We start from the raw sequence: 144,179 nt of genomic DNA, 5'->3' as shown, positions 1-144,179 counted from the left end.
TACAATATCTGAACTATAAAAGTCAACAGCAGACTTGATTACGCAGAAGACATCAACACACTTGAAGACAGATAATCTAAAATTGAGTCAGAGGCTGGGCATAGTGGCTTACACCTGTAATCTCAGTGCTTTGGGAGGCCAAGGCAGGAGGGTCACTTGAAGCCAGTTGTTCAAGACCAGCCTGGTCAACATAGTGAGACCCCGTGTCTACAAAAAGTTCTAAGGAAATAATAAAATTATGTCAGAGGAGCAAAGAGAAAAAAATGAAGAAAAGTAACGACAGTCTAAGGGACTTATGGGAGATCATCAAGTGAACCACTATACGTGTAATGTAAGTCTTGGAATGAGAAGAGAGAAGGAGAAGGGGGAGAGAGCTTATTTGTAGAAATAATGGCTGAAAACGTCCCAAACTTTCCTTTTTTTGAGGAAAGAAATGGGCATACAAATTCAAGAAGCTCAAGGAACTCCAGAAAGGACAATTCCAAAGACACCCCCTCTAAGATATATTATAATCAAATTGTCAAAAGTAAATTACAAAGAGAATCTTTAAATTGACAAGAGAAAAGCAGCTGGTCACGTTCAAGGGAGTTCTATAAGAATTTCAGTAGATTTCTCAGCAGAAACCTTGCAGGCCAACAGGCAGTGGGATGATACATTCAAAGTGCAAAAAAAATAAAAAAAATAAAAAATAAAAAAAACTGTTAACCAAGAGTACTATATCCAGCTAAACCGTCCTTAACACTTTCTCAGATAAACAGTAGTTGAGGGAGTTCAGTAACCAATTACACCTGCCCTATAAAAAACACTAAAGAGAGTCCTTCAGGTTGAAATGAAAGCACACTACACAGCAACATGAAGCCATATAAAAGTATAACATTCTGTGTTAAAGGCAAATAAATGGACAAATATAGTAAGTAGCCTATATTATTGTAATCCTGGTATATAAGTTGATTTTTAATTCTTGCATAGAATGTAACAGACAAAAGTATTAAAAAAAAAAATTGTAAGTCTATGTTAGGGGTTAATACAACATAAAAAGATGTAATTTGTGGCCGGGTGCGGTGGCTCACGCCTGTAATCCCAGCACTTTAGGAGGCTAAGGTAGGTGGATCACCTGATGTCAGGAATTTGAGACCAGCCTGGCCAACATGGTGAAACCTCATCTTTACTAAAAGTATAAAAATTAGCCAGGCATGGTCGTACGTGCCTGTAATCCCAGCTACTTTTGAGGCTGAGGCAGGAGAATTTCTCGAACCTGGGAGGCGGAGGTTGCAGTGAGCTGATATCGTGCCATTGCACTCCAGCCTGGGCAACAGGGTGAGACTCCATCTCAAAAAAAAAAGATAGAATTAGTGACATCAGTAACATAAAGTGGGAATGTGGAGCCATGATGGTGCAGAGTTATTATATTTAGTTGACATTATTGATGTAAAATAGTTATAACTTTAAGATGTTTTATGTAATTGGTTGCAAAGAAAATACTTATAGACTATACACAAAAGCAAATGAAAAGGGAATCTAAGCGTGTAACACACACAAAAATCAGTGAAACCCAAAGGCAGTAAGAGGAAAGGAGGGACAAAAAAGCTACAAAACATACAGAAAAAATTAATAAAATGGTAATAGTATGTCCTTCCTGGCTGGGTGCGGTGCCTCATGCCTGTAATCCCAGTACTTTGGGAGGCTGAGGCAGGTGGATCATCTGAGGTCAGAAGTTCAAGACCAGCCTGGTCAACATGGTGAAACCCCATCCCTACTAAAAATACAAAAATTAGCCAGGCATGGTGGCGGGTGCCTGTAATCCCAGCTACTCCGGAGGCTGAGGCGGGAGAATTGCTTGAACCCAGGAGGTGAGATCGTGCCATTGCGCTCCAGCATGGGCAACAAGAGCGAAACTTTGTCTCAAAAAAAAAAAAAAAAAAAAGTATGTCCTTCCTTTATCAGTAATTACTTTAAATGCAAATGGATGAAATCAAAAAACTAACTAGAGTGGCTGATTGAATTTAAACAGCCAGCACCCAACTGTATGCTGTCTACAAGGGACTCATTTTAGATCTAAAGACATGTATCAGCTGAAAATGAAAGGATGGAAAAAGACAATCCTTGTCAATGGTCTCCAGAAAAGAATAGTAGTAATAATAATATAAGACAAAATATACTTTATGTCAAAAACTGTTACAAGAGACAAAGAAGGATACTACATAAATGATAAAAGTAAATTCACCAAGAAGATATAAATGAGAAATATTTATGTCCTAAAACATCAGACTTCTAAAATAATATGAAGCAAACATTGACAGAATTGAAGAAATAGTAACATAATAATACTAGGAAACCTCAATACCCCACTTTCAGAAATAGATAGAATAACCAGACAGAATATAAGGAAATGGAGGGCTTGAACAACATAATAAATTAACTCGATCTGTCAGACATACACAGAACACTCTACCCAAAAACAGCAGATGATGCATTCTTCTCAAGTGTACATGGAACATTCTCCAGATAAACTATGTGTTTGGCCACAAAACAAGTCTTAATAAATTTTCAAAGATTGACATCATTACAAAATTTCTGATCACAATGAAGTGAAACCTCAAACCAAGGAAGGATAACTATAAAATCCACAAGTATGTGAAAATTTAAAAACTCACTCTACAGCAACCATTGGGTCAAAGAAGAAATCCCAAGGGAAATTGGCAAATACCTTGAAACAAAAAAATACATCATACCAAAATTTATAGGATGCAGTGTTAAGAGGGAAGTTTGTAGCTGTAGATGCTTACATTAAAAAGGAAGAGAGATCAAAATCAAAATCAACAGCCTGGCTGTGATTTGGGTCTTTGAAAGTATCAACAAAATTGACAAACCGCTAGCTAGATGAAGGGAGAAAGAAGACTGGAATAACTCAAATTAGAAAGGAAAGAAGGGATCTTGCAAGCAATGCCACAGAAATAAAAAGGATTATAAGACAATGTTATCAACAATTACATGCCAACAGATAGCATCACATAGAAGAAATGAATAAGTTCCTATAAAAACACAGCTTTCCAAGACTGAATCCTGATGAAATAGAAAATCTGAAAAGGCCGATGATTAGTAAGGAAATTGAATCACTAATTACAAAAAAAAAAAACCTCCCAAGAATGAAAAGCCAGAGAGCTTCACTTTAGAATTCTACCAAACATTTGAAGAAGAATTAACACCCATCCTCTTCATATTCGAAAAAATTGAAAGGGAGTTAACACTTCCAAACTTATTCTGTGGGGCCTGCATTACCCTGATACCAAAGCTAGACAAAGGCACAATAAAAAACTATTGACTAATACCTTGATAAATGTTGATGCAAAAATCCTCAACAAAATAGTAGCAAACTGAATTCAACAGTACAGTCATGTGTTGCTTAACAATGGGACCACATTCTGAGAAATGTATTGTTAGGTGACTTTTTATGCAAACATTGTAGAGTGTATTTACATAACCCTAGGTGATAGAGCCTACTACCAGCCTAGGCTATGTTAGGTAGCCGGTTGTTCCTAGGCTATGATCCTGTACAGCACCTGCTATGCTGAATATCTTAGGCAGTTGTAACACAATGTGAAGTATTTGTGTATCTAAACATAGAAAATGTTCAGTAAAGATACAATGTAACAGATAAAAAAGGGTGCACCTGGGCCAGGCTCAGTGGCTCATGCGTGTAATCCCAGCACTTTGGGAGGCCAAGGCAGGCGATTACCTGAGGTCAGGAGTTCAAGACCAGCCTGGCCAATATGGTGAAACCCTGTTTTTACTAAAAATACAGAAATTAGCCGGGCGTGGTGGTGGGCATCTGTAATCCCAGCTACTCGGGATGCTGAGGCAAGAGAATTGCTTTAACCCGGGAGGCAGAGGTTGCAGTGAGCCAAGATCATGCCACTGCACTCCAGCCTGGGCCACAGAGTGAGACTGTCTCAAAAAAAAAAAAAAGGGGGGTGGGGGGAGGGGGTGGGGGGTACACCTGAATAGAGCACTTACCATGAATGGAGCTTACAGGACTGGAAGTTGCTCTGGGAGAGTCAGTGAGTGAGTAGTGAGTGAGTGTGAAAGTCTAAGACATGCAGGCTACAGTAAATTTTATAAACAGTATGCACTGAGACTACACTAAATTTAGAAAAAAAAATTTTTCTTCATTAACAAATTAAGCTTAGCTTACTGTAATCTTTTTACTTTGTAAACTTTTTAGTTTTTTTAGCTTTTTGACTCTAATATTAATAACACTTCATTTAAAACATAAACACATTGTACAGGTGTGCAAAATATATATATTTTCTTTATATCCTATTAAGTTTTTTTCTATTTAAAAAATTTTTATTTTATTTTTTACTTTCTCAACTATTTTGTTAAAAACTAAGACACAAACACACGTTAGCTTAGGCTTAGACAGGGTCAGGATAATCAATATCGGTGTCTCCCACCTCTACATTTTGTTCCACTGGAAGGTCTTCGGGGCAGTAACACACATATAACTATCAGCTCCTATGACAACAATGCCTTTTCCTGGAATACCTGCTGAAGGACCTGCCTGAGGCTGTTTTACATTTAACTTTTTTTTTTAAATAACTGTAAGGAGTACATCTAAAATAACGATAAAAAGTATAGTGTAGCAAATATGTAACCAGTAACATAGTCGTTTATTATCTTTATCAAGTAGTATGTACTGTACATAATTGTATGTGTTATGCTTGTATTACTACTGGCAGCACAGTAGTTTTTTACACCAGCATTGTCACAAACATATGAATAATTTACTGCCCTATGACATTATAACAGCTACAACATCACTAGGTCATAGGAATTTTTTTTTTTTTTTGAGATGGAGTCTCACTCTGTTGCCCTGGCTGGAGTGCAGTGGCGCGATCTCGGCTCACTGCAAGCTCCGCCGATAGGAATTTTTAGCTGCATTATAATCTCATGGGACCAGCATTGTTATATGTGGTCAGTTGACTGAAATGTTATGAAGTGCATGACTGTGTAAGATTAAAAATTGGTAAAGTATGAAACTGAGTTGTTTCAGAGGGAACTCTTTCACATGGAACTAGACATATGTCTGGAAGATACAGTACACAGAATTACCTATAAAGTATTCCTGCCAGAAAACAAGTTACATAGCAACACAAGGAATCATGCAAATAAATTAGGAATGTGAGATAATTAACTGACCTAGACTCTTCAACAAGTTGATAGCGTAAATAATAGGGAGGTGGGAGGCTTAAAGAGACTTAAGAGACACAAAGACCAAGAGCACCAAGCAGGCCTGATTATATCTTGTTTTTGTTCTGGTGGTGGGTTTTTTTTTATTTTTGGTAACAGCTTTATTGAGATATAATTCACATCCTAAACAAGTAGCATTTTAACTGTGCAATTCAGTGGGTTTTTTTTCTGTATTCACAGAGTTGTGCAACCATCGCCTTAATCAGTTTTAGAACATTTTATCTTTCCTCTCCAAAAAAAATCCAACCCATTAGCAGTTGCCCAAACCTTTATTCAGCAATTCCAGTCCTAGGCAACCGCTAATCTGCTTTCTGTCTTTATAGATTTTCTTATCTGGACTTTTCATATAAACAGATTCATACAATATGTAGTGTTCCGTGGCTGACTCATTTATTATGTTTTTGAAATTCACTCATGTTGTCACATGTGTCAATACTTAATTCCTTTTTATTACCAAATAATATTCTATAACATAGATATAACATTTTATTTACCCATATCATTTGATAGACATTTGGGTTGTTTCCATTTGTTGGCTGTTATGAATAGTGTTGCTATGAACATTTATCTACAAATTTTTGTATGCACATATTTTTTCATTTTTCTTGACTACATTCCTAAGAGTGAAACTGCTAAACTGCCAGATTGTTTGTCAAAGTGATTCAACAGTTGTTCAGTCCTGCCAGCAGTCTGCAGGAGTTTTGATTTCTTTATATCATGGTCAAAACATACGGATTTAAAATTTTTGTCATCTCAGGGAGTATAAAGTGGTCAATCATTATGGTTTTCATTCATGTTTCCCTGATGACTAACGTTGAGCATCATTTCATGTGCTTATTGACCGTTTGGATATCTTTTATAGGTAAATGTCTATTTAAATCCATTGAGCATTTTTAATTGAGTTATCCTTTTTATTGCTGAGTTTTTTGCAGGAGGTTTTGTTTTTAAATATTCAAGATGGATGTACCTTATCCAATATGTGATTTGAAAATATTTTCTCCATTCAGTAGTTGTCTGTTGACTTTCTTGATAGTATCCTTTGAAGCATAAAGGTTTTACATTTTTATAAAGTCCAATTTATGCTTTTTTCTTTGCTTGTATGTTTTGCATCATGTTTAAGAAAACTTTGCTAAATCCAGAGCCACAAAGATTTATCTGTATGTTTTCGTTCAAGAGTTTAATACCTTTACCTCTTACATGTTTAGGCGTTTGATGCATTTTGAGTTAGTTTTCCTATATAGTGCGAGAGGAGTGTAACCTCATTTTTTACATATAGGTACCCATTTGTTTCAGCATCATTAGTTGAAAAATCTGTTCCTTCCCTACTGAATTGTTTTGGTGCCATGTTGAAAATAAATACAGTGTAAATAAGAGGGTCCACATCTGGATTCTCATTTCCGTTCCATTGTTGTATTTGTCTGTCCTTTTTTTTTTTTTTTTTTTTTTTTCCAGTTCTAAAAGTTCTATTAGGTTAATGAGAGAACCAAACTTCTTTTTAAACTTTAGGCAGTTGAAACAGTTGTTCCAAAGGCAGTTTGCTTCTTTATGAAAAATTCATGATGTTTGCTTTTTTTTTTTTTTCAAAACAACAGCTTCTAGCGCTTTATTAAAAGGTTAAATCCTTAGGTGGTGGTAATAGAGGGGAATGCTAGTCATTCTGGACACTGCCATCTGTTTCAATTTTTGCCATCAGTGAGAAACTGCCTCCAACACTGCAGTTAATTAGGCCTTTAGAGCTTGGGTGTTTGTTGTTTTGTTTATCTTCTTTTTTTTTTTTTTTTTTTTTTTTATTATACTTTAGGGTTTTAGGGTACATGTGCACAATGTGCAGGTTTGTTACATATGTATCCATGTGCCATGTTGATTTCCTGCACCCATTAACTCGTCATTTAGCATTAGGTGTATCTCCTAATGCTGTCCCTCCCCCCTCCCCCACCCCACAACAGTCCCCGGAGTGTGATGTTCCCCTTCCTGTGTCCATGAGTTCTCATTGTTCAATTCCCACCTATGAGTGAGAACATGCGGTGTTTGGTTTTTTGTCCTTGCGATAGTTTACTGAGAATGATGTTTTCCAGTTTCATCCATGTCCCTACAAAGGACACGAACTCATCATTTTTTATGGCTGCATAGTATTCCATGGTGTATATGTGCCACATTTTCTTAATCCAGTCTATCGTTGTTGGACATTTGGGTTGGTTCCAACTCTTTGCTATTGTGAATAGTGCCGCAATAAACATACGTGTGCATGTGTCTTTATAGCAGCATGATTTATAGTCCTTTGGGTATATACCCAGTAATGGGATGGCTGGGTCAAATGGTATTTCTAGTTCTAGATCCCTGAGGAATCGCCACACTGACTTCCACAATGGTTGAACTAGTTTACAGTCCCACCAACAGTGGAAAAGTGTTCCTATTTCTCCACATCCTCTCCAGCACCTGTTGTTTCCTGATTTTTTAATGATGGCCATTCTAACTGGTGTGAGATGGTATCTCACTGTGGTTTTGATTTGCATTTCTCTGATGGCCAGTGATGATGAGCATTTCTTCATGTGTTTTCTGGCTGCATAAATGTCTTCTTTTGAGAAGTGTCTGTTCATGTCCTCTGCCCACTTTTTGATGGGGTTGTTTGTTTTTTTCTTGTAAATTTGTTTGAGTTCATTATAGATTCTGGATATTAGCCCTTTGTCAGATGAGTAGGTTGCAAAAATTTTCTCCCATTCTGTAGGTTGCCTGTTCATTCTGATGATAGTTTCTTTTGCTGTGCAGAAGCTCTTTAGTTTAATGAGATCCCATTTGTCGATTTTGGCTTTTGTTGCCATTGCTTTTGGTGTTTTAGACATGAAGTCCTTGCCCACGCCTATGTCCTGAATGGTATTGCCTAGGTTTTCTTGTAGGATTTTAATGGTTTTAGGTCTAACATATAAGTCTTTAATCCATCTTGAATTAATTTTTGTATAAGGTGTAAGGAAGGGATCCAGTTTCAGCTTTCTACATATGGCTAGCCAGTTTTCCCAGCACCATTTATTAAATAGGGAATCCCTTCCCCATTTCTTGTTTTTGTCAGGTTTGTCAAAGATCAGATAGTTGTAGATATGCGGCATCATTTCTGAGGGCTCTGTTCTGTTCCATTGATCTATGTCTCTGTTGTGGTACCAGTACCATGCTGTTTTGGTTACTGTAGCCTTGTAGTATAGTTTAAAGTCAGGTAGCGTGATGCCTCCAGCTTTGTTCTTTTGGCTTAGGATTGACTTGGCGATGCGGGCTCTTTTTTGGTTCCATATGAACTTTAGAGTAGTTTTTTCCAATTCTGTGAAGAAAGTCATTGGTAGCTTGATGGGGATGGCATTGAATCTATAAATTACCTTGGGCAGTATGGCCATTTTCACGATATTGATTCTTCCAACCCATGAGCATGGAATGTTCTTCCATTTGTTTGTATCCTCTTTTATTTCATTGAGCAGTGGTTTGTAGTTCTCCTTGAAGAGGTCCTTCACATCCCTTGTAAGTTGGATTCCTAGGTATTTTATTCTCTTTGAAGCAATTGTGAATGGGAGTTCACTCATGATTTGGCTCTCTGTTTGTCTGTGATTGGTGTACAAGAATGCTTGTGATTTTTGTACATTAATTTTGTATCCTGAGACTTCGCTGAAGTTGCTAATCAGCTTAAGGAGATTTTGGGCTGAGACAATGGGGTTTTCTAGATATACAATCATGTCATCTGCAAATAGGGACAATTTGACTTCCTCTTTTCCTAATTGAATACCTTTATTTCCTTCTCCTGCCTGATTGCTCTGGCCAGAACTTCCAGCACTATGTTGAACAGGAGCGGTGAGAGAGGGCATCCCTGTCTTGTGCCAGTTTTCAGAGGGAATGCTTCCAGTTTTTGCCCATTCAGTATGATATTGGCTGTGGGTTTGTCGTAGATAGCTTTATTATTTTGAGATACGTCCCATCAATACCTAATTTATTGAGAGTTTTTAGCATGAAGGGTTGTTGAATTTTGTCAAAGGCCTTTTCTGCATCTATTGAGATAATCATGTGGTTTTTGTCTTTGGTTCTGTTTATATGCTGGATTACATTTATTGATTTGCGTATGTTGAACCAGCCTTGCATCCCAGGGATGAAGCCCACTTGATCATGGTGGATAAGCTTTTTGATGTGCTGCTGGATTCGGTTTGCCAGTATTTTATTGAGGATTTTTGCATCAATGTTCATCAAGGATATTGGTCTGAAATTCTCTTTTTTGGTTATGTCTCTGCCAGGTTTTGGTATCAGGACGATGCTGGCTCATAAAATGTGTTAGGGAGGATTCCCTCTTTTTCTATCGATTGGAATAGTTTCAGAAGGAATGGTACCAGTTCCTCCTTGTACCTCTGGTAGAATTCGCTGTGAATCCATCAGGTCCTGGACTCTTTTTGGTTGGTAAGCTATTGATTATTGCCACAATTTCAGAACCTGTTATTGGTCTATTCAGAGATTCAACTTCTTCCTGGTTTAGTCTTGGAAGGGTGTATTTGTCGAGGAATTTATCCATTTCTTCTAGATTTTCTAGTTTATTTGCATAGAGGTGTTTGTAGTATTCTCTGATGGTAGATTGTATTTCTGTGGGATCGGTGGTGATATCCCCTTTTTCTTTTTTATTGCATCTATTTGATTCTTCTCTCTTTTCTTCTTTATTAGTCTTGCTAGCGGTCCATCAATTTTGTTGATCTTTTCAAAAAACCAGCTCCTGGATTCATTAATTTTTTGAAGGGTTTTTTGTGTCTCTATTTCCTTCAGTTCTGCTCTGATTTTAGTTATTTCTAGCCTTCTGCTAGCTTTTGAACGTGTTTGCTCTTGCTTTTCTAGTCTTTTAATTGTGATGTTAGGGGTCAATTTTGGATCTTTCCTGCTTTCTCTTGTGGGCATTTAGTGCTATAAATTTCCCTCTACACACTGCTTTGAATGTGTCCCAGAGATTCTGGTATGTTGTGTCTTTGTTCTCGTGGTTTCAAAGAACATCTTTATTTCTGCCTTCATTTCATTATGTACCCAATAGTCATTCAGGAGCAGGTTGTTCATTTCCATGTAGTGAGCGGTTTTGAGTGAGTTCTTAATCCTGAGTTCTAGTTTGATTGCACTGTGGTCTGAGAGACAGTTTGTTATAATTTCTGTTCTTTTACATTGCTGAGGAGAGCTTTACTTCCAACTATGTGGTCATTTTGGAATAGGTGTGGTGTGGTGCTGAAAAAAATGTATATTCTGTTGATTGGGGTGGAGAGTTCTGTAGATGTCTATTAGGTCCACTTTTGTAGAGCTGAGTTCAATTCCTGGATATCCTTGTTAACTTTCTGTCTGTTGATCTGTCTAATGTTGACAGTGGGGTGTTAAAATCTCCCATTATTATTGTGTGGGAGTTTAAGTCCCTTGTAGGTCACTCAGGACTTGCTTTATGAATCTGGGTGCTCCTGTGTTGGGTGCATATATATTTAGGATAGTTAGCTCTACTTGTGAATTGATCCCTTTACCATTATGTAATGGCCTTCTTTGTCTCTTTTGATCTTTGTTGGTTTAAAGTCTATTTTATCAGAGACTAGGATTGCAACCCCTGCCTTTTTTTGTTTTCCATTTGCTTGATAGATCTTCCTCCATCCCTTTATTTTGAGTCTTGTGTGTCTCTGCACGTGAGATGGGTTTCCTGAACACAGCACACTGATGGGTCCTGACTCCTTATCCAGTTTGCCAGTCTGTGTCTTTTAATTGGAGCATTTAGCCCATTTACATTTAAAGTTAATATTGTTATGTGTGAATCTGATCCTGTCATTATGATGTAGTTGGTTATTTTGCTCGTTAGTTGATAGTTTCTTCCTGGCCTCGATGGTCTTTACAATTGGCATGTTTTTGCAGGGCTGGTACCGGTTGTTCCTTTCCATGTTTAGTGCTTCCTTCAGGAGCTCTTTTAGGGCAGGCCTGGTGGTGACAAAATCACTCAGCGTTTGCTTGTCTGTAAAGTGTTTTATTTCTCCTTCACTTATGAAGCTTAGTTTGGCGGATAGAGATTCTGGGTTGAAAATTCTTTTCTTTAAGAATGTTGAATATCGGCCCCCACTCTCTTCTGGCTTGTAGAGTTTCTGCGAGAGATCAGCTGTTAGTCTGATGGGCTTCCCTTTGTGGGTAACCCGACCTTTCTCTCTGGCTGCCCTTAACATTTTTTCTTCATTTCAACTTTGGTGAATCTGACAATAATGTGTCTTGGAGTTGCCCTTCTCGAGGAGTATCTTTGTGGCGTTCTCTGTATTTCCTGAATCTGAATGCTGGCCTGCCTTGCTAGATTGGGGAAGTTCTCCTGGATAATATCTTGCAGAGTGTTTTCCAACTTGGTTCCATTCTCCCCATCATTTCAGGTACACCAATCAGACGTAGGTTTGGTCTTTTCACATAGTCCCAAATTTCTTGGAGGCTTTGTTCATTTCTTTTTATCCTTTTTTCTCTAAACTTCCCTTCTCTCTTCATTTCATTCATTTCATCTTCCATCAGCGATACCCTTTCTTCCAGTTGATCGCATCTGCTACTGAGGCTTCTGCAATCTTCGCGTAGTTCTCGAAACTTGGCTTTCAGTCCATCGCTCCTTGAAGCCCTTCTCTCCATTGGTTATTCTAGTTATCCATTCTTCTAATTTTTTTCAAAGTTTTTAACTTCTTTGCTGTTGTTTTGAATTTCCTCCGTAGCTCAGAGTAGTTTGATCATCTGAAGCCTTCTTCTCTCAACTCATCAAAGTCATCCTCCATCCAGCTTTGTTCCGTTGCTGGTGAGGACTGCGTTCCTTTGGAGGAGGAGAGGTGCTCTGTTTTTTAGAGTTTCCAGTTTTTTGTCTGTTTTTTCCCCATCTCTGTGGTTTTATCTACTTTTGTCTTTGATGATGGTGATGTACAGATGGGTCTTTGGTGTGGATGCCTTTCTGTTTGTTAGTTTTCCTTCTACCAGACAGGACCCTCAGCTGCAGGTCTGTTGGAGTTTACTAGAGGTGCACTCCAGACCCTGTTTGGCTGGGTGTCAGCAGCGGTGGCTGCAGAACAGCGGATTTTCGTGAGACCACAAATTCAGCTGTCTGATAGTTCCTCTGAAGTTTTGTCTCAGAGAAGTACCCGGGAATGAGGTGTCAGTCTGTCCCTACTGGGGGGTGCCTCCCAGTTAGGCTGCTCAGGGGTGAGGGACCCACTTTAGGAGGCAGTCTGACCGTTCTCAGATCTCCAGCTGCGTGCTGGGAGAACCACTACTCTCTTCAAAGCTGTCAGTCAGACAGGGACATTTAAGTCTGTGGAAGTTCTGCAGAGTTTTTGTTTGTCTGTGCCCTGCCCCCAGAGGTGGAGTCAGGCAGGCAGGCCTCCTTGAGCTGTGGTGGGCTCCACCCAGTTCGAGCTTCCTGGCTGCTTTGTTTACCTAAGCAAGCCTGGGCAATGGCGGGCGCCCCTCCCCCAGCCTCGCTGCCGCCTCGCAGCTTGATCTCAGACTGCTGTGCTAGCAATTAGCGAGACTCCGTGGGCATAGGACCCTCCGAGCCAGGTGCGGGACACAATCTCCTAGTGTGCCGTTTTCCAGGCCCGTTGGAAAAGCGCAGTATTAGGATGGGACTGACCCGATATTCCAGGTGCCGTCTGCTTCCCCTTTCTTTGACTAGGAAAGGGACTCCCTGACCCCTTGCGCTTCCCGAGTGAGCAATGCCTGCCCTGCTTCGGCTCGCGCACAGTGCGCTTCACCGACTGTCCTGCACCCACTGTTAGGCACTCCCTAGTGAGATGAAACCAGTACCTCAAGCAGAAATGCAGAAATCACCCGTCTTCTGTGTCGCTGGGGCTGGGAGCTGGAGACCGGAGCTGTTCCTACTCGGCCATCTTGGCTCCACCCCTAGTTAATTTTTGTATACTGTGATTTTCTTTGTTGAAAATCAGTTGGTTGTAGGTATGTGCCTTTATTTCTGGTTCCTTTATTCTGTTCAATTTGTCTGTGTGTCTCTTTATATACCAGTACTATGGTGTTTGGTTACTATAGCCTTGTAGTATAGTTTGAAGTCAGATAACATGTTGCTTCCAGCTATGTTCTTTTTGCTTAAGTTTGTTTTGGCTATTTGGGCTCTTTCTTGGTTCCATATGAATTTTCAAATTTTTTTTTCTAATTCTGCGAAGAATAATGTTGGTAATTTGATAGGAATTGTGTTGAATCCGTAGTTTAATTTAGGCAATATAACGATTTAAATGATCTTAATTCTTCCAATCCTTGAGCATGGAATGTTTTTCCATCTGTTTATGTCATCTATGATTTCCTTTAGCAGTGTTTTATAGTTCTCCTTGTAGAGATATTTCACCTTCCTGGTTAGAGGTATTCCTAAGTATCTTGGGTGTGTGTGGCTGTTGTAAATAGGACTGTGCCCTTGATTTGGTTTTCAGCTTGAATGTTATTGGTGTGTAGAAATGCTTCTGATTTTTTTTTGTTAAATATGTTGTTTTGATGTAAGCTACTGATTTTTATACGTTGAATTTGTATCTTCAAACTTCACTGAAGTCATGTTTCAGGTCTGGGAGTCTTTTGGCAAGATCTTTAGGGTTTTCTAGGTATAGAATCCTATTGTCAGTGAACAGAGATAACTTGTCTTCCTCTTTGGATGCCTTTTATTTCTTTCTCTTGGCCAATTGCTCTTGCTAGGGCTTTAGTACTTTGTTGAAGGAGTTGTGAAAGTGGACATACCTGTTTTGTTCCAGATTTTGGGGGAAACCCTTTCAACTTTTACCCATTAAATATGATATTGACTGTAGTTTTGTCATACATGACTCATTATTTCAATGCCTAGTTTGTTGAGGTTTTGTTTTTTTTTTATCCTGAAGAGATGTTGGATTTTACCTAATGTTTTTTCTGCATCTAGGGGTTTTTGTTTTTAATTCTCTTTTTACATTTACTGATTTGCGTATATTGAATCATCCTTGCATCTGAGGAATAAAGTCCACTTGATCGTGGTGGATTACCTTCTCGATGTGCTACTAGGTTCCGTTTGCCAGTATTTTGTTGAGGATTTTTGCTTCTGTGTTGATCAGGGATATTGGCCTATAGTTTTCTACTTTTGTTGTGTCTTTGCCAGATTTTGGCATCAGGATGATACTGGGTTTTGGAGTGAGTTAGGGAGGAGTCCCTCCTCCTCGATACTTTGGAATAGTTTCAGTAGAATTGGTATCAACTCTTCTTTGTTCTTCCGGTAGAATTTGGCTGTGAAACCATCTGGTCCAGGACTTTTTTGTTGTTGTTGTTGGTAAGGTAAGGATTCAATTTTGCTTCAATTTTGGAGCTCAATACTGGTCTGTTCAGGGTTTCAATTTCTTCCTGATTCAATCTTGGGAGATGGTATATTTCTGGGTAATTATCCATTTCCTCTAGATTTTCCAGTTTATGTGCATAGAGATGTTCATAGTGGTCTCTGAGGATTTTTTTTTAAATTTATTTCTGTGGGATTAGTTGTAATGTCACCTTTATCATTTCTGATTGTGTTTATTGGGATCATCTCTCTTTTTTTCTTTGTTGATCTAGCTAGTGGTTATTGATCTTGTTTATCCTTTCAAAAAGACACTTTTTCATTTCGTCAATCCTTATATAGTTCTTTTAGTCTCACCTTCATTTAGTTCTGCTCTGTTTTTGTTATTTCTTCAGCTAGCTTTGGATTTAATTTGTTCTTGTTTTTCTAGTTCCTGTAGGTGTGACATTAGGTTGTTAATTTGAGATTTTTCTTTTCTATGTAGACATTTAGCACTATAAACTTTCTTCCTTTTTTTTTTTTTTTTTTTTTTTTTTGAGATGGAGTCTCACTCTATCACCCAGGTTAGAGTGCAGAGGCATGATCTTGGCTCACTGCAACCTCCGCCTCCTGGGTTCAAGCGATTCTTCTGCCTCAGCCTCCTGAGTAGCTGGGACTACAGGTGCACACCGCCATGCCCAGCTAATTTTTGTATTTTTAGTAGAGATGGGGTTTCACCATATTGGCCAGGCTGGTCTCGAACTCCTGACCTCCAGTGATCTGCCCACCTCGGCCTCCCAAAGTGCTGGGATTACAGGCATGAGCCACCGCGCCCAGCTTAAACTTTCATCTTAACACTGTTTTTACTGCATCCTAGAGGTTTTGGTATGTTATATCTTGATTTTCATTGTTTCAAAGAATCTTTTTTATTTCTGCCTTAATTTTGTTGTTTACCCAAAAGTCATTCGGGAGTCAATTCTTTAGTTTTCATGTGTTTGTATGTTTTTGAGAGTTCTTCTTTGTATTGATTTCTATTTTTATTCCACTATAGCCCAAGAGGATTCTTGGTATGATTTCAGTTTGTTTTTTTTTTTATTTGTTGAGACTTTCTGAGCATGTGGTCAGTCATAGAGTATGTTTCACATGCAGATGAGAAGAATATGTATTCTGTGGTTGTGGGAATGACCCATGCCACTTAAAAAAACAAAACAAAAAAAAAGAAAAACAGGAAAAAGTTGCTGCAAAAGAAATCTCGATGGAATTTATTGCAAATGGGTTATCTTACCTTGCTATATGGGCACTGGTGACCAGCCTTGTGAGGTGCCATGTTTCAAAGCATTGTGTTTACAGTGCTCTAGGGAATGCAGAGCTTCCTCAGGGGTCTTCACAGGCTGGGAGGTGGTGTCAGTGGGCCTAACTCCAAGTGCCTGTGACTGGTTTCCATTGCATATGATGAAGGATTTTGGATTTTCAGATTAGGGATGCTCAACCTGTATAATGTGGTGATTACAGTTAATAACAAGTATATTACATACTTGAAAATTGCTAACAGAGTACATTTTAAATGTTATCACCACAACAAAGCAAATATGTGAGGTAATGGAGATGTTATTTAGCTTGATTTAGCCATTCCACAATGTTTACATACTACATGATATTGAAATATATTTTACATGGTAAAGATATATAATTTTCATTTAATTAAAAAACCAACAAATATCCCAGAAAAAATACATCTTTGCTATCAAAAGATACATAACTATTTTGTATCCTTTTTTCTACAAACGGTTTTCTTGATGTTGGCCACCTTTTGTTTTTTTTTATGTGGTTAGATACTAGTGCATATACAGTTGCATATTTGCAAGTAGGCTACATTTATCTGTTTAAAATGCAAGAAAATCCTAGGAAATATTACAAGGACATACTTGAATTGTTCTGTTTAAATTCTGTGTGTCAATTTGGGTAAAAAATAATAAAGATAACAAAGAATCATCAAAAACTTTGGACTATACTCCAGGCATTAAACTTGTTCTGCACATCTAGAACTTACTTCGAACATATCCATATTGTTTAGTTGCATTATTAGGTTGTTAATTTGATATCTTTCTATCTGATGCAGGTACTATTTTTCACGGACAAGTTTTTCTTGATTTGAACAACATAATTTCTTCCCTTTTTGCTGTTTTAAATTTATTCAATCATTCTATTATGTTTTTTATTATTTAGGAAATTAAAGGAAGGATAATTTCAATGAAATTATAGACACAATATTTCTAACAAAGCACCAACCTAATCCTACATACATATAATCTGTTTTCTCAGTTACAAGCTGTCACATGGAAAAATTGCCTTTAGGAAATACAATGGGAAGGTTTATTTTTAATAACTGAAGAATATACAACTATAGCAAAGGCTGTGCTGTACTTTAGATATGTGGTGTTTACAGAAAAACATCAGAGAAGTCAGTGTAGCTGAAGCCGAGTTAGTGAGGGCAGAGATGTAGAAGAATGAGGAAACAAGCTGGGGTGCTCATTGGGAAGAGCTTTGTTGGGCATCATCAAGACTTGGGGATTTTTATGTAGTAAAACTCGTAGATCTTTTTCTTTCTATTCTGGTTTGTTGACTTTAATGTTAGGAGCTTTTAAATATATTTCTACGTAACCTTTGTTTTTAATTATTGCTTAATATTTCATTACGTTTATCATCATTATTAAGGCAATTGAGTTTTATGAAATTGGATAAGAAAATTGATTCATTGGCATTCTTTCCCAGCACAAAAGAGCTTTGAAGTTGTTCTTGGTCAGCCACTTCAGGGATATGTGGCACAGGGACCAATGAACTAACAGTTCCTTCTGTAACTTCTGAAATCTACTTAAGAGTCAATTAATGTGCACTTGTAGCCATATATTTGCTACTGGTCTCTGAATGCTGCCAGATTTACAGCTCTATTAAAAGTTACATAATCACTTTAATGATGGTTTGCATCCCCTTGTTTGACACTGTTAACAGAATCTCTGTTTCTAAGATGAAAGTCTGGTCTTTCTCGTGTGTAACACTAGGCAATAATAGGTGATGCGTTACACTAGTATGTAACACGAGTGAGCCCTGCTTGGTCAACTTGTAAGTTTGTGTTATATAGCGTATTTTGAGGAAACCCATTCTCATATTTTGTGGAAAAAAACAAAACATTGCATATGATGGGGGATAAAATCTAACCCACCAATTAGTGTGGTAGAAAAAGCTAAGAAAACAAATAATTAAATATCCAGATGATGAACATGCTATTTTTATTTATTTATTAAAAAAAGATTAAAATTCTCTGGCTATTTAACTTAAGGAATTATTTTTAACAAAATTGTATTTATTGTTTAGAAGGTAACACATTCAAGGCCAGGTGTGGTGGCCTATGCCTGTAATCCCAGCACTTTGGGAGGCTTAGGAGGGAGGACTGCTTGATCCCAGGAGTTTGAGACCAGCCTGGGCAACATAGTAAGGCCCATCTCTACAAAAAAATTAAAAAATTAGCCAGGCACAGTGGCTCACACCTGCAATCCCAGCACTTTGGGAGGCCAAGGCGGGCAGTCACGAGGTCAGGAGATCGAGACCAGCCTGGCTAACATGGTGAAACCCTATCTCTACTAAAAATACAAAAAGTTAGCCAGGCATGATGGCACACGCCTGTAGTCCCAGCTACTTGGGAGGCTGAGGCAGGAGAATCACTTGCACCCAGGAGGCGAAGGTTGCAGTGAGCTGAGAGCGTGCCTCTGCACTCCAGCCTGGGCGACAGAGCGAGACTCCATCTCAAAAAAAAAAAAAAATTAGCTTGGCATAATGGTGTGCACTTGTAGTCCCAGCTACTTGGGAGGCTTTGGTGGGAGAATCGCTTGAGCCCTGGAGTTCAGTGTTGTACTGAGCTATTAACATGCCACTGCACACCAGCCTGGGCAGGAGTGAGGCCCTGTTTTAAGAAAATAAATAAATAGTAACACATTCACATCTCGTAATTTCAAAAGTACAAAGGTGAAAAGTCTGCCTTCAGTTACTGTTTCCCTCCCTGGAGGGAACAACTGCAGACACACACACACACACACACACACACACACACACACAAATACACATTTTTACTTTTTCCTTTTTATCACAGGAGTGCTACTAAGTTTCATATATATTTTATATAGATAATATATATTATAGTCAGCATTATATCTTGAAGATCTTCTTATATAAATGCATAATTTCTTCAATTAAAATTCATTCATTTAAGCAGACCATGATTGATGGATATTTTGGCTGTTTCTAGTCTTTGGCTAATATAAACAGTGCTTCTGTGAATAACCGTATACAAAACCTAAGTGTGTACATGTGGGAGCTTATTTGGTAGTAGTGATTTCGAATTCTCTGTCAGTTAATTGATATATCTCTATTTCATTAGGATCAGTTTCTAGAGATTCATCTCTGTCTTTTGGGGAAAATATTTCCTCGTTTCTTCTTTTTCCTTGACATTCTCTGTTGATGTTTTTGTGCCATAGACAAAATAATTACCTCTCTTAGTCTTCATGGTCTGGACTCATTCTGGAGAAGACCCTCACCAATCAGCCCTGACAGAAATTCTGGGATCTTTCAAACCTTCATGCCAGTCGTATCCACTTTCTTTGTTCTTAATAGTCACTAGGCATCTAGAATATTTCACGTCCCTTCAGCTTCTGAGACCATGGAGACTGAAGCCATTTCCTCAGGCAGTCCCCATTTAAGGTGAGTGGTTGGACACACGGTACCCCCCCATCCATTCCCAGGTAGAAGCTAAAGAGCTGGGGTTTTTGCCTGCTTACTCCGTGATGAGCCAGAGGTAGAGGGTGGGGTGGCTATGGTGATCAACACCCGAAATTGCCATGAGTGGCCAGAGTTTGTTGGGTTCTGTCAGTGCTCCAAGACAGGGTAGACATAAACCAGTTTTCTGGGTAGTTCCTAGAAAACTTTGAACATTAGACACATAGGATACCTCTTTCTCTTCCTGGGGAGAAGCTAGGAGCTGGGGGATTTCATTCCTGTCTTATGGAGCTGTGCCAGAGGATTATGGTAGTAGGGTATCTGAATTGACTTACTGGCTTTGATGTGACTGGTTTCACACTTACTGGGGTGCAGGAGCCTCTTAAAGTTTCTGGATTTCACAGAAAGGGAATTCGGCCATGGGGATTGTTGTGGAATCAGTTTACTTGTTGGAAGAAGGAAGGTCCAGGAGTCCTCTTCTGCCATCTTGATGATGTCATCCCTTCTGCCGCCCTTTTATAAGGATACTTGTGATTGTAGTTAGATCCAGTGAAGTGATCCAGGATCATCACCTCCATCTCAGTATCTCTAATTTAATCACATCTGCAAAGCCTTTGTCTTATAAGCTAACATTCACAGGTTCCCATGACAGGGATGTGGACATCTTTTGGGGGAACCATCATTCAGCCTACCACACTAGTCTTTCATTTTTCTCTCCTTATCAATTTGAGAATTCTCTTGGTACCAGTTTGCATGTGTATCTGCTGCATTTAGGGTATTCCATGTACAGGTACAAGCATTTGACCAGTTCATTATGTCTTACAGTGCAGTTATCCTCAAGTATTGACACATTGAAATGATTAAAATAGGCTAGGTGCGGTGGCTCACGCCTGTAATCCCAGCACTTTGGGAGGCCGAGGCAGGTGGATCACGAGGTCAGGAGTTTGAGACCAGCCTGGCCAAGATGGTGAAACCCCATCTGTACTAAAAATACAAACATTAGCTGGACGTGGTGACGGGCGCCTATAATCCCAGTTACTCGGGAGACGGAGGCGGGAGAATTGCTTGAACCCGGGAGGCGGAGGTTGCAGTGAGCCAAGATCACACCACTGCACTCTAGCCTGGGTGACAGAATAAGACTGGAAAAAAAAAAGGAAAGAAATGATTAAAATATTACCTTATTATAAATTCCCTTTTCCTCCCCTGTATTATAAATAGTGCATTATATTGATTAAAAAGATACATGTAAATAGATTATATTGTTATATTGTTTATGGTTATTTTTAGGATAATTAAAGGGAAATTATAAAATACTTATTATGAAAAGATTCTACTGAGTCACTGGGTTGAGAACTGTTCACTAGCTCAGCTATGTTTTTATATATATGTATAATTTATATAAATAGATAGGAAACCTGGGGCTCTGAGAAATTAAGTGACTTATTTAATGTCACAGGGGTAGGGCCAGGGCAGTGATGAGAGGAATAACTAAATCTTTTAGAAGAAGAAGAGGTGGACTCAAGAGAGAAGCTCCCCACTGGAAGCTAGAACTCCAGAACTGAGAGATTCCAGAATGGGAATTACCGGCAGCACTAATGTGTCTTAGGAATTGAAAAAGCAAGCAAGAAAGAAAAAAATAAAAGTCTTGAAATTCTCTCAGGAATGAGAAGTAGAAGGAACAACATGGTTCAAAACTGGGAAAATGGCAGAGTAGGAAGTTTACTTGGGGAGTTGTTAGTTATGAATATGGATTACCCTGCTCCAAGAGCACCTTTGTCCCTGGACTAGCACTCCCCTCCCCAAGCCTTTGGCAAGTTCCTACTCATCTTTCAAGAAATAGCTCATCTTGAGTGCATTTCACACCATTCCTCCTTCCAAAAAGGAATGAGGGTGGACTTGAAAAAAAAAACTGAAGAGGAAAATTCATTTGGGTGTTTTTGAAAGACTACCTAAGTCTATTCATACTATTGCTTTTTTTTTTCTTTTTAAGTATTTCTTTACCGTTATCCAGTTTGAGGGATGGGCAACTGAAGGTTTTTGGTTGGTATTGAATGTTGCTGTGTTATGTTCCAGCTTTTGAGTCATCAGAACTGGAATGAAAGCCTTACTAACTAGACATCATACATTTTTGTCCCATGTAATAAATAGCATGTTACTATCTGAGAGCTGAGGTGAGTTTTCTTTATAATTTTATTCTGATTACCCTTGCCTTAGAATTCTGAAAAGATTAAAATAGCTCTTATCTCAGGAACTTGGATTCTGAGCATTTAAACTGGAAAAATGTTCTAGTCAGTTATCGACAGGCTGATGACTAACATATGTGGACATAATCATTACCAAAGAGTGTGCTGACTTGTTGACAGCATGTACTTTTAAAAAATGTATAACCGCTGTAGGAAATGTTGGCAGATAAATAATTCTCTTGAGATATTTCAGTATTGACTTTTAAATTAATAAAAATTACGTTTATTTTCTGAAGTTACCCACAATAGATTTTTGTCAGATATCATATTAGTATAGTATTGGTGCAGGGAGTCCGTGGTGTCCCTTTTTCCTTATTACTGAAAGTAACTTGTAGCTGAGATTGGTTGTGTCTTCAGGTAATCTTTCTCAAATTGAAGATTTAAATACTTTCCACCAAGCTTATTAACTATAAATTTATGTAAAATATTGTGACTCAGCAAAAGCACTGAAAAATTTGTTTCAAGAAATAACTTAGACCCTTGCAGCAGAGACTGTGGGTTGGCTCCCCCATCATTTTCACCTCTTTCTACCTCACCTGCCTCTCTTCTAGAGACTATAACACCTAAAAACTTTCTCCTCCGGCCTTTCATTGCTGGCAGGGTAGCTACATGCTTGACACATGTGAGGCCAGTAAGATGGAAACTAGAAGTCTGCTGAGAGTTTCTGGGAAACGTTTTGCTTTTCTTCTGAAGAAGAACAGATATAATTGGCACTCGTTCCCATACTGTCCTCCTTTTTTGCTTTGTTATGTAGAGCCTTTTACCATGACACATAAAAATAAATACTAAGGACATTTTCATGAGAAAACTTGAAGAAAAAAAAAGCCAAGGATTTGGGGGCAGAAACAAAGAATCTGGGTTTCTGATGACGTTGTCTTGCACCTGAATTGGTTCCATGAAGTGCCTACCTTTTGTGAAAGAAAAAAATGAAATTTTTTTCTATTTGATTAAGCTATAAGTTGGATTTTCTCTACATTCCCAGCTGAATTAACACAGATTATACTTCATACTTGGAGTGGGTTTTATTTTACTTTATAAAAATTTTGTTTTGTTTCCTTAAAGAAAAATTGTTTTTCATAATATTGTACATTCTCAAGCAGAGCAAAATTCAAACATTAGCAAAATGGCTGACTAGGATGTTGCAGGTGCTTGTTTCCCCACAGAAACATCAAATAAATAGCTACAGACTGACTAAAATAACTTTGTAGGAACTATGGAAACCAGTCAGAGATCTGTAGCAACCCAGCAAATGCCCAATCAAGAAAAAGCCACAGGCAAAATGATAGGACATTCTGTGATAATTTTACTCACCCTTACCCTACTCTATCTCTGGCACAGTGCAGCACAAAGAGAAGTAAATGGCCCAGTTCTCCATTCCCTTCCTCAGGAGAGAAGGATTCGAGCAGGACTAGTTTGAGGCACTCTTGCCTATCAGTAGGTTGCCCAAGAGACTGGTTTCAGACTCGCCTCGTTCAGAGCACATACAGGGAACACAGCATGGTTTGAATCTCAGGCTGAAGGCCAAGGAAGGCAGTGGTGGGCACCATAGCACATGAAAACTACAGGGAGACTACAGACCTGTGGATGTGTGGGAGGAAGAGGTTATACACAGAGGAATACCATACAACATCTAAGGCCTTCAGAAGAAGCTTGAGTGAGATTCTGGGAAATTAAGACATTTACAGGCAGCCAGAGGAAACAAGAAAAAAAAAAAAAGGCAGAAAGCACACACAGGCCCAGACAGGATGCATGCCCAGAAAAGACCTGAGTTGACCTTAAGCACACTCCCTACACCGTTCCCAAGGCTGAGGTGCTTGATAAGTAGTGAAGGTCTTTCATGTCAGTCTTCAAAGACTGGGAGGGGTGGTTTTTTTCCAATGTCAGATTTTCAGCAAAGAAATCATAGAACACGCAAAGAAGGGATGAAACCTGGCCCATCCAAAGAAACAAAGTAAATCTTCAGAAACCATCCTGTAAAGACACACAAATTAATTGGATTTGCTCAGAAAAGACTTTAAAACAACTGTCTTAAATATGCTCAATGAGCTAATGAGAAATAATGAAATCAGGGAAATGATACATGAACAAAATTTCTCAGCTATCTTAAATATGCTCAATGAGCTAATGAGAAATAATGAAATCAGGAAAATGATATATGAACAAAATTTGTGTCAACAAAGAAACAAATTATTTAAAAGAATCAAATTCTGGAACTGGAAAATACAGTAGCTGAATTGAAAAATTTACTAGAAGGGTTCAACAGCAGACTTGAACAGGCAAAAGAAAGAATCAGTGAACTTGAAGGCAAGTTATTTGAAATGATCAAGTCCGAGGAGCAAAATCAAAGAAAAAAGTGAACAGAGTCTGAAGGACTTATGCAGTACCATCAGGCAGACCAATTGATGCATTACTGGAGTCCAGAAGGAGAAAAAAGAGAAAGGGTGGAGAGATAATTTAGAAAAATAATAGCTGAAAACTTATCAAATTTGAGGAAAGACACGGCTCTACAAATCAAAGAAACTCAAGGAGTCCACGTTTGATAAACCCAGAGTCCAACATCAAGACATATTATCATGAAACTGTCAAAAGACAAAGACAGAGTATCTGCAAAGCAACAAAAGTAAATGTGGTATGTACATACGGCAGAATATTATTATTCAGTCTAAGAAATGAAATTCTGATACATGCTACAGAATGGATGAACCTGGAAGACATTATGCTAAATGAAATAAGCCAGGCACAAAAGGATATATCTTGTATGATTCCTCTTATATGAGGTGGCTGGAGTAGAGAAATAAGTAGACTGGTGATTGTCAGGTGTTGGGGAAGAGGGAAATGGGAAAAGTAAAGTTATTGTTTAATGTGTACAGTTTCAGAAGAAGATGGAAAAAGCTCTGGAGATGGATGGTTGCACGGTAATGTGAATTTACTTAATACCACAGAACTGAAAACTTAAAAATGGTTAAAATGATAAGTGTTATGCATATTTAACACCAATTTAAAGAACGAATATAAATAAACTTTTAGAACTCAAAAAATTAAAATGAACCTCATTATTTAGAAATAGCCATCATTAACGTTAGGTGAACATTATTTTAGACACGTTCCTATGGTTGTGTTCACATGAAAAGATGGATGAATGGATAGATAGTAGGAAATACTTTTGCAGAAATGGCATGCATTATACATGTTATTTAATGAAATAGTATTCAACAGGAAAAGTAAAATGGATTAGAGTCATAAATTTTTAAAAATATAAGTTCCTGGTCAGGCATGGTGTCTCATGCCTGTAATGCCAGCACTTTGGGAGGCTGACGTGGGCAGATCTCTTGAGGTCAGGAGTTCAAGCCCAGCCTGGCCAACATGATGAAACCCCAACTCTACTAAAAAAAAAAAAAAATAGAAAAATTAACTGGGCATGATGGTATGTGCCTGTAATCCCAGTTACTCAGGAGGCGAGGCAGGAGAATCCCTTGAACCCAGAGGGAGGAGGCTTCAGTGAGCCAAGATCGCGCCATTGCACTCCAGCCTGGGCAACAAAGCAAGACTTCAGCTCCAAAAAAAAATGAAAGTTCCTTCTGTTAAAAAAACAAGATAAAAAGCATTGTCCCATTTTTTGTACATTGTTTATGTTGGTAAAATATTCATAACAAAATTTACCATTTTAACCATTTTTTAATTGTAGACCCTTTTTAAATACTGTGTTCTACACAGAATTGATTGACTTCCAGCCTGAAAGATGAAATACATACTGCTAATGTATTGCACTTTTCATCTTCCCCACCTCCACTTTCTGATTTTTAAAAGTGATATTGCTATTTTTATAGTCATAGTTTATATTTTTACGTTTTGTTTTGTGACTACAATTTCCACATTTGCTACATAACTAGTCTGTCACTAAATATGTGGTCTTAGATCAGCATTAGTATTCATGAATCTTAATTTTCTACATCTGTATAATGGCAATTTTTTTTTAATAATCAAAGGAATTGCAAATGAGATGGCACACATATTTATGCTGTATCAAGGTCACTGTCATCTTACCATATCAGACTGAAAATGTCACCACCATCTGGACAGTCAGATATGTTTTATTGGGAAAATGGTTTTTCTCTTTGTGTATATGCTCTGCACTAGTAGGGTGGTTTAGTAACAAATATGTGAGACCTTTTATTTGAAAAAAAATGTTTTTAAATAATGGGAAAAGCAATATGTTAGTAGTAAGTATCTGGGTAAGACTATCTTAACCTTTGTTAACAAAAACTAAGAATTGATAGGGCCTTGAGATTGAGGTAGAGATGAAAGAGGAGCTGTTAACTACAATATTCTACATTATCAGAAAGAGTTGAAGTGTTAATTTCACTGTTAGAAAAATGTAAGATAAAGAATCCTTTTGGAAAATATCAAGGAAACTATTAAAAATAGCATAAATATTCTCAAAACACTGAAAAAGAAAAATGAAATATGTAGATGTAGCAAAAATAGAATGACAGGAATGTGAACAAAAATAGGATAAAGAAGTTTTAAAAATTGTAAGTTCTTTATGGTCATGTGCTAATAAATTTGAAAATCTGAATGAAATGGACTATTCTCTAGGAAAAGATCAAAATTGGCCTAAGAAATTTGCACTAGCAAACCATTGCAGTCATTTATTTATTATTTATTTATTTATTTATTTAATTTTTTGTAGAGACAGGGTTTTGCCATGTTGCCCGGACTGGTCTTGAACTCCTGAGCTTGAGCAGTCTGCCTGCCTCAGCCTTCCAGAATGCTGGGATTACAAGCATGAACCAGTGTGCCTAGCCTATAGTCTTTTATAAAATTATCAAAGAATTCTTTTTTAAAATGGACTGCACTCCAGTCTGGGCAACAGAGTGAGACCCCATCTCAAAAAAAAAAAAAAATAGATTACTGATCACAGATCACCATGACCAATATAATAACAATAGTAACAGAAAAGTTTGAAAAATGCAAATTACCAAAATGTGAGCTCATGCTTTTGGAAAAAATGGTTCCAATAGACTCACTAGATGCAGGGTTGCCACAAATCTTCAATTTGTAAAAAACGCAGTATCTGTGAACCACAGTAAAGGTGAAGTGCAACAAAATTAGGTATGCCTGTATGGAAATGCAGAGCTCACACCCTTCTGATGAACAGACAGAAGTGTCAGATCCTTTTCTATGCTAGCAAAGGATTTTAAGGGTTTGGAATTCTCTAAAAGTGTAAAGCTCTTAGGAGGGCATTACTGGGCAAAGCAGTGCTTTATCTCATTCTCTTGTTTGCCTGGTCAAACTTCCCACCCATTGTAGACCCACTTGCTGTGTTATTGCAGGTTAAGCCCCCGAGACCCTTTTTTCTCACCTGTTCACTTCCCATCCCCTTTCCTTTTCAGGTCATCCTCCATGCCCTTCTGATGTCCACATGTCTCTTCATTTTCTTCTCAGGCCTCCTCTTTCTCTCTTGCCATCTAAGTTATTGAAATTCTTGAAATCCTAAGCTGGCCTGGCACTGAGAGGTAAGCACCTGAGAGTGTCAATCTTCCCTAGATAAATGGAACTGTGTGCAGATCTGGGACTGCTGGAAGGGTGTGAGGTCGGGGTTTAAGGATGGCACAAGTAGGGTGGGGCAAAAAAAGACCTTGTCTTTATATAGGAGCATCGAGATTAAACTTGGTACTGAATTCAGCAGTGTTCATTTCTTATTTTCCACTGTATTTCATTTCAACCCATCCTCTATATTTTACGAGCCCAATGCCTTTAGATATGTGTAGAGGAAGGTGTGATACAGCTTTCAAATTCTTGAAATTTGCCCAAGAAATACTTTGTATCATGAGGTCTGCAATTATTTGTACAAATCCCTGAAAATATTTCATGGCAAATCTGTAGCACCCAGTTGAGATGAGACCAAACTGGAAAAATCTCTGTGGCTGTGGTTATTGTCAGTTCTGTAAGATGAAGATGGGACCAGTAACAAGAATGTGCACTGTTTACTGAGCACTCACCTGCACGGGGCCATGTGCTTTTCAGACATTGCCTCTTTCAGTCTTGAGCACAATGTCAGTTGTGCCGTCCCCCAACATATAGATGAGATGAAGATCCAGACATAACCAGCAAGGGCAGGGCTGGGATGCGATCCATGTGTGCCTGGTTCCCAGGGTTCGCATGTTTGCAGTGTTCTCTCCAGAACGGTTTGCCTTAATGAAGAGAGGATTCAGGATGTCCAGTTTCAGCCTCACTGGCTGGGCTGGAATCTTCCATTGACCCACTCTACATTCCTCCCTGGCCTGGGAGGCTAACTCGAGTGGGATTCTTGCTGGGCTTGGCCAGTGGGGGTTGCCATCAGGAGACGACAGGGCATCTGTTTCACCAGGGCATCCCCCAGGGCACAGTGCTCTGTGACTCAAGGGTCTGCCCCTCATGGTTTCCCTAAACCTCACTCCTCTCTTTGTAAACAGCCCCTTTATAAATTACCCACCTTGAGGGTGTCATCTGCTTTCTGTCAGGAGCAGGACTGACTCACTAGCATCACTCCTAAGTAATGTGAACTTGTTTTTATTTTTTGAGGCAGAGTCTCACTGTTTCCTAGGCTGGAGTGCAGTGGCATGGTCTTGGCTCATTCTGGGCTCAAGCAATCCTTTCACCTTAGCCATCCCAGTAGCTGGGACTATAGGCATGCGCCACCATGCTCGGCCGATTTTTAAAATATTTGTAGAGATGGAGTCTCGCTATGTTGCCAGGCTGGTCTTGAACTCCAAGGCTCCAGTGATCCTTCTGCCTCGGCTTCCTAAAGTGTTGGGATTACAGGTATGAGCCACTGCACCTGCCCAATGACGTGAACTTTTAGTAAGTCACTTCAGTTCTCTGGGCCCAACTTGCTTTACCTGTCAAGCAGGGACCATGGTGCCTGGTCTCCCAGATTGTGAATGTCAAAGAAAACAGGTAGAGAGGCACTTTGGAAGATAAACACTCCTCAGAATGGGAGCTAGCAGTGTAATTCCACAAGGCACAGAATGGGCATTCAGTGCATAGCCTGACTGGAAGTGGAGCATCCTTTGTGAAAAAAGGAAACCTCTGAGACAGTGAATATGTTTCCATTCCGAAAAGCTTGAGGCAATCAAAATAGAAGAAAGCACCGTTGAAGAGAAAGATCAGATCTTTGTTTTGTTTTTGCTTGTTTCTTTATGGTAGTGACAGCATATTTCATGTAGGAACCTGTGACAAAGTTCCACATAATAAACATCAGAAAGTCAAGGATGATGGTTTTGGCCAAGGAGCAAATGACACATGCCACAGCTCTCCTGGCAGGTTCCCTTTTCGAGATTGTGTCCTCCCAGATAGGACTCTCAAGCAGCTGCAACAGGCATCTTCCAGCTGGGAAAGGCCACTTGACCTCTTTTTCTCTTTCGAAAGCCAGGCAGCTGTGAGTCCAGGCTTGTCACTCCTGGGTGCAGGCTGAGGAATTGAAGGTGGGTCTGCCAAGCCACACACCCTCGTTTGAAACACCTCTGCTCTGTGGCCAGGTTTTTCAGCCCCTCCCCACTCCCCATCAGCAGTGGCTTCTGGAATTTCCCTGTCTGTAGAATGAGAATAGTTAACATCAAAATTTCTTCCCAAGGAGCTAATTGGAATATTGTAATACAAATCTTTGCGGAGAATCAATACTGAGAGATGCTAAAGGAGAATTTAGCTCATATAATTACTAATCAGTATCTCTTTTCCAGGTACTCTGTAAGGGAGCTGAAACTTCCAGCCTTTCTTCCTATTCACAAACCCACCTTTACCCGCCTCCAATGCTGGACTTTGGTTTTTCATGTTGCTTTTGCAGAACTTTAAAACATTTGAATCTTTCCCTGATGAGTTTTTGTCCTGAGGGGCCAGTGCAGTTTGCTTGGCACTTTGTTTCCCTCTCATATAACTTTTCCCTGCCAATAAGGCATTTAGGCTGAGAGAAAAAGTTATTGAGCATGTGCATCCAAATTTGAGATGATTGTTATTTCATTACCTGATGACTTTAACTTCTTTGATACTGTGTTTGTCTTATGAATATAACGGCTTTCTCACTTTAATGAGAAGTTATGCAATAAAATTGAAAAGTAAGTACTATATCTGTAAAAATTAATTCCTTTTTAAATATAAAGAATTAATGGAACCAGGCTTTTTATTTTTTATTTTATTTTTTATTTGTGCAAATCTATGAGATACATGAGAAATTTTGTTACATGTGTATAATGTGTGGTGATCAAGTCAGGGTATTTGGGGTGTCCACCCGAGTACAATACATGTTTAAGTATAGTCACCCCAGTCAGCTGTTGAACATTGAATTTTTTCCTTCTAACTTACTGTATGTTTGTACACTTTAACCCAGTTCTCCTTGTCCTCTTCCTCCCACCACTCATGATTCCCAGTCTCTGGTATCTGTCTTTCCCTCTCTACCTCTATGTGATCAAATTTTTTAGCTTCCACATATAAGTGGAAACATTTGTGACATTTGTCTTTTTTGCTTGGCTGTTTTCACGTAAAATAATGACCTCTGGTTTTATCCATGTTGCTGCAAATGACATGACTTCATTCTTTTTGTGGCTGAATAGTATTTCATTGTGTATATGTACCACATTTCCTTTATCCATTCGTCCACTGATGGGCACTTAGGTTGATTCCATATCTTTGCTATTGTGAATAGTGCTGCAATAAACATGAGGGTGATATATATCAATATATCGTATTGATTTATTTTCCTTTGGGTAGATACCCAGTAGGGGGATTGTTGGATCCAGCAGTAATTCTAATTTTAGTTTTTTGAGAAATCTTACTTTTCCATAGTGGCTGTTTAAATTCTCACCAATGGTGGGTAAGAATTATTTTTATCTACATCCTTGCCAACATCTGTTATTTTTTGTCTTTTTAATAATAGCTCTTCTGACTGGGGTAAGATGATATCTAATTGTGATTTTGATTTTCATTCTGACGTTGGGCATTTTTTCATGTATCTGTTGGTTACCTGTATGTCTTCTTTTGAACAATGTCTATTCATGTCCTTTGCCCACTTTATTTATTTATTTATTTATTTATTTATTTATTTATTTTGAGATGGAGTCTCTCTCTGTCACCCAGGCTGGAGTGCAGTGGCGCAATCTCGGCTCACTGCATGCTCCGCCTCCTGGTTTCACGCGGTTCTCCTGCCCCAGCCTCCCAGGTAGCTGGGACTACAGGCGCCCACCACCACGCCCAGCTAATTTTTGTATTTTTAATAGAGACTGCTTTCACTGCATTAGCCAGAATGGTCTCGATCTCCTGACCTCATGATCCACCCGCCTCGGCCTCCTAGAGTGCTGGGATTACAGGTGTGAGCCATCATGCCGAGCCCCCTTTGCCCACTTTTTAATGGGATTTAAAAAAAACTTTTTTAGCTGTTGAGCTGTTTGAGTTCCTTGTGTATTCAGAATATTAGTCCGCTGTTGGATGAATAGTTTGCAGATATTTTCTACTATTCAATAGGTTGTCTTTTCACTCTGTTGATCATTTCCTTTTCTGTGTCAAATATTTTTAGTTTATTATAATCCTATTTCTCTATTTTTGTTTTGTTGCCTGTGCTTTTGAGGTCTCAGTCATAAATTCTTTTCCTAGACCAATGTCCAGGAGAGTTTTCCCTAGGCTTTCTTATGCTATTTTTTATAGTTTCATGTCTTATGTGTAAATCTCTAACCTATTTTTAGTTTACTTTTGTATATGATGAGAGTTAGGAGTCCATTTTCATTCCTCTGCATCTGGTTAATCAATTTTCTCAGTACCATTTATTGAAGAGGGTGAACTTTCCCCAATGTAAGTTCTTTTTGGCCTTGTCGAAGATCACTTGGCCGTAAATATGTGCCTTTATTTCTGGTTTCTTTATTTTGTTCCATTGGTCTACATGTCTGTTTTTATAACAGTACCATGCTGTTTTGGTTACTATATCCTTGTAATATGTTTTGAAGTGAGTCATTGTGATGCCTTCAGCTTTTGTCTTTTTGCTCAGGATGACTTTGAGCTCTTTTTTGGTTCCAAATGAATTTTAGGATTGCTTTTTTAATTCTGTGAAAAGTGATGTTGGTATTTTGATGGGGATTGCATTGAATCTGTAGATTGCTTTGGGCAATGTGGTTATTTTAATGATATTAATTTATCTTATCCATGAGCATGGGACCTTTTTCCATTTTATGTGTGTCTTCTTCAATTTCTTTCATCAGTGATTTATAGTTTTCCTTATAGAGATTTTCCACTTCCTTGGTTAAATTTATTCCTAGGTATTTTATTTTATTTTTGTAGCTATTGTAAATGGGATTTCCTTCTTGATTTCTTTCTCAGCTAGATCGTTATTGGTATAGAAATGCTACTGACGTTTGTATGTTGGTTTTGTATCCTGCAACTTTACTCAATTTATTTATTAGATATAAGAGATTTTGGTGGAGTATTCAGGTAGATATAAGGCCATAACATCAGCAAGGAGGGCCAATTTAATTTCCTCTTTTCCAATCTGGATGCTTTTTATGTCTTCTTTTTTTTTTATTATACTTTAGGTTTTAGGGTACATGTGCACAATGTGCAGGTTTGTTACATATGTATCCATGCGCCATGTTGTTTTGCTGCACCCATTAACTCGTCATTTAGCATTAGGTATATCTCCTAATGCTGTCCCTCCCCCCTCCCCCCGCCCCACAACAGTCCCCGGAGTGTGATGTTCCCCTTCCTGTGTCCATGAGTTCTCATTGTTCAATTCCCACCTATGAGTGAGAACATGCGGTGTTTGGTTTTTTGTCCTTGTGATAGTTTACTGAGAATGATGTTTTCCAGTTTCATCCATGTCCCTACAAAGGACACGAACTCATCATTTTTTATGGCTGCATAGTATTCCATGGTGTATATGTGCCACATTTTCTTAATCCAGTCTATTGTTGTTGGACATTTGGGTTGGTTCCAAGTCTTTGCTATTGTGAATAGTGCCGCAATAAACATATGTGTGCATGTGTCTTTATAGCAGCATGATTTATAGTCCTTTGGGTATATACCCAGTAATGGGATGGCTGGGTCAAATGGTATTTCTAGTTCTAGATCCCTGAGGAATCGCCACACTGACTTCCACAATGGTTGAACTAGTTTACAGTCCCACCAACAGTGTAAAGTGTTCCTATTTCTCCACATCCTCTCCAGCACCTGTTGTTTCCTGATTTTTAATGATGGCCATTCTAACTGGTGTGAGATGGTATCTCACTGTGGTTTTGATTTGCATTTCTCTGATGGCCACTGATGATGAGCATTTTTCATGTGTTTTTTGGCTGCATAAATGTCTTCTTTTGAGAAGTGTCTGTTCATGTCCTTGCCCACTTTTTGATGGGGTTGTTTGTTTTTTTCTTGTAAATTTGTTTGAGTTCATTGTAGATTTGGATATTAGCCCTTTGTCAGATGAGTAGGTTGCAAAAATTTTCTCCCATTCTGTAGGTTGCCTGTTCACTCTGATGGTACTTTCTTTTGCTGTGCAGAAGCTCTTTAGTTTAATTACATCCCATTTGTCCATTTTGGCTTTTGTTGCCATTGCTTTTGGTGTTTTAGACATGAAGTCCTTGCCCATGCTATGTCCTGAATGGTAATGCCTAGGTTTTCTTTAGGTTTTTATGGTTTTAGGTCTAACATGTAAGTCTTTAATCCATCTTGAATTAATTTTTGTATAAGGTGTAAGGAAGGGATCCAGTTTCAGCTTTCACATATGGCTAGCCAGTTTTCCCAGCACCATTTATTAAATAGGGAATCCTTTCCCCATTCTTGTTTTTGTCGGTTTGTCAAAGATCAGATAGTTGTAGATATGCGGCATTATTTCTGAGGGCTCTGTTCTGTTCCATTGATCTATGTCTCTGTTGTGGTACCATACCATGCTGTTTTGGTTACTGTAGCCTTGTAGTATAGTTTAAGTCAGGTAGCGTGATGCCTCCAGCTTTGTTCTTTTGGCTTAGGATTGACTTGGCGATGCGGGCTCTTTTTTGGTTCCATATGAACTTTAAAGTAGTTTTTTCCAATTCTGTGAAGAAAGTCATTGGTAGCTTGATGGGGATGGCATTGAATCTATAAATTACCTTGGGCAGTATGGCCATTTTCATGATATTGATTCTTCCAACCCATGAGCATGGAATGTTCTTCCATTTGTTTGTATCCTCTTTTATTTCATTGAGCAGTGGTTTGTAGTTCTCCTTGAAGAGGTCCTTCACATCCCTTGTAAGTTGGATTCCTAGGTATTTTATTCTCTTTGAAGCAATTGTGAATAGGAGTTCACTCATGATTTGGCTCTCTGTTTGTCTGTGATTGGTATACAAGAATGGTTGTGATTTTTGTACATTGATTTTGTATCCTGAGACTTTGCTGAAGTTGCTAATCAGCTTAAGGAGATTTTGGGCTGAGACAATGGGGTTTTCTAGATATACAATCATGTCATCTGCAAACAGGGACAATTTGACTTCCTCTTTTCCTAATTGAATACCCTTTATTTCCTTCTCCTGCCTGATTGCTCTGGCCAGAACTTCCAGCACTATGTTGAATAGAGTGGTGAGAGAGGGCATCCCTGTCTTGTGCCAGTTTTCAGAGGGAATGCTTCCAGTTTTTGCCCATTCAGTATGATATTGGCTGTGGGCTTGTCATAGATAGCTCTTATTATTTTGAGATACGTCCCATCAATACCTAATTTATTGAGAGTTTTTAGCATGAAGGGTTGTTGAATTTTGTCAAAGGCCTTTTCTGCATCTATTGAGATAATCATGTGGTTTTTGTCTTTGGTTCTGTTTATATGCTGGATTACATTTATTGATTTGTGTATGTTGAACCAGCCTTGCATCCCAGGGATGCAGCCCACTTGATCATGGTGGATAAGCTTTTTGATGTGCTGCTGGATTCGGTTTGCCAGTATTTTATTGAGGATTTTTGCATCAATGTTCATCAAGGATATTGGTCTGAAATTCTCTTTTTTGGTTATGTCTCTGCCAGGCTTTGGTATCAGGATGATGCTGGCCTCATAAAATGTGTTAGGGAGGATTCCCTCTTTTTCTATCGATTGGAATAGTTTCAGAAGGAATGGTACCAGTTCCTCCTTGTGCCTCTGGTAGAATTGGCTGTGAATCCATCAGGTCCTGGACTCTTTTTGTTGGTAAGCTATTGATTATTGCCACAATTTCAGAGCCTGTTATTGGTCTATTCAGAGATTCAACTTCTTCCTGTTTAGTCTTGGGAGGGTGTATTTGTCAGGAATTTATCCATTTCTTCTAGATTTTCTAGTTTATTTGCATAGAGGTGTTTGTAGTATTCTCTGATGGTAGATTGTATTTCTGTGGGATCGGTGGTGATATCCCCTTTTTCATTTTTTATTGCATCTATTTGATTCTTCTCTCTTTTCTCTTTATTAGTCTTGCTAGCGGTCTATCAATTTTGTTGATTTTTTCAAAAAACCAGCTCCTGGATTCATTAATTTTTTGAAGGGTTTTTTGTGTCTCTATTTCCTTCAGTTCTGCTCTGATTTTAGTTATTTCTGCCTTCTGCTAGCTTTTGAATGTGTTTGCTCTTGCTTTTCTAGTTCTTTTAATTGTGATGTTAGGGTGTCAATTTTGGATCTTTCCTGCTTTCTCTTGTGGGCATTTAGTGCTATAAATTTCCCTCTACACACTGCTTTGAACTGTCCCAGAGATTCTGGTATGTTGTGTCTTTGTTCTCATTGGTTTCAAAGAACATCTTTATTTCTGCCTTCATTTCATTATGTACCCATAGTCATTCAGGGCAGGTTGTTCAGTTTCCATGTAGTTGAGGGTTTTGAGTGAGTTTCTTAATCCTGAGTTCTAGTTTGATTGCACTGTGGTTGAGAGACAGTTTGTTATAATTCTGTTCTTTTACATTTGCTGAGGAGAGCTTTACTTCCAACTATGTGGTCAATTTTGGAATAGGTGTGGTGTGGTGCTGAAAAAAATGTATATTCTGTTGATTTGGGGTGAGAGTTCTGTAGATGTCTATTAGGTCCACTTTGTAGAGCTGAGTTCAATTCCTGGATATCCTGTTAACTTTCTGCTCTTGATCTGTCTAATGTTGACAGTGGGGTGTTAAAATCTCCCATTATTATTGTGTGGGAGTTTAAGTCCCTTTGTAGGTCACTCAGGACTTGCTTTATGAATCTGGGTGCTCCTGTGTTGGGTGCATATATATTTAGGATAGTTAGCTCTTCTTGTTGAATTGATCCCTTTACCATTATGTAATGGCCTTCTTTGTCTCTTTTGATCTTTGTTGGTTTAAAGTCTATTTTTCAGAGATAGGATTGCAACCCCTGCCTTTTTTTTTTCCATTGCTTGATAGATCTTCCTCCATCCCTTTATTTTGAGTCTTGTGTGTCTCTGCACGTGAGATGGGTTTCCTGAATACAGCACACTGATGGGTCTGACTCCTTATCCAGTTTGCCAGTCTGTGTCTTTTACTTGGAGCATTTAGCCCATTTACATTTAACGTTAATATTGTTATGGTGAATCTGATCCTGTGATTATGATGTTAGTTGGTTATTTTGCTGTTAGTTGTGCAGTTTCTTCCTAGCCTCAATGGTCTTTACAATTTGGCGTGTTTTTGCAGGGCTGGTACCGGTTGTTCCTTTCCATGTTTAGTGCTTCCTTCAGGAGCTCTTTTAGGGCAGGCCTGGTGGTGACAAATCACTCAGCGTTTGCTTGTCTGTAAAGTATTTTATTTCTCCTTCACTTATGAAGCTTAGTTTGGCTGGATATGAAATTCTGGGTTGAAAATTCTTTTCTTTAAGAATGTTGAATATCGGCCCCCACTCTCTTCTGGCTTGTAGAGTTTCTGCGGAGAGATCAGCTGTTAGTCTGATGGGCTTCCCTTTGTGGGTAACCCGACCTTTCTCTCTGGCTGCCCTTAACATTTTTTCCTTCATTTCAACTTTGGTGAATCTGACAATTATGTGTCTTGGAGTTGCTCTTCTCGAGGAGTATCTTTGTGGCGTTCTCTGTATTTCCTGAATCTGAATGTTGGCCTGCCTTGCTAGATTGGGGAAGTTCTCCTGGATAATATCTTGCAGAGTGTTTTCCAACTTGGTTCCATTCTCCCCATCATTTTCAGGTACACCAATCAGACATAGGTTTGGTGTTTTCACATAGTCTCAAATTTCTTGGAGGCTTTGTTCATTTCTTTTTATTCTTTTTTCTCTAAACTTCCCTTCTCTCTTCATTTCATTCATTTCATCTTCCTTCAGCGATACCCTTTCTTCCAGTTGATCGCATCTGCTACTGAGGCTTCTGCAATCTTCGCGTAATTCTCGAAACTTGGCTTTCAGCTCCATCAGCTCCTTTAAGCCCTTCTCTCCATTGGTTATTCTAGTTATCCATTCTTCTAATTTTTTTTCAAAGTTTTAAACTTCTTTGCTATTGTTTTGAATTTCCTCTCGTAGCTCAGAGTAGTTTGATCGTCTGAAGCCTTCTTCTCTCAACTCATCAAAGTCATCCTCCATCCAGGTTTGTTCTGTTGCTGGTGAGGAACTGTGTTCCTTTGGAGGAGGAGAGGTGCTCTTCTTTTTAGAGTTTCCAGTTTTTCTGCTCTGTTTTTTCCCCATCTTTGTGGTTTTATCTACTTTTGGTCTTTGATGATGGTGATGTACAGATGGGTTTTTGATGTGGATGTCCTTTCTGTTTGTTAGTTTTCCTTCTACCAGACAGGACCCTCAGCTGCAGGTCTGTTGGAGTTTACTAGAGGTCCACTCCAGACCCTGTTTGGCTGGGTGTCAGCAGTGGTGGCTGCAGAACAGTGGATTTTCGTGAGACCACAAATTCAGCTGTCTGATAGTTCCTCTGGAAGTTTTGTCTCAGAGGAGTACCCAGCCGAATGAGGTGTCAGTCTGTCCCTACTGGGGGGGTGCCTCCCAGTTAGGCTGCTCAGGGGTGAGGGACCCACTTTAGGAGGCAGTCTGTCCGTTCTCAGATCTCCAGCTGCGTGCTGGGAGAAGCACTACTCTCTTCAAAGCTGTCAGTCAGACAGGGACATTTAAGTCTGTGGTGGTTCCTGCTGAGTTTTTGTTTGTCTATGCCCTGCCCCTAGAGGTGGAGCCTACAGAGGCTGGCAGGCCTCCTTGAGCTGTGGTGGACTCCACCCAGTTCGAGCTTCCTGGCTGCTTTGTTTACCTAAGCAAGCCTGGGCAATGGCGGGCGCCCCTCCCCCAGCCTCGCTGCCGCCTTGCAGCTTGATCTCAGACTGCTGTGCTAGCAATCAGCGAGACTCCGTGGGCATAGGACCCTCTGAGCCAGGTGTGGGATACAATTTCCTGGTGTGCCGTTTTCCAGGCCCGTTGGAAAAGCACAGTATTAGGATGGGACTGACCCGATATTCCAGGTGCCGTCTGTTACCCCTTTCTTTGACTAGGAAAGGGAACTCCCTGACCCCTTGCGCTTCCCGAGTGAGGCAATGCCTCGCCCTGCTTTGGCTCGCGCACAGTGCGCTTCACCGACTGTCCTGCACCCACTGTTTGGCACTCCCTAGTGAGATGAAACCTGTACCTCAATCAGAAATGCAGAAATCACCCGTTTTCTGTGTCGCTCGGGCTGGGAGCTGGAGATGGGAGCTGTTCCTATTCGGCCATCTTGGCTCCACCCCGAAAATTATTTTCTTTAAGAATGTTGAATATCGGCCCCCACTCTCTTCTGGCTTGTAGAGTTTCTGCCGAGAGATCAGCTGTTAGTCTGATGGGCTTCCCTTTGTGGGTAACCCGACCTTTCTCTCTGGCTTCCCTTAACATTTTTTCCTTCATTTCAACTTTGGTGAATCTGACAATTATGTGTCTTGGAGTTGCTCTTCTCGAGGAGTATCTTTGTGGCGTTCTCTGTATTTCCTGAATCTGAATGTTGGTCTGCCTTACTAGATTGGGGAAGTTCTCCTGGATAGTATCTTGCAGAGTGTTTTCCAACTTGGTTCCATTCTCCCCGTCACTTTCAGGTACACCAATCAGACGTAGGTTTGGTCTTTTCACATAGTCCCAAATTTCTTGGAGGCTTTGTTCGTTTCTTTTTATTCTTTTTTCTCTAAACTTCCCTTCTCGCTTCATTTCATTCATTTCATCTTCCATCATTGATACCCTTTCTTCCAGTTGATCGCATCAGCTACTGAGGCTTCTGCAATCTCTGCGTAGTTCTCGATACTTGGCTTTCAGCTCCATCAGCTCCTTTAAGCCCTTCTCTCCATTGGTTATTCTAGTTATCCATTCATTTAATTTTTGTTCAAAGTTTTTAACTTCTTTGCTATTGTTTTGAATTTCCTCCCGTAGCTCAGAGTAGTTTGATCGTCTGAAGCCTTCTTCTCTCGACTCGTCAAAGTCATTCTCCATCCAGCTTTGTTCCGTTGCTGGTGAGGGACTGCATTCCTTTGGAGGAGGAGAGGTGCTCTGCTTTTTAGAGTTTCCAGTTTTTCTGCTCTGTTTTTTCCCTATCTTTGTGGTTTTATCTACTTTTGGTCTTTGATGATGGTGATGTACAGATGGGTTTTTGATGTGGATGTCCTTTCTGTTTGTTAGTTTTCCTTCTACCAGACAGGACCCTCAGCTGCAGGTCTGTTGGACTTTGCTAGAGGTCCACGCCAGACCCTGTTTGGCTGGGTGTCAGCAGCGGTGGCAGCAGAACAGCGGATTTTCATGAGACCACAAATTCAGCTGTCTGATAGTTCCTCTGGAAGTTTTGTCTCAGAGGAGTACCCGGCTGAGTGAGGTGTCAGTCTGTCCCTACTGGAGGGTGCCTCCCAGTTAGGCTGCTTGGGGTTCAGGGGCCCACTTTAGGAGGCAGTCTGTCCGTTCTCAGATCTCCAGCTGCATGCTGGGAGAACCACTACTCTCTTCAAAGCTGTCAGTCAGACAGGGACATTTAAGTCTGTGGAGGTTCCTGCTGAATTTTTGTCTGTCTGTGCCCTGCCCCCAGAGGTGGAGCCTACAGAGGCAGGCAGGCCTCCTTGAGCTGTGGTGGACTCCATCCAGTTCGAGCTTCCTGGCTGCTTTGTTTACCTAAGCAAGCCTGGGCAATGGCGGGTGCCCCTCCCGCAGCCTCGCTGCCACCTTGCAGCTTGATCTCAGACTGCTGTGCTATCAATCAGGGAGACTCCGTGGGCATAGGACCCTCCAAGCCAGGTGCGGGACACAATCTCCTGGTGTGCCGTTTTCCAGGCCCTTTGGAAAAGCAGTATTAGGGTGGGACTGACCCAATTTTCCAGGTGCCGTCTGTTACCCCCTTTCTTTGACTAGGAAGGGGAACTCCCTGACCCCTTGCACTTCCCGAGTGAGGCAATGCCTCGCCCTGCTTCGGCTCGCACAGGGTGCACTGCACCAACTGTCCTGCACCCACTGTTTGGCACTCCCTAGTGAGATGAACCCGTTACCTCAAATGGAAATGCAGAAATCACCTGTCTTCTGTGTTGCTCAGGCTGGGAGCTGTAGACCAGAGCTGTTCCTATTCGGCCATCTTGGTTCCGCTTCTTATTTCTTTCTCTTGCCTGAGTGCTCTGGCTAGGATTTCCGGTACTACGTTGAATAGCAGTGGTAAACTGGGGCATCCTTGTCTTATTTCAGTTCTTAGAGGAAAGGCTTTTAGCTTTTCTCCATTCAGTATGATGTTAGCTGTGGGCTTGTCATAGCCTTTCTTATTTTGAGGTAAGTTTCTTCTATGCCTAGTTTCTTGAGAGTTTTTATCCTGGAGTGATGTTGAATTTTTTCAAATGCTTTTTCTGCATCTGTTGAGATGATCATATGGTTTTTTTCCTTCATTTTGTTGATGTCATCTGTCACATTTATTGATTTGCATATGTTGAACTATCCTTGCATCCCTGGCATAAATCCCATTTGATAATGGTGTTATTATGTTTTTGATGTGCTGTTGGATTTGGTTTGCTTGTATTTTGTGGAGGATTTTTGCATATATGTTCATTCACCAGGGATATTGGCCTGTAGTTTTCTTTTCTTGTTATGTCTTTGTCTGGTTTTGGTATTAGGGTAATGCTGGCCTCATAGAATAAGTTAAGGAGAATTCCCTTCTCTTCAATTTTTTGGAATAGTTTCAGGAGGGTTGGTGTTATTTCTTTGTATGTTTGGTAGAATTCAGTTTGAATCCATTTAGCCCTGGGCTTTTTTTGTTGGGTGATTTGTTACTGATTCAATCTTCTTATTGGTCTTTTCATGTTTTCTGTTTCTTCCTGATTCAGTCTTGGTAGGTTCTATGTTTCTGGGAATTTATCCATTTCCCCTATGTTTTCTAATTTGTGAGCAAATAGTTGTCTATAATAGTCTCTGATGATATTTTTATAATTCTGTGGTATCACTTGTAATGTCTTCTTTTTCATTTCTGATTTTATTTGGGTCTTCTTTCCTTGATGAATTTAGCTAATAGTTTATCATTTTTTTATCTTTTGGGAGAATCAATTTTTCATTTTGTTGAGTCTTTGTATTTTTTTAAGTCCCTACTTTATTTAGTCCTGCTCTGATCTTCATTATTTCTTTTTGTCTATTTTTGGGCTTGGTTTGTTCTTGCTTTTCTATTTACTTGAGGTATATTGTTTGATTGTTAATTTGTACTCTTTCTACTTTTTTTGATGTAGGCATTTATTGCTGTAAACTTCCCCCTTTGCACTACTTTTGTTGTATCCCATCAGTTTTGGTTTATTGTTTCTCCGTTTTTATTTCTTTCAGTTTTTTTAATTTTCATATTAATTTCTTTTTTATCCAGCAGTTATTCAGAAGCATACTGTTTAATTTCCATGTTTTTGTATAGTTTCCAAAGTTCCTCATGGTATTGATTCTTAGTTTTATCCATTGTAGTCTGAGAAAAGACTTGATGTGATTTTGGTTTGTTAAGTTTTGTTGAGACTTGTTTTGTGGCCTAACATATGGTCTATCCTGGAGAATTCTGTTCCATGTGCTGATGAGAGAATGTATATTCTGTAGTCAGAATGTTCTGTAAAGATCTGTTAGGACCAGTTGCTCTAAAGTTTAGTTTAAATCCAATGCTTTTTGATTTTCTGTCGAGGTGATCTATCTAATGCTGAGTGGGAGAGATGAAGTCTCTGACTGTTATTGTATTGCATCTATCTCTCCTTAGATCTAATAATATTTGCCTTATTAGTATGAGTTCTCCAATGTTCTAGACATATATTTGGAATAATTATATCCTCTTGCTGGATTGATCCCTTTATCATTATATAATAAACTTTTTTCTTTTCTTTTTTTTTTTTACTGTTTTTGACTTAAAGTCTATTTTATCTCATAAGTACAGCTACACCTGCTCAATTTTGGTTTTCATTTGTATGGAATATGTACATCACTTTACTTTCAGATGTGTCTTTACTGGTAAGGTGAGTTTCTTATAAGAAGCATATAGTTAGATCATGTTTCTTAATCCATTCAGCTATTCTATATCTTTTAAGTGGAGATTTAAATCTGTTTGTGTTCACGGTTATTGATACGTGAGATTTTGTTGTCTTTTCTAGTTGTTGCATATATTCTCTGTTCCTTTCTTTTTCTCTTAGTGATTGTTGTTGTGGTTGGTGGGTTTGTATAGTGGTACCATTTCTCTTCCTATTTTATGTGATTGCTTTACCAGTGAGTTTTATACTTTCATTTGTTTCCATGATGGTAAATGTTGTTATTTTACTTCCAGGCTTAAAATTCCCTTGAGCATTTCTTGTAGGAGTGGGCTAGTGGTAATGAATTCCCTCAGCATTTGCTTGTCTAGGAAAGACTACTTCTCTTTCATTTATGAAGGATAATTTTGCTGGATATAGTATTCTTGGGTGACTTTTTTTTCTCTCAGCACTTTGAGTATATCATACCATTCTCTTCTGTCCTATAAAGTTTCTGCTGAGAAACTCACTCTTAGGCTGATGGGGTTTTCTTTTTCTTTCTTTCTTTCTTTCTTTCTTTCTTTCTTTCTTTCTTTCTTTTCTTTTCTTTTTCTTTTTTTTTTTTGAGATGGGGTCTTGCTCTGTCACCTAGGCCAGAGTGCAGTGCAGTGGCATGATATGGGCTTGCTGCAGCCTCTGCCTCCCAGGCTTAGGCAATCCTCCCACCTCAGCCTCCTTAGTAGCTGGGACCACAGGCACAAGCCCCATGCCTGGCTAATGTTTTGTGTTTTTAGTAGAGATGGAGTTTTACCATGTTGCCTAGGCTGGTCTTGTACTCCTGAGTATGAGTGATCTACCTATCTCAGCCTCCCAAAGTGCTGGGATTACAGGCATGAGCCACTGCACCTGGTCAGGGGTTTTCTTTTTAGGTAACTCTATGCTTTTCTCTTGCTCTTTTTAGGATTCACCCTTTATCTTTGACTTTAGACAGCTGGACTATAATGTGTCATGGAGAAAACGCTTGCAGAATGTATCTTCTTGGGGATCACTGAGTCTCCTCTATTTGATGTCTAAATCTCTAGTCTTAGGAAGTTTTCATCTATTATTTTATTAATTAAGTTGTCTAACCTTTTCTCTGTCTCTTTTCTCTCATGGATACTAATAACTCGAATATTTGATCACTTTTGTGTTTTCACAAGTGTCATGAAGGCTTTACTCATTCTGTTTTATTCTTTTTCTTTTTGTCTGACTGGATTATTTCAAAAATCCTGTCTTCAAGTTCTGAGATTCTTTATTCTCCCTTACGCAATCTATTTTTGAAGCTTTCAAATGTATTTTATATTTCCTTCAATGAATTCTTCAGTTCTGGAATTTCTATTTGGTTCTTTAAAAAAAAATCTATCTCTTTGGTAAATTTTTCATTCATATCCCGTATTGTTTTTCTGATTTCTTTGTATTGTTTTTCAGAGTTCTCTTGTATATCCCTGAGCTCCTTTAAAATCAATATTTCAAATTTTTTATCTGGGATTTCAGAAATTTATTTTTGATTAAGATCTATTGCTTGAGAATTCTGATGTTCCTTTAGAGGTGTCATGTTTCCTTAATTTTTCATATTTCATTTGTCCTTAAGTGGATCTCTGCACATCTGGTGTAACTGTTGCTTCTTCCTGTTTTTGAAATTTCTTTCATAGAAGAAGACTTTTTCCTAAAGATATCTATGGTTTTGGTTGAGTAGGGTACTTTGGCTTTGATTCTGGGTGCATGTAGTAATGTAGTCTCTGTATGATTTTTTAGGCTGTAAATAGTGTTGGTGGCATCCATGATTTCCCCACTGGGTTAGGGTGAAGTTATTAGCGGAGGCTGTGGTGAAGTTGTACTAGGGATTGGGATGCCAAATTGGCCAGTCTTCACATCCTAGTGATGACAGCAGTGGGCTGTGTGCCTACTTGTGCCCAGGGCTGTATAGCTGGCATCTCTGTTGGCAGTTATTTGGCAGGCTGATTTCTGGGCCTCCAGGTGGCTTGTTCAGTTGCTGGTAGTGGCAGCAATGGACTGGGTGTGTAGGTGGGTTTTGGGGCCTTTGGGCAGCTGGCATAGCATGAGCAATGGCAGTAGCAGTAGCAGTAGCAGGACGATTCTCTGGGTCCCAAGTGGTGTGCATTGATGTTGGTGGTTGCTGTGATGGACTGGTAAGACAACGTCTTGGCCTTCAGGTGACACTTGCAAGGAGGTACCAGGTGATGTGATGGTGGCTGGGAGTTTAGGCCCAACCATAGGCCCCAGAAAGACTGCTCAGGTACCCAAAGTGGTGGATTGAATTGCAGTCCCCAGAACCCCAGAATATGTGCCCTGTCTCAAAGAGGGGGCAAAGCTGGGCTGTGCAGGTTTGTGCTCAGGCCTCTTGGTGAGAGCAGGCACCACCATTGGTGGCCAGGGTAGGGTGATCCTCAGGCCCCAGGCAGAGTGCTCAGGTAAGGGATGACAGCAGCTGTGCTGAAGTGCTACCACTGGACAGAGTGTGGCTGTGCTCTGTGGCCACAGCCTGGGCTGGTAGGTGGGAATGTATGTCCTTCCCACAGTCCCAGTGGGGCTTGCTTTCCAGCCTTGACAGTGTTAGCCCATGCCTGTCTCACGCTCCCACCCTGGCTGCAGGAGGCCCCATTTCAGCTGGTGAGCAAGTCCCAGTGGCAACTTACACCCTTCCAGCATCCTAATTTCTGTCCCAGAAGCACTCACTTCCTGGCATCAGCAACTGCAACCCTTTCCTTTCTTAGCCCTGGCTGTGGGAGTGCTCACAGCTCACTCCCCATTCCCAGCAGCAACAATCTGGGTTTCTGTAACACCTCAGTCCCAGTGCCTCTGGGCCCCAGGACAGCATGCAGTCTACCCAAAGCTAGGTTTGAAAATAGTGTCTTGCTGTAGTTGCTTAGGTCTCAGAAAGGTGTGGGATCCAGTGCAAGCTCCATCTCTGGAGCAGTTCCATCCCATGGTCTCCCAGCAGCTCCCTATGTTAGCTTCAGTGATTGGGAAGGTTGAGAGGTCTCTCATGGCCAGGATTACATGATTTCATGGTGGGGATCTGGGCCACTGGAAGTGTCTCATTCACGCTTTCCCTGAATTGGGAAGTCACTCCCAGCTCCTAGTTGATACTGGCCAGGCAGGCTGCTTGTCTCCCTTCTCCTTCCCTGCTTTTGGTGTTTCCTGCCACTTCTCTGTTGAATTCCAGTGTTCTCTCTTGGATAATGTATTCAAAGTGTGACTGTCTACACACTATTTTTGTTCTAAGTGGAAGAGGCTGGCATGAAATGCTTCTAGTAGCCATCTTTGTCTGTGCTATTTATTTCTAATACTACATGCTGTACCTAGGTAAATTCCTCTGGGAAAGTTGAGACCCATGTTCACAAAATAAAGAAAAAGGCCACAAGGATACAAGAAGGGTCACCTAATTCCTCATGGTTATTTCATTTATTCATTTGTTTGCCTTTAAACCTACATTCATGGCTCAAAACCATTATGCAAACTGGGATTCTCATATTACTATTGATTTTAATTTTCCTTTTTATTTTCCTTTTTTAAACTTCCTATCTGTTACTTGTCAAATGTCAATAGAAGTATACCTTCTAACAGAATAATACTGGCCCTGCATTTTGAGTTGATAGCAAATGTTTACAGAACAGACAAAATCAAACTTAACAATAGACTTCAAGTAGACCTAGCCTGAGAGCCACTCTCTCCAAACTTCCCTTTTGCTCAAACATGGCTAAAGGGTTTTGACGCTGACTCCTAGTCACCATCAAATCCCTCCAGACCAGCCACCTAGGACAGGTCTATCCTGGCACGAAGGAATAATCAAAACTAACTATGGGATGACTCATCGGGGATGCTTTCTGATAAAGATCTTGATCAAATGGGGCAAATGTGGAAGTTGTCAGAATTATAAAGGAGTCACTTGTGCTAAAAAAAAACAAAAACAAAAACAAACAAAACTGACAAATAGAGCCATGGAAGGCCATGAAAGAAGGGTTCTCCTGCATAAATCACTGATAACAAGAGCCATCACAAGACTCTGAAAAAACGAAAACCTTGCACAAAGGCCATCACAATCTTAAACACACACAGAGACTCCTGCAAGGACCTCTGCCCAGCAACTCCCTGTCCAACCCTGGACTGGCACCACCCTTATTATTGATCCTTGTTAGCCAAGGATAATTGTCTCAAAATAATTATGTAATCCTCCTTATTTTCCTCTAAGAACTGTTGTCTTCCTTTACCTCTTCAAAAACACACATAGTTTACTATGGCACATGTATTCCCATTGCAATGCCCTATTCCCCAATACATATCATCATTTTCTTTTAGAGAGCCTCTCTCTGTTATCTAGGTTGACAGAGATGATGGAGTAGAGCTGCCCTAGTTAAGGTTTTCCAACAGGCAGAGGCCCCAGTTGACCCACATTCAACTGAGCCCAACCTAAGTCAGCTGACTGACCCCCTACTAACCCCCGAGGTATGATAATAAATGACTTGCTTTAAGCCATTGAATTTTAAGACAGTTTGTTACACAGAAATAGATAAGTGATACAATGCCTTGTGAGCTAATGATGGCAACTTGGAAAGCAATGCTCCAAGTGCTTTTTACATGATCTCCTTGTAATGTTTGCTTCTGCCTAGTGAATGTCCCAGGCCATAACATTTTAGGCACTTTGTTTATAGCTGGTTGCAATCCTACAGTCTCATCATACATAGGGCAATAACCAGGAACAGAACAATCAGAACCTTCTCCACTCACCCCCTGACCCACCACCCCAAATACAAAGAGAGCTCACATTACAGTAGTCTATAAATCTTATTAATGTGTTTATTGAGATTATAAAATATAATAAGTTATATATATACAGAATTAGACAAAAATATTGATAAGACTTCACTGTCTAAGGGCCACAGACCTACCCTGGGGTGTTTTCTAAATGTTTAAAGTATTGCAAAATTATGAGTATCTCCACACAAAAATAGCAGGATGGAGTCTCAGCTTTGGTCAGTGAGAATTATTATGATCTCATTGTTCTGAATCCCATAACATAGGCTAAAGCTTGTCAGAGTAAATCCCATGTTTCCAAATAAGTAAATGACAAGGGAATGTGTAACTATATAAGGAATAGCTTCCTAAAAATGGCAGGTGGAGCGCCAATGGAACATGAGCTGACACTGGCTGGCCTTACAGCCCCAGAATTCTAATAGTGTGAAATGAGGTCAAAGCACCAGGAGCAGAGAACAGCCACCCCACTCCTTCACTGAAAAATTCTGAGGAGGGTGCAAGCTGTTATCCTGGAATGGCACACTCATCACAAGTGACATTTGCAGTCTAACTAAGGGGAGACTCTCATCACCATCACCACAAGGCAGGGGAAGGGGGCACCACAGGATTTCAAAGAGGAATTAAAAGGATAATTAAGCTCTGCCATGGAGTATTTAGCTTGCAGGATAAACCAAATAGGTTCTGAAAAACAGCAGCAAACAGACAGTAAATGATGATATTAAATATTCAGGACCTCATTATGATCCTCTCACAGTATGTACTACATTCGTTGGTGGGAAATTGCTTGTTGGTGTTAAAGATATGACTGATTTTCCCCCTAAAGCATTTTTTCAGTCATGCAACTTGTAATTTTTACAACCTCGCTTTATAAGTCAGAGACTTCGTTTTAATTTAGTAATAAACAGACCTGCCATCAGGGAGCTCAGCAGTGAACTCTAACCCCTGGTGTGATCACTAGCCTGGCTCCTGAGCTCTTGGCAGTTGCAGGGATAGTACAATAATCTGCCAAGAACAATGCCAGTTTATTGACTTTCTGCCTATAAATGTTATGTCAAACCATTGCAGTTACTGTGAAAATGCCAAGTCTGAGTTTTTCTGTTTTTATTCCCATTTAAATGGACAAACCACACTGTGTTCACTTCCATAGAGCACCTCAAAGGCCTGGCATTTCCTATAGCTCCACTTTCTTTTTGCTCACCTGAACCCTACCTGCCCCAATTATAGAATCACTAGCTAACATCTCATTTGCAGACGAGAAACTGAGGCTGAGAGAGGAAAAGACAAGGCCCAAGGTGGCACAACTAGAAGCCAGCTCCCTGGACTCCAAGCCCAGGCTCTCATTTGCACTGCAGGACTCCACTTTCCCTGACTGGCTCAGAAGGCTGAGTCTGAAACTCTCATGCCATGAGGCTAATCCACAAGTCTCAGATGCTCTTGAAATCTAGAATTATGCGTGGCTGAACTCTTAGGAAGTCATCATTTCTCTTTCTAATTACAGTTGACTACTCATATATGTTTGAAGCGAAAACACAGCCTGACATATTATAATTTAAATTGCTGTGTCCTTGAGCACTGCTGCCCCTAAAAGGTCAAATCTGCCTAAGACTGAGAGTGGAAGGCCATTCACATGTAATGCAAACCACAGGGTTCCCAGGCCAAAGATTCATGCAGTAAATGAAATTGGCTACTGCACACATCCAATTGCTTGGACAAACACATGCCTTGCATATTGATTTTGTATAGAGTGAGCTCTTCCACTATTGACTGGAAGGCCTGTAAGAATATGGATGACCTCAAGGATAGGTAAAGTTATCCTAATGAAACCACATAGGGTATTAACAGATTTGTACTAAACCTGAAATAATACCTAGGGCAGGGTGTCTGCATTTTGTCGCCATTTTATCAAAATGTTTGAGCTGCTGCTTCACTAGGATGCCATCCTTCATCATCCCAGTAGGGAGTCATCTCCCGCTTAGAACTTCTGTTACCTTTTCTAAGCGCCCCTTCATTCAGCTTGTTTGATGTCTTCCAGTGAAGTGGTTTGTAAACATATGTTTCTTCTGTCTTCTACTGGAGTGCAAACTCCTTAAAGACAGGGACCAGATTCTTCACTTCTGTCATTCCCACGGGGTTTGGTTCATTTGAGTCCTCAACATTGTCTCATTGTTCAATGAGTTAACGGTGGGCTGGTGGGCTGGCTGTATGAGTGAGTAGATATTTAGTCTGCCTGGTGAGGTACAGGCGAGCATCTGAAAGTATGCAGGCTCTAGTCCTTTATCTTTGGTTAAATTGGAAGACAGGCCTTATTTCGTCTGGCTCCTTGAACATCCTAAGGCATACAGTGACATATCACAAAAGCCTTGATTCTTGGCAGTCTTTTGGCACCACTCACAGCTCCAGAGCCCTCGTTGGATCCTTGGCTTGTCCTGGGAGGACAGCCCACAGGCATGCTTTTCAGGATGCAGCATGTGGCTGGGAGGCAGGTGGCACAACCCCTGCCCACTCCAGTATGTCTGCACACAAGGACTCCACAGCATCCAGCCGCTCAATCTGCACCAGTTTTGTAAGCAGCTCAGGGATGCTGTAGCCTGCCGTGCTGATGCGGTCAAAGAGCTGCATGCCGTCTGTCATGCCCCCAATCTCATCCCTCTTCAGGCCGAAGCTCTCAGCGAGGTGGCGCCACGTTTTCACAACAGCCTTCTCAGAGTTGTACGTGGAGCTGAGCATTCGGCTAGTCTTCTCAAGGCAATCAAATGGCAGCTCCGTGGGGCTAAGACCTACAGACACCAATGGCCACAGTTAGATGTTGCAAGTCACAGTCAATAGAAGGTCAACACTATGAAAAATTATTTAAATGAAATAAAAATTATTTGAAAAAAATTTTAAAAAAATTATAAAACAAAACATGCAGAAAGCCACCTAAAACAAATGCATAACTTAAGGCAAATGACACCTAGAACACTGCCAGCCACAAGAGAGGGCTGTGCATGTACCCTAACCCCGGTAATAGCCCCTTCCCCGCTAGGAAAATGACTGCTATATTGACTATGATAATAATTCCCTCATGACCATTTTTAGCAGTTCTCAAAGACTTCAAGACAAGTTATCCTTAGTTGGATAACCCTGTCTCCCATGGGGCTGGGCTGAGGAGGGGGTCAAAGGGACAGTATCATGTCTCTTTAGGGAACAGTAGTCAACTTTGTGATGGGTGCTCTCAATGATAGCCCCAGATTGGGGTTATCTGAACCAAGTCACTGCCAACTCAGTGGTCTGATGGTTCTTGGGCTTCACTGTACATTAGACTCACCTAGGAGCATTTAAAAACTTGATATTGCTGCTTCTGGACGATAAGAGTAGATATAATTCCCTAATCCTCCCACTAAGTACAGCTAAAAGCCCTGGACATTCTGTATAAAACAAGAAGTCTCTGAAAAGTGGAGAAAAGAAGACAGACCAACTAGGGACCTCGATACCTTAGGATGGTGATGGTGGTGAGTTCCCTGGGTTTTCTTTTGCCTCATAAATTCCAGACATGGGGCAGAAAAGTCCAAAAATCCAGAAATAATAGCAACCACAGACAAAAACAGCCCCAACAAAAGTCTTCTGTCTCTAGTCAGAGCACTAGGAAAAGAGCAGCCTAGCAAGCATAAAACATTTAGACAATAATTGCTCTATTCCAGCCAAACACCACAGAAAAACTGTGTCCCCACTCTATCCAGGGTAGCAAAGGCTGAGCGGGGTGCCTAGACTTCCACCCTCACCAGGCTGTAACACTGTGCCAGGTGGTGTCAGGAAAGGCCATGTAGGGAGCTGGGGTTTTCTCATCAACCAGCTGGTAACAACTCCCCTGCCCCTATGGTGACCATGTCAGGAGCCATACTTCCAAACCCCAAGTAGCAGTAAAAAGGAATCCCCCATGAGTGTTAGTGAAGGTTGAGTGGGGAATTTGGATGTCTACCTTCACCTAACAGTAGCAAGACAGCACCCTCATTCTCCTGCCACAGGGCTATCAAAAGGAGCCAGCTAAAATAGGAGGCTTAAATAAGACCCAGAGTTTCATATCAGGACATAAAGCTACACAGGTTTCAAAGTGAATTCACTCATCATACCAAGAACCAAGAAGATGTCAAATGAGTAAAAAAAGAAAATCAATAGATGCTAACACTGAGATGACAGATGTTAGATAATCTGAAAAAGGTTTTAAAGAATTCATAATAAAAGTGCTTCAACAAGCAATTATGAACATGCTTAAATGCAAAAATAGAAATCCTCAGCAAAAATAATAGAAAATGTAAAAAAGAAATGAAAATATTAGAACTAAAAAAGTACAATAACCACAATAAAAAGCTCAGTAGATGTGCTCAATGACAGAGTAAGACAGAGGAAAGAATCAGTGAGATGGATAATGGAAACTAGAAGTGGAAATTAATCAGAGAAAATAAACTGAAAAACACAGAGCCTTAGGGAACTGTGGAGTTATAACAAAAGAGCTAACATTTGTGTCAAGAAGTTTCAGAAGGAGAGGAGAAGAGAGTGGGACTAAATAAGTACTCAAATAAATGATGGTTTAGAACTCCCCAAATTTGTAAAGAGACATAAGTCTACAGATTCAAGAAGATAAGCAAATCCCAAACAGGATAAACCCAAATATATTCACGTCAAGATACATCATAAATGAACTTCTGAAAACTAAAGACAAAGCCTTAGAAACAGCCAAAGAAAAACAATGCCTGACCTAGAGAGGGAAAAGAATTAGAATGACAGTAGACTTATAATCAGAAACCTGGAGACCAGAGAGAAGTAGCAAAGTATTTCCAAGTACTGAAAGAAGAGAACTTCCAACCCAGAGTGGCATATCAGGTTGCAGCAAGCTGAGTGAAAATATCCTTCAGGAATGCATGAGAATATCAAGACATTCCAAGCCAAAGAAAAATTAAGAATTTTTCACCAGCAGACCTACCCTAAAAGAAGCAAAAGGAAATTCTATAAACAGAAAGGAAATAGTAAAAGAATGAAACTTGAGACATCAGAAAAGACAGAAAAGAACATAGCAAAAATATGGGCACATACAATAGACTTTCCTTCTCTTTTTAAGTTTTCTGAATTACATTAGGCAGCTGAAGCAATTTATGTGGTTCTAAATATATGTAGAGGAAATATTTACAACTACTATAAACAGAGAAGGTAAAAGGACATAGAGGAAGGTAAGGTTTTTATACTTCATTCAAACTGGCAAAATAATGACACCAGTAAGGCTGGGCACGGTGGCTCACACCCGTAATCCAAGCACTTTGGGAGGCCAAGGTGGGCAGTTCACCTGAGGTCAGGAGTTCAAGACTAGCCTGGCCAACATGGTGAAACCCCGTATCTATTAAAAACACAAAAAACATTGGCGTGGTAGTGCACACCTGTAATCCCAGCTACTCGGGAGGCTGAGGCAGGAGAATCGCTTGAACCTGGGAGGCGGAGGTTGCAGTGAGCCAAGATCGTGCCACTGCTCTCCAACCTGGGCGACAGAGTAAGACTCCATGTCAAAAATAATAATACCAGTAGACTGATAAGTTATATGTGTAAATGCAATGTCTAGAGAAACTACTAAAATAACTATGGAAAAAGATAAAATCAAAACATATCACTCAAAAAACACCAAAATCGAATTCTGAAATATGTTCAAGTGACCCACAGTAAAGCAGGAATAAAAAAACACAAATGAAAAACAGAGACAACAAACAGTAAACAAAATATAAAATAGCAGACTTAAGCCCTAACAATGACTACATTTAATGTAAATGGTTTAAATACCAACTAAAGGCTGGGCATGGTGGCTCATGCCTGTAATCCCAGCACTTTGGGAGGCCAAGGCAGATGGATCAGCTGAGGTCAGGAGTTCTAGACCAGCCTGACCAACATGGTGAAACCCTGTTTCTACTAAATACACAAAATTAGCCGGTGTGGTGGCACATGCCTGTGATCCCAACTACTTGGGAGGCTGAGGTAGGAGAACCACTTGAACCTGGGAGGCGGAGGTTGCAGTGAGCCAAGATCATGTCATTGCACTCCAGCCTGGGCAACAGGAGTGGAAACTCCAAAAAAAAAAAAAAACAAAACCCAAACCAAAACAAAACAAAAAAAATTAAAAGGTGGAGCTTGGTAGAGTAGACTTAAAAGTTTACCCAATTATATGCTGCCTATAAGAAACTCACTTCAATATAATGAGAGAGGCATTGGAAGTAAAAGGATGGAAAAATATATATCATGCAAACTTCAATAACAAGAAGGCAGAGTGGCTATGACAACAGTTAAAGTAGACTTCAGAGGAAAAAATTACCAGAAAGTGACATTTAATAATGATTAAAGGGTCAATCCAAGAAGACATAGCAATCCTAAATGAATATGCACCAAACAACAGAGCTCCAAAATATGTGAAACAAAAACTAACAGACCTGAAAGAAGAGATAAGTCCACAATTATAGTTGAAGACTTTAACATTCCTCCCTCAGTAAATGATAGAACAATTAGAAAAAAAATCAGCAAGAATATAGAACTTACCAACATCATCAACCAACATGATCTAATCAACATTTATAGAGCACTCCATTCAACAACAGCAGAATACACATTCTTTATAATTATTGGCCTTAAACCTCAACAAATGAAAAGAATTGAAATTATACAAAGTATATTCCCCTACCACAATAGAATTAGAATATAAATCTATAACAGAAAAATCTTCACACATTTGAAAACTAGGTAACAGTCTTCTAAATAATCCACAGGTCAAAGAGGAAGTCTGAAAGAAAATTTAAAAATGAATGAAAATAACAATACAAGATGTCAATATTTGTGAGACACAGCTAAAGTAGTACTGAGAGGGAAATTTATAGGACAGATACATACAAAGGAGGAAAACTCTTAAGTTAATAATCTAAGCTCCCATCTCAAACACTTAGAAAAAGATTAACAAAATAAACCAAATGTACATAGAAGGAAATAAGTAATTTAGAAATAAGAGCAGTAATCAATGAAATTGAAAACAGTAAAGTAAAAGAGATCAATATGAAAAGAGACAGTTATTTGAAAAGATCAATATAACTGACAAGGAAAAAATAGTGAAGACACAAATTACCAATATCAAGAATGAAGCAGGAGATATCACTACAGACACCATAGATATCAAACAGATAATAAGAGAAAACTATGCAACTTTAACTCTACACATATAAATTTGATAACTTAGATGAAAATAATTCCTCAACATAAACTATGACAACTTACCCAATACAAAATAGATCATTTGAACAGACTTATAACTATTAAGGAAGCTGAATTTGTAACTGTAAAAATCTCCAGCCAAACGCGGTGGCTCATGCCTGTAATCCCAGCACTTTGGGAGGCCGAGATGGGTATATTGCTTGAGTTCAGGAGTTCAAGACCAGTCTGGCCAAGGTGGTGAAACCTCATTTCTACTAAAATACAAAAATTAGGGCTGGGCACGGTGGCTCAAGCCTGTAATCCCAGCACGTTGGGAGGCCAAAGCAGGTGGATCACGAGGTCAGGAGTTCAAGACCAGCCTGACCAACATGGTGAAACCCTGTACTAAAAATACAAAAATTAGCTGGGCATGGTGGCACACACATGTAATCCCAGGTACCCAGGAGGCTGAGGAAGGAGAATCACTTAAACCTGGGAGGTGGAGGTTGCCAGCCTGGGACACAGTGAGACTCCGTCTCAAAAAAAAAAAAAAAAAAAAAATTAGCTGGGCCACAGTGGCATGTGCCTGTAATCCTGGCTACTTGGGAGGCTGAGGCAGGAGCCTCAGTTGAACTTGAAGAGGCAGAGGTTGCAGTAAGCCAGGATTGTGCCATTGCACTCCAGCCTGGGTGACACAGTGAGACTCCGTCTCAAAAAAAAAAAAAAACCTCCCCAAAAGAAATCTCTAGGTCCACATGATTTCACTGAAGAATTCTACAAAATGTTTAAGAAAGAATTAATAGCAATTCTACACTATCTTTTCTAGACATAGAAAAGGAAGAAACACTTCCTAACTTGTTCTATGAGGGTAGTATAAACTGGATACCAAAACCAAAGACAAAAAACCACAAACCACAGACCAATATCTCTCATGAATATAAATGCAAAATCCTTAACAAAATATTAGCAAATAGAATGCAACCATAAAAAAGAATTGTACCACATCAGGTATGGCTTATTCCAGGGAGGCAAGGTTGGTTCAATATTTAAAAATTATTGTAATCCACTCAAAAAATTAATGTCAACAATTTATAAAAAGCCTAGAGCTAATATTATACTTAATGGTGAAAAATGGAATGCTTTTAAGATCAGAAATAAGGCAAGGATTTCTGCTTCTGCTTCATCACTTATATTCACTGTAGTGCTGGAAGGTATGGCCAGTGCAATAAAATGAGAAAAGGAAAGAAAAGGTACACAGATCGGAAAGGAAGAAATAAAACAGTCCCATTTGCAGATGTGATTATCTATGTAGAAAATCCCAAGGCATCTACAAGAAAACTCCCAGATCTTATAAGTGAATTCAGCAAGATCACAGGATACAGGATAAACATACAAAAATCAATTGTATTTCTTTATAACTAACAATGAATGTATGGCTACTGAATTTAAACTGTCATTTACAATTGCTCAAAAAATAAATGATATGCTTAAGGTGTAAATCTAGCAAAATATGCACAGAACTTGTATTTTGGAAATTACACAATGCAGATGAAAAAAATTAAAGTTGTGCTAAATAAATGAAGAGATATACCATGCCCATGGCTCAGAAGACTCAACATAATAAAGATGTCAAATCTTCCCAGATTGATATACAGTTTTGTTGCAACTCATTAAAATCCCAGCAAGGCATTTTGTACATATAGGGAAGATTATTATAAAACTTATATGGAAAGGCAAAGGAACTAGAATAGCTAAAAGATTTTTGAAAAAAAAATAAAAGAAAATGGGAGCAGTCTATTTGATTTCAAGACTTATATGTTATTATATAATTTATACGAGAATCAAGACCTTGTGGTATTATCAGAGGGACAGACATGTAGATAAATGCAACAGAACAGCAACCCCAGAAAATAGACCTATACAAATATGCCAAACTGATTTTTGACAAAGTTTGAAAAGCAATTCAATGGAGGAAAGACACTTTTTCAAAAAAACGGTGCTGGAGCAATTGGACATCCATAGACAAAAAAATGAACTTTGACCCAAGTTTCATATCTTCTATAAAAATCAACTCAAACTTAAATGCAAAATATAAACCTATGTGAACTTAAATGTAAAACATAAAAACTATGTGGACTTAAAATGTAAAACATTAAGCTATAAAGCTTCTAGAAAAAATTGTGGGAGCAAATCTCTGGGATCTTGGACTAGGCAAGAGAGATCTAATTTTGACACAAAAAGCGTCATCCATAAAAGGAGAACTTTATAATTAGTTTCATAAATTTGACTCATAAAAATTTAAAACGTCATTCTATGAAAGACCCTGTTAAGAGACTGAAAAGATAAGCTAAACTATAGAATGGAGAAAACATTTATAAAACCACATATCCATCATAGGACTAGTGTCTAGAATATATTTTTAAAAACCCTCAAAACTCGACAGCAAAAAAATCATACAATACCATTGAAAAATGGGCAAAAGACATGAAGAAACATTCATTTTACTGAAGAGGACATACAGATGAAAAATAAACACAAGAAAAGATATTTAAACGATAGGAACATGCAAATTAAGACCACAATAAGATATCGTAACACACTTATCAGAATAGCTAAAACAAAACATAGTAACACCACCAAATGCTGGCAAGGATATGGAGAAACTAGACCGTTCACACACTGCTAGTAGGAATGTAAAATGGTACAACAACTTTGGAAAACAGTTTGGCAGTTTTTTAAAATAATCAATCATGCAACTATCATACAACCCAACAAATGTACTCCTGGGTCTTTATCCCAGATAAATCACGACTGATGTCCACACAAAAACCTATACACAAATATTTATAGCACCTTTATTCATAATAGCCCTTAAGTGGAAATAACCCTGATGTCCTTCAACAAGTGAATTGTTAAACCAACTCTGGTCCATTTATGCCACAGACTACTACTCAGCAAGAGAGAGGAATGGACTATTGATACATGCAACAACCTGGATGGACCTCCAGTGAATTATGCTGAGTGAAAAAAGCTATTCACCACAGTTACATACCTTGTGATTCCACTTTTATAACACTCTTGAAATGACAAAATTATAGAAATCGAGAACAGATTACTGGTTTCCAGGGGCCTAGGTGAGGGTGGGATGGGTGGAAATTGGCTGCGGCTATAAAAGGGCAACAGGAGGAGTTTTTGTATGGGAGCTGAGTCGATATCACTGTGTCAATATCAGTGTCCTGGTTGTGACTTCTGTGTATAGTTTTGCAAGATGTTATCATTAGGAGAAACTGGGTAAAAAGCATGTAGGATCTCTCTGTATTATCTCTTACCGCTGCATGGTAAGAAGTATCTCAAAATAAAAAGTTTAATTAAAAACAAAACAAAACAAAAAACAAAGAGACACAGATGCCTGGGATTCACCCCTGACTAATTACATCAGGGTGTTGGGGCAGATTGGGTGGGCTGGATGGGCAGAGATGGTGTTAAGACCTGCAGGTGTCTCTAATGTTCATCAGAGCTGGGCACGGAGCACAGGTTCTCAGCCGTGGCTGAGGTTTGAAAACGCCTGTCCCAGGGGTGTGAACTCAACATTTTTTGGAACAGAGAAGAGCTTCCTGGTGGATGGAAGGTGAGTCCTAGACCATCCTCCCCTGGGCAGCTGACAGCCGCAGGCCATGCCAGGTGAGATCAGGCAGGCTGACCTGGGGCCTGTGTTTATGGAGAGATACCACATTTCAGCGGCAGCCAGGAATTCTTGACCCTGGAACTCACCCACATTATAGTTATTTCTGGCCAACAAACCACTGGATCAGAAAGCCTGCCAGGGCCCAGGGGGCTGCATTTGGCCTACGGTGGGGTGTGGGGGTGGGAGGAGGGGTAATGGGGGCATTGGTGAGCTGCCCAGCGTGCACCAGGCTCCACTCCTGCTGCCCAGCCAGATCAAGGAGTCCGAGGAGGGAGGCCAGTGAGGCCAGCAGCGGGAAAACCCCTGACCTCAGCCATGAGGGGTTTATCTTTGGGGTTAATAAGAAGGTAATTTAGAAAGTGGATTTTGCAGGAACTGGAAGCTGAGGATTATGATTTCAGATTGCAGCACTGACAGTCCTATCCTGTTGCCTCTTACCTGCCCACACTCAAGCCCAGGTTATGGGGAGACAGCCTGACTTAGCTCAGAAGGCTGCTGGGAGGGGAGGCTGGAGGCTCCCAGGGCTATCAGACATCGGGGATGCTCAAAGGCAGGGAGAGGGCGGCTAAGTCTAGGATAAATGACTGATCATGTTTCCCAGATGATGATGCCACTGTGGAGACAGGCACTGGGGACACGGGAGGTCTGAGGCTCCATGGCTGCTGCTCACCGACCCTGCGTTTCTCTGCAGTGGGTGCCTGCACCAGGCTGTCTCCTGTCCTGTGAGGGGAAGGCCCATGGAAGCACCGGGAGATGCCTTCTAATATCTGGGAGCAAGATTCCGTTTCCCCACACCTGAAATTGGTTCCAGCGGCCATTCTGACCAGAGTGCGGCAACTGGATGGGCGGCTTCCCTCAGTTCTCCTCACAGGAGCCTCAGGGGAGCCCTTCATGAGGGCTCATGGGGAGGCTTCACAGGAGCCTCAGGGGAGCCCCTCACAGGAGCCCTTCATGTCAGTAGGGTGGGCACCACCTCTCCCAGCCTTTCTTTCAGCTTACCTTCCACGACTCCACACACGTTGGCATACACATCCAGGATCTTTTTCCTCCGGCTTTGAATCTGTGAAAAAGAGTCGAGAATTTTCATCTCTAGAAAGGGGCAACAGTAGTGAGGAGGCAAATCCTCCATGTCAGCAGGGGCAGGCAGCAGCTACGCCCAACACCAGAGACGCTGCACACAGCCCCCGTGTCAGCAGCCCAGCCCCCGTGTCAGCAGCCCAGCCCTGGCACACAGGGAGGGCCTTCTTCAGGTTTTCCTACTCAAACATCTTTGGGGTCCACCACAGGTGCTTCTTAGGCTCAGCTGGGTGGTCAGACTCGTAAGATACTTGGGGACACCCCTGGCATCAGTCTGTTTGAAAAGATGACCATGGGGACCCCCACTTGCCTCAGGACATCTGTGCTGCAGCACAGCTGTGCGGGGCTCCCATCCTGGATCATGTGGCTGGTGCCAGGAGACCAGGGCCACGGTGCACAGGTGCTCAGTAGCCCTGGATGAAGAGTCCCGGGGCCACGGCCACCTATGTCTCTTGTAACAACCCCACAGGCTTCCAGGGTCTCTGCAAGTGGCAGCCCCATTACAGAGGTCACTGAACTCAGGGCAGGCAGAGCTTGGCATCCTATCAGGACTGGCCAGAGCCAGGATCTCAACTGGGCATTTTTGCCATCAGTGATGTTGCCTAGCAACACAGCTGTCCTGCAGCTGGGGTCTGCAGCCAGGGGCACAGACTAGAGGGATGACCACAGGCCAGGTCCACAGGGAGCCCAAGAGGGCTCTGGCCACCTTTGCCCTCACCCCTGTCCTGCTCCTGGCCACAGCACATTACAGGGCAGTAGGTGATAAAACCCTGGGAACAGTTTCTACATGTAAGCCTGTTCTTATATTTTTAAAAATGCATAGAAGAAAATGCACTGTGTGTGTGTGTGTGTGTGTGTGTGTGCGTGTGCGTGTGTGTGTGTGTGTGTAGAAAATTGTCTGGTTGGATAAAACCCAGTATATTTATAAGGGTCTTTTTCTGCCCTCTGGCATTCCAAGTGATTTTACCTTTTTTCTCTTTGCTTCATTTTTGTGTATGAAGCTATGTAATAAAAACAAAGTGGCTGGGCGTGGTAGCTCACACCTGTAATCCTAGTGCTTTGGGAGGCCGAGGCGGGTGGATTGCCTGAACTCAGAAGTTTGAGACCAGCCTGGGCAACACAGTGAAACCTCGTCTCTACTAAAATACAAAGAAAAAAAATTAGCTGGGTGTGGCAGCGTGCACCTGTAGTCCTAGCTACTTGGGAGGCTGAGACAGGAGAACTGCTTGAACCCAGGAGGTGGAGGTTGCAGTGAGCCGAGATCGCACCACTGCACTCCAGGCTCCAGGCTGGGTGACAGAGCGAGACTCCCATCTCCAAAAAAAAAAAAAAAAAAAAAACCCAAAAAAAAAAGGTTTTTTTTTTTTTTTTTTTCCCCTTTTGACTATCTTGCTGTGAACCTGTCACTGTCCAGGTCTCCTATCTTGGACTTTTGGGAGAAACACCCTGTCTTGCAGGAGAGCTGATTCAATAAGAAAGTTTTAGTCTTGCGGCTGTGAAGGAGCCACATCTCACAGCTCATCATGGCATCTGCAGGAGCCTCACCCCTGCTGACTTGTTGCTGGTGGCAGACTTCTCCCTGGCCAGGTGAACCAGTGACAGCAGGCACAGCTCCGGGGAGCCCTGCTTGTCAGGGGCGGGCTCCTCGTCACTGTCCACGCTCCGGCTCAGCAGCTGCTCATTCTCGGACGAGGCATCGTTCTCGCTGCAAAAACAAGAGCGACGGTCATTAGCAGCGCCTGGGGGGCTGCAGCCTTGACAAGTTCTCCTGTGGTGAACTTGTCCATTGCCCAGCTGTGGACAGTGGGGGGCAATGACTTGTTTTTCAGGTGTTTACTGGGCACCTTGTGGGCATGGGGCCAGGGGACATGAGACCAGACAGATACACTGGTGGCTTCCTGCTTCTTTCCAAACAAGTCCATGGTGGGTGACCTGCAAGCGTCTAAGGGGCTGGGGCTGCCACTGCGGGTGGAAGGCACCCACGGGCCTCTCCTTCCCTGCTATCTGACACGCAGTGGATGCTCCATGAAGGTTCATTGAATATGTCCTAGATCCCTGTATTTAATCCCAGTAAGCACCAAGTTCAACTGGTGTCTTCATGTTAAGCAAACAGATTGATGTGGCTGGCACTGAATCCATGCTGGCGCTCTGCAGTCATTGAAAAGGGAGCTGAATGGAGCCTTGTGCCTGGAAAGCCCCCTCTTGACTAGTGGGACTGACCTGGCTGACCTGTGTGCATTGCAGGGGGTGGCACAGCAAGCCCCAGCGGGTGAGCTGGGTGGGCGGTCGGGCGCACCAAGCCCAGGTTCATGCCACCCTGTGGCTCACAGCCCACAAAGAACCCAGGGTCTGCCCTAGGCACATGTGGGTTGGAGCTTAAACTCTCTTAAAACCATTCCAAGTATATGAAAAACGATATTCTTTTTTAGAGGCATCCTGCTTGCTTCCTGTGGTTTGGCTGAAGACCTTTTTTTCTTAAAGAAAGGATTATATTTGTTAGTAACTAGGTTACAGCAATGAAGCTCATATGCAAACACAGCCCTAGAGATGGGGTAATACAAATAAAATGAGAACCATCATGAAGCCCCAGTGGGACTTCCTCATCAGGCTTCAGGGCCTCACAAGGAGGTGGTAGGGCCCATCCCTGTCCCCACTCGAGAGAAGGTGAGGTGGAGCAGGTGACGTGGCACCCCAGGTCCTGTCTCCAAGACCCAAGGACAAACAGCAGGGACAAAAGCTCAGTGCCTTGCTGTCTTTTAACGTACAAGTGTCAGGGTTCAATTTGTATTTAATATTTGTGTATGAAATAAGTATATATTTTTTCCTAATAGGGCCTCCAAATTTTCCCTGTCTTCAACTGCAACTCAAGTCATGGGGCATGTCTCTGCCCTTTTGATTTCTGGGAATCAGAAAAGCCTGAACATCAGAAGGGAGAGGCTGAGACAGAATGAAATAAGGTTGGGCTGGAGGCTGAGGAGTAAATTCAGTCTCTAGGGAGGCCCTATTTAAGAGTTACATCCATGCAGGGTGACCAGGTCCTGCCCTTGGTCCTGGGAGCAGCAGCTTGGACCTTGCACCTCCCGCCAGTCAGGCACAATGGGGCTTAGACCACAAATTCCTGCAGTGGTGGCTGAAAAATGATCAATTGGAATTGAGTCACTTGCAGGAAATAACCATCCGAACACATAGTCTGCTTTTCTTTCCTAGTATGCAAAGACTTCATCTTTGTTTGCCTCCAGCCCTTATGTCAGGGGTGTTAAGAGACACTGGAGTTTTCCAAGTGAGACAATGCACCTGGCAGTGCTTTAATGCCAAAGCTCCACACAGATGCTGGATCGATTGGAATGGCTTTTCAAGGTGAATCATAGGAAGACCATGGGGTGGGGGCAGGAGAGGAGGGCTTAACCTCTGCTCTTCCTGTAACCAGTTTGGTGACCTTCTGGTGGACTCTGTGCCCCATCTGCCAAGGGAGGCATTGTTGCAGGGGTGTCCTTCCAGCGCAGCCTGCAGTGGCTGTCGGGCAGAGGCCTGGCAGGGGGGTCCAAGCACATTGCCTGGCTGGGAGCTGATGCCATGGGTTGATTTTTGGAAGCTATGCAGGACCAAGTCCAAATGACCATCCCGCTGGACGAATAAAATATTGACTTCCCTCTACCCTCGATTTTAGAGCAGGGGCTGGTTCCACACCTTCACGTGTGGTAAACACGGGAAAGGCTTCACCTGCCAAATCTCCTCCTCCAGAGGCCTCTTTACACCACGTGGCTCCTTGGGAGCCTGGACTCAGACCCCAGCCCTGCTGTTCACTAATGTGTGACCGTGGGCGAGTGACAACTTCCACACCTCAGTGTGGTATCCTATAAACAGGGATGATAAAAGCACCTTGCTCCTGGGCTGTGGAGGGAGGATGTGTTCACAGCCCTAGCCCAGCACCTGGTGGGCAGTTAGCACCAAATGCTGTTAGCCATCATCACCACGGTTGTTACCAGCATTATGGTGGCAGCAGTACTGGCACTGGCATGGGTGGTACTGGTGTGTTGGCCGCAGCAGCAGTCATAGGGGCTGCTGCATGCATCCTTGGCTTTATGTTCTGCTCTCCCAGTCTGGAGAAGGGGCATGAGGAAGTCGGATGTTAAGGAGGAAGGCCCAGGGAATTTGGCAGGATGCAGGGACAGGGGCCTGACCTGAGGGCAGCAGGCAGCTGTTCCCACAGGCTCCTCACACCACTTGACCCCTGCCAGTCAGCAAAGAGGTGGCGGGGACTGTCTGTCGCCAAACGTCCCCATAGTGTCCCAGGCTAGCCTGTCAGTTCACTCGGCTGCACCCTGATTCCCCTCCCTGCTCAGAATCCACAGGACCCCAGCTTCAGCTTGGCGCTGGGGGCTTCCACATACCTCTTGGTGGGCTTTGCTGGAGTTGCTGTCAGCTTCTCAAATTCATCCTTCTCAGAGAACATCACCACGTTGTCTGCAGGGAAATGGGGAGGTTGGGGAGATAGGAGTTAGAATTGGCTCATGGCTCTGCGCTCAGCCCAACCCTGTTCTTCCTGTTGGGCAGAGCTGCCCGGTGTCTTCGTGGCACCACCCCATGGTAAGCACAGTATGGTTCAGCATACGAGAGCAGAAGCAGCGAGTAGGCTGCTGCCGGGGACGCCCTCCACCCAGAGATGGGCACCGTGCACATGGGGTGTGGAAGCCCTGGTTCACAGACCTGGGGCCTCTTTCTTCTCCTCATCCTTGCTCACTTGGGTCTCCACGCTCTTCCCTGGGTGGCTGGTGCAACAGGCTGGGGAGAGAGGAGGGAGTGAGCAGCCAGGCTCTCCGACAGGGGGAGTTGACGGAGAGTCCAGGAGGCAGGGCACCGGCGCATGGGGGCCGTCACCTGGGGCAGAGGGCTTTGTCTTCAGGATGTAGAACATGATGATGAGGACGATGGCGATGGCCATGATGAAGATGGTGGACATTGCAATGATCAGGGCAGTGGCCAAGTGTCCTTGGCCTGAGAGTTCTGTGGGTGGAGAGAAGGCATGAGTGACCCAGAGCTCAGGATCCCTGCTGGTCTTCCCTCCAGGACTACGGCCCTGGAAGCAATGGCCCTGCCCCTGGGATGCTTTCAGGGAACCCTGAAATCTGAGGTGCTTGCTTAGACTGAGAACCAAGTCCTCTGTGTTGGTTTTGGCTGCCAGAGCAGGACTGGCCATAGCCCTGCAAGCAATGGCCCTGCCCCTGGGATGCTTTCAGGGAACCCTGAAATCTGAGGTGCTTGCTTAGACTGAGAACCAAGTCCTCTGTGTTGGTTTTGGCTGCCAGAGCAGGACTGCCCATAGCCCTGCTTGCTGCCCTCAGACTGGCCTCTCCAGACTTCTCTGGGGTCACCTGATTGTTCCTAGGGAGTTTGCTCTTGCTTCTACTACTTTGGCAACCTGAGGGCAGGGTTTGGTGTGGAGAGGAAGAAAGGCCAGTGAACAAGTGTGTCTGGAAGGCAGCACAATTCAAGTTTGGGCATTTCCAAACAAAAGTCAGGATGCGAAAGTCAGCTCTGGATTCCGGGTTTGGCTCCATCTTGTACCTCATGCAATTTCAACCTAAGTGTCATTGTAAGAGCCCCAGGGCACAGGGGGTGCCTGGGCTGGGCCACCTATTCCACCTGCTCTGCCGCCTCCACCAGGCAGTCCCTCAGTCACCCCGGGGGATTTTGCTCAGTTCCCAGGTTAATGTCGACCTTGGATGCATAAAATGCCCTGAAGCTTGTTCTCATTCTCTAAAATAACCAAACAGGACTCTGATTCTCTTGAACTAAGATCCAGATTTGCCACCACCCAAATAGACAGGAGACAAGCATCTGAAGCTCCCAGATCATCTCGGGGGAGGTAGTGCCAGAGCTGAGAACCCCTCATGTGGGCGCTGAGCCTCCCCTGTGGGTGCATCTGCAGGAAAACCAGCCTCCCAGCATCATCTGGGGAATATCTGTAATAGTGTTAGCATGCCAGGTCTGGATGACATAAGTGTTTTAATATTCTCCGTGTTTTGAGCTACTCCCCCCGGGGCCTGTGCAAATGAGATTTATATATCCTCGCCCAGCAGTCCTGCCTTTTGCTCTGCATTAGCGCGTGGGAGGCCCAGTGATGAGGCTGACGAGCTGGGCGCTCTGAGGGCTCTAGAAGGTACCTCATGGCTCGCTGAGACCTGGGCCCAAAACATGCTTCAATAACGGGCTGGCACTAAACAAGTGAGAGAGAAAGGCCAAGCCAGCTGGAGGGCTGACTCTGAGAGACGTATTAAACTTTGGGGTCTTCCTCAATACCTTCTTCCCTGGTTAGGGAGAATGAAATATACATTCTGCAAGTTAATATTAAAGTGCTATGGTCAGCAGGTTTATATGAAAACCAGTGATAGAATTGCTGTTGACTCCCGGCCAAACCAAAGCCCAGGACACTGGTCTCTCCTCCTGGCCGGGCTTGCAGCTGCCTGTGCTGCCCACCTGTCGCTCTGCCCCCGCCTTCATCACCAGCACCTCCCAGCAGGCCCAGGACACCCATGGAGGGATCAGCTCCGCTCATTGCAGAGATAATGACTTCCTGCATGGGGGGCAACATGTCATTCAATTACATTAGGGAGGTGAGGCCAGGTGGGGAAGTGCACCATAATCATTACTCATAATCATTTCCTCTCTTCTTCTGAGCTTTCATCCGAGCACCACCTAACTCCAGGTGATCGATACCTGAGCACCCTCCTCACCTTTGTGGGCGTGCTGGAAGGGAGACAGGGTGCTGCTGCCCGAGGTGCCAGGGAAGTTGGCAGAAGCTCCTGAAGTGGCTCCCACACCTGCAAGGAAAATAGAGTCCCTCAGATGATCCAGAGAAGCTCCACTTTCAAAGACGCTGCCGCAGAACTCATGGATCTGGATTCACGATCATGAATGGGCTTGAGGCAGTGATGGCCGAGGGGAGCTAAATATTTGTATTTCTTAGAGTGTTTAATGAATCCTAAAGAGTCATCGTTATTGTTCTTTTGTGTGTGTGTGTGGTGTGTGTGTGTGTGTGTGTGTGTGTGTGTGTGTGAGATGGAGTCTTGCTCTGTTGCCCAGGCTGGAGTGCAGTGGCATGATCTTGGCTCACTGCAAGCTCTGCCTCCCAGGTTGACGCCACTCTCCTGTCTCAGCCTTCCGAGTAGCTGGGACTACAGGCACCCGCCACCATGCCCGGCTAATTTTTTTGTATTTTTAGTAGAGACGGGGTTTCACCATGTTAGCCAGGATGGTCTCGATCTCCTGACCTTGTGATCTGCCCACCTCGGCCTCCCAAAGTGCTGGGATTACAGGCGTGAGCCACCACGCCTGGTCGGTTATTGTTCTTTAAATAAAAACACTCATGTGATAAGTCTGCTAAAACTAAACAGTATGGGTTGGGGAGTTTTGCAAGCCTCACCAACTCAATTTTCCTATGCATGGAGACAAAGTATATGAAATCCATAAAAATAAGCAACATAGAGTGCATATATGAAAGTACTAGGCCGGGCGTGGTGGCTCACGCTTGTAATCCCAGCACTTTGGGAGGCCGAGGCGGGCGGATCATGAGGTCAGGAGATCGAGACCACGGTGAAACCTCGTCTCTACTAAAAATACAAAAAATTAGCCGGGCGTGGTGGCGGGCACCTGTAGTCCAAGCTACTCAGAGAGGCTGAGGCAGGAGAATGGCGTGAACCCGGGAGGCGGAGCTTGCAGTGAGCCGAGACTGCGCCACTGCACTCCAGCCTGGGCGACACAGCGAGACTCCGTCTCAAAAAAAAAAAAAAGAAAGTACTATTAGGGTGATATAATACTTGACTAATTCCTTCAATTACGTAGAGTAGGAATGTGTTAATACTTTCTCTAGTCATAAAAGTAATAGATGCTTACTATTAAAAATCTAGAAAAGGAGGCGAGGCGTGGTGGCTCACGCCTGTAATCCCAGCACTTCGGGTTTGGATTGTTGTTCAGCATCAGTTTGAAATAATAGCTTCTTGATTTATACACATAAATATTGTTGTGGGAAGGAGGCTGGTGATAAAAGTGTATGCGATAGCTATCTTTACGTAGTATGGGTACGAGTTCTTCTTGTTAGAAGAACGAGAGGTGGCGGATCATGAGGTCAGGAGATCAAGATCATCCTGGCTAACATAGTGAAACCCCGTCTCTACTAAAAATGCGAAAAATTAGCCGGGCATGGTGTCGGGTGCCGGTAGTCCCAGCTACTCGGGAGGCTGAGGCAGGAAAATGGCGTGAATCCGGGAGACGAAGCTTGCAGTGAGCCAAAATTGCGCCACTGCACTTCAGCCTGGGCGACACAGGGAGACTCCATTTCAAAAAAAAAAAAAAAAGGAAAAAAAATCTAGAAAAGGGGCCGGGTCACGCCTGTAATCCCAGCACTTTGAGAGGCCAAGGTGGGTGGATCACTTGAGGTCAGGGGTTCGAGACTATCCTGGCCAACATGGTGAAACCGCATCTCTACTAAATACAAAAAATTAGCCGGGCATGGTGGCACATGCCTGTAATCCCAGCTACTTAGGAGGCTGAGGTAGGAGAATTGCTTGAACCCGGGAGGTGGAGGTTGCAGTGAGCCGAGATCACACCACTGCACCCTAGCCTGGGCAACAAGCATGAAACTCCGTCTCAAAAAAAATAAAAATAAAAATAAAATAAAAATAAAAATCTGGAAAAATAAGAACACAAGAAAGGAGGAAAAGAACTACCCATGGCTTCCTTGGCTAAGTGGACTTTTGCTGTATTTCTCCCTAGGATTTTTCCTCAGACATGTTTTTACATAGTTGTGACCAAAGAGTTTCAGAGCAAGCTGTGCTTTACCTTCCCTTAAAGCTATGCTTCCTAAAACTCCCCTTCTATGGAAAAAGTGTCACTTAGTGGGGCTAAAATGGAAGCTGATTTTGCTCTCAGTCAAATCACTAAGAAACAACCATTCAGCCAAAACAGAAACATTCCACCACAGAAGAGACCATGTCCTGTTCCAGACCTCCTAAAAGAAGATCAACCTTCTTTTAGGCCAGACTTCAGTTTTGCAAATAACAAAGCGAACATGCTTCAAATGCATCTCCCACTCTCTCGCTTTTGTCTCTACCAGTTCTGGAGAAATCCATGAAGTGCACTTGGTCTACAGAAAAGCAGCCCCTGAGTCAAGGACAAGGCCAGCTGCCATCCCCAAATCAAGGTACCTCCCCAGCCTGGCCTAGCCCAGAGGAATGGCCCAGCACTGTGCCTGGTCAGCCCATGCAGCAAGGCTTCCGGGAGAAGCAAGCTTCCTAGTCGGACTGTTTTTCTGTTTTGTTTGAGACAAGGTCTCACTCTGTCACCCAGGCTGGAGTACAGTGGCATGATCTTGGCTCACTGCAACCTCTGCCTCCTGGGCTCAAGTGATCCTCCCACCTCAGCCTCTGAGATGCTGGGAGTACAGGTGTGTGCCACCACACCTAATTTTTGTATTTTAATAGAGAAAAATACACGTTGGCCAGGCTGGTCTTGAACTCCTGACCTCAAGTGATCCACCTGCCTTGGCCTCCCAAAGTGCTGGGATTACAGGTGTGAGCCTGTAATCCATGCCTGGGCTGGCTGTTTTCTTTAGTAGGAAGTTCTCAGGAGAAACGCACACTCTTGTTCTGTGAGTGGGGGCAGCCCAGGAGCTAGTGACCAGCTGAGCTATCCACTCGTGTCTGCCCTAAATGGAGCAGGGCCACAGGAGAACAGGCTGGATGCTTCTCTGTCCTCACACCTTGTAAAGCAAATTGGCAGCTTGGTCAATGAAACACTGGGCTTGGGAGGGACCAGGGCAGCTAAGAGTGCCTGGGACTGTCATAGGGTATGTAAGAAATGTCACCTGCCCACTGAGGGGCAAATGATGTTTCCTTGTGTTTCTGGATGATGAATGGAGGCTTTTTTCCTCCTGAGCCTCAAACTTATGATAAATTTGTTTTTTTTTTTTTTATTTAGCCTCTTATTTGGCCTCAGAACCAGTGTTCTTATTACAGAAAGAGCTGGCCAGGCACAGCGGCTCATGCCTATAATCCCAGCACTTTGGGAGGCCAAGGCGGGAGGATCACCTAAGAGGAGTTTGAGACCACCCTGGCCAACATGGTAAAACCCCATCTCTACTAAAAGTATAAAAATTAGCTGGACCTGGTGGCAGGTGCCTGTAATCCCAGCTACTGGGGAGGCTGAGGCAAGAGAATCACTGGAACCCGGGAGGCGTAGGTTGCAGTGAGTCGAGACCACACCATTGCACTCCAGGCTGGGCAACAAGAGTGAAACTCCATCTCAAAAAAAATAAAAAATAAATAAAAATAAAAAAAGAGCTGATGGATTGGTGCGTGCCCCTGGCTGAAAGCCACAAGCCCATGCCAAACAACAGAGCGTTCCCCCTCATAGACCTTACTGAAGTTCCTCTGGAAGTCTCCAGCCTGATAAGGAAGCTTCAGATTGTGTGCCCATTTCTGTTTGCTGGGGGGTAGCCTCCCACACTTCATCAGGTGAGTGAGCATAGGGGCATCATGGCATAGTTTCCAGCATGAGCTAATTTCCTTTATAAGAGCAAACAAGACATTGAAAAGAAGCTGATCTATCTGTTCAGCAAGGCGCTCAAGGGAGCTTAAGATATACTGTCAGAGCAAAAGAACAGCCGTGGGCTGTCTGTGAATGTTTGTCATCTTCATCTCTTCTTGTCCCTTCCTGTTGGGGCTCGCAGGCTGCTTCAGGTGACAGGGTTGGGGATGGGGACACAAATATGCCCAGGCCTGTGGTCTAGAGTGGGGCAATAAATGCAGCCTAGTGAGCACACAGACCTGTGGGATGCCTCTGCAGCCCTGCAGGGCTGGTTACACAATGACATCCCCAAACAATGCCGGCAGATGGGACATCTTCCTGCACCCACAGGCACCCACCTGCCCTCGGCCAGCTGTGCCTCTATCCTGATCACCAGATGGTTCCCTCCAAACACCTCCAGCTGGTACCAACTCAACAGTCCCTGACTGTGCTGGGCTGCAGGTGTAGGCTGGGTGCTCCCTGGTGTGCAGGGATCCCTGAGTTGGTGAGAGAGATGCTTGCTCTGAGCACGTGTGCGCAGCCGAGGAGGTGGGGGCAAGGGGGGTGGGATGGTGGACCCTGACATTTCTCCAGAGCTCAGCCTCTCATGTCAGGACTGGAGCTGAAAGCCAGCACCCAATCAGCCAGACCCCACAAGCCCCCTCACGTTCCAAAGTTCCCAGGGCCACTAGAGCAACTGCAGGGAGACACTTCTCACAAGACTGGTCAGGAGAATCACAGTCACTAGATCATTGCCCAAGGAGCAGGAGGACACGGGGATTCAGACTTGCCCACAGGCCACCCAGGCCACCAAAGGGCAGCAGCTCACTTCCTACAACGGGCCTCTTCCCTGCGCTCGGAGCTCGGCAACAAGGAATGGAGCTGCCCTTTCGGCAGAAGGGAGAGGGTCAAAGACCCTCAAACCACAAATAAAGGCAAGGATGCGCTAGAATTTCCAGAGTGGCAGCCCCGTGGCCAACAGGCGAGGGAGTGTGCTTGTGGCAAAAAAAGGAAACGGATCTGCCCCAAGTGCAGCTGTTTCATAAAAGCAACGCGTGGCTCGTGTGGAAGCCAAAGGAGTGGATCTCGCAGAAGTGGAGCAGAACGAGGTGGGGAAGGAGAGGCTGGTTAACAAATACAGAAGTCCAGCCGGGCAGGAGGAGTTGTTCTGAGCTCTGGCACCCAGACTACAGCTGACAATAATGCATTGTGTATTTCTCACAGCTACAAGAGAGGATTTGGAATGTTCCCAACACAAAGAAGTGATAAATGTTTGAGGTCATGGATATCATAATTACCCTGATCAGATCATGACACTTTATATACATGTATGGAAATTTCACTCTGTACCCCATAAACATGCGCAATTATTATGTGGCAATTGAAAGACGAACCAACATCTAGCTTACTCGGTCTGTTTTGTCCACAATTCGGTGCCTCTGCCCCCAGGCAAGACAGAAGGTGTGCTAAGACCAGAGGGGGAGGTCAAAAGGGAGGTGGTGGGCCTTGCCATCCCTGGCTGCAGGGCTGACCTCGTGAGGGTGAGGTCAGTCCCCTGCACAAATCTCTCACCTCTGCTTGCTGCCACTGTCACTACACATATAACCCACAAGAACAGGTGGGCAGATCCGGTCCCAAAGTGCCAACCTTGGGTAGCACTGGGTGTAGTTTGAGGGTGGCTAATGAAGGCACCTGCAGAGCATGAAGCAGGGGCTGGGTAATCAGCCCTGGGTGGTTCTGCTGTTTTTCAGGCGAGTCAGAAAAATCGCCATGGGAAACAAGCACCTACTCTGCATTACCCCTAAATGCTTGAAAAAATCCATGCCAGAATCACACAAGTATGCATTTTTATATTATTAGCGCACCAGCATCATGTGGAATGCACGTGATGTCTACAAGAGGTTTGGGCAAAACCCAGAATATTAAAAGGAAAAGAGAGTGGCCTGGGCTGATCCTCTTCCCACCATGTCCACTCCTTCCGCTGTCACCAGCTGCGGGTCCACAGACAAACCCTCGGGCCTCGCAGGGTGGTGGGTGGGGCTGGGCAGGGTGGGGTGCGAGCCCTGGTGGAGATGCAGCCCTGGCACTGGCACCCCCTGCACCTGCACGCAAGTTCTGGGCCAGGGTCTATGTCTGTCTACTGAGGATTAACTCAGCACTAATCAAATATACAGTGTCTGGAGGTTTCCCCCTGTTCCACTGTGTGCTGTGTGTTTCGGTTCATCTGCCTCTTGGGACGCTTGTTAAGTGCAAGGTGCTCCAGGTGGGTTTCTGTTGGGTGGCCAACCACGGGTCCATCTCCCCTCGTACACTTCCATGTGCACCCGAGTTTGAAATAAGCAAGGCTGGGGTGTTTGACAAAAGCTGGTATGAACTGTGGTCCCAGAAAACAGGCAAAAATGTCCTCACAAGGCCTATATTAAAGTGAAAATGAGCGGGGACTGGTTCTGCCTAGCTCGCAGTGGAGTTCGAGCAGCGGTGACTCTGGGGAGGGTCCTGCCAGGCACTGTGTTCCCCTTCCCCAGGAATGCTCAGTGAGCCAGAAGCACACGGTTGGAGGGAGCTACGCCTCCATTCACAGCCACAATAGCTCATATGGGGGCCTCTGAGGTCTGTTAATCCACACAATTTAGAATCTCATCAGTATGCATTAGAGGCTGGCTGGGATTCTCTGCAGAGGGTAAAAGATTGCATTTTTAGGAATGATCTGTTTATTGATTCTTAGAGCTGTCAACAAGGGGTCCTAGACTGTGGCACTGGCTGTGTACCCCCTAGTGGCAGATTCTGAACTGTGGGCGGACTCCGCAGAGACTCCCTAGCTGCTCAAAGTGGAGTCCCCTGGGAACCTGCTAGAAATGCCGAGTCTCGGGCCCACTGGGACCTGCTGTGTCAGAATCCATTGCTCAGTGGGTCCCTGGAGATGTGTGTGCAGTCAGGTCCGAGAGGCTCTGCGCCAGGAGTAGCTGAACGCCAGAGTCCGGGAGGCTGGGAAGCCCGCTTCAGACCTGAGGGGCAGTGCGTGCTGTTTAGCATCACAGAAGGGCATTCAGGCACGAGCGAAGGAAACCACGGGAGTACGCGGAGTAGCAGAGATTTCTCCAAAAGGCCAGCCTACTCTGGATTTGCCTCAGGGGCCTTTGTCACTGATGATAAGAAAACAGCTGCCAGGCTACTGCATTCTTTCATTAACCCTCTGACCGCTTATTTATTTATTTATTTAGAGATGGAGTTTCACTCTTGTTGCCCAGGCTGGAGTGCAGTGGCGCAATCTCAGTTCACTGCAACCTCCACCTCCCAGGTTCAAGCGATTCTCCTGCCTCAGCCTCCCGAGTAGCTGGGATTACAGGCATGCACCACCATGCCCAGCTAATTTTGTATTTTTAGTAGAGACAGGTTTCTCCATGTTGGTCAGGCTGATCTTGAACTCCCGACCTCAGGTGATCCGCCCGCCTAGGCCTCCCAAAGTACTGGGATTTCAGGTGTGAGCCACTGCATCCGGCCCTGACCACTCTTTCTAGGGAGGGATTTCTGCTGCCCAGTGTCCCAGGCCCTGGGGCGCCTTCTCGAGTCTGAACCATAGCCGGGCCAGAGCCGGCAGTGTAGGTCGGCGAGGTTCCGTGGTGCACCTGCCTTCTCCCCGCACTAGGAAGCTGCCTCATGGGGAGCCCTTCTGCCCAGCGGTTCCCAGCACCCTGAGTGCACAGCTGACTTCCCAGCCCTGGATCTCTGCCTGGAGCTTCAGGCCATCTCTGGGTTAGCTATCTTGGTCTGGATGTCCCACAGTCCCCTCAAATTCCACACGCACAGCATCCTCCCTCTACCTCCCCACCAAGCACGCTCTTGCCTCTGCCTTCTGCAGCTGAGCAAGTGTCACAAGGTCCACATGGCCAGTCACAGAGACACCTGAGTGTCCTCTTCTGAATCTCTTTCACCTTCTGTGTGCCGTCCGCACCCCTGGTCAGTGAGGGAAGTGCAGGCCAGCTCACGTGCCGCGGAGCCATGCCACCTGCTGGGCTGGGATGCTTCATCTCCGGTCAGTGCCCAGTGCCTGGCACTGGAGTGAGCACTCCACATGCATCGCCCATGTCATCACATCTTTCCTCCCAACAATCATGTCCCCATTTTGCAGATGAGGAAACTTTCCCAGGGGTGATAACTTGTAATGAAACCCAAGCCTGATGCTGGACCATATCTTCCTCTCTATTACGCCAGGGCAACGAGTTGACCTCCCTGCCCCCACTGTCATTAAATCACAGATCCTTTTATGCAGGATGGTGCAGGGAAAAAAGAAAACCAGAAAGCTCCGGTCACCCCAAGTACATCTTGCTCTTTAATTTAACTGAAAAATAACCGAAGGCCTTTTCATCTCTTTTCACCGGGCTACAGGGCTCCACAGTATTGCAGTTACTGAGTACAGGCTCAGAGCTGGGGGTGAGTATGTTCTAATCCAAGGTGACAACCAATCCACAGCCAGGACTGATCTGCAATCTGACACCTGTCCTCTTTGGTTTCCCTCTCATTACTTGGCAACCCCAGAAACTGGAATGATTTTATTCCATTTTAAAGGAAAATATATGTTGCTCTTTCATTTCTCCTCAGGGTTATTTGAGGGGCTGCATCACATTAATTAACACCCTGGGGCACTCATCATGAGACACCAGCCAGGAGTGGGCCCAGGTCAGTGCCAGGGTCTCCCCAGCCTAGGAGTGCCCACAGCTCTGCCCCACATCTCCCGGGCTCGAACCGCACGCTCAGGCACCTGTGCAGTGCAATCACCTCCTATCCTTAAAGAGATGGCAGCTTCTCTGCACCTCTGTGAAGCAGAGGGTTTCAGGGGGGTGATTGGTGGGCAAAACTGCACCCGAGCCACACAGGAGCCTGGGCAGTGGGCACCACTGGGAGCTGCCCTGGGCAGGAGAGGACATGAGGCTGTGGGAGGTGAGATAACTCGTCTAACTCAGGCAGTGAAGTTCCAGAGCAGGCTCATAACCTACCGTAGGGGTTCCCAAACTTGTTAAAAATGTACATTCTCTGGCTCACCCAGACCTGATGAATCAGGGGTGGGCCCAGCGATTCAAGTCATAAGTAATCCCCAGGGTGCTCCCCTGAGAATCACCCCCCTGAAACCCTGTGCTTCACAGAGGTGCAGAGAAGCTGCCATCTCTTTAAGGATAGGAGGTGATTGCACTGCACAGGTGCCTGAGCGTGCGGTTCGAGCCCGGGAGATGTGGGGCAGAGCTGTGGGCACTCCTAGGCTGGGGAGACCCTGGCACTGACCTGGGCTCACTCCTGGCTGGTGTCTCCCCTGCAGCTGCGACCCATTGTCTGCTGTAGCTCTCCTGGGTGGGTGTCATCCTCGGAAAGGGGCCCTTGGCAAGTCTGACGGTGGTTTGCATAATTTACCATCTGTTGCTGCAGAGTACCAAGGATGTGAATTTCATCTGGCGAGGGCTCAGGTAAATCAAGAAAACAGAGGGGAGGAAGAGGTGCTCTTGACCACAACTATGGGTTTGATGAAGACAGGGCCTGCTGGACCTGGGCAGCCAGTTTGCAACTTCGGGCTCCTGATGAAATGTTTGCTGTCCAGGGCGGGGCTGCTGATGGCAGTCCTGTGTGTGTGGGTCTTAGTGACTCCACGGGGCTTTCTAGCTCTGACATTTTTGCTGACTGCTGGGCAGGTGCTCTGAGTAGAAAGATCTCTGGATTGAGACCAGTGCAGGCCCAGGGGTGGAGGGCATCACTCTGTTTGGCATTCACACTGAGGCCCTGACCCAGAGGGCTCCATCCACCCCAAGGCCTATCTGGCCGCATCTCCCCATTTCCCAGATGGGCAAGCCGAGGCCTGGGGCCTTGCCCAAGGGGCCTCTAATGAGAACACAGCAGGGCTGTCTATTCCTCTGCTGACCTCCTTCAGGACTGGATTCTAAGGCCCTACCCCAAGGCCTTCCTGGGAGCCGGCTTTCAGTAAAGCAGGCAAGGGCTGGGGGCGGGAGCGGGGTGCGCTCATCTTTAAAATCTTGAGGACTCAGGGGACTTTGCTTGCTTTCCACATGTGATAGACCTCATTGCTGGACTTAGAGAGGCGCCCCTGCCGTGACTCAAGTCTGTTCTGGCTGCCAGACATTGAACGTTGAAGGCTGTGCCGTGTGAGAACTCTGGAACAGAGAAGCACCTGAGGAGGGCTGCTCCTCTCCCAGGTTCCACAGGCAAAGATGCTTATCGGAATAGGTGGGGAGTGTCTGACATCTTTCCAGACTGGTTCTTCATCCCAGAATGATCTGGCCTTGAATCAGCCTAGATCCCCACAGAGGACATGTGGACCATGGCAGCTGGCTTCACCATGAGTCAGCCTGGCAGCCGAGCTGCGGCCTCCTCTAATTTGTGAATTAATTAGCATACGGCTGGCCAGAAAAATGGCTTTGAAGATGAGCAAACCCATTGGTGCAGGGCTCATGCACTTGAGTGATCTGGAAGGGAGAGAATGGCTCTCCCTGCAGCGCAGCCAACAGCACAGAACCCTCCTCCTGGCTTGACCAAAAGGAGAGAGAAGATGCCGCACCCCATTCCTGCTCCTCCTCTTCCTTCCAGCGTGATAAGTAAGATGAAGGCCCTCCTTCTTCTCCTGGACAACATTTTATGAGACATGGGGGTAGTGGGGCCTTATGGAGAGCAAAGAGAGGCAGGGTCACAGGGTCAGCTCCTCCTCCACCCTTGAAGGAACCAGAGGGTGGCAAGTGGTCCTGCAGCCCAGGACCAGACACCCAGCTTCCTCCCAGCTGCCTGTCCTACCTGCCTTCGTCTCTCCCCAGACCACACATCCAGGAGTCTACACAGCACATTCCGCTGAGGCAGAGGTACCTGGCCCTTCCTCATAAACAGATGCCCATGAAAGCCAGAAAGGATAACAGGAAAGAAACACCCCAAGGCAGGATTATAATCTCCTGAGACTGTTTACATGTGCTTTGTGGAATCTGTTTCATTATTTGTGATCACACATATTTTCCTTGGCCTCACTATCACCTAGCACTTTGTAGTACTTTGCAAAATAGTAGTACTTTGCCTCTGTGATCCCCTTTGTTTGTACAATAACTATGAGAGATGGGAAGGTCAGATGTTAGTATCCCCATATTACCAATGAGAAAACCGAGGCTTATGGAGGTTAAGTGACTTGTCAGGTAGCTGGTGGCCGACTTGCACCAGAACCTCATTCTCTGACTCAAGGCTCAGCTGTGCCAAACCTCCCTCCCTTCATAGACCTGCCTGGACAGGCCACAGGGGCACTTTCACTAATGCTGTTACTGTGATTCACCTTGTCCAGGTGCCAGGATCGGCTCTTTCCTACACCCTCTGTAGTGAAAGAGATCCATGCTGAACAAATACCGTGCTGGTGGAAGGACAAAGATACTCACATTCCTTGGTGTTGGGGGGCGCCAGGAGGCAGGAGTAGCAGACCATGCCGTAGATGTTCCTGGGTCTGTTCTCCAGCATGTAGTAGCTATGGGGGAGAGACAAAACAGACAGGTGAGCTGGACAGCACACAGGCAGGGACTGGTGCAGAGAGCACGGCGGCCAGTCTGCAGGACCACAATCAAGTCGTGCATGAGGCCACGCCCAGTCAGTCACCTGCTCTGTCCACTCAGTTTCCTTGGGGTTTCAGCCTGTCTTGAAATGGAGCATTCTTTTAACAATATTGAGCTGCCAATGTGGGCCTTTCTTTTAATCTCAGCCCCTTTCTGGTTCCTCTCTCTGGTGGCTGTGTGTGTGCCATCACCATCATCCACCAGAAATATCCCTGTGCCCCCACATGTAGGCCCTGCTTAGCCCCCCAGGGGTCACACCAACCAAGGCCAGACCATCCTGGAGGGTCTGCCCTCTGGGAGCACCCTCACAAGGTGCCCTCTGTGAACTCCCTCACATGCCCTCTGTGAGCACCCTCCCAAGAGCCTGCAGCCTGGTGGGATCATAGGCATCAGTGTGCCTCTGGGACACTTGGAACTCCCAGGCCATCTTTACTGCTGCTGAATGCCACCAGAGTGCAGCTGCAGGAGATAGACGGTTGTGCTGTCCAGAGAGGTCAATGCAGGTGGCCCTCATGATAGCTGGCAACACAACCAGGTTGTAAATGCCTCCTTCTCAGGAAGCACTTGACAGAAGACACCCTTGGAAGTGCAAGCCTTTACGCCAGGGCTGCACACAGTGCAAAGGACAAATCATTCACAGTAGCTCCGTTTGAAGTCCTTCAGCTCCCCGATGTCACAGTGCCAGCCCCGTGGCTATATGACCGCTCAGGTCCTGCTCTCAGGGGTCTGCCCTGTGGCTGTGCTCCCTGCAGCTGTCCCGCTCCCAGGCACAGCCCCTGCTGGCACCGCCCTCTCCTTGGGGCTCCCAGCTTGGGCACCTTTCCTCTGCAGGCTCTGGCTCCCACTCTAGCCTGGGCCCATTTTCCATAAACAAATGCTCAGTGGAGAGCATGGAGCCATTTGTCACACTGTGAGAAGTCGATTAAATAATATGAGCAGTGCCATTGCTTTCCCTATTGCGATTCAAGAGCTGGGATGAGAAGGAATATTTCCCTGGCTGTTTTCTAATCTCTTTTTTATTAGCCAGGCCCCATGGAGGCCCCTGCTGATGGTAGTGCTAAGCAGCAGCCTGGCACGGGGGTCTGTGGGCTCCTGCCTTCCTGAGCCTGGACTGTTACCAGTAATGTTAGGACCATAATTGCCTGCCCTCCCTCAAAGCCCTTTATCCTCAGATCCCTGTGTATCTTGTAAACATTAATTAACCAATCTCAAAACACCTCCCAGAGAAGCCACGACAGCCAGTTTTACAGCTAAGCCTCTCGCAAATCTACCTTCTGCCCTCCAGAAGCCACTTCTTTCTATGAGGCAGGCCAAGGCACGTGTCTGCCACGTGGCCTTGTGAGCTCACGGGCATGTGGGCCAGACCAGGTCAACCTGTGGCTTTCTAATGTCCCTGGCCCACGCTGACACTTCTGAGAAACATCTCAGGCTCCTAGGTGGCCACCTGCTCCCCACCTCACCTCTTCCGTGCCTCAACTTCTCGTCCCTTGCCTCCTCCACCTTTTCTCACTCCACCTCCACGCATTTTCTCTCCCGCCTAAGGGGACTGGTCCCGCTCCTAGACTGGGAGGCTTGCCCCTCCAGGGCAAGCCTTGTTCACGTCTATATTCCTTGGACCTTGTGCTAGGTACTGAGGAAGGATGGTTGTCTGTAAACATTGGCTGAATGAATGAATGAATGAATGACACCAAGTTCTTCTCCATGAAACTTCGATGCTAAGGTGGACAGAGGCCCCAAAAGGCCCCTCTGCCCATCCTGGTTCACACCCCAGGTGCTGGGCTTGGCCTCTGTCAGGGGTGAAGCTCCAAGGCTACACGGTGGGTGCGGAACACCCGGCTTTAGGATGGGTGCCCACCGGGGCCACTACATTCTGAGCATGGGGAGGGTGGTGGCTCTGTCCCACAACTGTGTCTTTGGCTTGTCCTGGGCACCGAGGCACCTTCTGTCACAGGCTGGCCACCCTCATCTGTGGGGGTCATGTGTATGGGTCAAGCTATGCAACCTATCAAGTCACTCAGTTAAGGAATATTGAAAGGTGATACACTTTTTTTTTTTCCCCCGAAACACAGTCTCCTTCTGTTGCCCACGCTTGAGTACACAGGAGCAATCTCGGCTCACTGCAACTTCCGCCTCCCAGGTGCAAACAATTCTCCTGCCTCAGCCTTCCAAGTAGCTAGGATTACAGGCATGCACCATGACCCCTGGCTAATTTTTGTATTTTAATAGAGATGAGGTTTCACCAGTTGGCCAGGCTGGTCTCGAACTCCTGACCTCAAGTGATCCACCTGCCTTGGCCTCCCAAAGTGTTGGGATTACAGGCGTGAACCACCGTGTCTGGCCAGTGATAAACTTTTAAAAACACATTGGCTCCAAGAGGCTGTTATGAAACTGTCCTTCCTCACCCGGTGAGCGTTCAGTGCCTCCTGACAAGGAGAAGCCACCGTTTTCTAGCACGTATTGCTGCACACAACATTTCTAAATGTTAGGTTCTCTCTATAGGACTAGGCTAAACTCCTCATGGCCTGGCTTACACCTGGGTCTTTCATCCTGGGCTGCACAGCAACGAAGAACATGTGCCTGTCTTTTTCTGCCTGGGCTTGTCACCAACCCGAAATCAGCTGTCCATTTAGGGATCTCTGGCCCAGCTACAGAGTGTCTGGTCCCTTTGTCTTTCTGGAAAGGTCTAATTTCCTACTTTTTGATCCATATTTGACTTTCTCCCTAGGTCCCCCAACCCCTGTTCTACATGGGTTGAATAAGGTTGTATAGCCCAGGACAAGAGTCAGTTTAAATGGGTCCCCTGGGATCTGCTGTTTAAGGACTGACTTTCTCTCAGTCAATAGGTGTAGATTTTCCCAGAGAGTTCCTTTCTTCAGGACTCTCATGCCTGTAAGGGACGCCGCAGATTCCCAGATGTTCATTTTCCTCCAACCGTGTTGGTGTGCAGAACCAGTGCAGAGCCGCTGTGTCCTGCCCCCTGCCCCCACCATCCAGAATCGCGGGGTGGCAGAGCTCCTCCGGGGTGAGCCGGTGCCCTGGAGAGCGGGGGAAGCGTAACCTCTCTCTCCCGCTTCCTCCTGTTTTGGTTCCCAGGTCCACCCACACAACATCTCCCAACAGGAAAGCCTCGGGTGCTGCTCCTTGTTCAGCATGTGTCCTGGCCACACAGTGGGGAGGGCGGAGCATCAGGAGGGGCACCTGCCAAACCGCAGGCAGGGGCCCGGGCCCAGGAGAGACTGGGACGAGGCAATCCGCATCCCGTAGCCTGACAGCCACTCGGATTCAGGAATGAACGCAGCCTTTCATGGAGCTAGTCACACCGGCCTGCCAAGACTCCTGTGATCCTCCTCTGTGACACAGCGTGACAGCCTCGTAAGAGGAAGTGGGGCCTCCAGGGTTCTACCCTGGGGAAGCCTTGTCTGCAGTAGAGGGGGCAGCATGAGCCCCTGAGAGGGGCTGGGATTCGGGGCTGAGGCGGGGGTCTTCAATTTTGGTGGCATTGGGACTGGCAGTGAGGCTTTGAGCAGACACAGCACATTGTGGAGCCAACCTGGAAACTGTCCCCATCGTCTGCACCCCTGTGGAGCAGTGCGAAGGCACTCTGAGGTGTGTGCTGAGGGTGTCTCTGCACAGGGTCCCTTGCCTGCCCAGCAGGTGTGCTGGGCCTTGCTATGTCCTGGGTGCTGAGGGTGGTGTGGACTGAGGAGGTCACTGTCCCATGGAGCAGGGCAGGAGGCATCAAGATTCCAGCACTGGAAAGAATGTTTAAAGCCCAGAGAGCAGCCTGTCCACTAATTCTGCAGACGGCCGTCCACATTCGCCTAAATCCTAGAGGCAGGGAGCTCACCACCTTTCCGGTGTCCAACTTCTTTAGCAATTACACACTTTCTGGTAAATGTATCAGAACCAAACACATTGTCTTCAGTCCGGAGTCAGCCCTGGCCTTCAAGTACTGATGGACACCTTCTTGGGTCTAAACCGTAGCCAGGCCAGAGCCAGCAGCATAGGTCGGCGAGGTTCTGTGGTGCACCCACCCTCTCCCTGCAGTGGGAATTTGCCTCATGGGGAAACCTTCTACTACAGTGGCTCCCAGCACCCTGAGTGCGTAGCTGACTTCCCAGCTCTGGATCTCTGCCTGGAGCTTCAGGTCATCTCTGGGTTGGCTATCTAGGTCTGGATGTCCCATAGTCCCCTCAAATTCCACACACATAGCCTCTATCCTCCCTCCACGTCCCCACCAAGCACCCTCTTGTTCCTGTCTTCTGCAGCTGACAAATGGCACTGTTTCCACATGGCCAGTCACGGAGACACCTGAGTATCCTCTTCTGAATCTCTTTCCCCTTCTAAGTGCCATCTGCACCCCTGGTCAGTGCTGTCTTTCAGGGGGCTCTCAGATTCTTCCTCTCCTCCACACCCAGTGCCTCTGCTCCAGCCCTCTCCCTGCCCACAGCATCCCTGGTCCCGGGGCTCCAGGCTTTCCGTGCTCAGCCATGTCCCTCACTGCTGCCGGGAGGACGTCCTGCTGTGTCCTGCCTGGCTCAGCAGTCTGCATGTTGATCTGCATCAGCTTCAAGCAGAAGGCTCAAGTCTTCAGCGGTTGTTTCCAGAGCCTGGTTCCATCTGCTCCCTGCCCTCCTGCCCAGCTTGTCCACACCCCCAGGTGTGCAACTCTTGCTCTGGCCACAGGGACCCAATCAGAGCCCCAGGCGCTGCCCAGCTGCTCAGCCCTCTGAGCTCTGGCGTCGGCATCTCCACTTGCAGGCCTCTGTCCTACTTCTTAGCCTAACTCATCCAGGCATCACCTCCACAAATCTCCCAAGACCTCTGCTGACACTACCTCCCCAGCCATGAGGTGAGAGGTCCTTCTGCAACTCCTAGGACACTCTGAGTATGCCTTATGCACTAAGCTGTGGTCACCTCCCCCATCCCCACCGGCCTCATCACTGCCAACACCTCCCCCGTCCCCACCAGCCTCATCATTGCCGTCACCTCTCCCACCTGTACCAGCTGTGCCAGGGACACCACCACTGCTTTTATTTTTAGTCTCTATTTGTAGCCCTTGCAAAGCATTATGTGTTGTGGCCACTAGGGGGAGGAAGCAGCAATGATCATGGCTCAGGATTTTCTGGGGATTGAGAGTGTATTTTCCTGGTCTCTGGCAGAACTTGCTGAGGTGTCATGCCTGGAAAAAGGAAGGTTTTATCTTTCTCTCTTTCAGGCTAATTGCATTTTCAGCTTTTTGAAGCCTTCTGATGCATAATCATTTTGGTGGGATTTAGGTATCATATGACTCAAATATTTTTATTAGTAGCTTCCCCACAGTGTTCCCAGAATACTGGGAAATACTGCTTTTGTATGAAATTTTAGTTTTCTTTTTCCCAAAGTGTTACTGCACTGTAAGTATTCAAGCAATTTGTTTCCTTTTGGGGGTCAGAAGATATTATGATGGTTAATGACCACTTAGGAGACACAGAGGCAGAGCCTGATGGGCTGCCTGTCCACCGGAGGGGCCAGGACTGTCCGTCCTGGATGCTGCCCCTTGTGGGACAGGACCAAGGCTAGGTGTGCGGCTGCACCGAGGCCTGCAGTATCCATGACCCCCTGTTCCCAAGGTCCTTGCCCGTCACCCCTCGGGGTTTTCTGCAGAAAACATCCCAGGGTTTGCCAGAAGGGCCTGTGCTTACCCAGGGAGGCAAGGGCCACACTCAGCGTCATTCTCCATGTCCCCCGGTGTCAGCACGGTGGCCCGGAAGAAGCCCTCACAGTCTTTGTGGCGCCTGCATATCTGGTAGCCTCCTTTGGAAAACTTCTCCGCCGGGCAGGGGACGCAGCCGTAGTCCTCGTCTTTGGTGCCGTAGCCACAGGACTGTCCAGGGAAAGAGGACAAGGGACACAGGTGAGTGCAGCAGCCAAACCATATGGACTCGGCCCACGGTCCTTGAGCAGTGACGTGCCAGCTGTCTCCAGAAGCTACTCTTGCTGGGCCTTGGTTTCCTGACTTGTCCTAACTGCAAAGCCCCCCAGGAACCAGCTCTTGCTCTGGGCTTGCCCCTCTCCTTGCCACTCTTGGGCTCCAGATGCTGCCGCTTTTCTGAGCCTCCCTGAGATGAATTCAGTGAGCTGCTGGAATGCCCAGGCAGTGCAGGTAGCACTTGGCGTCTGACTTTCCTCAGCTTGCTGCAAGAAGCGGACACTGAAACCCTGGAGGTTTCCCTTAGTGCTTAACAGAACACCCAGGCTTAGCTTGCCCAGAGGCGGAGGGAGATGCAGCACTCAGGAAAAAATGGACTAGTACTGGAGAACATTTCAATCCTGCTTCCAATCAGATGATCTGACGCTCATTTAATCAGGGTGGAGTGGGAAAGTGATCCTTTAAAAACATTTCAGAACTCCTGAAAAATCCGTTTACGAATGCTCAGCTGGTAAGTGCCATTCCTGGGCTCACAGCAGCTCTCGCCATCAATCTCAACGTCCAGGGAGTGTGACCGGCTGGTTTGATATACCCTGGCGTCCCCTCACACAGCAATGCAGGCTCAGGGCAACAATGCCGCAAGCAGGAGGCCTCCCCTTAGAGCGCACCAGGCCCCAGGAGGGCTGGGTCCTTACCAGGTAGGGCTCCTCTCCCGGCCCGCACGGGGGGCACTCCTGGCACAGCCCTGTAGTCTGGTTATAGTACTCGTTCTCGCCACAGTTTGAGTATTCCGCTCGGGCCGAGCATATCAGAGACACCTGCCAACAAATAGGGGTGTTGTGGCCTCCGTACCTCCTTAGAAACACGTGTGACTTCCCCAAGACCCCAAGGTTGACATAGGAAGGGGGTGCCCTGCGGTGGGGGCTCTGCTGGGGGCTCGGTCTGGGAAGGTGCCCGCTTGTGAGTGCTCACTGCTGCTAAGTCTCCAGTGGCTCCTGGTTGATCACCTGGGCACGGCCAGCCCCCACTAGAACCACCCTGCCTCACCCCTGCTGGCCAAGCCTCATCCCACCATCAAGGCCTGCTCTGAATTCTCCTCATCAACGCACTTGCCAAGGTCATGGAGGAGGCGCCCCTGTCCCCCACTGAGCCTCTAATACAGTGGCTCCTCAGAACGCCGGCGTGTCCAGGAGGATGGGGGTGGGGGTCTGAGTCTTCCAAGTCTTTCTCAGCTGCGCGGCCTCCAAGCATGAGCTCATCACATAGACACAGGGCTGTGTGTATCACACCACAAACAGGCACTCAAGAACGTTTATATCCATGAGACCCTATGAAGGGAGCTACCAACGAAATCAGCGTAACTTCAGCCTGGGGCAGAGTTCTGTGCTTTACAGGCCTGGTTTCATTTCACCCTCAGAAGAACCCTGTGGAGGAGGGGCTATGATCAGCATTCCCATTTTACAGCTGAAGCGGCTAAGAAACGGTCCAACCATCACGAGGATGAGGGTGTTATGGGGGTGAGGGGCTCAGACCACTTACCACCAGGACGGGGAGCCAGGGCGTCTGCATGCAGTCCTCCACATGGGCCATCCTCTCCCAAGGGCTCACCTGAAAGACATGCGTCATTAGCTGGGCACTGGCGGTAGTGCCCCAGCCGGGGGTCCGGCTACCTTTATTTAACCCCGCTGGATATAAGGTGCCTTCCAGCAAACAGAGGGGAAACTATACATCCTAAAAGAAAAGGCAGACATGAAGCTGAAGCTGTACCCGTGCCACTTGGGCTGACTCTGGGGCCTTCCCAGCCTCGCAGCCATGCCGGGAGGGAGCCTGAGAGGAGGCTGGGAGCACGTGGAGGGCCCACGGTTAAACCCGAAGTTAGTGATTGTGTTTCTCATGCTCAGAGGGTTTGGAGAAACCCAGCCTTATGTGAGCTTTAAGTCTGGAGTCCTCCAGGCCAGTCCTGGCCTTTGGGCTCCAGGACACAGGAGGACCTCTGGAGAGACTGCCAGCAATTAGATTCTGGTCTTTGCCCCTCTGGATGCTCTCCCAGCCCCACCTTAAGGTTCTTCCCTCTCTCTGTTAAGAACAGGTTTTCCATCAAAGTGGACAAGTCCAATAACCTAACTTTACAGTTGAGATAGTGGGAGCCCAGAGAGGTTAAGTGACTTGCCCCAGATTACACAGCTACTTAAGGGACTGAGCATGGCTGCAGCTGAGGTGTTCAGATACTTTTTACCAACTATTAATATTACACGAATGCACTCCCTTGAAGGAGGAGGTGGTTTTTTAAATTTTATTATTATTATTATTATTTTTTTTTGCTTGTTTTTTCACTTTCTGAATGGAGACCTGTGTTTCTGACTCAAAGCAATTTTACTTGATAGTCTGGGTATTAATTAGCCTGGCTCTACAAGGAGAGATAATGTGCTCTTGTGGTCGCCTAAATTCCTCAGTGGCTGCACTCTGGTTCACTGTCCTCTTGCCATAACAAAAGAGCAAGTACTCTTCTAGATGCTGGGTTGTGTGAGGAACCTTCCAGAATCAACCACGGACTCAGACCAGAAGACCAGCTGGGCAATGGAACCCAAACTCCCCAAGACCTTTCACCCTCAGAATTCTCTTGTCCTTAGGAAGCCATCATTGGTCATAAAAACCAATTAATTCCCAATACCACACACAAAAATACCAGGACGAACATATGCCATGATGCATAGGAACCTTCCCTCCCTTCCTCCTTTTCTGTCTTTTGGAAAAGTCCTGCAACATCCTAAAGGCATTAGGGAGAAAAGTAGCCAAAGATTATTTATCGGAAATACAGAAATTAAGTTGGAGAGGCTGGGCGCGGTGGCTCACACCTGTAATTCCAGCACTTTGGGAGGCCGAGGGGGGCGGATCACAAGGTCAGGAAATCGAGACCATCCTGGCTAACACAGTGAAACCCCGTCTCTACTAAAAATAGAAAAAATTAGCTGAGTGTGGTGGTGGGCGCCTGTAGTCCCAGCTACTCGGGAGGCTGAGGCAGGAGAATGGCGTGAACCCAGGAGGCAGAGCTTGCAGTGAGCCGAGATCGCGCCACTGCACTCCAGCCTGGGCAACAGAGTGAGAGTCCATCTCCAAAAAAAAAAAAAAACAAGGAATTAAGTTGGAGAAGGAGATCTGGGCTGTATAACTCAGCAGCCAGGGAACGGTGGAGAAGAGCAAAAGACCAGGGGCCCTGTCAGTGGGGACCGACATGCACAATCTTCTTTTCCAAATCCCCCAGGACTTAAGGGCTTGTTCACTGAGATTTCTGGAAAGAGAATGGCCCTTTAGGGGATGCACCCAATGCCAAGTATATATGTGTTTTTAACACATAAACTGTGGGGAAAACATTCAAACCATAGCAGCGTGGAAATGTCTCTTCCCATCCGAGGCAGACAAAGCTGCTGCTTAACTTGTGGAACTAACCAGTTAATTGGCTGCTAGGGAGCTTCCGGTCTGCCGGCCTTCCAGAGATCCCTGGGGAGCACGCCTGTCCTGCCTCCTGAGTACAACAGCACACGCCCTCGCTCCCATAAGAAGAGGGTGGGCAGAATCCTGGCAGGGCCTTAAGATAGTACACTTGTTTATCATTGCAACAGATAAACACCCACAAAAAATCCAAAGGAACTTCATTTTCCTGGAACACCAAGCAGGGCTGTAACACCTGTTGTTGGGTGAGAAAGAAATGATACAGAAGAATGCCTCCGGGTGTATTTGTAAAGTTTCTAAAAGCATGAAAAGCAGGTCTGGAGCGATGCCTGCTGAACTTCCAGCAAAGATTTTTTTGGCAGTAACTGAAATTGGATGGGGATGACCAAGGACTGAGGGAGCATTCCGGGGAACATTCACTTTTTATTTTATGCAGGTCTGTATTGTCTGAGTGGTCTAGAAGAGAGAGAATGAATTCTGTGATAAAGGAAAAAGCGTGTGTCTCTGGCTGCTCTAAGAATAGGCGGGGGAAGGGGGTCCCAGGGGAGATCCCAGAGGACCCACCTGACTAGGGTCACTGGCAAAGCACAGCAGTGGTCCTGGGTCTTTCCTTGGGTCCCGGCTGTTGGCCCAGTCACCTTGGAGGTGTCTCACTTGGTGGAGACCTCCAGGTGGCTTTGGGGAAGGGTTCTGTTTCCAGACCCTCTTGATGAGGTTCAAAAACTGCCTTTTCCCACACACTGCGTGCACTTCAGTGCTGCATTTACCGTTTGGAAAACACTAAATGGACTGAGGCAAGATTGAGGAGCCAGCCACCCCAGTGGTGAACTCGCTGGGTGTTTTCCTTCTAGCAACAGAGCAAGCTGGGGCAGGTAGCGACGGGAGGTCGGGGTGGCGGGGAGGCAAGGGCGACCTGCAGCCCGCCAGGTGGGGGAGGGTTGGGTGCAAGCAAAGGCCTGAAAGGGAACTGATAGGAGCCTGTTCCCCCTCCCAGCAGCCTTGGACTTGGCTTCAGGATGGTGGGGTTAGCAGAGATAGGTTTCCACTGAGTCTGTGGATAGGGCCAGAGGCTCTCAGCAGGGCTGGAGGCCTTCCAAGAACCATATGAATGGTTTCTAATTTAATTGACTTCTAATTATAGCTGAGCCTTGGAGGGCTTCCCTGAATAACTGAGAAGGGCTGGGCCTGCTGCACCTTAGTGTCAACCAGGAGCACTTATCGAAAGGCGCAATTAAAATGTTCCCAGGTAAACCCAAGCAGAGAGAAAAGAAAAACAAATAAATAGATACACAAAGCAGAACTAAAAGTCTGTGGCCTTAGATGTGTTTCATTATTGTTACCAATTCTCTGAGAGGGTGAGTGGGGTCTGGGGGAGGGGAGCACAGGGCAGCCTGTGGTTTGGATCCCACTTCTCAGACTGCAGATGCAGGCAGGAGGTGGGTCACTGGGCGCTGGGGGGCTGACTGCTCCCACTCGTGATCTCCTGTTTGTTTTACTTTGGGGATCCCCAATCTCCATCAGTGCCTGGCAATGCTGCTGGGGTATGAGACCAAGGAACTGACTGAGGTGGGGCTCCAGCCTCATGCACACTGAGCTCCCATATTTGTGACAGTGATGGGGAGAGGGAGCACCTGTCTTAGTCTGTTTTGTGCTGCTAGAACAGAATACCACGGACTGGCTAATGAAATGAAGTTTATTTGGGGTTCTGGGGCTGGGAAGTCCAAGAGCGAGTGGCTGCATCTGGTGAGAGCCTTCTTTCCATGTCATAATATGGCAGAGGGCATCACATGGTGAGAGAGTGCAAGCAGGGCCAACTCACTGTTATAACCAGCCCACTCTCGAGATAACGAACCCACTCCCGCGATGATGACATTAAGTCATTCATGAGGGCAGAGCCTCATGACCTCATCACCTCCCTACCTTTCAAACCTGTTCACTGGGGATTAAGGGATTAAGTTTTTAACCCATAAACTGTGGGGGAAACATTCAAAACAAAGCAGCGTGGCAATGTCTCTTCCCATCCAAGGCAGACAAGGCTGCTGCTTAACTTGTGGAACTAACCAGTTAATTAGCTAGTGATCCAGTTCAGGGTTTGTGAAGCCAGTAGCCACCCAGCAGGTTCTGTGAACGCACTCTTTTGGAGTCAAGCCTCACCTGTTGGTTACCTAGTGCCTGTAGGCATTTCATGATATAAGAGACCCCATGACCAGGTAAGTCTAGAATATCTCAAATCTGGCCCTTTATGGAAAAGGTCTGCCCACTCCTGCCTGAATTGACAGCTTCTCTTCCCCGACCTGCTCTCTGTTTCTCTGCCTTTGGCCCTTCCTTCCTCAATTCCCATCTAGAATGATGACACAGCTGTAATCACATCAGCTTATGACCACTGAGCTCGGACCCCAGCCAGACACTATCATGGCTTAATCCTCACCATTGCCACTTTGTTGCTGAAAGTGGGGCCCCTGGACCAGCAGCATTAGCATCAGCTGGGAGCTCATTAGAACTGCAGAATCTCAGCCCCGCCCAGACCTGCTGTCTGGGATCTGCTTTTCAACCAGATCCGCAGGTGGTCTGTGTGCACATTAAAGTTTGAGAAGCACTGGTCTAGACGATCTCCTAGCAACATCTTGCTGAGGTGGGGAGAGAACGTTTAATGTTTAATTAATGTTTAATTCCTTCTGGGAGCCCAGGAAGAAAGCCTTGGCTGGGTCTCTCCCTCTTTAAGTTCTGGCCTTCTTCCAAAGAACAACTGCTGTCATTAGCACCCCTTTTCACACACACACACACAGACTCTGCACTAGACACTGATTCCCTTAATCTTGTTAGAGTTCATTCATTTATTCAACAAAGAGCTGTGGAGCTGCTGCTATGTAGCAATTTTATAGGCCCTAAGGACTGTGTCAGACAGATAGGGTCCCTGCTCTACTGGGCCTTTATCTGTCCAGGGAGCCAGACATGGAAGACATCATTATATACAAGTTTGGCCCCCTTTCCTAGCCGCCCTCCCCTAGACTCAGTCTCCTCTCTGAGCTGCTTGCCTCTTGGAATGGCCTTCACCCTTGGAGGTGTGGCTTTGACTATCTACACTTGTCATCACTGCTGCCTCCAGAGCACAGACAGTGCCCACCACAGGAAGAAGGTGGCTGTCCTCCCTACTGGTCACCACCTTTAGGAGACGCAGAGTCACTGCCTCGGCTGGCAGATGGTCCGGCCTCCGAGACTTCCCATTCTCCCATCCAGTTGGGCCCCCCCTTGACTGTGACGGTGCTACCTCTTCCAAAAGCTTCTCCCTGAAAGGGCCACACCTCATATCCGTGGGAAGCAGCTGACGCCAGGTGGCTGTGGGAAGCCTTGGCAGGCCTGATCGTTCGGAGTTACCTTTTAAAGTCTGTAGGGCGGATGTCCCTTGTGTCTGTGGTCCATTTCCATCCCTCCAGCGTGCTCACCTGGCCTGGCCCAGCAGGGCTCGCCATGCCTGGGTTGACCGCATCATGGACAGGGAGGGGAGAGGCTGTGGTCAGCCCACTCAGCTCCATGGGCACAAGCTCTTCCACAGCGGGAGGCAAGGTGCTGGCAGCTGCCTGTGTCTGGGAGGCGGCCACAGAGCTGGCTGCGGCTCCCTGCCCACCCAGCGCTACTCTACTTCCCCGGCCTCCCACGCTCCCCTTCCTCCAGGAAGACCCGAGGGGAGGCTGCTGGTGGCCTCCTCCCCACACCCAGCAGGATTCCATGTTCCTCAGCCTCCCTGAGGGCCCCTACTTACAACAACCCAGACAGACCTCCCTGCCCTGTGGGGAGCCCGCAAGGTCACCATCAGAGCAGCTGAAAACACTTCCATTTGATGTGATTTACAGCTCTGAATCTTCCCTGTCTCAGCTGAGTAGTGCTGATTAATATTAGATTGGGAGCAGGGGGATGCATTCTCGTTCCACTTCTGCTTTAGTCAGATCTGTTTCACCGGAGCAGGAGGAAGGCAGAGAAAGTAGCCTGGGAGGCCCTTCTGCCCCATGCCGCACTTAGTGTCCTGCTGGCCTTGCCAGCCTGAAGTCCTCAGTGATTTCTGACCCATTTCCATTTTGCACTGGGCCCCACAAATTATATAGCCAGTCCTGTTCCCAGCCTCTCTGGCCAGGCAGGGGAGGCCCCCCAGTGCTGTGCCAGGGAACAGACACGCAGAGCACAGGCCAAACGTCTTGTCAAGACCACAGGCACCGTCCTTCCCAAGGCTGGAGCAGAGGGTGATGCTGAAAGAGAAGTGACTGGCAACAGAGCACAATGGCGGGTCCCAGAGCTTCAAACAGCATCACATGGGGATTTACAAGCAGCCACTCTTCTTTATCACTGCACTGAAAACCTTTCATTCGCAAACTCCCTGGTGAAGATTTCAGGGCTATGAGGGGCAAACTGACCTTTGGCAGCCCCTCAAAGGCGGCGGGCTGTGTCCCCGCATTCTCTCAAGCCCTAAGTCTCTCAAGGGTGTTGCTCACCCCAAACATGTGGGTGTGAGTGTATGTGTATCTGTGAGCACATATGTGTGTGTGTATGTGTGCATGTGAGGATGTGTGTATGCATGTGTATATGTGAGTGTGTGCGTAAGAGTATGTGTGTGTATGAATGTATGCATGTGTGAGTGTAGGTGAGTGTATGTGTGTGAGTGTGTGAATGTTATGTGTGTGTAAGTGTATTTGTATATGAGTGTGTGTGTATATGTGTGTGTGGGTGTCCGTATGTGTATGTTTGTGTGTCTGTATATGTGTATGTTTATATGTGTGAGTATATATGTATGTGAATGTATGTGTATGTGGGAGTGTATGTGTGTGTATGTGTGTGTATCTGTGTATGAGTATGAATGTATGTGTGTGAATGTATGTGTGTGTGTGTATGTGGCAAACCCAAACAGGCCCCATGCACAGTGGACCCGCGGGGAGAGGCACGGATGAGGGCAAACCAGGTGGCCCTGAACCCTTGGGTGGGGCCTTCCCAAAAGATGTGGACAGAGGTTGGTTTGAAAGTTTAAAATCCAAGTTCCCAAGATTCCTTTGTTAATTTGAATTGAGATAATACTCAGAAAACATATTCTTGCACACATAGAATAATAATAAGATAATGCATGAAACACTTATTTACTTCTAGATTTTCTTTTGAAGGATCACTACTAATACAAATAAGCCTGTCCAATTCTTCAGAACTCTCTGTGCATCACTGACTCTTCGGCAGAACCCACAGAGGCAGGAAGAGCATGGAAAATCAGTATTTTGGACACATCTGTTCACATCTCATCTTTCTATTTGACTCAACTTTTTCCACTAGTCTTTATTTTCTTGCATATAAACCAGTGACGATGATAATTTCTGAAGTGCAGTAAACAGTTGTGGCCTAAAAACATTTCTGAACACCAACATGGTTATTGTTGCTTGTCAGACTAGGTTTGGGCTTCTCAGAATGCTAATTATGTTATGAAGCAGGTGTGTGTGCACTTGTACACAGATAGAACTGGGGCTGGCGTCCCAAAGAGGAAGGAAGCTCTCTCTGCATTTCCTGCAGTTTGTGGTGCTCGGGTGCTCTGCACCCTTGGAGGATTGCTCATGAAAATAACGTGGCTTGCAAATATCCATGCAGAAGTTCAGAGGGAGAGCACTTATCCTCATCCCAATGTCCTGCTGTAAAGATATGGGTTCACAATTTCATTTCTGTTTCATTGAATACCTCAGAGCTGAAAGGATCTTGTCGAATTAACAAGCTTGGAGAAGTTTTGAAAAAAAAAATCCCTACTTTTTTGCCTTATCAAAATTGAGGGAAAGCATTTTCAGGGTGAAATCGGAAAAGTTATCATAACTAACGCATTGCTTTAAATTACAAAATGCAAGTTTTTCTAGTACTCCTTTTTTTTTCCCTAGACAGAGTCTTGCTCTGTTGCCCAGGCTGGCAGTGGCACGATCTTGGCTCACTGCAACCTCCACCTCCTGGGTTCAAGCAATTCTCCTGCCTCAGCCTCTCGGGTAGCTGTGACTACAGGCGCCCGCCACCACGCCTGACTAATTTTTGTATTTTTAGTAGAGACGGGGTTTCACCTTGTTCGTCAGGCTGATCTCGAACTCCTGACCTCGTGATCTGCCCACCTCAGCCTCCCAAAGTGCTGGGATTACAGGCATGAGCCACCGTGCCTGGCCACTCTAGGACTCTTATATAAGCACAGTAACATGAAGTTTTGTTGAAACATGATAGGAGCCACTCTTCAGCACTTTAATACGCATGCCACTCATCCTTCCATTTGTTGTTATTGTTGTTTTTGAGATGGAGTCTTGCTCTGTCACCCAGGCTAGAGTGCAGTGGCGCGATCTCAGCTCATTGCAACCTCCGCAATCTCCGCCTTCCAGGTTCAAGTGATTCTCCTGCCTCAGCCTCCACAGTAGCTGGGACTACAGGTGTGTGCCACCACACCTGGCTAATTTTTGTATTTTTAGTAGAGATGGGGTTTCACCATGTTGGCCAGGCTGGTCTCAAACTCTTGACTTCAAGTGTCTAGTGCAGAGTATGTGTGTGTGAAAATGGGTGCTAATGACAGATTACCAGGTGGGGAGATCAGGAGGACTGTTCCAAGTCCCAAGAAGAGATGATGGCTAGGAGTTAGCCAAGAATCACAATGGAAAAGTAGAGAGAAAGAGGGAACAGCATGGGTGAGGGCTGGGAGGAGGAGAACATGCAGTCACAGTGTATCCCCTCTAAGGCCATTGCTATACCCTCTTCTCTCAGCAATAGATGAATGAGTTATTTGCTGAACTGCATTCTAATAAAACCAAGAACTCTTTCTTGTTTTCTGCCAATGGGCTACTGTGCTGGGTCCTCCCTCAGCTCTTGTCCTCATTTCTTTGCTCTCAGCAGCTCAGAGATATTTGGAAAGCAATACTTTCAGTCTGCCCTGCCTCCCCCAGACCCAGCCATTCCTGTTGGATCTGGACTCCACTAGAGAACAGAAAGCTGGCACCTTAAAATATTTGTGGTGTGATGGAGACGAGGCCTCCTGCATGAACGTGTCTCAGTGACACTGATTCTGCTTCACAACAAAAGCAAAACAAGAACGTAATCCTAATCATTGAAAGATATGCTACTAGAATCCCAAGCTATGTCAGCCAGACAGAAGACATCAATTTGACAGAGATGATAGCCTCTAAGTTAAGGAAGTTGAAGAAGATGAACCATCTATTGGCACCGGGATCAATAAAGTCTAAAATAGTACAGAGCTGCCGCAGGCAATGACGTGAAGAGGCGTAAAGATGACTGCCATTATTACCTGTCCCGAGGGCCTGCAGAGAGCTTGCTGCTCCTCTCAGGCTGGCTATTGTAGGTAATGCAGAAGGCGCCCACATGGGTGGTGGAGGCTGAGCCTCCCAGAATAGCTTGGATGGTCTGAAGGGGAAGGTGCAGGGAGGCAGGACATATGGGGGCTGGCAAAGCACGTGTGGCTCCTCCATGGCCCAGCCTGCCCACGTGCCTCCTACTCTGCAGCCCTTGCCTCCCACTCCCCACCTCAGCTGCCCCTTTGAAGCCACTATGAGCCCAGGGAGTAGTGGGAATCTCAGTGTGTGGCCTATGTACTCTGGGCTCCCCTGGGCCATGCCTGAGCCCCAGATGGGGCGGAGGTGAGGGCAGCCAGGCTCTCTGCTCCTCCTCTGTATCAAGCATCCAGTGCCGTCGTCACACAATGTGAATGTGGAGTCACGTGCAGAATAACAAAGAAGCAGCTTCTGAGCAAAGACTAAGCGCAGTTACAACACGTCACACCACGTGATGATGCAGGTCTGAACGGGGCAGGCTTCCAGGGGCAACAGTGCAAAATGATGAGAGCGGTGTTCTCAGACTCTGCATGTTCCCCAAGAACGTACAAGTTGATGTCCTGATTAGTGGCACAGATTTTTGTATTCTTATTGCTAAGATGATAGTTTTAAAAATAATCACGTTTATTGAGTTGTAATTAACTTGCAATAAGCTTTACATTTTCCAGTTACAGGTGTGAGACTTTGATAACGTATATACACCCCATGTGGCTTGATACAGAGCCCATCTCTTCCAGAGCATCTCTTGTGCCCTTGATCATCAATCTGCCCCACCCTGGGCTGTCACCGGTCGTCACTATAAATTTAAACCGATTTTGCCTGTTCTAGATCTTCATATACATGGAATCGGGCAGCTGGCTTCTTTCACTGAATATAATACCTGTGATGCGTCTGCGTTGTGGGAATTAGGACTTCAGTCCTTTTTATTGCCGAATCGTATTCCATTGCATTCATAAACCACAATGTTTCTCCATTTGCCCATTCCATTTGTTTTTGCTAAGACTACATTTGCAAAATGGTTTTTGGTTGTTTTCTGGACCTGGGCAGTCCTGACCTTGCTTTTGATGTTGGTGACTCAAACATGAGGCAGGTTCTCAAAGGGGCTGCCCCTGGCTTTTTTCTGAATCTGCTCTGGCCAGAGGAGAGTCCTGGTAGCTCACAGCCTTCCTCCCAGTCACCAGGGCAAGGTGGAGGCACTGAGCTTCCAAACAGCTTCCCCTGAGCTGTTCCCTTTGAGGGGCTTCCTGGTGACACTTCGTGGCCAGCTGGCAGCTGCCATGGATAACTTACACTCAGCTCTGAGGGTCCTCTGCACCAGCTGTGGGCATGGCCAATAGGGAAGGGTAGAAGGAGAAGGAAAACGATCTCCTTGGCCCAGAGGCACCCAGGGACTAGTTCTCAAAAAGTCACTTCCAAAAGATGGTGTCTTACAACAACCTGACTGCCATTATAAATAATCACCCTCAACCCAAGCCTTCTCTCCTAGGATGTGTGTTAGGCTCGCACACAGAATTGGCTCAGAGGAGAAGCAAACAGCCCATGTGTGAGGCCCTCATTGCCCAAGGGCACTTCTGCCCTGGTCCCAGCCGCCTCTTTCGGTCCCAGCAGCCTCAGTGAACGTGTATGCCCAAGGAGGCCAGTGCGCGACAGCAGGTGGGAGCTTCTCAGGTCACAGCAGACAAAGCTCTGCTGCACAGAGAGGCCTGTCCACGCCACGATTCCCTGCTGGCTGGGGAAGGTGGCTGCCTTTCAGGTGCCCCTTGTGTGATGGAAACTCCACAGGTGCCTAAGAGAAAGTCTGCTGGGCTTCTTCCCGAACCTGTGTTTGGAAGTGGAGCTGCAGGTGTGTGTGCTGGGGGCAGAGGCCCCATCTCTCAGCCTGCTGAGCGTATTTGTGAAGGGCCAATCCAGCGCCAGACTTGTCACTAAACCTCCCCAGCATTGCAAGGGAGGCACTCACTACTCCCCACTTAACATATGGAGTCAATGGCGGCTCAGAGAGGGTGAGCGACTTGCTAAGGTCACACAGATAGAGGTGGGAGAGCCGAGGCACAATGCCAGATCTACTCAACTTTCTTTGTTTTTTTTTTTTGGAGACGGAGTCTCGCTCTGTCGCCCAGGCTGGAGTGCAGTGGCGCAATCTCAGCTCACTGCAAGCTCCGCCTCCCGGGTTCACGCCATTCTCCTGCCTCAGCCTCTCCGAGTAGCTGGGACTACAGGCGCCCGCCACCTCGCCTGGCTAATTTTTTTTTTTTTTGTATTTTTAGTAGAGACGGGGTTTCACCGTGGTCTCGATCTCCTGACCTCGTGATCCGCCCGCCTCGGCCTCCCAAAGTGCTGGGATTACAAGCGTCAGCCACTGCGCCCGGCCCAGGTATACTCAACTTTCGACACTTCTACACAGCTTTGGGAACAGGGGTCTGGGAGCCAAGAGAAAGGCTGGCGATGGCTGGGGCTGAGGGGAGGAAGGGCTCCAAGTGAGTCAAGGGGCCTGGGTGTGGATCCATGGACTTGGTTTCATCCCACCCCTGTGGATCTGTGGCAGTTGGAAAGTTCTCAGCGAGGCCAGGTGAACCACGATGAACCATGGGGACGGCAGGGGCCAGCGTCCCCGTCTCCCTCCCGTTCTAGAAAACATAAATGGTGTCTTCATTTTGTGAGTCTGCGCCGAGTGAGGCCATGAGGCGGGCGATTCTGCCACCTGCTTTCCACACCAGAGGGCTTTCAAGATGTCGGGAGCCCTGCGGTTCCAGCGCGTTCCTGTTGCTGCCTCTCCTTTTACCATGAAGCCAGCTTAGCTCCCAGGCACAACCCTGGCCATCTGGACTCTCATGAAGGTTCATGCCCTGAGAACTTCAGGAGGAGGTGTGCTAAGAAAACTCAACAGCAGCAACAAAAACATTTTCAGGCTCCCAGTCTTTTAAGTTTGAGCGGGTAGGATTTTTGTTTGTTTGTTTGTTTTGAACTATTTAATAGATAGATTTTCTCCCTGCTCCTAATCCTGGGATTAGACCATGCCTTCCCGGTCCCTTCGCTGACATGGAGGTAACCCGGCACAGATGGCGTTTCACCAGGCAGGTGACCCGGATGGTGCAGGGCTATAAATAACCATTAAATGTCCCTTTCAGAGTGGGCTTTTTTTCCCTCCCTTACATTCGAGTCCCAGCATGAAGCAAGTAACTCATAAATTTGAATCCTTCCTGTCAAACTCAGGGTCTTGTTCTACCGGTTTGAAAGAGAATTCGTTTTTTCGTCATTCTCTTTTCAAGTACAGTAATGGGAAGGCCTTGAGAAGGGCAAGCTTAGCAAAGGCACCTAGCTGCAGCACCTGAGACGGATCTGCTCCGACTCCAAAGGGCTCTGCTGCACCCTGGGAGAAACGGAGGGGAGGCTTTCTATCCCTCAGAGCTTGGGGATCAGAGAAAAACCTTTCATTTCTGGCTCACTCATTCCTTATATAGTTAAATTATGTATTAATGGGATACAGATTAAACTGCAATCACACCATATTCATCTCTCTACCCTGTGCCTTTTTTCCAAGGTGAAAGAGCAGATGTTACTACTGAAGCCCTGGACAAACTTTTTGAAAAACAGATTGTTGGGGCGGGTGGTGACTAGTCCGAATGACCCAGAACCAGTGTGACATGGGGCCGTCACCAAGGGCTTGGGAGGACTCACTTCCGAGCACAACAAAATGTCCAGAGTGAAGACTCCGTGTATTTTCCGTGGCCTGGTGTGTTGAGTAACAGCAGCCATCCTTTCTTGGCTCTTTCTTGGTGGCTGGTGTCTGCTCTCCAGTTTGGGGGAGATGAATCCATGGGGCTGAGCACCCCTCCTTTCTCCAGGATGCTCTGTGTTGCTCCGCAGCACACCCCAGGCTGGGGCAGAGGGCTGGATGCCAGCCCGGGGCTGAGCAGAGACTAGAATTGCTCTGAGCCTGTAACCTTGCATACCATTTCCACCCACTGTACCTCAGTTACCTTGCTTCCAAAACAAGGAGACAGGTTTTCCTGCTCATTCATTTCTCAGAGGGTAAACTGAGGTGAATGCATGTGGAAGCGTTTTGAATGTAAAAGGCTTGATGTAGACTGTGGTTTCTCAGGAATGTACACAGGCAATTGCTATCCAGCCACGTAGGAGCAAACACTCTGTTCCTGTCTCTGTCTCTGTTCAGCAGGAATGGCATATTCTTTTTTTTTTTTTTTTTTTTTTTTTTTTTTTTTTTTTGAGACAGAGTCTTGCTCTATCGGCCAGGCTGGAGTGCAGTGGCATGATCTCGGCTCACTGCAACCTCTGCCTCCTGGGCTCAGGCAATTCTCCTGCCTCAGTCTCCCAAGTAGCTGAGATTACAGGGGTGTGCCAACATGCCTGGCAAATTTTTGTATTTTTAGTAGAGACGGGGTTTCACCATGTTGGCCAGGCTGGTCCTGAACTCCTGACCTCAGGTAATCCACCCGCCTCGGCCTCCCAAAGTGCTGGGATTACAGGCATGAACCACCATGCCGGCCCAGGAATGGTATATTCTTTCAGATAATTTAAAATAGTTTGACTATGGCTGCGGCAACAATGGCCGTGGAGCCGATGCTGTTGCCTCTAACCTCATGGGGCTGTTAATCTGGCTGTGGGTGAAGCAGGCTCTCCTGGATTGATAATGGGCTCCTTCACAAGCAGAACTGGTCCACATTCCTGCCCTCAGCAGACCTTACTAAGCCCTGCTGGGCTAAGTGCCGGGGTGGGGGATAGGGTGGGCAAAGGCAGCAAAACAAGGAGAGGCCCTGGGTCCTGGTGTCTGGGCCTGGGAGGGAGGGGCTGCAGCGCCCCCACCGTGCAGAGGAGGGAGCTGTGGCACAGAGCCGGTCTCAGACCTTCCTGAGGTCACAGAGTCAAGGGAGAGGGCTGAGCCAGAGAGCTGACCGCAGAGGCCAAGCTTCTAAGCCCAGGCCAGGAGCTGTGGTCCCCGCCACCTGCAGGTCCCAGAGGAACTGATGCCGGGGAGGTGCTTTGAGCCCTTTGACATGAGCAGAAGGCCTAGGGTGTCCCTGCTTGGATGTTTCCCGTGGTGCAAAGGGCAAGGTTTCAATGATCACCATATTATATCAGCCTGGTGATCTGAAAAAGTTGCCCCCTGCTGTCTGGCTTGCATTGTACAGTCTGGTGCTTTCTGCCCTTGAATGTGCAAAGGAGTTGTGACTATGCATGTGGGAGCTGCCTGTCCATGAGGCAGCTCAGGAAGCTCCATCCTGTGTGGGGAGCAACAGTTATAGGGCACTCAGCCAAGCCCAGCTTGGGTGGGGGCGAGCTCCCCGTCCTGGGGCACTGTATATTCCAGGGGCCGATGGGATGCTATGCCACTGAGTCCAAGCATGTAATCTTTAAAGACATCTTTTATTAGGTGTTTCATTATGCATTTCACTACTCCAGCAGTTCCAAGGCCATTTATTTATTTATCCTCATGCCAAGAGCCCCCAAGCAACGCCAAGGCATTTGGAACTAGAGTATGCTGGTACTAAAATAAAATTAAAACCTGTTTTAAAGCCTGGAGACTTATTAATTTATTAAATTACTAAAAGGGGCAATGTCTCTGGGTCTTAACAGGAACCAACAGAGGACTGGATAGGATGGATAAGCTGGGCTTGTTGGCACTACCTGCATTTTAAATGCCAGCCACCAAGAATGCCAGGAAAAAGGACTGGAAATGAATGGAAAATAAAAATGCAGCTAACTTTCTAAAAATTTGAGATCTATTTATTTCTAAATGCCATGGATCCCAAATGGATAAACAAAGTATGGCATATGCACACAATGGAATATTACTCAGTCTTAAAAAGGAAAGACTTTCTGACACATGCTACAGTATGCATGAACCTTGAGGACATTTTGCTAAGTAAGATAAGCCAGTCATGAAAGGACAAATATCATGTGATCCCACTTGTATGAGGTCCCCAGAGTAGTCAGATTCACTGAGACGGAAAGTAGAATGTGGGTTGCCAGGGGCACATGTTACTTTATCATGAAGATGCCTATTCTATCCTATGCTTCCATCTGACCCTTCCTCGAAGTAAAAGACAGTTCAAGCAAACTAATGACTTGACTGAATTTTCTGACTCCATTCTCTGCACTAGTACTGGCAGCATTAGTCCTCAGACATGAAGGAATCTGACATTAGGGAGGGCTGCCAAGTTTCTGGTGACTCCGAGGACACACCAGCCCCTCCTCCTGGCAGTCCTCCACACCCTGTGAGATGTGCTCAGAGTGTGTCCCAGCAGCTGTGAGGAGCTGTCAGGTACAAAATGCACCAGGGCATGACTGGGTATACTCAGCCTCCCCCGACTTTATCACAGGCTCTTCAGATACACCCCAAACTCATGTCAGTACCTATGGATGACAGTGACGGGAGTAGCACCTGGGACAACACATACCTGAGTGTGTTCAGCATTGCCCTGTGCCTGCACACCATGGGGCTTGGTAAAAACTTGCAGAGCTGAATTATGCACAAAGACAACCCCTTGGGGACTGGTGTCAGGAATATTGGCAGCACCAAACAATTCTTAAAAAGTTGGCTCTCTGGCCAAACACATATTTTACATACTAAAAAGAGGAGTTATATTAATCCATTCTCCCATTCTCACACTGCTATAAAGACTGGGTAACTTATAAAGAAAGAAAGTTTAATTGACTCACAGTTCCACATGGCTGGCAGGCCTCAGGAAACTTACAGTCACAGCAGAAGGCAAAGGGGAAGCAAAATACATCTTACATAGTGGCAAGAGAGAGAGAGTGAAGAGGGAAGTGCCAGATACATATCAAACAACCAGATCTCATGAGAACTCACTCACTATCATGAGAACATCATGGGGGAAAGTGCCCCATGATCCAATCACCTCCCACCATGTTTCTCCCTTGACATGTGGGAATTACAATTTGAGATGAGATTTGGGTGGGGACACAGAGCCAAACCTTATTCCACCTCTGGTCCCTCCCAAATCTCATGTTTTTTTTTTTTTTCACATTTCAAAACCAAGTATGCCTTCCCAACAGTCTCCCAAAGTCTTAACTGACTCCAGCATTAACCCAAAAGTCCAAAGTCTCATCTGAGACAAGGCAAATCCATTCTGCCTATAAGCCTGTAAAATCAAAAGCAAGTTAGTTACTTCCAAGATACAATGGAGGTACAGCCATTGAGTTTCCATTCCAAATGGGAAAAATTGGCCAAAACAAAGGGGCCATAGGCCCCATGCAAAAGTCTGAAACCTGGCTGGGCAGTCATTAAATCTTAAAGCTCCAAAATCTTCCTTGACTCCATGTCTCACATCCAGGGCATGCTGATGCAAGGGGTGGGCTTCCATGGCTTTGGACAGCTCTGCCTCTGTGGCTCTGCAGGGTACAGCTCCTGTAGCTGCTTTCATGGGCTAGCGTTGAGTGCCTGTGGATTTTCCAAGTGCATGGTGCAAGCTGTCTGTGGATCTACCATTCTTGGGTCTGGAAAATGGTGGTGCTCTTCTCACAGCTCCACTAGGCAGTGTCCCAGTGGGGACTCTGTGTGGGGGCTCCAACTGCATTGCCTTGGTAGAGGTTCTCCATGAGGGCTTCACCCCTGCAGCAGACTTCTGCCTGGACATCCAGGCATTTTCATACATACTCTGAGATCTAGGTGGAGGCTCCCAAAGCTCAACTCTTGTCTTCTGCACCCCCGCAGTCCCAACACCAAGTGGAAGTTGCCAAGGCTTGGGACTTGCACCCTCTGAAGCAATGGCCTGAGTTGTACCTTGGCCCCTTTTAGCTGCAGCTGGAGCTGGAGTGGCTGGGATGCAGGATGCCAAGTCCTGGGGCTGCACAGGGCCCATTAAACCATTTTTCCCTCCCAGGCCTCTGGGTCTGTGGTGAGAGGGGCTGGTGTGAAGATCACTGACATGCCCTGGAGACATTTCCTCCATTGTCTTGACTATTAACATTCAGCTCCTTGTTACTTATGCAAATTTCTGCAGCCAGCTTGAATTCCTCCCCAGAAAATGGGTTTTTCTTTTCTACCATATGGTTAGGCTGCAAATTTTCCAAACCTTTATGCTCTGCTTCCTTTTTAAACATAAGTTCCAATTTCAAACCATCTGTTTGTGAATGCACATGACTGAATGCTTTCAGAAAAAGCCAGGTCACATCTTGAATGCTTTGCTATAGAAATTTCTTCTGCCAGATGCCTTAAATCATCTCTCTCAATTTCATAGTTCCACGGATCTCTAGAGCAGGGGCAAAATGCCACCAGTCTCTTAGCTAAAGCATAGCAAGAGTGACCTTTGCTTCAGTTCCCAATAAGTCCCTCATCTCCGTCTGAGACCACCTAAGCCTGGACTTCATATCACTATTGGCATTTTGGTCAAAATCATTCAACAAGTCTGTAGGAAGTTCCAAACGTTCCCATATCTTCCTATCTTCTTCTGAGCTTTCCAAACTGTTTCAACCTCTGTCTGTTACTCAGTTCCAAAGTCGCTTCCACATTTTCAGTTTGTCTTTATAGCAGTACCCCACTCTGCCAGTACCAATTCTCTGTATTGGTCTGTTCTCACACTGCTATAAAGATACTACTTGAGACTGGGTAATTAATAAAGAAAGGAGATTTAATTGATTCAAAGTTCTGAATGGCTGAGAGGCCTCAGGAAACTCACAGTCATCACAGAAGGCAAAGGGGAAGCAAGGCACATCTTACATGGTGGCAGGAGAGACAGAGTGAAGCGTGGAGCACCAGACACTTATCAAACAACCAAATATTGTGAGAACTAACTCAATATCATGAGAACAACATGGAGAAAACTGCTCCCATGATCCAACCACCTCCCACCAGGTCTCTCCCTGGACATGTGGGGATTACAGTTTGAGATGAGATTTGGCTGGGGACACAGAGAGAAGTCATCATATACTAAAAAGTAGAGTTGGCCGGGCATGGTGGCTCATGCCTATAATCCCAGCACTTTGGGATGCCGAGGCAGGATGATCACTTGAGGCCAGGAGTTCAAGACCAGTCTGGACAAGATAGTGAGACCCCCATCACTAAAAAACTAAAAAAAATTAGTTAAAAACACATGTATGTTTTTAGGCAGAGTCTCACTCTGTCACCCAGGCTGGAGTGCAGTGGTACAATCATGGCTTCACTGCAGTCTTGACCTCCAGAGCTCAATTGATTCTCTCATCTCAGCCTCCTGAGTATCTGGATCTACAGGCTTGAAACACCATGCCTGGCTAATTCTTTTTGTAGTTTTTTGTACAGATGGGGTTTCCCCATGTTGCCCATGCTGGTGGTGTACTCCTGGGCTCAAGTGTTCTACCTGCCTTGCCCTCGCAAAGTGCTAGGATTACAGGTGTGAGGCCACCAAGCCTGGCTAACATAGGCTATTTTTAATAAAAGCAATAATACAAGTATTAATTATTCTAAAGAGAAAAGCAATGCATTAATATTTGCATGCACAATATCTGATAATTTTGCTTTTCAGTCAGTGGGAAGATACGGCTTGGGCATCTTGTGCTGACAAACAGCTATGTTTGGCCTGAGCCTCCAGTTGGCTGTGAATGATGTTGCCTACTGCATCCCACAACTCTATGGGGACATCCACTTCCTGCTGCTATCGAGTCTTAGAAAACAGCCTCCAAACCAGTGCGTGACTTGCAATTAATTGCGTCATAAAATCTTTTTTTTCCTAAAAATGTGATGAGATTTCTCCCTCTTGCTCATAAAACATAATCATCTGAGGTTGGAGGATTGGTTTGGGGCTGCAGGAACTAATCACCCAACCAGAGAGGCCACTGAACCCCAGTCCTGTGTGCCATATGGAACATGCATGTCCTTATTTCTTCTCAAACTCCAAAGAGAAAGAGTGACTCAGTTAAGATGATGATGTATGTAGTCAATGATTTATCATGGGCTAGGTCTTCATGGTGCCTTAGAAGCAGATGTGACTGGAAAATAACCTCCAAGTAATATGTCCCTTCCAAATCAAATATCCTATGAGCTCATGGGGGCCAATGCCCTCATTTCCTGAGGTTTTTGAAGTAACAAATGTATATGGGAGTAGGGGGAGCTGTGGAGATTGGGTGCAGCAAACTGGACAAATCAATCATCAGATGGTCTATTACTGAGTGCGGCCTGGGCATGGTGCCATAGGGAGGGTCACTTATGACCCCAGGAGGGGCCTGCTGGCTGAAGAGTGAATGCAGCACACATAGGGACATGTTCAGCCCTACAAGGCAGAACAGATGACAGCCATCTAAGATGTCATGTCTTTTTTCTCTTTCCCTCCCTCCCTCCCTCCCTCCCTTCCTTCCTTCCTTCCTTCCTTCTTTCCTTCCTTCCTCCCTCCCTCCCTCCCTCCACTCCTTTTCTTTTTCTTTCTTTCTTTTTTTTCTTTTTTTGACAGGCGGCTCTCAATCAAGCATAGCTCACTGCATCATCAAATTTTTGGGCTCGAATGATCCTCCTGCCTCAGCCTCAAGAGTAGCTGGGACTACAGGTGCATGCCACTGCCTCTGGCTAATATAGATGTGATGTCTTTATGTAGAGCATGTTGTATTTCTGTTTATAAGGGCTGATGGTGTTTAACAGCACATGAGCCACACAGGGTCAGATCAACCAGGGAAGCACAAGAGATTGTTTATTCGTTCATATTCTGACATGATGTAGCTGAAAGCTGGACAGTGTGTGACTTCATCCTGAACACCACAAGGCTCCAAGTCTGCATTCTGGATGTGACACACAGCCATATGCTGTCCCCTCTGTTCTGTTGGAGCTGCCCTCAGCTTTCTCCACATCCCTGCCCTTGCTCCCTTCATGAGTCCAGTTCTCCAGGAATCAGACCTTGGGCTGGAGATGTAAGTGCAAGATATTTATCAGAAAGCTTTGGAATCAACACTGTTGGCAGAAGGGGAAATACATTCTCAGCACAGGGATGGCCCTACAGAGCAGTCCTGAACTGGAGCGAGGGACCCAGGCCTTCACACATCCACATTAACCAGGCCCCCAGGAAGGGGTGTGACCTTGCATGAGGCAGGCTTCTTCACCCAAGGGCAGCTTCCAGGTGGGGGACTCAGCTGCAGCCTTTGTCTGCCATCCATTGTCCAGCATCTGGGAGCACTGATGCTTCTGTATTGAAGGGGCCACTTGCGAGGCATGCCTCTCATAATCCAGTTATTTCTTGCACTTGCTCACCAGTCTAACTACCTGCCCTGGGAGTTTCTCAGCATCCCGAGAGGATTCTATGTAGCTTGAAGCCTTTTTTCAGAAACCCAACTTTCCCTTCTCCTGGTTATATGAGCTCAGTTTCCCCTATAGCAGCTGTGTCTTGAAGGGTCTCAATATCAGTCTTCTGCATTTGTCCAGGCCAATGCCATGTAATTCCAATGACCACACTACTGTACAGGTATTGAAGAAACTCTGAACTTAGCAAATGGTCACAAAGAATTGAACCGTCAGTTATTTCTGTTAGCTGGGCAGCACTGTGTCCAAGGTCATACAGGAATTCAACTAGAAAGGCCAGGATGTCTTATGTGATTATTGTACTAGCAGGTAGTGAACTCCAGGAAAATTGAAATGAATTTAATATAAAGCACAGCTTCATGGGAGGGGCTTATTCTTGTCAAAATTTAGATGTGTGTTTAAATTTATTGTTCCAAATCCTATATGCAATCCTGTATAGATATTGGCACAGGGATAAAGGTGATATGGTTTACAGGGAAGGGCACTGGATCAGGATGGGGCCTTGGGTAAGACACTTCACTAAAGCCTGCAATTTCTTTAACTGTAAAATGAGGGCCTTATACTAGATCAGTCTAAAGATTCTTCCATTGCTGCCAGTCCATGAGGTTCTCTTAGATGTATGATATTCAGTGAAAGTTCTTGGCAACACTATAGCAGAACCAATGCCTGTGTTATGGACTATCTTCTGAAATCACAGTTATATTCCAAATAATTCGGCAGACATTATGATCTTCCCAAGGTCTCTTGAGGTACTGAATGGTGTACAATGATGAGTAAGACATAGACTTTTCCTTGACACTCTTACAGTCTAATAAGAGGGCTTAGATCCAAGACAAAGGACCATGCAGGCAGGACCAAGAATATTTTCACAAAGAAGCAAAGGCATGGTTTTTTTTCTCTTGTTACTGCTTTGTTTTTTCATTTGTTTGTTTGACAGAAGGTCAAAAGGGAGAAATCACATTGCTAGTTAGGCACATTGAAGAAGGTTGAAATGGTGGCATTTGATATCATCTCAAGGACCTGAAAGAGGGGAGAGAATTTCAGGTATGAGCACAATGCATGGAAGGGCCAAGGTGGGGAGGTACAGGTGCTGGGGCAGCTTGTTTATTGATTTGGTTGAAACAATGGGTTCATGTGAAGGGGATTGGGGGATTGGGTAGAAGGTAGTTTGGTGATTAATTGCAAAATACTTTAAATATCAGGATTTTGTTTCCTTTAAGTACACAAGATAGGAGAGGAGGGTTTCTGAATAATGAGGACATGATGAAATTTTTAAAATACTCTATTATGCAGATTAGGAAGGTTCAATTGATCTGACTTTAATTCACTGCTTCTCTCTTCTACAGCCTCCAATACATTGTTAAGCCCTTCTGGTGAATTTTTCATTTCAGAGACACTTTTCACTTCTAGGATTTCCTTTTTAAAAAATACTCTCACTTGCTCTGCTGAGATTCTCCATCTGTTCACTCATTAAATCCAACTTTTTCTTTAAATCCTTGAACATATTGATATGAGTTATTCTAAAGTTTTAGTTAATTCCAACATCTGGATTATCCTGGGGTCTGTTTCTATTGAATTCATTATTGTTGGATTATGGGTCACATTTTCCTATTTCTTCGTATGTGTGGTAATGTTTTATCGTATGTCAGACATCATAATGATATGTGAAATCTACTTTAAATAGCACTGAGTTTTACTCTAGGCAAGTGTCAAATTACTGGAAGATCCTCCCAAACCTGTCAGGCTTGACTTTTTTCTTTATTAGGGTTGGTCTATTTATGTTTCTGCTTTTAGTTCCAAGGCATTATCCTGATTCCTGATGTATAGACTTTCTGAGGTCTTTTTTTAAAAAATGTTTAATTTTTGTGTGTATGTAGTAGGTGTATATATTTATGGGGTACATGAGATATTTTGATATAGGCATGCAATGCGTAATAACCACATCATGAAAAGTGAGGTATCCATCCCCTCAAGCATTTATCCTTTGTGTTACAAATAATCCATCTGTGCTCTTGGAGTCTCTACTGAAAGCTCAAAGTGGTGGCTGAGCTTTCTGCATTCTGGCTAAGCTGATGCTTCAGAATTGCCTATCCCTGTGAGGCATCTGAGCTCTGCTGTCCGCAACGGCTGCTCTCTGTTGTCTGCTAGCTTGTGCCGAGTCTTGACCAAGATCCACAGGTAAACTTCATGCTGATTTCTGGGACTTTCTTCTGTGCAGCACTCTCTTCTCTGGTATCCTGTTCCACAAATTGTAGATACTTTATCTCTAAACTCTGCCTCTTCATCTCATTAAGACATCCTCCCTGCTTGGCCTCACTACAGTCTACAAATTCCCTCTGGTTAGGAAGCCGGGGTGAATGGGTATATTTTACTTTTCTTAAGGCTCACAGTCCTGTGATGTTTGTTGTCCAATGCCTGATGACAGTTGCAGTTACCTCCCATACTTGTCCAGTTCTGTAGTTGTTTTTGGTTGACCAGGACACAACCAGATGATTTTCTAGGAAGACTAATTTGGTGGTGTCATTGTTGGATGGATGTGACTGATGAGACACTGGAGGTAGCTATGTGAACAAGGACCTAAGGCAGGCTGGTGGCAACGGAAACAAAAAAGAAGCACCAGAAAACTGGCAGGTGGAGAGGCCAGTTAGGCAGAAGAAAATGGTTCTGAGGCTTTGAGCCTTTCCTCTGCTCTTTGACACCATTTGTGTGCCCAAGAGTCAAGTGAAGTTGAATCAGACAGGTAAGAGGGATCAAGAATATGGATATCCTTTGAAATAATGTTTTTCTACATATTATGAGTGAGACACTAAAGATTACCAAGGTCCTAAAACTTCTTAGGTTGCTCTGAAAAGCATGATAAGTCTTCTAGGGTCAGACAAAGAGAATTAAAGGAGCCCCTCTCTCTGTATAAGACTATCCCCTCTATGATTCCTTGCTATGGTCTCTCAGATAACCCAGTGAGGAAAAGTAACGCACCTTATCCACCAATTCCCTTACCACCTTCTTATAAAATCCTGCAGTTATGGCAACCTAGATAGCATAGATTGCATTTCCATTCTGTGTCCTAGATCATTTTCTCTTTAGAACAGGAGATCCTGTTCCAGAGGCCAGCAGCAGATTGTGGTGTGTGGGCAGATAGCTATATATCAAGACCTATACCCCAAGATATATGGGCTGCCATTTTCCCATCTTAATGTGTATGTTTATCATTTGAATAGCTCATTACTTAAAGGAATTTCACAGACATTCTGCAGCCAACCTGCCCTCTCTCACCCTGCTAACTTTGGATAGGTGTGGTGGTCTCTATCCCATTATGTGGCCACCAGTCCTGAAACTGTCTTTGGAAAAGGCTCCCCACCCACTCTCCTTGGCAAAATTGTGAGCCACATGCTTTGCTCTTTTCATCGTAGTCAGCGCTCATCCCAACCAGCCCTGTGCCTGGTATGTATGGTCCCTGAATTCTATGTCTCTGTCTGCTTTCCTCTGTCCCATTCCCTCAGTGACCTTTATGCAAGCATCTGTCACTGGGAAGATAATCTTTTTTTTTTTTTTTGAGACAGAGTCTCGCTCTATTGCCCAGGCTGGAGTGCAATGGCGTGATCTCAGCTCACTGCAACCTCCACCTCCCAGGTTCAAGCGATCCTCCTGTCTCAGCCTCCTGAGTAGCTGGTATTACAGGTGCCCGCCACCATGGCCGGCTAATTTTTGTATATATATATATTTTTAATTGAGACGGGGTTTCACCACGTTGGCCAGGCTGGCCTTGAACTCCTGACCTCAGGTGATCCGTCTGCCTCAGCCTCCCAAAGTGCTGGGATTACATGCGTGAGCCACCGGACTCGGCCAGGAAGATAATCTTACACAGGAACTCCCACCAGGCTGTGAGTGACTGGCACTTCTCCCCCAGGGAAGCGATCACAACTAATTTTATTAATAGCATTAAAGGGTAGTGATTATAAGAACAGGACTCTGATGTCTGATTTCCTGGGTTCAAATTTGGGCTTAATTTACTAGCTATGCAACTTTGGGCAAGTAATCTAAATGTCTCTGTGCCTTGGTTGTCTCATCAGTAAAATTATGATATTAATAGAACCTAGGCCAGAATGTGAGGATTAATGAGATAAATTAAATGAGATGATGTGTACAAAGTATTTACAACAGTAAATGCTAATGAATGCAAGGTAATATAATTATTTTCCAATTACGGAAGAATTATAAAATAAAAGAAAAATATAAAGAAATAAAATCATAACCCATCGATTTTGGGTTTTGGCATTTTCTTTCAGTCCCTTATTTGTAGAGACATATATATCTTTTAAGATGAAATTAGGCCAGGTGCAGTGGCTCACGCCTGTAATCCTAGCACTTTGGGAGGCTGTGGTGAGCAGATCACCTGAGGTCAGGGGTTTGAGACCTGCCTGGCCAACATGGTGTGGTGGCACATGCCTGTAATCCCAGCTACCTGGGAGACTGAAGCAGGAGAATCTTGAGCCCAGGAGGCGGAGGTTGCAGTGAGCCGAGATCACACCACTGCACTATAGCCTGGGCGACAGAGTGAGACTCTGTCTCAAAAAATAAATAAATACAATTACATAAAATAAAATTAGAGGTAGGGCGTGGTGGCTCATGCCTGTAATCCCAGCACTTTGGGAGGCCGAGGCAGGCAGATCACGAGGTCAGGAGATTGAGACCATCCTGGTTAACACGGTGAAACTGTCTGTACTAAAAAAAATACAAAAAGTTAGCTGGGCATGGTGGCAGACGCCTGTAGTCCCAGCTACTCGGGAGGCTGAGGCAGAAGAATGGCGTGAACCCAGGAGGCAGAGCTTGCAGTGAGCCGAGATCGTGCCACAGCACTCCAGCCTGGGCGACACGGCGAGACTCTGTCTCAAAAAAATAAATAAAATAAAATAAAATTAGATTAAAACACTGTTCGGGCTACTTGTGGTTTGACTGTTTCATTCCCTATTGTCTTAATTATTCTTAACAACAGCCTTTTTAATGGATTGAAAGTATCCCATCAAATGAACAAGCCATAATTAAATCAACCAATCCCCTAATATTTGCCCTTCAGGCTGGTTCCCAATTTTCACTATCATAAATACAGTTGCAATGAACATCTTTGTGCCTGGCTGGAGATACCCTTTTTATACATTCTGAAGAGTAGAATTTAAAGGGCATGAGAGTGTTATGATGCCTGTAGAGGTGTCTTCTAAAACTTGGAGATGACTTTGGTTTGGTTTCAGGTAGGAACTCCATTTGGTTTAGAATACTGGCATTCCTGATGTCACTCAAATCCCTCCATGTCCTCCACTAGCACTGCACCAAGAGTCTCTCACGTCAGCAGGTTCTGATGTTTACCAGTCCATTCTGGGTAGCCTAGAAACTGCACATGGCATTGAAATCTGGCAAGGCACAAGGCTCCCTTGGGTGCTTTTCTGGTTAGATGGTTGACTGACAGTGAAATTTCCCTCATAGATGCTTGATTATGGGCAGTTCCTTCCATCTGCTCAGCCGCCTTCGTATGCCACCAGAATTTGCTGAAAATATTTGGGTTATGTTTCATTTTGCAGAGCCCTCCTTGGCCTGGACTTTTACGACTAGGATCCCAGAAGCTCAGCAGGAAAGGTGAAGGCTCTCTCTTTTTTTTTTTGGAGACGGAGTTTCATTCCTGTTGCCCAGGCTAGAGTGCAATGGCACGATCTCAGCACACCGCAACCTCCACCTCTCAGGTTCAAGCGATTCTCCTGCCTCAGCCTCCCGAGTAGCTGGGATTACAGGCACCCACCACCATGCCCAGCTAATTTTTTGTATTTTTAGTAGAGATGGGGTTTCTCCATGTTGGTCAGACTGGTGTCAAACTCCTGACCTCAGGTGATCTGCCTGCCTTGGCCTCCCAAGGTGCTGGAATTACAGGTGTGAGCCACTGTGCCCAGCCAAGGCAAAGGCTCTCTAACTGTGGGACTTGCATTTCTAAACTTTCCCCAGGCCTCAATTCCTTGAAATCTAAGTGAGGTAACTGGCCTGGGTGCCACTGACAGCCAGTTCCAGCCCTCACACTGCATCTCCACCAAATTTCTGGTGGGCTTCCAGGTGGCTGTTCACCTTTGCTTCATGAGACAGATGAAAGCCTGGAAACAGCAAAGCCTGTTGTTTATGGGCAGAGATGACCCTATTTGAACTCTCATGTGGAAGCCAAAGGTCTTAGTCACTGGTTTAGGCAGTCACCGGCAGGTAATGACATCTGTTTGGGCATATCTAATCACTGTTTTGGCTTCTAATGACAGTCCTTCAAATAGAGAGCTATAAATCAAGTGGCCCCAGGCTCATGGAGGCCCCCCAGGGGGCTGGATGGTTCTATCAGGTTCTGCCTGCCATCTGATTTCTTCACCCTCCTCCACTGCAGAGATCCTCAGGCTCCATGCTTCTGATCCACAGCCACACACCTGGATAAACGCGGGTTAAGTGTAGGTGCCTCCAACTGCATTTACAACATAATTGATGTGGCCTTATAAACTATTTGATGTCCAAACCCCATCCTTTACCGGGCCTACCAGGTGAGGCTAGTGGAGGTGAGAAGCCTCACAATCCATGTTTTTTTTAATGCATCCGAGTTATTCCAAAGCAAAGGGTATTTCTTTCCCCTTTTGCTCCTCTAATTGATGCAGCTGTTGCCTAGCCTCATCTGCATTAAGCTAAATATTATGTTTTTGTAACGTTTTTGATCTTCATTAATTATAGCGCAGGAAAGCTGACAAAAGCAACCTGTCTCTTTAATATAAACAAGATTAATTGCACAGTTCCTGCAGAAAATGAACTACCAGCAGTTTAACAAAAAATGTTTGTCTTTAAGCAGCCCTTTGGATTAAAAAAAAATCAAAACTGTTACAGGAAGTGCCAAAGCTGCCAAATTACCATGCCCGTGAGCCTCACCCTCATTATCAGACTAAACGAACGCACACACCCCTGCACTTTCATCTTCCTCCAGGCCCAAGAGAAAGAAAGGCGGGAGAGAAAAAAAGGGCCTTTATACAAAGAAGTGTCTCTGAAGTCTGGAATGCACCCTGGCTGTTTGAAGACAAGATTTATACCTGACACCTTTCCTTAAGCTCACTGTTGAGACTCGCCTGTTTTCAAATCAACCGCAGACTGGCTGCTTGAGGTACTTCAGCTCGTAACGACCACATAATCTAAGATAAATACACAGGGAATTGCTATCACTTTCATTAATAACCATGAAATAGTCGTTCCTTCAGCAGGAAAAAAACAAAAAAACAAAAAACAAAAACCCAGTCCAGCGCCTTCCATGGGCTGAGGCAGAAGGCTCACAAGGGTGGGTTTGCTCAGGCAGGGGGCAGAACTGGGGGGCACGGCAAGACCCTGGACCCACAGCATAGAGGGCAGAAGGACAGAGTGAGGTCAACCCACGGCCACCCCATTGCTCGGGACAGCTAGCTCCCTTAGCAATGGCAGAGCCAGGAGTCAGTCCCTGTAGTTAAGAGGCCCAAGTCCAGCTTTCAAGCCTCTGCAGGTGACTTCTGTTGGAACACCCCAAGATATCTGGCCCAGGAGACCGAAAGCTCAAGAGCAAGTCTTCTGATTTTGTTGAATGTTGTGACCTTACAGCCACTTGGAAGTGTCAGCCAGAGAGAGTGGGCTCTCCAGGCTCATGGCTGGCTGGGAAAAGGCACCAAGTTTGGGGCAGGTGACAATACAGTTCATGAGAGAACCTGGAAGCCACATCCACATCATGGAATGCCACTTCCCTGCAAGTCCTCAAGAAGTGGCCTCCATGGCTAGTGGCTGAGGCCATTGGAATTGGCACCCATGAAGAACGGGACACTGTGCTCCCAAAATCACGCTTAGAAAGTGGGTTAGAGCCAGAAAAACATGTGTATCAACACCAGCTCTCTGTGGCTTCCCATGAATTCCTGACTCTGGAACAGCTAGAATCGTGACTAATGGAGTGTACACGGGGCATGCTGGTGGCAGGTGGCCCAAGGGAAGCCAAGGCTTCAGTAAAGCTGATGGGGCCATTGCAAGGCCAAGTTTGTGCAGAGGGGCTGATGATGGCCTATGGAGCCCAGTGGTCCAGGATCTGGGAACTCTTACAGCCTGGTGGATGGAGAGATGACCTGGTGTTGGAGATTTTTTTTCCCAAAGAGCAAGACATGCAGCAGAGAAATCAGAGCTCCCCAGTGTCTGTAATGCAGGGGACGCTGTGCTGTGACTTGGGGTTCTCCCTAATCCAACCCAGTTCAGGTCCTCCTGGGTCTTTAATGAGCAGAATATTGCATCTTTCAATGCTTTGTTTCTCTGTGATGCTTAAAACCTGTGCCAAGATGACTCAGGTTGTCAGGTTTCCAAGGGACCTGGTTCTCACAGCAGTCATGGGGCTGAGGGGAGCTGGGGCCTCACACACCCTCGGGGCTCCAGCCAGGCCAGCGCCGGATGTGGCGTGTGCCCTGGGACTCTGCTGTGGATGCCTGGTGAATGGCTGCTGGGGCCGTGGGCAGTGGGGATTTCGCCTTTCCCCAGCGTATGAGAGCCAAATGTCTGCAGGGGATTCAGGAGCTTGATGAGGAGCGCTGGCTGAAAATGAGAAAGATGTGTCTTCTGAGACACCAGCTTTTCCACAGGTCTCTCAAGAAACTCAAGCCTTCTCTAAAAATACTTACACATACATACAAGCACACACAGATCCAAGTGAAACCAACACCTGCCCTACACGACATTCTCCATCCTAGACCATGTTACACAGTACTATACTACATGGTCCCTTTCCATTTAAAACATGCTAGTCTGCAGCCACTCGGTCAACATCATGATGCACTAACGCGGCCACAGTGGCTCTGAGAAAGCAGTGCCCTCCGAAGAGGGAGGCTGGGTGCTGGCCTGTCCACCCTGCATACCCTGTGGCTGGGTCCACTGACAGGACAGGGTGCTAAGAGGAGCGGGGTGGGGATTCCAGCCCTGGCTCAGTCTGGCCTGGGTGTCCTGGCAACCACCAGTTCTCCCTAGGGCTGCAGTTTCTCTATTTGTCCACAAGAGCCCCAAACTGAGGATCCCCCCAAGGTTTTCACTGTGTTTTTAGGAGCTGGTTTGACACTTTCCTGGGAGATTGTCTGAATAAAAAAAATGATCACTGCCACAGAATGTTTAGTGGAGGGCGGTTCTCAAGATGCTCTTGCTGATGAATGTCTCTATGGGTTCACCTGTGGTGCTCCCCCAAAATACAGGATACCAGAATTTCTCAGAGCAGGCAAAGAATGAGTATAATCTGGAATGTTTGGAAGGTGGGGGCATGAGGAGCCAGGGCAGGGTGCACACCTGTCTCTGCTGCCCCATCAGCCAGCAGAAAAGTGGACAACAACTTCCACCACGCTGGCTCAGTCACTGATAGGTTTTTCCATGTTTTTTCATATTTTCCTGATTATAAAAACAGTACTAATTATAAAGAAGTTTTCAAATATGTAAAAGTATAAAGAAGAAAACTAAAAATCACTGCTGGTCCTACCATATGGAAACACTATTGAGATTTTGATATATTTCCTTTTATTATGTATAGATATATAGATATTAGGAGTCATATCGTATATTGAGTTTTGTATCCTGTTTGCTTAATGATTTAATGAGCCTCTTCATTTGAAATACTCTTCAGGAACATGGCTGTATAATATTCCACCATGTGGATGTACCAAGAGTATCCCCTAAGGCTGGACATTCAACTTTATTTCAATGTTTTTCACTATTATAATGAATGCCACAACGTACATAAAAGACACAGTGGACAGACTTCTAATTATTTCCTTAGAATAGAGTCCCAGTGGTAGAATTGGTGGGTCAGAGGCCAGGCGTATAAATGGGTGGTGGGTGAGCACGCATGAATGCAGAAATGTTCGGCCACCTCCTGACCAGCACTGGAGCAGACGCTGCAGAGTGGCCCCCGCTGCAGAGCCTTTGGGCCTGGCCCTGACTGGGTTTTGGAGGCCCAGAGAGAAAAAGAAGAATGACCATAATTTTTAATGAACGGGTAAAGAAACAGATTCAAGAAAGGGAACAGTTGCCAGCCCTTTCCCTCCTAAATAATTAAGAGGGGGAGACACACTGCAGCCTGGGGGCCTCTGCCCCCAGGACCAACCAGTCTAGGCTGGCCTGCCCTCACTCACTCAGGGGCATCTGGTGCACCCACCACCAGTGGAGGCAGGCAGGGAGGAGCCAGCACTGGAGCACAGCTTCTCTGGGACCAGCCACCCTCCTTGGCTGCCCTGCCCTGCTCACAGCCAGGCCCTCTTCAGAGGGAGGTAGAGAGCTCCTGGTTCCGGCTGCCTACATCAGATTTACGTGCTGAAGGTTGAACTGCTCTTTTGGTTATGGACGTTCTGCAAAAGCAGACATTTACATTAAAAAAGCACTCATTGGCAGATGGTGTTATTGCTTTCTCTTCTGAAACTCTGTGGTCAGAACGCATTCATTCTAATGCAAGGGGCCTTGGGCTCAGCTCAGCCTTGGGTGGGTGCGGAAAAGCCTGGGGGAGATGAGAAGTGATCAGGCCCATGTGTTGGGTCTTTTAACCTGCTGCTGCTCTCTCATGGCCTGAGCCTGGGGAGAAAGACCCTTGCTTCACACTAATGGCCCCTGTGCTGGAAATGAATGGAAGCAGTGAGTCCATAGCAACCACAGCTGGGCCAACTCTCATTTTTCCAAGTTAATATTTGTAAGAAAAACTCTAGTTGTGTTCAGGGAAATCAAAGAGGGGAAGCGCAGCTGTAAGATAAATCATGAGCTGTTTCTCCCAACACCTCTCCCAGAATCTAACAGTTTGGATAAAATCCTGGAGAGACATTTTTCCCTGTGTAAATCACAGAAGGAAATCCACAAAGATGTCCAAGTGAGACTGTAAACTCTGGTAGGGTAGCATGTGGCGCCCTGTCTAGGCAGCCCCCCAGCCTTTCCTTAGGTTTCCCTGATGGCAGATGGTGCATTGCAGATTGCGCCGAGATGCTCGGACACTCTCACAGACTTTCACACATGTGAACCAAAGTTCATTTGCAGGAAAATCTTATGAAATAGATAGATTGTGTTGTCCCTGTCTTACAGATAATGAAATGGAGGATTAAAGAGTTTGGGATAGTTGTCAAAGCTCGAATAGCCAATAAGCGATGAAAAAGGAACACAATCGGCCAGGCGCGGTGGCTCACGCCTGTAAACCCAGCACTTTGGGAGGCCGAGGCTGGCAGATCACAAGGTCAGGAGATCGCGACCATCCTGGCGAACACAGTGAAACCCCGTCTCTACTAAAAACACAAAACAAAGTAGCCGGGCATGGTGGTGGGCGCCTGTAGTCCCAGCTACTCAGGAGGCTGAGGCAGGAGAATGGAGTGAACCCCGGGAGGCGGAGCTTGCAGTGAGCCGAACCACTGTCCTCCAGCCTGGGCGACAGAGCGAGACTCCGTCTCAAAAAAAAAAAAAAAAAAAAAGAAAAGAAAAGAAAAGAAAAAGAAAAAGGAACGCAATTCAAGGACCTCCCATGCCAAGGCCAATTCTTCCTGGCATGACACCATCGCACACACACCCTTTTCAAAACCAACCGCAGTACCATTCTGTCCAAGAGACTGAGCAGAGTGACGCTGAATTAAAAGCACAAATCCAAAGATCCTCACTCTTCAATGGTTTTGTCAAAGATCTACAAACAAGAGATCTGCAGACAATCCCAGTGTTGTTCCAGGATAAGGAGAGAGCTACAGAGATGCCAAGGACAGGAGGGCTGCCTGTGCACTTGCCTTACCCTTGCCAGGGACATCTGCGCCAGCGGTCAATTGAACTGAACAAAATCTGGTGGCTCTGCGTCAGTGAAGGTCACTCACTGTCACTTGTAAGTCCCCAGTCCAGCCCTGCAGAGGCCGCAAACTGCTGTACACCCCTAACTTCAACCACTTGAGTGTGTGCACGAGTCCAACAACAGAGACACATTCCAGTTTTGGGAAAATACATCTGAAGTTTTACATGATGTATTCTTATCTGAAACTCTGTGGCCAATGTAAAAGAGCTACGTAAGCAAAAACGATCACGCACCACACACTATTAAACTGTTCGTAGCAACTATGAGAAAAGAATTCAATTTGCTTTCAAGAGCCCTTCAAAATCTGTTTCTAGGATGCCTACAGCCGACGTTCTAAAATTCAAGAAGATTCGAATTGTAAAAATTGCACAAGGACATTTAAAAAAAATTAAGTTTTCTATTTGAAAGTGGATTCACGTTCACTTGTAAGAGATAATACAGAGAGATCCCATGTCCCCATTACCCAATGTACCCCAATGGTTTCGTCTTGTAAAATTACAGGATGATGGCACCTGCACAGTAGTCAGGAGTGGACAGCAATACAGTCAAGATAGAAGACAATTACAAGGTGGGTTTTAGAGACTCCGTTTTATAAAACTCCATGATCTGCAAGAGCCAGGAGGCCTTTCAACAGAAGAATGAACCTGAGAGCTCTGCAGAATGTTGCGGCCAATTCTGGGCAATTCCCAGGCTGTGGGTATCACAGGACTGCCTGGCCTGGGGCCTGCAGCCTTCAAAGAGGGACCCTTCCATCTGCAGACTCTGCCTTCTTGTGGGAAGATGAGGCAGAAAGAGGAAAGTGTGAGCTGGCTGGAGAGACACCCGCACACTCAGAAGCAGATGACCACAGACTGAGGAGCCAGTAGGGTCGGCTCTGGCTGGAGCATGGGCCAATCCTGGACTCACTTCTTGGACCGTTTTCCTCAACCATCAGCTGAGGCAGCTGAGCCTGGCACTGTCCAGGACTATGGCCTCTGTGGCTGCCGAGCCTGAACTGTGGCCAGCGCCCCTGAAGCACTGAGTTTCTCATGTTAATGAATTCTACTTAATTTAAATTTAAACAGACATGTATGGCTGTGGCTATCCCACTGGGCAGCACAGAAGATAGTCTTTCAGATCCCTCTCACCACCTCCTGAAATGTTCTAATTAGAAACATCCAGGCTTGTATAGATGGGGCATGTTTTTTATTTACTCCTGGGGAAACTGAGACTCTGAGAGATCCAGGACTTTTCTGAGGTCCCACCGGTGACCTGTGCTACAGCCAGAAGACCCTGCCAGGTCATCTGGATTCCAGTTCAAATCTCAGTCTCTGCCACATGATGCCACGGCTCTAAAGCAGTCCCACTAACAGGGAACTGTGACGAAAAGGGATCAGGTCCTGGAGCTGTTCATCTTTCCCTAAACTGAAGAGGAAACCCAAAATATGAGAAATAAAAGTCCCTACTCTAAGAGGAAATCAGGTACTTTGGGGGAAAAAAACCCCAACAAAATCCAAAAACCCAACCAAACCACAGTCACCAGTGACTGAAATGAGGATAATCTTTTAACAACAAAGGGACAGCTGTTAAAAGAACTAGGTTTCTCTGAGCAAATGGAGCAGCAAATAGCACTCCAATTCCAGAAAGAAGAAGTGCTGAAGGTGTGTCCACAGGAGAGCATGCCAGTGCTGGAATCCACACTCTCCGTTACGCCACACTCAGTGCTCACTAAGTGACAGCAGGCAGCAGCCCTTGGCTTGCTTCTACCCAGAGAGCTCAGGTTCCTAATCAGAAGACCTTCCAGAGAGCCACAGACCCCACATGTTTGGAAATAATTCCACAAACCGTGTAGCATGACAAAAACATACTTAACAACAGCACGTCTGGAATAAGGAACAATTCATTCATTCTAATTAAATCCTATAAAGTTCAGCTTAACATTTAAATTTTTTTTTAATGATCTAAGACTCTCTTCAATAGCACAACCTGCCTCTTTTACATGAGTATTCTAAAAACTTACTTTAATATTCCTCCAAACATTTTTAAATTATGCCACCCACTCAGAAAAGTGTGTGTGCGTGCAGGCACGTGTGTGTGTGTGTGTGTGTGTGTGTGTGTGTGTGTGTGTGTGTGTGAAGGGTAGTGGTATTTATTTTCTGAGTGTCCAAAGTGTCATGATTATATCTTTTAATGACAACAAATGGGCCAGGCGCGGTGGCTCACGCCTGTAATCCCAGCACTTTGGGAGGCTGAGGCAGGCGGATCATGAGGTCAGGAGATCGAGACCATCCTGGCTAACATGGTGAAACCCCATCTCTACTAAAAATACAAAAACAAAATTAGCTGGGCGTGGTGGCGGGTGCCTGTACTCCCAGCTACTAGGGAGGCTGAGGCGGGAGAATGGCATGAACCTGGGAGGCCGAGGTCACACCACTGCACTCCAGCCTGGGAGACAGAGCGAGATTTCGTCTCAGAAAAAAAAAAAGATAATAAATGACCCAGTTGTTCCCAGATACAGGTCTTTTGGGGAGAGAAAAACATTACAGACAGGAAGATCCGTAGAAGGTTTTTACCCCATCAGGATTTTCTCCTCCTGGGCTCTACTGGCGTTGGGTCTTTTCCTCTTACCTTTGGGTGTCTGTGTGCCTCCTTCCTTCTCATTTGGGTGACTGCTGCAGTGGGAGAGCTGGGCACCTTCCCTGGGTGTGTAGTAATTGGGGTTTGATGTAGGAGAGGTGTGACTGCTTTGTGCATTGATGTGGTGGTGGGGGGCTGGGGTTTTAGCACATCACAGGAAATTCAAGATGGGCCTTTTGATTTGCAGCACCCTCCCCTCCCCTCCTGCATCATGTATTCTCCCTCCACCTTTCCCTTCTGTGCTCCCCCCTCTCCCCACAGGCAAAGATGTATTTCCTGAAAACTGGAAAAACCAGGTACTATCAACCTCAAATCAGTGCCAATTAAATTCGGTTATAAAATTCAGGCCTTGTCCCTCATCTTTGAGTGACACCTTCCCTTTTACAACTGGGGCTGTTAATACCACAATTAAAACATTCAATATCACCATATCCTTGGATCTAAAGCAGTTTATAGCCTTGAAGTTCTGTTAAGAAAGTCATTAACACATCAAGGTGTTTTGATAAGACCAACTTTGAAGCAAGCCTCTCCTCCTGGTCTTTTATCGCCCCTGTCATCTTATGTATCAAATTTCAAGAATGCAAAGACCTATCTGCCCAGCATGTTGTTGCCTACTCAAGTTCTGTCTTTGTTATTTCTATTATCAATATTTTAAAGCCAGATGATCTTTGCAATTAACACATGAACTTTGGGTGAAGGGTTTAGATTTACTATGCTGAGACTGGCATTAAGTCCCTTCAAAGCCTTAAGAAATGCAGTGGCATTGGAGGCCAGTCGCAGGCAGAGCTCCTTTGGAGTGACTCCTCACAGGGCACAGGAAGTCCTATGCCTCATCTCCCAGTGCAGTTATGTAGGGTCAGAGCCTGTGGTCTCAGCCATACCCTGTGCTCTTTCAACCTGAAGACTATGAGGAAGAGGTCATCTTCGGTCTGGACAACAGTCATCAGAGAGTTCTACGGTGCCCAAGAGCATTCAAATAGTAAGGAAACCCTACTGTCTTCAGGAACACTACTGTGTTTGGCTATAGGGTTTCTGAGAAAATGAGCTTCAGCTGTGTTGGCTCTGCCTGTGGAGAAGGGCTTCCCAAGCTACTGAGCCCACGTGCAGGGCTCCCTGCTGACAGAGGCCAAGTGCCAGCCCTGGAAGGGAGCACAGTGGAGGGATGATTGACTGCCTGGGGACCACTATCCTTGGCTAAACTGCTGAGTAGGACAAACAACTCCACAAACATGATGAAGTGAAAGGGAGACAGAGAGGGACCCTCTTTACTGGGGTTTGTCCCAAAGACCAGCCAATTGTGTGTGGGTTTGTTTGTTTGAGATGGAGTCTCACTCTGTTGCCCAGGCTGGAGTGCTGTGGCACAGTCTTGGCTCTCTGAAACCTCTGCTTCCCAGGTTCAAGCAATTCTCCTGCCTCAGCCTCCCAAGTAGCTGGGATTACAGGCACCCGCCACCATGCCAGGCTAATTTTTGTATTTTTAGTAGAGACGGAGTTTTGTCATGTTGGCTAGGCTGGTTTTGAACTCCTGCCCTCAACTGATCCACCTGCCTTGGCCTCCCAAATTGCTCGGATTACAGGCATGAGCCACTGCACCCGGCCAAATCATGTTTTTGAGATCAAGTCCCTGGGATAATCAGTTGTAGGTTCATATTTCACAGGGAAAAACAGAAAAAAAATGAAGAATATCAAAGGCTAGAATTTTCTTTTACTCCAATAGTTCATGTTCTCCCTGAGGCTGCAGCAAATGTGCTGTAGAAAATGGTTTGAGGGCTTGTGGGCTAAGAGCAGGAGCAGAGGAAGGGAAGCCTGCTGTTCTCCAGGCCTTTAAAGTTCGTGTTTACGGGTCTCCTACTTGTCTTTTTATCCTTTTTTTATTATCAAAGTGGTTTACAACAGTCCTGTGCACAACAAGTGACTTCCTAATTTTTCTGCCAAAACAGGGTGGCTATAAAACTTGAAAGAGCAGGGGGCTGTTCATGCCTGACAGAGTGTGTCTTTGTAGAAAAATGTAAGGTGATTTTGATCCTTTAATTGCTTCAGTTTTACTTCATAAACCAATTTCTTTTCCCCTTATCCCTCAAAGCTTCCAATAACACAATCTATTGGGAAAAACTAGACGGTGGATTTCTGCTTGTTTGAGAGCTTCATATGTGGATTTTTTTAAAAGGAAAGTAAGAACCCACCAAGATAAATTTCTCTTCATGTAACAATGTTATTGAGAGCAGTGACTTCACAGAAACAAAAGATGGAAAACCCTCAAGATTAGTGAGTCTAAGACCTGTCAAATCCGGCTTTGCAGAGCCGGAGGGCCCCAGCCACAGGGGTAGAAAACAGCTCATGCACACAGAACAGGACGCGTGGAGAGATCAGAGAGATGTGTTATTGAGCATAGGACATGTGCCCACTGTCCCAAGAATGCCTCAGTCCCAGGCCCTGGGCGGCAGGTCAGCCTGGCATGGAGCTGAGTGCTGCACAGGGACAATATCACCTGATTTTCACAGCAATGACCTGGGGAAGGCACTGTCATTGTTCTCACTTTAGTGGAAACTGTCTCTTCTCAAAGTGGGGTCCACATACCAGCTACATCAGCATCGCCAGACAGCCTGTTGGAAATGAAGAACCTGGAACCCCCTATATCTACTAAATCAGAGCTGACCCAGACATACTTCAACATTTAAGATGGAATGGTTTAGCTCATAGGTCTCCAAGCCTTTTTTTTTTTTTTTTTGGATTATGCATCCCTAATAGAAAAATAATTGTGCATGCATCCTTTTGACTGTTGAAGCTTTGCAAACCAGGGATGTAGCGTTTTCTGTTCCTTATGGGGAGGTTTGTCCCCAGCAGTTCTAACCAGGATGAGGTAACACAGATCCCACAGAAACATTCTGGCTTGTTGAGAATTGGAGCAGAAGGGTAGGCATGCTCAGAGGGCAAGCCAAAGCTGCATGGGTGACCAGTCTGTCTGTGGCGCCTCCTGATCACAGGCATGGTGTCCTCTTTTCTTCCTAGCTACCAGGGAAGAAGTGAGTTGGCACCTTCTTCTGCACTGCTGTGCACAGAATTTGCCCCCTTTACTCTGGGTAGCCCTGGGTTAAAGCTTGATGCTGATACAAAAAGTCATCGAACACTAGGAAATAAGGTCATGCGGAAGGAAACTAGCTTTCCAGGGACTCAGGCCTGCCTGAGATGATGTCATCTCCAGGGGCGTGTACCTGAGCTTCACGCTGCTATGCACTATTTGGCCAAAGCCCAGTCATGGTAGGTTACACATTAGCTTGCAGATTTTAGCCTGATAAAAAAGACAACCACAAAGGTTGTAAGACTTCACTGCTCTGTGGGACCTTAAGCAGTTTTGTTATCCTAACTTATTCCGTTCCTCAGATGCTCCCGGAATCAGCAAGGTCACCTCAAGGGATCCCTCAATAAGCAGCTGAATGAGTCCCTGACGCACAGTCAGTTTACGTTGTGTGACAGTCATGGTTTTATCTCCTTGAGAATTGGATTCAACAAGGCTGATGAAGAAAGAAGGCACCTCTGCTCTATGGCTGGTCTTGATCTCTAGCAGCTGAACCCTGGCTTTGACAACCTCCTTTTTTTTTCTGCTCTTCTCTCTGCCCTCAGCTCCAACCTCCACCCCACCTATTTTTAGGTATGCACTTTGATTCTGTCTTTCCAAGACCTCATTTGAAATCACCCACTTTCTTTGTCTTGTTCTTGCTACTATTGATCTGTATGTGCTGGCTAAGTTCGGATGGTTATATCTCTGGTGAGAGGAGAATGATTAATGAACTCACAAATCATGCACTTTTCAAATGTTTATGGGGCCAGACACCATGCCAGGCCTCCAAAGGCATACAGGTCCTGGCCCCGAGGACTCAGTGAGGATGTTGGCATGAAGCAGACCTTTATATGCTATTCAGGGAGGGCTGTAAAATGGGGGTCATTCTGTTTCAATTTCATTTTTATTCCCTTTATTTCTCAGACTAATTTTTCATTAAGTACAGGAATTTTGCTTTGGGTCATTTAAAGAAAAGATATTTATTAAGTGATTACTAAAGGCACAGCACCATCTCAGTGCTGAAAGAAATATAAAAGAAGTGAAAGATGTGTAAGCTGCAGTCCCAGGGGGCCTCAGCAGCTAGCTGGAAAGACAGAAACATGTAAAAAAAAACCCAAAATATTGATAACAATGCAAGGCAGTGTGCGATAAAGAGCTAACTCGTGCAGGGATCCAAAAAGGGGTGAAAGAATCACTGAGTTAGAGAAGGCTTCAAGGAGAATCCAGAGTTCAATCTGGGTCATAAGAACACACAACTCAGATTTCTTTAAACACAGTTGAAAGTGGGGAAATTGCTAACGGAGGGGCCAGCCGGCCCAGCACAGGCTTTGGTGACGTCTGAGCCTTGGCTATCTGGATGACGTGATGAGTCTGGCTAAGAAGACACTTTCCCCTGTGGACAATGATGAATGGGTAGTGTGGCCTCATCCTGCAGAATCTTGCTGCTTGAGCTTTGCACTGTGAGGGGAGCATTGCCTGGGAGCTCCTCAGAGCTGGAAAATCTCAGGCCCTACCTGAGGCCCAGGGGGTCAGAATCTGCATTTTTAGCAGAACCCCAGGTGGTATGCATTTGAGTTAAAGAAGCTTCTTTAGGACACCAGGAGACATGAGATGTTTGGAGTCAGTGACAGGATGCAGGAAATATTTCAGGACTATTAATCTGCAAATGGTGTGTAAAGGTTAGCGTGAAGAGAACCTGGGAGCCCAGAGTTCACCTAGGAGTCTGTTTCAGAGGCTGAGATACGAAGTGAGGAGAATCCTGACACTGCCTTGGTTATACTGAGGTACAAGGAGGGCAGGACACTGAGTGGAGATGGTCTGGGAGCTGGGGCCCCTGGACGGTGCCCAGGGAGCCTGACTGGGCAGGGAGGTGGACAGGAGTGCAGGCAGGCCACACAGCACTGGGCCCAGGGAGAGAGAGAATAACCAGGGCGGGGCAGGGGACCAAGGCCTAAGGTTCTGGGAATACGTCACTTCCTTCCTGCTCAGGGGATAGGAAGAGGGCCTTTTGGAGAAGACAGAAAAACCATAAGGTAGAAAGAATCAAAGCTAGGACAATGGTTACTTGCAGCTTTTTAAAAGATATTTTACTAGAATTTCCATAAGCCTAGAATTTCACACCCTGAAGATAAGTTCGGAAAACACACTTTAATTTGTTCGTGGTGCCAATGAAAGCAGGCTCACTAAACAAATGTTTAACCTGGGGAATAGTCTACAGGACTGAACAAATACAAATGATAGATTTGCTAATTCTTTTCTTTCCCTGTGGAAATAACTACTGTTCAGCAAAGCAACCTAATTTGTGGAAGACTTCCAAAGATCACAGAAGGATCTGGATTGATGCCGTGTCCTGCTGTGGACATGAGGGGATGGGGGATGATGCTGGTGGTGGGGAAATCACAGGGTCCGGCGAGACCGTGCTCACTGCAGGATTCTCCACCCCCTCCGACTCAGTCCTGGTGCCTGGGCCACATCCTGGGCAGGCGGTCAGGCCCTGATGGTGCTGGCTACATGTTTTCCGTCTCCAACTGGATTCCTTGTTCCCTGAGGGTGGGAATCATCTTTATATTTCTGCACCTTTCTTCCAGCGTCTAGAAACTTGCTCCGAGGAGTTCAAAGAGTGGTCCCTGGGATGCACTGCATTACCCAGGAGCTCGTTAGAAATGCCAAATTTCAGGCCGCACCCGAGACCTCCAGTGTCAAAATCTTCATTGTAACAAGACCCCCAGGTGATTTGCGTGCACATCACATTTTCAGATTATGACTCCAGAAGGAGGACTCTCAACCCTGCCGACACACTAGCATCACCTGGGGAGACTTAAAACCAGGCATCAGTCTTTTTGAAACTCCCCAGGCATTCTAGCAGAGAGCTGAGTAAATGTTTAGTAAATAAATACCCAGAATGAATGAAGGTGTGAGGGTGTGAGGGCTAAGAGGAAGGGAATTAGAGATAGGATCAGCTCTCTCATTTTATGGAAGAAGAAACTGAGGCTGAGAGATTTAGAGCAATTTGCCCAAGGTTACACAGAAGTTAAAGAGGAGTTGGCATCAGAAGTCAGGTGTTGTGGTTTATAACACGTACACAAACTCTTCGATACCACCTTCAAAAGGTGGAGCCTAATTCCTCTCCCTGTGACAACAGGCTGGATTTTAGTGACTTGTTTCTAGCCAACAGAAAAAAGGGCAGAAGAGACAGTGCAATTACAGAGACCAGGTCACCAAAGGCACTGAGCTTCCTGCTCTGCCCTGGCTGCTGCTCATTCATGTAGGGGCAACATAGGAGCAGCCGTGGGGAGCTCCCGTGGCCCGGAGCTGAGTCCTCCTGCCCGCAGCCACTTGCAAGGCCTCTGGATGTGGGTCCTCCAGCCTGGCCTGGCCCGCAGATGTTGCAGCCCAGCCAACTGCAGCCTCAGGAGGGACACTGAGCCAGAACCACCCAGCGGAGCCGCTCCCTGATTCCTGACCCTCAAAAGCTGTGGGACGGTCACGTTTGTTGTTTTAAGCAGCTACATTTGGGGTCATTTATTACACAGCACAGATGACTAATAGGCCTTCCAGTCCTTTGCTGTTTCAGCCACACCCCTGTAAGAGACCAACTTCTGTTCCACAGAACTTCAATAGCCATGCCAGCCCAGTTCTCGACAAGCTTAGGATTGAACACAGACAATGACGACCAAATCAAAACAGGGGCAGGGCACTGCATGGTGTGGTCTCCACTCCTTCCTCACGGGCCCTGGAGCCCTTGCCCAACCCTCCTGGCTGGCTTTCGTGCCAACGTGCCAACCACTGCCCTTTCCAATCCTGCCCACTGTGGGGGTGCCGGGGTAGGGCCAGGTCAGGCTGCAACGGGCCGAGGCAGCCTAGGAAAAAAGAGACTGTAGGTGACCTGGGTTCCCTGCACGCCAAGTGTTGGTAAAACAAGTGTCTGCACAAGGGTGATGGGTGTCTTCCCCACTCTGCTTGACTTGTAGCTATGGCTGTGATCAGAGAACTTGACGGGATCATTTGAAAAATAAGCAGCCCTCATCTGATTTGTCAGTCACAAAACAATGGCTCACAGCCCACGCAGATGCTGAGACTCAGAAGGGGGTGAGAACTGGGGGGCTTCTGGCAGGGGCGTTCACTCTTCCTCCAACCTCCCCAACCTTGGCTAGCTGGATTCTCCTCTTTGCCTTCTTGAACTTTCTTCCAGAGCTCTCTGAGCTGGGCATGCCCAGAACAAGGCAACCTATGCTCCAAGTCCAAATAATTTCTTAGGAAGAGGTCTCAGCAGGTGTTTATTTTTTTATTTATTCTAATTTAATTTTTTCTTTTTGAGACAGAGTTTTGCTCTTGTCACCCAGGCTAGACTGCAGTGGCGCAATTTCAGCTCACTGTAACCTCTGCCTCCCAGGTTCAAGCAATTCTCATGCCTCAGCCTCCCCAGTAGCTGGGATTAATGGCACTCGCCACCATGCCCCACTAATTTTTTGTATTTTTAGTAGAGACGGGGTTTCACCATGTTGGCCAGGCTGGTGTTGAACTCCTGACATCAGGTGTTCTGCCTGCCTCGGCTTCCCAAAGTTCTGGGATTACAGGCATAAGCCACCGCACCTGGCCTCAGCATGTGTGTATAGTGTCACCTCCCTGCAAGTTGTGAGACAGACCATTAGGCTGACTCAGGGGGCTGGCTAGGGCAGGAGGGCGGTGTTGAGAGAGTGTCCGCCATCAGCCCCTGAGACCTGGGAGGTCTGGGCTCAGTGCAGTGCTGGCTGTCGCCTGCCTTCATTTCTCCTGCTTTCCAGTGCTTTCCAGCACCTGAGGATGCCACGGGCCTGAACCCTGGCAGAATCCTTCGTGACTGCCATGGACATTTTCAGCCTGTGAGTGTGGCTCCTGGAACCCTCAATGACTTCTTCCCTCGCCTGCAGGGTGCTGGCTGCCTCCGGAAAAACAGAAGGAGAAATGCACTTTCCAGGGGTCATGTGTCCGAGAACCCATGCCACACATGGTGACCGCTGCCTGTTCCCACCTCCACACCGACTACAAAACCTGGAAATTTTTTGGTTGGAGCCACAAGCTTGGCTTCCATCTCATAATAACGAAAACATCATCAGAGTTCTCAAAGGCCCTTCAACTTTTGAACGCCCCACAGGCTTTTGGTTTTATGTAAATAACAACTTTTCTTGGAATTCAAGATGAGGCTCACAGGGTTTTCAGCACAAGGCTCTTATCCATTTTAAACTAACTACAGAGCTGTAAGCATCATCTTTGTTCACAAAAGGCTCAACAATCCACTTCCAGGAGAATAAGACCATCCTGTCCATTCATTCTCCAAATAGAAATAATAAGAAAAATAGAAATGCCACATATTGGCGGGGCACAGTGGCTCACACCTGTAATCCCAGCACTTTGGGAGGCCAAGGCGGGCGGATCACGAGGTCAGGAGATCGAGACCATCCTGGCTAACACGGTGAAACCCCGTCTCTACCAAAAATACAAAAAATTAGCTGGGCCTGGTGGCAGGCGCCTGTAGTCCCAGCTACTTGGGAGGCTGAGGCAGGAGAATGGCATGAACCCGGGAGGCGGAGCTTGCAGTGAGCTGAGATCGCACCACTGCACTCTAGCCTGGGCGACAGAGCGAGACTCCGTCTCAAAAAGAAAAAAAAAAAAAAGAAATGCAAATGCCACATATTGACTGTGTATTTTGTGTTAGACACTATAGTACCCTGTTTATAAACATTATCTTAATGATTACACCATGAAAAGTAGACATGGTTGGGCGTGGTGGCTCACGCCTATAATCCCAACACTTTGGGAGGCTGAGGGGGTTGGATCACGAGGTCAGGAGGTGGAGACGAGCCTGACCAACATGATGAAACCCCATCTCTACTAAAAATACAAAAATTAGCTGGGCGTGGTGGTGCACGCCTGTAATCCCAGGTACTTGGGAGGCTGAGGCAGGAGAATTGCTTGAACCTGGGAGGCAAAGGTTTCAGTGAGCCGAGATAGTGCCATTGCACTTCAGCCTGGGTGACAGAGCAAGACTCCATCTCAAAGAAAAAAAAAAGATACTATTCTCATTTTACAGATAAAGAAACTGAAACTGAGAGGGTAGACGGAACTTGAACTAGCCAGCAAATGGCAGAGCTGGGGTCTAGCTCTTCCCACCACCCCGAGCTGCTTCACCAGGCCTGCCCACAACACTTGCAATCTGCATGCTGGACCTCTAGCCTTTCTGCGGTGTGCAGGGTTCTGGTGGAGATTCAGGAGTCAGAAGGAAGAGCCCATCACCCCCTGAGTCACCCAGGCAGCCATTCTGCAAGTCCCCTCGGCGAGCACCGCCTTTCTACCTGGCCTGGGAAACCACGGCCCCATCGTGGAATCCGCTTTTCCACTGAGCCCAGCCCCAAGTGCCACCTGGGGCGAGTGCAGCAGGGACCCTGTCTGAGGGTGCTGGGCAGGGTCCAGAGGGGAGCGAATGATGGTGCAGCACTCCAGGAGCTGCAGCCCAGCCTGTGCAGGAAGAGGCAAAGGAGAGAGAGGATCTGAACACAGGGATAACAGCTGTGGCCTCAGGCAGAAAGGTGCAGAGTAAATCCCCTGCCGGCCACCATGCTCCTGCCTGGGCTCCTGCCTGTGTCTTCTATGGGTCAAATCCAGCTGGAGGCCGGGAGGCAAGGGAGGCAAGGGAGCTTATGGGTGCAGGTCAGCCCTGGGCACAGCACCAGGGAGAGGGCTGGAGCGTGGGCCGGGGAGACATGGATAGCGCCAGCACACGAGAGCAAGACCTGCGTCTACTTTATCTTGGGACCCCAGCCTGGGTCAACTCGCGGTAGCTTGGTGATCAGATGGATGCCGAAGTGAGAAGAGGTGGGTGGGTGGACTGTAGGCTCAGCTCTTTCCTACCCCAGCACCGGAAGCAGGGCAGCAGCTTCGGGGAGGCAGCCGGCACCAACAAGCCTAAAATAGAGCTGAGGGAACAGGGGTGCAGTCTGGGAGCTAAGGAGCTTGAGAAGCCCCTGGCCAGAGCCCTGTGGTGGTCGGAGGAAATGACATGAGGACACAAATTCATTGGTCCAGCAAGAGAAGGGTGGCACTGTCGGCCAGGCTCCACGCGGCATCACGATGTCTCGTGGTCACTCCTGAACGAGCTGGAGAAGTCAAGGCCACCCCTCAACTGCTGGACGGCGTTTTGTGGATGGTGGAAAGGGCAGGCAAAGAGGAGGGTGACTGAATCTAGACAAGGGATTTCTTCTGCTTCAGGATAGTTTTACATTTATAGAAAAGTTGTAAATACAATACAGAGTGTTCCCGGGGACCCCACACCAGTTTTCCTTTTAGGATCTTACATGATGCAATACAATGGTCATCCCTGATGAACAAATACTGGTGCATTATTGTCAACTGAAGTTCATACATCTTCAGATGTCCTTAGTTTTCTCCTAATGTTCTTTTTCTGTTCCAGGATCCCATCCAGGATCCCACTTTACATTTAGTCATCACACATCCTTAGGCTCTTCTTGGCTAACAAGAAAATTTCTGACTCGCCTTGTTTTTGATGACTCAGAAGTTTTGAGGAGCACTGGCCAACTGAGAGTTGTCAGATGTTTTTCTCGTGACAGACTGGGGCTATGGGTTTGAGAGGAAGACCACAGAGGCAACGTGCCATTCTCATCACATGAAGGGTCCATGCTACCAGCATGGCTCAGGATTGCTGATGCTGGCCTTGATCACTGGGATGAAGCAGTGACTGGCAGGATTCCCTACTCTGAAGTGACTCCTTCCGGTGCTCCTTGGAAGGAAGTCCCCAGGCGGAGTGCACACTTAAGGCAGGGAGTTATCTGTTCCACCTCCTCAAGGGCACAGCATCTACATGAATTACCTGGACTTCCTCTGCATGGGAGACCTGCCTCTTCTCTGTTATGTATTTGTCCATCCATCCATCATTTATTTGTCAGTGTGAACACATGGGTATTTATTTTAAACTCTAGGTTATAATCCAATATTACATTATTTATTTTGTTGCTCAAATTGTCCCAGCTTTGGTGACTAGGAGCTCTTTCTTTTTTTTTCTTATTATACTTTAAGTTTTAGGGTACATGTGCACAACATGCAGGTTAGTTACATATGTATACATGTGCCATGTTGGTGTGCTGCACCCATTAACTCATCATTTAACATTAGGTATATCTCCTAATGCTGTCCCTCCCCCCTTCCCCCACCCCACAACAGGCTCCGGTGTGTGATGTTCCCCTTCCTGTGTCCATGTGTTCTCATTGTTCAATTCCCACCTGAGTGAGAACATGCGGTGTTTGGTTTTTTGTCCTTGTGATAGTTTGCTGAGAATGATGGTTTCCAGCTTCATCCATGTCCCTACAAAGGACATGAACTCATCATTTTTTATGGCTGCATAGTATTCCATGGTGTACATGTGCCACATTTTCTTAATCCGATGACTGGGAGCTCTTTTAGTTGGTTTGTGTATCCCTTAGACATACTACCATTTTTTTATTTTCCTTTTCTTAAGAACTCTTTACTTTCTGGCACTACAAGGCCAGGCTCCTCTTGTATTTTCCCTGCCCCAGCTCTGGAGTCAGCTGCTTCTCCAAGGATCCCTGGTTCCTTTCACTGGAGATTGGCATTAGAATCCCAGATCTGGGTGCACAGTGAGGACCGACAAATGCTAAGATGAAAAGGTGTCTGAGGGTGCCCCAAATACCTCTGACTTCCCAGTTTGGAAAGAACAAGCTCCCATTTAGAAAGACACCTGTGCTATGATCAGGATGCCAATAAGGAGGCACTGATGATTCTGGTGGCCCCCACTGGCCCGAGCCTGGGTTTTCCTAGATGGATAAGGCTAAAGGGTGCCAACATGCCCTGCCCCCCTGGCCAGGAAGGCTGACCACCCCACGGCCCATCAGCACTGCCTGTGCAGCCCAGAGATCTGGTGGCCTCTCAGCTTAGCTCCTGAGGAGCTCGCCCTTTCTTTTTTTTTTTTTTGAGACGGAGTCTCACTCTGTTGTCCAGGCTGGAGTGCAGTGGCGCAATCTTGGCTCACTGCAAGCTCCGCCTCCCGGGTTCACGCCATTCTCCTGCCTCAGCCTCCCGAGTAGTTGGGACTGCAGGAGCCTGCCACCACGCCTGGCTAATTTTTTGTATTTTTAGTAGAGACGGGGTTTCACCGTGTTAGCCAGGATGGTCTCGATCTCCTGACCTCGTGATCCGCCCGCCTCGGCCTCCCAGAGTGCTGGGAATACAGGTGTGAGCCACCGCACCCGGCCAGGAGCTCGCCTTTTTTGAGTGTTCCTGAAGCGGAAGACTGTTCCTGGGTGTGAGGAGGGACTGGGGGCATCTGGACATCCTCCCTCCTGGGACCCGGCTCTCACTAGGAGTCACTGTTGTTTCAAATGCTGACAAAGCCCCGGAGATTCCCCAGTGAACAGAAGGCCTCAGAGCTGACGGTGGAAACAGGCCTCAGTGTCTGAAGGACCCACAGCGACCCCAAGACAGTTCCTGCTGAGAGCCGCGCCCTCTTTTCTTGTTCTACTTCTGGTTCACACACTTTTTAAGCCTTCATCAACCACAAGACATCATATTAAATGACACAGTAAAGAAACGACGGCCATTCGCTTATTCTCTTATCTACAGGCAGGATCTATGGCCTCTGTGGATGCAGATGAAACTCCTCAGGGAGCTTCTATTCTCGTAGAGGAACTCCAGCCAACTTCACCCGTAGAACAGGGCTGCGGTTCAAAGTCGTTCTTCCTTCTCCCGACAAATGGCACTGACATAGGGAAGAGCCCAGGGTAGGAAGACCAGCAAAAGGCCCCAGAGGGCAAGGCTACACATGTCCCGCCCCTGTAATGCCAAGTACAGGGCCTGCTGAGCTACGGCCTTCACTGGGAATAGCCGTGGATATCTTTTGGGAACTCATCATTGGTCTATGAAGCAGAAAAGGATCTAGGCAGGGCATGGAAGTGTTTCAAGGGGTAAAATACACCATCCATGTCTAGAACATCTGATTACATCTCTGTGGTTCCCAATAATTACCATCTTATTAGGTGGCCAGGTCTCCTATTAAGTACAAAAGGCTCATTAAAAAAACAAAAATATCAAACTTGGTTGACTCTGTGTGTCTTTGCTAATCTGTGGGTTTGTCATATTTGTTAGACGCTTCAAGAGTTTCGCAATGTATTTCTAGAGGGTAGAGCTCTGAGGGAGCCATGGGCTTAGGGAACACGCAGATCCTCCCAAGGAGGCTGAGGTTCAGAGCACCGAGGAAAAGTTTTTTTTCTTGTTTAACAGTGATTTTTAATAAATAATTCATTTTAACTATTCATATTAAAATATTAGAGCAATGTAGTTAGAACCTGAGATGCAGTGAAGTTTGGTCAGAGGAAACAGGTTCTGTAGCGAGGCAGAACACCAGCAGACAATGCCCAACCCCGTGCGGGTTTCGGTATGGAGACAGTCTGTCGGTAAGCTGGAGAAAAGACGGGAAAATCCATTCTGAAAGCAGGAGGGCACGAATGAAGTTGTTAGCACAGCTGCAAATCTGGTTAAATTAAACCCAACAGGCAAATAATCCACATACAGAGCAGAGGGAAGCAGATAATGTAAACTCCAACGAAGACCATTTGAAAGCTTTCCAAAAGGAAACCATTAACCCGGGAGAGTTCTCAGCAGGGGCAGGAGGGGGTGTGGTGTGTGAGGTACAGGCATTCCATTTCCAATTAGGCATCTACTCAGTAAGCAGGGAGGTGCCAGCTTCAAAAATGTTCAGTGTTGTGGAAAACAAGATTCACTGAAAACTCGGAAATGTGGAACCATCTGAGGATGCTAAGGCTGCCCCTTCTCTCACTGTGTTTCTCCATCCACCACCCGAGTACTCGACCCTCACGGAAGGAACAGATCTTTTCTTCCTGTTGGGTAAAAGGAGAATCTGCACCTTAGAGCCCAGACATGCAGAATTAAAGGTGTCATCTGGTTGGAGAAGTTTAGAATCAGACTTGCCTCTTCCATTTGGTGAACCTCACTCCTCCAACACTCTTGTTTGCTGGGGCTGACCCTGGGCTGCCCCCTGCCCCACCACTTCCCCCAGCCTGGTCCAAGCCCTATCCCAAGCTTTGGTTGCTGTCTCTCTCTCTCTCTCTTTCTCTCTCTCTCTCTCTCTCACACACACGCACGCGCGCACACACACACATATACATGCCATATCCCAGGAGCTGAAGTGGGGGCTGGAGAAAGCAAGCTAGTAAGCTAGGGGCATGTCAGGTGGCAGTTGGGGGCTTGGAGACCCTGAGCCACGCTGCTGAGGTGCAGGGCTGTGGAGAAGAGAAGCCCCTCCTGCCTCCCTACCCAGGGTCAGATTAATCATGAAGGATGCAGACAGCAGGAACTGCAGAGGAGAGGAGGGCTGGAGCAGGTCCCGGCAGCAGTAGCCAACAGAGGAGGAGCCACTGAGGTGCATGTCACCAGCCAAATGGGTTCCTTGCATAGTTTCTTCACTTTGGCCATCTGACATGACATGCTTCCTGCTGGGCTCTGACAGCCAGCCTGGCTCTGACGGGCAGCACATGGGTGGGCGGACACCTGGCATCACCGCTGGGGGGTGGGAAGCAGGGTGCTGTGGCTCTATTACCCTGGCTGAGATGAGGCGTGCACATGACTCTCCTAGCTTCTGCTTCTTCACTTGAAAATCAGTGTGATACACTCACCTCTCAAGCTTGCTGTATCGGTGATCATGGACACACTCACACTTAACAGATCGGCCATCGTCAAGTTCAACTGAATGGTGTGGGGTGGGGTGGGGTGGGGTGGGGGGGTGGGCAAGTCACTCACCACTTTCTCTGCTCTCAACCTGATACTTTACTATTTCAAGGTCTCCTGGTTGTTCTTTAACCCCAGCTCATTTCATTCTCTTCCCTATTTGCTTCACTGATTCTGGACAGTTCTGCAGTGAGAGAATCCCAGGGAGGCCCAGGTGAGTCACATCCCGAAACCCCTGCGAAGGTGAGGAGAGCAAAAGCCCCCTTGGGAGGCTCTGGAGAGCAAGGAGGAAACTGCGGCTCCTGCTCTGGTGGGCACGCCCTGCCGCTCACCTCAGCAGCAATAATAAATACTTATTTAGCAATACTAAATAATAAGTATTAGTTTAGTGATTTTAAACTAATACTTATTACTCACCAAGTTCTAGGTTCAAATATATATATATATTCACATATATATAATATTTATGTGATGTTACATGTGTGTATGTATATATTTACATATACATAATATTTATGTGATATTACATGCATATGTATAAGTCGTTTAGTGGACACTGTTATGGATAAAGGTAAAACAGGAGTCTGGGGGTGGGAGCTGCTGTTTTCTACAGTGTGGGGCCAGGGAGGGTTTCTCTGATAGGACGACGTGTTAGCATAGACCTGAACGGAATGAGCCAGACACAGAAACATCTTGGGCCAGCGCGTTTTGGGCAGAGGAAGCAAATGCGGCAGCCCTGAGCTTGAATCAGTGTGGCCAGAGTGGGGTCAGGATGTCACTGGTGGGGAGGTGGCCAACCTGGCACCATACTCCATGGGGGCTGGCAGAGCCTGCTCTGTCCCCACACCAACCCCCGTGTAGCTGCCCCTTAACTGCAGGGTCCTGATGGTGTTTTGAAACCTGGCCAAATTGATAGATTGCTCCAAGGAAAGACAGGGACCTCTGATGGACTAGACCGTGGGGAATGACTGCCAGGCAAAGGCTGAGCTGACCCGTTAAACTCAGCCTGTGAGGGCATACGGAGCGTGGGCAGGACTTCCAGAGTGCTCACGGCCCGCTCTAAGCACTCTGCCTGCCTTGGCTCTCGGAAATCCACACAATATTCTCATGAGGCAAGTATGTGACCTTCCCTCGGGGAACTGAAGTGACAGAAGTTACCCAGCAACGATGATCTGAAGTTCCACCACCAGCACGGGAAGGGGTTGGCTCTGGGCCTGTGTCCACCTGAGGCTGGGCTCCTCCCCACCCTGCCGCCAGCATTCTTTCCAGAGCCGCACCCGCCCCAGGTGGCTAGCCCATGCCAGTCCAACCCCACCAGGACCAGTCCAGCCCAACTTCAGGGAAGAAGAAAGGCTCCTGAGGTTGAAGTTGTCTGGCACGTCTTAGGTCTGGTACGACTGCTGTTGTGAGAAGAATGGCTGGCCAGGTCTGCTCTTGGCCTTGGGGATAGAAAGAGAAGCTTTCATTTTCCGCTCTAGCTCCCAGCATCCTGCAGCCCAAACAACACCTGTCCAGGATCCGGGGCTAGCCAGCAGGGCTGTCTGCTGGGGTGTCTCTGGGGAGCTCAGCCATGTTTAGCATTTTACACATCTGTCTATACCTAGACCTCTGCTCGATATATACTGTCCCAACACCCGAGATAGTTATGAAGTTATGATACAAGGTTAGACTTCAAGCTAATTTGAAACAGCCCACATCATCCCAGCTCTCATTTCTGAACGAGCCCACGGAAACAACAGCAAGGCGAAGTTCATGAACTTACCAGGAGGGACGCCTCAGGCAAGCCACCTCACCTCTCCAAGCCTTACTCTGCACATGTGTGAAGCAGTGATGATTGTCTCTATTTCACAGGACTGCTGTGCAGATTAAGACGGAAATGCTAAGAAAGTAACAAATGCCCGATAAATGTGGGTGTCTTCCACATTTATTGAATACCTGCTGTGTGCAGCCACTGTGCTAGGTGCCAGAGCATGAACAGACGGATGCTGCCCATCCTCAAAGAGGCCACAGTCAGTGCAACGGCAGGGACAGATGTTTAACAGCTCAATCACAGCACTGTGCAATTTGGCTCTCTCTCCTACTTCCTCCTTTCAATGCTTTAGGCCATGAGAACAGGGGCCAGCTCTTCTATTTCTATTAGATCTCACAAAGCCTTGAGTAAGATCTAGAGTCCGTTGTCTTACGGCAAATGCAGTGGCCTCTCTAACAAAGAAATGCTCCAGGGTAAACAGGAAAGCAGCCAACTCAAACCCCATCCAGCCCACACTGGGAGAGCTGTTTACAGAGATGAACCTAGGGAGATGGGTGGAAGCCTCAGACCCTCCCCGGTGGGAGGCTGTCCCGCCACCGAAGGCCTGCATCTCCATAGGCTCCTGCTTTAACTGATGCAGCAGGAGGCATGCAGCCAGTCCTTTGAGAACTAGGGACATTGGCGTTTGCCAGTGTCTCAGTTCTGTTTATTCTGTAAACATAAGGAGGAGCTCAACATTCTGTTGTACTTCATTTTGCAATCTTCACAAAATAAATATTTGCCTTCAAAAGCAACAACTGTGATAATCATCAGGATAATATTCTCCAGCGCCATTTCCCTCGCACATGCCAGGCACAGAAGGCAAGTCAGAGTGCTGTGTGTGGTCTGTTTGGATAATAATTTTCATCTGGAAACCTCAATTTGGAAACCAACTGGCAGTAATTCTAGAGAAAGTTTGGTCTCCTGGTTTTTAGAGTTGACTCAAAACCAAGTGTCCCGAGTCACCTAAGTCTCCTTGTTTTGGTTACGTCTGCCCATCAAATGAGAAGCAAAATTGCTTAGTGAGTGCCGGCGGGAAACTAGGACATTGGTGGGGATCACGGTGGCCACAGAACAAGGACTGGCCACCCAGACAGGCCAGGTGCCTGCTGCATGTGCAGGGATGGTCTCTCTCTCTCCAAATCTCTCTAAGAATGAGCTAAAATATAAAAAGAGTTCTACTGAATGTAAATGATACTTATTGGAGATTTTATTGCCCATAAAGAAATCCATCAACAGAAAACCACACTCTGCAAATCTACCGATGCACAATTAGTTTGTGCTGCTTACAAATCCCACTCTAAACTCAGCTGTCAGTGCCCTCCCTTGGCCACGCTTCTTGGAGATACAGGCTTTCTGCAGAGGATGCCGCATGTCAACAAACACATCCCCAAAGTGTACACTCTGACTTATCTTCTTCATTATGGACAGGAGGCTTTAGGAACAGCCATTTTGAGTCTTTATTAAGGACTAAATCTTAAAGAAAATGAACCTTGAGACTCCTCTAAAGTACCTCTCAGGGATGCTCAGTGCATTTCCATATTTTTAAGGATTAGGATTTTTTTGGGCCAGAGGTAATGTTTATTACGCAAGGACACAGAGCCTCAATCCAAACAGTAAACCATAAAACCACATCTAACTGGGTAAATAAAACCAGACAACTTAATGGACATCTGCATCCCACTGGAGCATTCCCCGTGGCCTTGCACTTTCCTGTATTCATCAGACCCCAACCAGACATCAAGTTAACAATCCCGCCCTTCCAGCTCCTGCCTCGTGATCCATCTGTCTGCCTTGACTGCTCTGGACTTCCCAGAGACAGGTATCTTCCTCCAGGCTGACTTCCCTCCTAATCGACCTCCATCTTCCAGTTATGAGGAAGGAAATAAAACTTTCCAGGTGCTGGTGGCTCCGTGCGGGAAGGGGCAGGGAAGCCAGCTTCTCTCCAACTCCAAAGGCCATATGGAATCAACAGGAACAGGTCTGGCATGCTGGCCCAGGGCATCAGTGATCTCTGAACCCATTCTCCAACAGTTTTGCCAACTGAGCTGTCAGGGAGCCACTGCGTCCCCACTCCATCTCACATCCGATGCTGGAAGGTGTCCCTCTCTCCAAGTGAGGAGGAAGCGAGTGCAGCTGGCCAGTGGCTCTGCGACTGTGGGAGTGTCCCAGCAGGGCTGCAAGGGGGGCGACGGTGATGTCTGTTGCTAAGTGTTCTTTCTCTGCACAACTTATTGAGTCTTGATAATCTACTTTCAGATTTTTGGAAGTGTAATCATGTGTTTCAAGTTAGGGTCTTCATAATTTTTCTCAGAATGGATCCCTTTGGCATGTGTTAATGGCCAAGGGAGCAGGTGTTGGTGAAAATGGATCATTCCTCTCCTGCCACCCCTCCTGCTGCCTGCCCTTCCTGCCCTGCACCCCAGCCAAGCCAGCTCTCCCAGAAAGAGGCTACTTAAAGACCCAGCTCCTTAGGAGCTGATACTCAGAATACAGCAACCTGCATGGCATGGGATGGGGTGGTGTGGGCACTGACCCAGAACAACACAGGGCATGAGCCACCATGGCTGAACTTCCACCCAACTTGACTTCGAGTTGCCTTTCCATCACCCTCAATGAGAGCCCAGCCCCCTTGTTGTGGCCCGCTCAGGCTCCTGGTTCTCCTCTCCTCTCCTCCTGTTCAACCCTCCTTCCCCTCTGCTCCGGCAGCATGGCCTCCTGCTGGTGCCGGAACATCTCCAGCTCACCCCACCCCAGGGCCTCCTTTTTTTGCGGGTGTCCTGGTTCACTCCCTCACTTCATCCAGGCCTTTACTCAACTATTTCATTTCCCAAAAGGCCCCCACTACTACCCTGGGCACCTTCTTTCTACTTACCCTGCTGGTTTGTTTGTTTTTTTTTCATGGCGCTGGATTTATGCATTATGGCTTCTCTCCCTGCAGCAGAATCTAAGCTCTGTGAGTGCAGGGATGTTCTCTCTCCTCACCCATGGGAACACTGTGTTACTCACTACATCCCAGCATGGTGCCTGGCATGTAGCAGATGCCCAGAAAACATTTGCTGAATGAATGAATGTGCACTAAAACCAACTTGAAATCCTGCCTGCTTCCTCCTGTGCATGCAGGATTCAGTGCAAACATGGGATTGGAAATACAGCAAATGGAATTTTTAAGAGAAGAGATTGGGTAACGATCTGAGAGTTGTCAAAACAGTGCATGCCCTCTCATTTTTTGCTTGCAGTCTGGTTTTGCACGTCTTTCTTCTATCCTAAGAAAGTGCTTTCTCTCAGGATTAAGGTGTTGTTGGCAGAATCAACTCTTTTTTATTTTCAGGAGACTAATACTGTATCTTATTTCAGTATTTGGGCTCACCTTTTAGTTGCCTGTATCTAGCTACTGAATGGTATCAGTTAACAATATCAGCCTTAAGCCCACTGCTAAGCTTGGCTTCTGTGCTACACTGCGGGCTTCAGGGCCGTTAGTAAGAGTAACGTGACTGTGGTTGTTATTGCCCTCATTGCTGATTTCATCCAACTCACAAGTGAAGGCGCGCCTTCCTACTGTGTTTGGAGCAGTAGGTCTGATTTACCGTGAAGTGAGTTAAGCTGGCATGAGATCGCAGGGTGGTGCAGCCAGGGTTACCGCCACAGTGCATCTTCCTCTGTGGGGCTCCTTACAGCCCACCTGTTTCCCATAGTCCTCTGTTTTGTCGGAGATGGAAAACAAAGGCATCCTGGTTGGTTACATGTATACGTAGGTGTATAAAATGATGGGCATTTCCAGAGTGTGTCTGGGCAAGAGGATCTGGGCAAGGGAGCAGGGCCTCCAGCTTCACCCGCATGTGTCTGCTCCTCCCTGGGGTCCAAACAGTGTGTTTGCCACCCTTGGGCATCCAGCATTTGAGAAATAACAGGTGTCTCTGCCCCCAGAGAGGGTAGCTTTGCTAACTAGGATTTGTTTGCTTATTGACTTAGGGGATGCTGATGTTCGAGCAGCCCCCTTGTCCCTAACTGTGTCATTGGAACAATTGGTGACCTTTCTCTGACAAGAAGGATGAAGGAGCCCATTCATTCACTCATCCATTGGACATATTTTCACGGAGTGCATGATGTGCTTGGGGTGTGCTATGACTGAAGACACTTCAAGTTGTAGGATCCCTTAATACATGACCTAATGAATGGCTGATCCCTGCCAAGATCCAGGGCAAAGCTTTATCCATAGCTTTGACTGTACAGAGTTAGCTATACTTGGGCAATGCTCTGTGACATTCTAAGGACAATGATGAAAAATTAAATATGGTCAAGCTCATTTGTCTTACGGGCCAATGGGCTGTTGGGATGCCTGAGCCCCAAACGCCATTTTGAATTTTTTTTTAGTTACTAGACTACCTTAGACTGAATCACCTACAATGGCCTATATTTGACAATTTTTTTCACTATATAAAAACTACAAACACTCTAACTTTTATCAGGAGGGTTCACAAAGAATAAAACTGAGATTGTTTCCTCTTGATCCCTCGCCTCTGAGGACAGGATATGAGTGTGTCTGTGGATGACATGACCCTGGGAAAGTAAGATACAGGAAGGGGAGTGTTTGCTCACTCCACTCTTATTATTATAATCCCTGGTGGCTGTCATTGCACCATCTCCTTGTGGGGGCAAATGTGTCAGTGTTGGAGGCAGAGGACACAGGTTCTAGTCTCAGCCCCTCCAATTACGAGTGACAGGCTCCGCACAAGGCCTGGGCATTCTGAGTGCTAACCTAGACCAGTTCTTGGTGTTCCCATAATCATTACGAGCTGTGGGACTTCGGGCAAGTCAGTGAACCTCTCTGAGCCTCAATTTCCTTATTGGGAAAATAGAGAAGACATTCATGACAACGCTTTGTAAAGTGCTATAGAAATGTACAGCAGAGGTTTAATGACTAGGCATCAGCTTATGTTTCCTTGCTTTATTTTTTAGGAAAATAGTAATCTTCGGGACTTAAAAAAAATTCCTTCCTGCAATATGCAGATTCAGTAAGGACAGAATCGTAAGCATTGAGATGGAGGCGGCATGCTCACAGGCAAGGTTGGCTGGAGCTTTTGTCTCCTAATTGATCTAATGTGCTAAGTGCGCTTAATGTAAGTCAATTAATGATACTATTGATGGGTGGAATACCTAGGCAGAGCCTCAAACAGCATCAAAGGAATGAGCAGGCAGGTGTCATTCATCCAGGATAATTGAGGCATGCAGGCAGTCACTAGGCAGGCTAGGAGGAGGGTGAGGGGAAACTGAGCCCAGCTGAGGGGCTGAGCCACTTAAGCAGCAAGGCTGTCTGCCAAACACCATCCTGTTTAGGGCTCCTGTATTTGAATTTCAGATTTGCTTGAGTCTTTGAAGCTGAGTTCCTGGGCATTTCCTTGAGAATAAATTCTATTCTTCGGAAACCACAAAACGCACTCACCTGGACCCAGAAAGGAGCATCAGGTAACCCAGCTTCCATCTGTGGGCCTATGAGACCTGAGGAACTTTGACTAGAAGAGGCTCCCCATTTAATAGAGGCAAGTCGGTTTTGCGCTCCGTGAGATGGGGTAAGACCAGGTCTGTCTGCACTCCTGAGCAATGCTGGGCTGCCGCCCATTGGCAGGCACTGGGCTAGGCATCAGGGTACCATGACGCCTGAGAAACAAAGATGAGCCCCTGACACTTCTGTGCTTCACAAATGTGTATCCCCAACAAAATGAAAGTCCAGCTTACAACAGCAAGAAACCAGGTAGTGGCCAGGGAGTGAAAATCAAGCATTTCAGGGAAATTGCATTTACTTTTTCCTCCCAAAGATCAGTCCTTCCAAGATTATCCTCCAACTGTGCTGTCACAAATTAATCCTCCCACAGCACAGCCTGGCCCACTTAGGGATGGGAAGGGGTACAGTGGAGACCCCTGCCAATCGCCACCAGGATCGCCAAACTTTCCCAGCCATGAAGGGTACACGTGGACTGTCATCAGAACGAACGCTTATTTCCCAACCTTGACCAGAGTCACTCTCTTTTTGGTAGCCTCTGTCAAAATGTATCTTTAAAGATTTTAAGTGGCTATGACATAGAAATCTCAGAGTATTAAGCCAGGCAAGAAACATTCTCTATTTTAAATGCCTGGATCCCTTTTCTCCTTCAGTCTATTATGGCTCTTCACTTCTTTGTTACAGTTTCACTCTTGCTTAGAAAGTGTCTCAAAAATGCCACTTGAGAGCCACAGAGCCATGGCCTGGGGACTGGGGAAGAGGTCGGTGGTGCTCCTGTCTCTCTGTAAGTCTCCTCATATGCCTGTGCCCCTGGCTGTGTGGGATTCCCCACTGACCGGCATCTGCCCTGCTTGCAGATTTTAACTGTCCCTCTTGTTGCTGACCCAGCACAACATGGGCAGGGAAACCCAGTGGGAACCTCGCCTGCTGTCCTTCCTGCCCAGCCACCCTCTTCTCCCTGAGCTGACATCTCAAAGCTTGCCTGCTGCAGGAGGCTGGGAATCAGAGCCGGCTCCTGTCTAGGAGCCCAAACAGCCCCACGGTCTGTCAGAGTGTTGAGAGGAACCTCTTGACTGGAAATGAAAATCTCAGTCATCACAAATAGGTACCCACTCCCCTCCTTCTCTTCTCTCCCTCTCCCCACCCACCTGCCACCAACACAGAGGCCAGGATATGGGGGGTCTCAGACATGACTGGAAACCCCGCTTGGAAGGTCTCTTAGGGCACAGCGGGTACGCAGAGTTGGAGGCAGGTACAGAGCCCAGCTAGAGTCCCTGCTGTGCCTGCCTTCCCCAGTGAGCCAGGCACAAGGGCAAACCTGAGAAACATACTTTTCACGCTCCCTGGAGGAACCCGTTGCTTCAGTAGCCCAAATCTTAAAGCCTGTGAAGCACACACAGAATTTGGCTCCCTAACCAAATGTGCAACCAACAGCAAAACGGGTTTTCTGATGTTTTTCTAAAACAAAGGAACAATCTCAGGTCTTAGAACTGGTAGCGCAGACATACTGCAATCGGTAAAGCTTGTTCAAACGCAACCCAAAAATGACATGCATTTCAAAAATGCACCCAGCCTCTCACCCAGCCCATGACACCTCCGTCTCGGCCTCAGCTGAAGAGTTTAGAAAACCAGAGGAACGGACCAAGGCTTACCTGGCTTCTGTTGGAGGTCAGCTTCAGTCCCAGCAGAAGATGGGTCTATGAAGAAAGCCAGGTACCATCCAGTTCTGGGTGACAGGCTTCACAGGTGGCCACCGTGGCAGCCCTCTCAGAAGCAGGTACTCTATGTCCTTAGGGGCCAGCAGGGCTGCCTGGGACCTGGCACACCTCTCTGCCACCAGCCCCGCTTCCTTTCCTTTCCGTTTAAAGGGCTTCCCAGGAACTCTTCCTTGACTGCTCCCTGTCCTGTCTGTAGGTTTGGAAACTCAGTCCTTGCCGAGGGGCTTTCCCTCATTGCAAACTCACCTGCACCATCTAGAGGTCTCTCCCAGCACTGGAGAGGCTGGAGCCGGCACATTCAGCCCTGCTGCCATAGGTCCCTGGCACACCTGGCTCTCTGGACGTCTGCCCCCTTAAGAGCTCTGTTGGAATGCATAAAAATCATGGATTTTTTTTTTTTTTTTTTTTTTTTGCAGGAGTGGGGGTTTTGCTTCTATCAGAGCCTTTAGGCATGGGAGTGCTAAAAAGCTAAACTAGCATTAAAATATCATTACTCAAAGCTTGTTTGTAGAAGGATCCCCCCACTGAGCTGGCTACAGGCATGGGTGCCACTGCATGGATTCAGCTGCCAACATGTCTGTTCACATTCTCACCCATCCCCCGCACATCCCTCAGGGTTTGAGCCACCAGGACTGCTCTTCCTTTCCTCTCTCTGGACACCTCACACCACCAGTGTATACCCATGTAACTTCAGATAACCATACACGCCCCCCGTATAACTAGGTAATTAGGAAGCCATTTGAAACACCAACATTTTGAAAGGACGTATCTTTCAGTATTGGGCAATTATTTCTTAAAAAGTAAATGATCGGGGGGAAAAAACAGCCTTAAAATAATGTAATTCTCTTGTCATTTTCTCCCTCATTCACACCTACACAGATAAATACAGGAACAGAGCAGCTCCTCCAGGCTAGATTTCTGTGTTCTCCTTTTCCATCTTGTCCCCTCTGCCTTGGAAACCTACAAGGTAACTCACACCTGAGAAAGTAAGAGCTTAAGAAAGAAACAGTCTGGGCTCGGTGGCTCACACCTGTAACCCCAGCACTTTGGGAGGCTGAGGCGGGCAGATCACTTGAGGTCAGGAGTTCGGGAACAGCCTGGCCAACATGGTGAAACTCTGTCCTTACTAAGAATACAAAAATTAGCCACTCGTTGTGGCATGTGTCTGTAAACCCGGTTACTCGAG

At 45.7% G+C, this 144,179-nt stretch overlaps 1 protein-coding gene across 3 annotated transcripts; it reads right to left on the bottom strand.

The window, feature by feature from the left end:
- Positions 1 to 46,720: 46,720 nt before the first annotated feature.
- EDAR (ectodysplasin A receptor) lies at positions 46,721 to 143,346 on the bottom strand. 3 transcript variants are annotated; one of them, XM_030827936.1, is made up of 12 exons: positions 142,928 to 143,346; positions 84,239 to 84,307; positions 83,395 to 83,517; positions 82,473 to 82,654; positions 76,618 to 76,703; positions 65,380 to 65,466; positions 63,524 to 63,649; positions 63,353 to 63,427; positions 63,037 to 63,109; positions 60,191 to 60,350; positions 58,568 to 58,628; positions 46,721 to 49,469 (listed from the first exon to the last, which is right to left on the bottom strand). In XM_030827936.1, the coding sequence occupies exons 2-12, from the start codon at positions 84,287 to 84,289 to the stop codon at positions 49,147 to 49,149; spliced, it is 1,347 nt and encodes a 448-aa protein (XP_030683796.1). In that variant the 5' UTR covers positions 84,290 to 84,307; positions 142,928 to 143,346; the 3' UTR covers positions 46,721 to 49,146. The 3 variants fall into 3 exon arrangements, with proteins under 3 accessions (XP_030683796.1, XP_030683794.1, XP_030683795.1); XM_030827934.1 differs by adding an exon at positions 93,438 to 93,553 and having other exon boundaries at positions 63,353 to 63,649; positions 142,928 to 143,242; XM_030827935.1 differs by having other exon boundaries at positions 47,162 to 49,469; positions 63,353 to 63,649; positions 142,928 to 143,133.
- Positions 143,347 to 144,179: the final 833 nt, after the last annotated feature.

Source organism: Nomascus leucogenys, chromosome 14 (assembly GCF_006542625.1).
Source record: "Nomascus leucogenys isolate Asia chromosome 14, Asia_NLE_v1, whole genome shotgun sequence".
NCBI classification, from domain to species: Eukaryota; Metazoa; Chordata; class Mammalia; order Primates; family Hylobatidae; genus Nomascus; species Nomascus leucogenys.
The sequence above is the reverse complement of the archived record's forward strand: the minus strand, read 5'-3'. Positions and strand labels throughout refer to the sequence as shown.

Excerpts from the sequence above, each read along its gene's own strand:
- EDAR (XM_030827934.1), bottom strand. The coding sequence starts at position 84,289 with ATGGCCCATGTGGAGGACTGCATGCAGACGCCCTGGCTCCCCGTCCTG. Across the intron at positions 63,110-63,352 it reads GGAGAAGAAAGAGGCCCCAG|ACAACGTGGTGATGTTCTCT; the intron begins GTCTGTGAACCA and ends ATTTCCCTGCAG. Across the intron at positions 49,470-58,567 it reads CGTGTGTGGAGTCGTGGAAG|GTCTTAGCCCCACGGAGCTG; the intron begins GTAAGCTGAAAG and ends TGGTGTCTGTAG.